The sequence below is a fragment of the Nelumbo lutea genome, chromosome 1 (assembly GCF_056320005.1).
Source record: "Nelumbo lutea isolate HS-2025 chromosome 1, American lotus-T2T, whole genome shotgun sequence".
Classification (NCBI taxonomy): domain Eukaryota; kingdom Viridiplantae; phylum Streptophyta; class Magnoliopsida; order Proteales; family Nelumbonaceae; genus Nelumbo; species Nelumbo lutea.
In genome coordinates this window covers 140392361-140536539 of record NC_142684.1, presented here as the reverse complement: position 1 = coordinate 140536539, position 144179 = coordinate 140392361, and the positions used below count along the sequence as shown (strand labels likewise).

At 37.8% G+C, this 144179-nt stretch overlaps 2 protein-coding genes and 1 pseudogene across 4 annotated transcripts; 2 read left to right on the top strand and 1 right to left on the bottom strand.

Annotated features, from left to right (window-relative positions):
• The first annotated feature begins 35390 nt into the window (after nucleotides 1-35390).
• LOC148877962 (diacylglycerol kinase 1-like) lies at nucleotides 35391-123507 on the top strand. Of its 3 annotated transcripts, none has more exons than XM_088947290.1 (13): nucleotides 35391-35693; nucleotides 65477-65684; nucleotides 65829-65951; nucleotides 66046-66174; nucleotides 66831-66916; nucleotides 70462-70585; nucleotides 75522-75570; nucleotides 85119-85201; nucleotides 95523-95590; nucleotides 98957-99031; nucleotides 110306-110393; nucleotides 117675-117791; nucleotides 122888-123507. In XM_088947290.1, the coding sequence occupies exons 1-13, from the start codon at nucleotides 35608-35610 to the stop codon at nucleotides 123206-123208; spliced, it is 1557 nt and encodes a 518-aa protein (XP_088803416.1). In that variant the 5' UTR covers nucleotides 35391-35607; the 3' UTR covers nucleotides 123209-123507. The 3 variants fall into 3 exon arrangements, with proteins under 3 accessions (XP_088803416.1, XP_088803428.1, XP_088803423.1); XM_088947302.1 differs by having other exon boundaries at nucleotides 35465-35693; nucleotides 122917-123507; XM_088947297.1 differs by lacking the exon at nucleotides 117675-117791 and having other exon boundaries at nucleotides 35465-35693.
• LOC148877963 (NADH dehydrogenase [ubiquinone] flavoprotein 1, mitochondrial pseudogene) lies at nucleotides 106958-108585 on the top strand (annotated as a pseudogene).
• Nucleotides 123508-129756: 6249 nt separating the features above from the next.
• LOC148877961 (protein THYLAKOID FORMATION1, chloroplastic-like) lies at nucleotides 129757-137362 on the bottom strand. Its single transcript, XM_088947217.1, has 5 exons — nucleotides 136803-137362; nucleotides 135879-136146; nucleotides 133141-133357; nucleotides 131194-131309; nucleotides 129757-130094 (listed from the first exon to the last, which is right to left on the bottom strand). Exons 1-5 carry the CDS (start codon nucleotides 137002-137004, stop codon nucleotides 130004-130006), a joined length of 894 nt encoding a protein of 297 aa, XP_088803343.1. The 5' UTR covers nucleotides 137005-137362; the 3' UTR covers nucleotides 129757-130003.
• Between the last annotated feature and the right edge of the window lie 6817 nt (nucleotides 137363-144179).

Here is a 144179-nt window from a genome sequence, read left to right as displayed (position 1 = left end):
GCTCATTCAGGAAGCTCTTGTAGATTCGTTTTCTTCTTTATGTTTGTTTCTTCAAAGTCTTCCTAGTTCCCTAGCTTAATTATATTTGTGCCAGTGACTTTAGGGGACATAGTACTCCCTGTCTTGTATAACCCCTTTTGTCTTATCCAAATATATATATATATATATATATATATATATATATATATATATATATAATGTGGTCCTATAATTGTGTATAATTTCCTAAATTTTGTGCACATGTGATAGACCGTTTACCCTCTCGTTTTTCTCATTATTTTTTTCTTTTTCTTTTTCTTTTCCATTTTATCATTTTTCTACTACATGAAAAATCATATAGTCTACATCGGTCCTGAATTATTCCAATTCCCAAACTTCTTACTTCCCTTCTCCCACATTTTCTTCATTCTTGAAAATCCTTCCTACCAATTCTAAATTCTTGTGCATTTAAACCTACTGTTGATATGCATATGTGAGTTATGAGGAGTGAAAGAATTCCACATTCAAAAAAACACAAGAAGTGATACGTTTCTCGGCCTTTTGGCTAAGATCAAGTGTAACAAACACAAGAACTGCAGAGGATTAAAATACAAGAATTAGTTGTGTTTTAAATAAATGATGCTCATCAACTCTTGTGTATAAGTACATGTGCGTTTTCACCAATCTCCTCATGATAATAATTACTTTTTATTGATTTATTTATTTATTTTTGATATTTCTACTTATGCCTTTCAACAGATGTACCATTAATATTCAATTCATAAAAGAAAAAAAAAATGTAATTAAAAGTAGATATATGGTTGCTCAATCCTGAGAATACATCATTAGTTGGTCATTATACATGGAGAATAGAAAGACACTTAGCTCTCGTTGATCCTCTAAAACCTTTATTAAAATATAAACCGGCTTTTTAATGCAACCCACATCTTACGCGTGGCTTGCGTGTTTCATTTCATTTCCTACTACTTAGAGCTTGCCATCAAAGTAGGCCCTCATATTCACTTAATAGTGCCAGTTATTATAATGTTAGGAACTAAGAAGGTGACTGATGAAGTGTTATAAGGCATCTCAGCTTTTCACTACCCACGGTGTGTATGTGCTGAATGGTCATCTGAAATAATAAGGTTAAGGTAACAAGAAAACTCAGAAATGTCTGGCTCCTGTCAATGTCAAACCGAAATTCTATAATTAGTTGGCCAAAAAATATGAATTTGTTCATGGATGTTGGCTTTCAAGTTTCAAAAACACAAATAATTTGCTCAATCAATTCACTCCGAGTTAAAAAATAACTCAAACACAATCAATTTTTGGGATGGTCATTCCTATTTTCCCATGTTTGTTTTGGGTGAAATGGTGAGATGTGATGAGAACTGTGTTCTCAATTTTTGGGATGTGGGGTCTCACCAAATAGGTGCAATCCTACTGAGAAAGTTTTATCAAAGGAGGCAAGTTGAGCGTCGTCTTCTTCTCAGCCGCCGTATACTCACCGGCGCCATCTTCGGTGACCTTTCTCAAATGTAAGTTCATATTTGGGTTCTTCTCATGATTTTCGTTAATTTCTGTAACATTTTTACCCATTTGCATTGAATGATTTCCCCACAAAATTTTCCCAATGCCTAAAGCCACCTGTGGTCATTTAGATAAAAAAAAAAACATATGATCTACCATTGAACGCGTTTATTTTGACCCCGAAGCTCCAGATCTAGCTTATGGTATCTGCCTTTTTCTAGATCTAGTGTTTTTTCTATATCTGCTTTGTTTTATATATTTGTTTCACACTTGCTGTTAGATATGATGATGTTGGTCTCAAATACATTTGTCTATGTTAGACTTCTTGTGTTATAGATTTGTTTTAGGTTTGTTATAGATTTGTTGTTTTTTTTTTTCAGTTCTAGGATTTTATTATCTCAATAATACTCGATCTCATATCTATATTTTTTTTTTCATTTTTTGTTGTGTTTCAGGTCATCTCAAGCAACTCACACAAGGGGTTTTCATTTTTTTTGTAGTGGAATAGTATATGTTAATTTGGGTATCAATATATGTGGTGTTTCTTTTCCTTTTTCCATAGTATGTTATTTTTTTTTAGTTGATGGCCCTGCATGTAAATTTTTCAGTTGATGATGACCCTTTGAAATTCAAGGGGTTATCATTATTGTTGTTCTCATCTTCATGTTTCTATAATCACCCTCCACTCCTATGGATTTGATTGAGATAGATTTCGCAGCCCTCAAACCAACCAAAAAAGCTCTAACTTCTGCTTCAAAAGCATCTGAGATCCCCATTGGCCCACTGAAATCCCATAACAAATCTACAATTACAAATAGATCTGAAATACATCCCCCATTGTGTTTCTATCTCATTGGAAAGTGATAACTCTGCATTTTGATGCCTCAAGGGCATCATTTCAAGGGTATTTTCGACCTTAGAATAGTCAAGATGTGTCATTTTCCCAATTAAATATAATATTGTAGCCTCTAAGGGTCTCTGTACAAATTCTGGGAAAACGGGAAAGTTTTCATGGCTGAAATACAGAATTTGGGAAGCTAGTGTGAAGTCTAGCTGAGAGAGGGGGTGTTTTTGTGAAAAATTGAAAGTAGGAGGGCGCCTCCCAGTTGCTTAGCCCAATTTGGTGCCCCTCCTACTATATTAGCATGCTCCCCACGCCTTAGCAAACCCTAGGGCGCCTTTTAACCCATTCTTTTCACTCTTAACAAACCATCGCCGGCCTAACTACTATATCCTCACCTTCCATCCGTTCTAATCTCCACCATCCATCCATTCTAGGGCACTCTCTTTTAAGCATTCTAACCCTATGAGCCACCTAACTTCTAATATTCACCATTTAGCCTTTACCCATTAAATTTCAGCCTTACATAATATTGGGTGCCTTCTCCTTTTCCTCTCAGCCTTAGGATCACCATAGAACCATCCTAACTCTTCATTCTAAACCTTAGGGCACCCATATTTTTGCTAAAACCCAGTTGTCGCCCCTTCTTTCTCTCTAATTCCAGTTATCCACCATTCTTATAAAAAGGACCCCAAGGGCCCTAGAGAAGGGGTTGGTTAATTCACCCAATTAACAAGGCTAAGGCTTTTTGAGGAGTTCACAAGTTGTAGAAGGGGAGGACGCCCAAATCTTGTTAGGAGGAGTTCTTGCAAGCTGTTCAACCATTCTGCAACTACTGCCACTAGATTTGATTAACCATTCTTTTCTTTTCTTTATTTTCTTTTCTATTATTTTTATTTCTGCAATCCTTTAGATTTAATTCTTGTTCGTTTCTCTATTTTGCATATCTGAATTCGTTCGGTTCAAGGCTAAGGTGTCTCAAGAGGTTCGAGGGTTGTAGAAAAGACGGACGCCCATTTCTTCTCAAGAGGGTTTCTGCAAATTGTCTGGCTGCTGCAGCTACTGCCACCGATCTGGATTATGGATCATTTATTTATTTATTTATTTTACTTCCTTTGTTGATTCCCATACTTTATTAAATTCTGATTTTTATTTATTGTCTTGTTTAAATTCAAAACAATTAATTTCAGCAATAATAGATTTTATTTTCGTATTTTATGCCATTCCCGATTGCATTCTCTTGTCCGGATCTAACTATATATTAATTTTTCACTTACTTCCTTGTGGATATGACCTGTTCTCACCCATTTACTACGTTAGTAGTTGTTTGAGAAATGGTAAAAATTATAAATGTTTAAACTAGTGTTCTGGAGTGTTTAATAACGCACTTCCACCAACACCAAGTTTTTGGTGCCGTTGCTGGGGAAGCACAGAGAAAAATTTTTATTCGCTTTGTCTGGATCTGTTTCATTATTTTTTTTTTTTCATTTTATTACTTAATTCGTTATCTCAGTTTAATTCTTGTCTCTTTGATTCTATAGCATGGAATAGTGAAAGGTGGGATTCCAGAGCATTAAGGGGCCGCAAGAAAGAAGAGAAGAGAAGAGAAGATTAATTGGATTGCATTTCAGGTGTAGTTGTCCCATTTTATTTTTGATTTTTTTATTTTTATTTTTGGACTCTTTTTTTTAGTAGAATAGTGATTTTTGAATTTTAAATTAATTTTTTTAGATTTGATTTATTTGTTTTTTAGTATTATTTTTCTTCCGTTTTGTTTCTAGATCTATTTTTCTTTCTTTAATTAATTTATTGTTCGAATTTATATCTTATTAGGTTTGTGTTTTTCTTTTATTTTAGATAAAAATAGAAAAAAATTTGTTTAATTTATTTATTAAAACATAATTTTCTTTTGTTTATTTATTTCGGTTTAATTTTTAGAATAGCATTTTTCTTGTTAGAATTTATTTTGGTACTTGTTAATCTTTTTAGCATAATTAATTCTTTTATTTTCTGTTTGTTATAATTATTTGTTGCCTTATTTAATTCTTTCTTTTTAGTTATTTAATTGAACAATTAATCGTTACATAGGAAATTGTTTAAATTTTTTAATTTGAGTTTAAATTTCAAATTTGAATTAAAATTTTTAAATTCGAATTTGAATCTGAATTTTAATTTCAAATTTCAAAATTTAAATTTAAATTTTTGAATTTCAAAAAAAATATATTAAAAAATAATTAATATTTTAAAAGTTTTGCATTTGTATTCCAACATCTAGGATTTGATATGTTTTAGAGCATGCATCATATAGGATTATTTAATCGTTGAAATTATTTTGTTAGTTGTGAATGTGCTAGGTTTTCTTTTTATTTTAACTTCTTCTTGTGCTTAATTTCTTTTATTCTTTTATGTTATATTGTTGAATTGCATTTTAGAAACAATTGTTCATGCATTGTGATTAGTTGCATTCATTTTGTTTAATTGTTTTTGTTTCGTTAATCCATGTAAGCGCACCCAACTTAAATAAGATAAGGTGGGGATTTCATCACCCTTCCTTGGCCCAAAAATCACCACCCTTCACATGTGGTTTACCCTAAACCTTAATTTAAAATTTGGATAGCAAGATCCTTTAGGGAAGCGTCACATTTGGTTCAAAGGTGTGCTGAATTTTAGGAAAGCTTGTAATTACTTTCCATAACCACCCTTCACAAAGCTTGTAATTTGGTTCAAAGGTGTGTCTAAGAAAAGAGGTTCAACGGCTACGCCAAAGCAAGTTTTGTGGTTACTTAATTAGGTCCTTGTGAGAGCAAGGGGAAACTCCCACATCCCCACTTGTTACCTGGCTAACCAAAGGAAGTGGTGTAATTCCAAGTGAACCTAAGAGGATTCACATTGGTTGAACCACTACTTTAAGAAACCCTAGGTTAGCCCCTAGGTCATGTGGTTGATTTGCTTGCATTTTTTTTTAATTTAAAAATAAATAAATTTAAAAATAAATAATAAATAATAAATAATAAATAATAAAATTTTAAAATTTTAAAAATTAAAATTTGAATTTAAATTTTAAAATCTAAATTTGAATTTAAATTTAAAAATTTTAAAATTCAAAATCTAAATTTGAATTTAAATTTAAAAATTTTAAATTTCAAATTAAAAAAAAAAGCAACAAACAAAAATAAAAAATAAAAATCAAATTTGAATTTAGATTTTAGGAATTTAAATTTCAAAATCTAAATTTGAATTTAAGTTTAAAAAAATTAAATTTTAAACTTTAAATAAATAATAAAAATAAAAATAAAAAAGAAGAAAAAAATAAAAAATTCAAATTTGAGTTTAAATTGGAGAATTTAAATTTGAAAGTAAAATTCAAAATTTAAATTTCAAATTTCAAAAAAAAGGGGGTTAAAACAAAATGAATTCAATGGCCGGAGTTTATGGAATGAGAAACTAATTCCAACTTGAGCCACAGATAAATTGGAACCATGTGTCTCGACAACTAGACAGGATTAATGGGATGGCCCACGGAATTGACCAAGTCCTTGCATATCGTCAGCAAAGTGGCCCATACCCAACTTTGTTAGCCTACCCATCATGTTCCATCTGTGCAAACTCGACCCATCATGTTAGCCAGAGCTCTGCGGTAGACCCATGTCAACTAGTCAGCCCAAACCAAACATGCGGCCAACAGATTTTTCCAACCCAATGCTAACCCACTCTTTAGTCCATATAACCCTGGGTGGGAAAATCAGCCCAACTTCACTTACATGGCCCAAGCCCAAGAAACCCCCCTACCAGATGTGCACTCTCAATGGTCTAAAGGCCGGACCCACTAGGAATACAATGATTACCCTAAGACTCAACCAGCTCAACCATGTCAAACCTACACACAGTCCCAGCAGTACCATTCACCTAACTCCATGGCCCAGCAATTTCAAAGGCCACAAGGGCAGACTCAATTCTTGTAGATGTATCCTAGGAACCAAACGAGCCAATTGTATCAGGCTTACCCTCAACCTCCTCAGACCTGTACAGCAGATGACCAATTCATGTAGCTTCAACATCTGATCATAAATTAGTAGCAGCCCATCAATAGATTAGAAAGCCAAATAGGACGGCTAGTTGAAGCCAAGGCGATGAGAGAAGTAGGGCAAATATCGATTCAACCAATTGCGACTCCTAGAAATCATCCACCGGGTTTTCCTCCACAACAAATTCAACCACCTTCTAAGAACCCTCAACCTGAAAATGCCAAAGCTGTTACAACCTTAAGGAGTGGGAGGATGTTAAAGGACCCGTGTGAGAAAAAGAGAGTTAGTGAAGAAAAAAATGAGCAGGAAGACCCTAAGTTGGGGGGAGAAGAAGAAGGAAAGGAAACTTCAGAAGAAGAACCTTTAGTAAACCAACCCGTAGTTCCCTTTTCAACTGCACTCACAGTCGGGTCAGTGCGAAAGAAGAAAGAGACTCGCAACGAGGAGAGTAGGGAAGTCCATATTTACTTCCCTCAGCTCAACGTGATCCAACATGTCCCAGCCTATGCCATTTTTAAAAGAGCTTTGTACTCAAATGACGGAGCCACGATCGGCTCCACATAGAATAATGTTCTCAGTAGATGTTAGTGCAACTCTCCTAAACCACTTTCCCCAAAAAATGAAAGACCTTAGTGCTCCTCTCATAAGTTGTGTCATCTTTGGAATCACCTTCGATCGGGCCTTATTGGATCTATGGGTCAATATAAATATGATTTTGTCCATTCATGACAGGTTTAGGATCGACAAGTTAGAACTTACTCCAGTAATTCTACAACTCGTTGATTGGTCAGTCAAGACTCCTCGAAGTGTTATTGAGAATGTCATTGTCAAGGTAAAGGGTTGTCACTTCCCAGTGGATTTTATTGTCCCAGATATGACCCCAAATGAGGAATTGAACCACATCCCGATAATCTTAAGATGTTCGTTTCTAACAATGACCAATTCAAACACTAATTTTAAATCGGGAGAAATGGACATTTCATTTGGGGAGTAGAAAGTCTAGTTAAACATTTTTAGTGCCTCTAAGTATCCAAACCTAGGGAAAGATGAGTGCAAGGAAAATATAGTGGATAATCTTTTAGATGCCCTGCCTACCTCTTGGTTAGCTCAATCTGAACCATGTCTGTTAGAAGATGAATGTGAGTCAGAGAGTTTAAATGAGGAAAGTGTGTGAATGTGTCCGACTGAAGATATTAAATTTAGTGCTGGTTGGGAGGCAACCCAATGTAATTTTCTGTTACTTTTAGGATTAGAGTTTTTCTTTTCTTGATTCGAGACTAGGTGGCAGACCTTGAACCCCTCAAGAAAACCCTATTCATTGTTCCCTTTGGCCCAAATCCTTTTTGCATCATTCTAGTCATGCCATTAGGGACAATGGCATTTAAATTGGGGGTGAGGAAAGAGAAAAAAATTAAAAAAAAAAAAAGAGAAGCTAAGCCTTTAAATATGTAGAATTAAAATTTCACTAAAAATTTTAAATTTTTTTTCCATTAAAAGAGATTCCCAAACCAAAAAAGTTGAGGGAACTGATAAAAGAATATTTAATTTTGTAGATATTGGTACAAGTGATAGGAGTCAAAATTGGTCTTATTTGAATATAATCAAGACCATTTTGAAATTGGAAAATACTCTTAAGTTTGCCCCTACCAAGATAAGAAGAGAAAGATAGAGAAATTAGACAAAAAATCTTCAAATTGTTAGAAACAGTGGACTATCCAGAACACAGTATTGCAAAAAAAAAAAAAAGAGAATATAAGAATGGACACCCTAGACTTAGTAACCGGGCCTCTTCACCTAATTTAAGTGTCGAGATTCGCGTCAAAGGGAAAAGGGAATGCCAAAGACAATCGCCTAACACTTAGTAATCGGGTCTCTTCACCTAAGGCAAGTGTCGAGATTCGCGTCAAATGGTGGAAGGTAACAATAAAAATAAGTGTGCATATCAAGTTTAGAGCTAGAAATCCACTGTAAAAAATGATAAGAAGAATACCTATCTGATTTTAAAATCAGTCGCAGATTATCAAGACAGTCTGCAAATGGAAAGGTATATAAGATTTTTAAGCCAAGTTTCTATAGTATTCAAAACAAGACAATTTACCCCTAAAGCCCAATACCGATCTATACAAGGTTCGAAAATTCTAGAATTAGGATACTTGACTAATTCTGTCAGGGATAATCTTAAGATGGGATGGATATCTATGCTCGATGTAATTTTAAGGTTGCATTGCTAAGGGACTAGTAATGGTTAAGTTGGGGGGTGTGATAACTCTGCACTTTGATGCCTTAAGGGCATCATTTCAGGGGTATTTTCAGCCTTAGAATAGCCAAGATGTCCCCTTTTTTCAATTAAATGCAATGTTGTGGCCTCTAAGGGTCTCTGTGCAAATTCTAGGAAAAACTGGAAAGTTTTCATGGTTGAAATGCAGATTTTGGGAAGCTATTGTGAAGTCTAGCTGAGAGAGTGGGTGCTTTTGTGAAAAGCTGAAAACAGGAGGGCGCCTCCTAACTGCTAAACCCAATTTGGCACCCCTTCTACTATATTAGCATGCTCCCCTCACCTTAGCAAACCCTAGGGTGCATTTTAACCCATTCTTTTCACTCTTAACAAACCCTCACCGTCTAACTACTAAATCCTCACCTTCCATCCCTTCTAATCTCCACCATCCATTCTAGGCACTCTCTTTTTAGCATTCTAACCTTAGGAGCCACCAAACTAGTAATCTTCACCATTTAGCCTTTACCCATTAAATCTCAGCCTTACATAATATTGGGTGCCTTCTCCTTTTCTTCTCATTCTTAGGATCACCCTAGAACCATCCTAACCCTTCATTCTAAACCCTAGGGCACCCATATTTTTTGCTAAAACCCAATTATTGCCTCCCTCTTTCTCTCTAATTCCAGTTATATCCACCATTCTCTATAAAAAGGACCCTAGGGGCCCTAGAGAAGGGGTTGGTCAATTCATCCAGTTAACAAGGCTAAGGTTTCTTGAGGAATTCATGGGTTGTAGAAAGGGAGGACGCCTAGATCTTGTCAGGAGGAGTTCCTGCAAGTTATTCAACCATTCTGCAACTACCGCCACTAAATCTGATCAACTGTTCTTTTTTTTTCTTTTCTGTTATTTTTATTTATGCAATCTTTTAGATTTAATTCTTGTTTGTTTCTCTGTTTTTCATATCTGAATTCGTCCAGTTCAAGGCTAGGGCGGGGTTCGAGGGTTGTAGATCTGTTCAACCATTCTGTAACTATCACCACTAGATCTGATCAACCATTCTTTTCTTTTCTTTATTTTCTTTTCTATCATTTTTATTTCTGCAATCTTTTAGATTTAATTCTTGTTCGTTTCTCTATTTTGCATATCTGAATTTATTCGGTTCAAGGCTAAGGTGTCTCAAGGGGTTCGAGGGTTGTAGAAAGGATGGATGCCCGTTTCTTGTCAGGAGGGGTTTTTGCAAGCTATCTGGTTGATCTGTAGCTACTACCACCAGATCTAGATTCTGGATTTTTTTTTCTTTTGCTTCCTTTGTTGATTCTCATACTTTATTAAATTCTGATTTTTATTTATTGTCTTGTTTAAATTCGAAACATTTAATTTCAGCAATAATAGATTTTATTTTCGTATTTTCTGCCATTCCCGATTGCATTCTCTTGTCCGGATCTAAGTATATATTAATTTTTTACTTGCTTCCCTGTGGATACGACCCGTTCCCACCCATTTAATACGTTAGTAGTTGTTTGAGAATGATAAAATTTATAAATATTTAAACTGGTGTTCCAGAGTGTTTAACGACATGCTTCTGCCAAAACCAGCTTCAACTCTGTCTTGGATTAAACCAAAACTAACTTTGTTCCATTTCTTTAAGGCCTCAATACACTTCTTCAATGTTCTTATTGATTTGGTCCATTGGTGACCTTCCCGTGATGTCATTAACAGTCCAAGTTTCATACACCACCCCTTTACATTGTATTTAGAGACACATTGGCCGAAATCTGAATGGGTCATCCTTTCCAATGTTTGGGTTTACAGTCTAGAATCAAAGGGAAATGATCAGATCCCACAAATGCCTCATGAGGAGAGGCCTCTATCTGAAATAGATCTGATGTAAAACCCCAAAAGTAAATTATTAAACAAAAGGGAGGCTTTGTCAAAGGTGAATTGAGATGACTGCATAGTAAAATAGGTACTACATAGTAAAATAGGTTGTGTTCAAATCTGTAGAGAGTAGACAAAAGGTATCCCTACTTTCTAAGGAGACAGAAATTGGACCCCTGTTTGCTTATACTATGGAGAATTGGATATGTGACCTTCTTGACTAACTTCCTTCTAGAAGTACACTATATATTTACTATGTAGGAATTTTTAATTGTGCCATGTTAACCTCACATGTTTCATTGTTCAAATAATATTGTACCACGTTGTCCCCAAAACAAGTCTTGTAATGTGGAATTGGAGAATGCATGGATTTTGTCAAAATGTGATGGATCAAACAATCCTGTAAAATTTTCTCAGTAATCAAACACTAGGAAACGAATTTCGCAAGATAACTAGTTTCAACAACCAAACACAGGTGACAGAATTGAGAAAAAAAAAATTTCCCTTCTCATCACATCCTTTCTCATCCTGGCCCACCCCATCTCATCCTTTCTCAACAACCAAACAGACCATTTGGGTGCCTAGCTAACTGTCATGTCTCCTACGTTGGACAGACTTGGAGTATCCTAATGAACTGAACATAGGTCACTGATTATTTAGGTCATGCCAAATCAATGTTTTTAAAACTGGAAAAACCAGGAACTAGTCACCTAATTGGTTCCATTTCACCCCCAAAATTGCTTTTTGGCCTTGATTTGGTCAATGAATGTTGACTTGAGTGGTCAAGCCATTGATCTGGACAATGGTTTTTGGCTTTTTTTTTTGTCAGAACAAGCATCCATTCGGACCGGATAATAGACCGTTCAACCCAGGAATTGGTCCCCAAAACGATTCCCTACGGCTATGTTTGGTTTGAAGGAAAAGGTAGAGAAAGGAAGGGAAAGGTAAGAACTTCCTTACCTTACCTTTCCCTTCCTTTCTCTACCTTTTCCTTCAAACCAAACATAGCTTATACGGTCTAATTTTAAAAACCTTATGCCAAATGTTATTTGTTTTCATTATTTATATAATATGAATGAATTAAATTTTCAAGGGCTAAATTTTCTCATCAGCATATATATAGTACCAATAGGCAGAACATTTACAATATAGGACATGAATTAATTGAATTTTGATTGCTAAAACTGATTGATTTATAAGCTCCATTTGGGAAGACTGAAAATACAAATATGCACAGTTTGTAATTTGCACTCTTCCCCAACAAAGCAATACTTCAGAAAGGAAGTGGCACAGGCATGTACAAAAGCAAGTATTCGACTTTAAACATAGAACCCACACGAGGTTTATCCCCCAAATTCACTTATACTTGTTCACAAGGTTATATTATGACACTTATAATATATATTATATAATAATAAATTTTAATGCATATGTTATAATGATAAATAATACATACTTAAATTTAATGCATAGAAGTTATAGGCTTGGTCTGGGGCAATAGCCCTTATCACGTGTTAGGCCCAATTCGGCCTGGCACATGATCACCACTATTATAAACAAAGGAAAAGAAATTATTCTATCTATATTTATATTATTATAAAAAATACAAATGAGGGTGTGAAATTTTTCTTTACTAAAATGCACACATTTTTTATTTAGTCCATCTCTAATTATAAAGGTTGAAAATATAATTTCAACTAATGTTATTCACCTCATTTAACCCATTCTCATTAATTATTGTATTTAAGGTATTAACTCCTATTCTCTCTTATTAAATCCCATATTTAAGTTAATTTTTCACTAATAAGTGCTACTAATTAGATCTATATTCAATACTTTTAACAATATAAACCCATATATTTTAAAAATTACTCTAAGAAAATCATTCTTTATCCAAGTGATGAATAAGCAATTCAATTATCCACATCAAATTGGCCAACCCATGAAGTCATAGTTAGATAATAAATTTTTTAAATAGAAATAAATATAGAAAATTACAAAAATGTAGAAAAAATAGACATATTTATGTTATTTTTTATTAATCAAATTAAAAAAACAAGTATAATAAACAAGAATTACTTTTATTGATGACGAAAATGAAATAAATAATCTAAAAATAACCAAAAATGAAATTATTTTCCTATTTAACGGAGACCAATAGTTCAACTTTTGGGTCAAATCTGTCAACTTTAATGTCATAATTAAATATTAAAAATTTGTAAAACATAAAAAATACAAAAATTTTACAAAAAAAAAACATTTAGACACATGTATAATATCATATATTTAACATATTAAACAAAAAGTATAAATAACAGTAATATTTTTACACACATAGAAATAAAAAAATTATGGAAAAATTGAACACATTTATAACTCCATATTTACACTACTATTAAAAATAGGAATAAAATTGTAGAACTTTCTTTTGACTAAAATACCCATTTTTTTGAATTTAATACCTATTTAATTGAGAGGGTTAAAATGTAGTTTGGACTACAATTTTCACCTCATTCAATTCCCCTCTTTAAATCTTACATTTTTTTTTTATAAATAAACAAAATAGTATACACAAAGAAGATTAAACATTACAAAAAGAAATAGTCCTACCAAATAGGTAGGTCTATCAATGATACCTAAAACTTTGTAGCCATTATGTAATCAGATTCTAATTTTGAAATCTTCATCCAATTAATAGTGAAAAACAAAAAATATAAAAAAATAAAAAGTACATGAATTTTATAGAAAATTTTGGATACATCATTCCTATCATTATTATCATCTAGAATTTCCTCGTGCAAAGTATGTGCACACTTATTAGTACTATATATACAAGTGTGAAACTTTTTTGGATTAAAATTACCCTCTATTTTTGTTTGAAAAAGGGTATAAAAGTCATTTTATTATAGTTTTAATGTCTACTATAATGGTCATATTTGTGTATTTAATCTATCTCTAATTGTAAGGGTTGGAAATGTAGCTTCAATAATTACTTTCCACCTTATTTAATACCCTCTCATTAAGTCTTATACTTAAAGGTATTAAATCTCATTTTTTCTTATTAAATCCTATGTTTAAGTTATTTTTCACCAATAAATAGTACTAATTGGATCTATCTCAATATTTTTAACAATATAAACTCATATATATTAAAACTAGCTAAAAAAACAAAAAACATTCTTTATCCAAGTGAAGGCTAAGCAATTCAACCATTCAAGTAAAATTGATAAACCTATGAAGTCATAGTTAGGTAAAAAAATTCTAAAATAGAAATAAAAATAGAAAATTACAAAAATGTAGAAAAAATTAGGCACATTTATGATACTTTTATTAATCAAATTAAAAAATAAGTGTAACAAATGAATTATTTTTGTTGATTATGAAAATGAAATACATACATTAAAATTGACAAAAAATGAAATTATTTTACTATCTAAAAAAGATCAATAGTTCAACCTTTGGGTCAAATGTATTAACATTTAACGTCACAAATAAATAATAAAAATTAATAAATATAAAAATACAAAAATGAAAAAAATACATAAATGTTGCAAAAAATCATTCAAGCACATGTATAACATTAATTAATTGTCATTTTAAACAAAAAGCAAGTGTGACATATCAGAATTATTTTTACACTAAAATATAAAACAAATATAGGGAAAATTGCACACATCTATAATTTTATATTTACACTACTATTAAAAATATAAATAATATTGTAGAACTTTCTTTTGACTAAAATTAATGTTTTAAAAATTGACTTAGAAACAGAATCGCTTTGGCTTCCAATTTTCGAGTCAACGATTCAACCATCGCTACAACACCGCTTGTCCTCGTCTTACATCTCTCTCATCTCTCTAAATCTTTCTTGAATAACAAATCATTTGATTCATTGGTGTATCTCAGATTTTAATATAAGATCGATGTTTGACCTCTCATTTTTTGCATCAAATTTTCAATTTCTTCATTGGAGTTGCAATTTTTTTGTTATTACAAGTTAAAAAGAATCACAGAAACAAGATTTTGAGATACAGAAGTGTCTTTTATCATTTTATTTTATTTTTTTCTAATTTATATTTTTAAAATAAATAAAAAATTTGGAATTAGTTTGAAAGCAACCTAAGAACTGTTAACCGGATCGAACATTTTAATGGTTAAACTATCCGGATCAACAGTTCTCTAACCACTTCAATGTTTTTTTCTTTTTTTTCTTTTTTTTTTTTGTAGAATAGAAGTTCAAAGCCAAAACAGAACTAGTGACCTAACCAGTTCCCAGGCCAAAATGATTCGACTGCCTAGTTTGGTCTGATTTTTAAAACATTGACTAAAATACTCATTTTTTAATTTAGTCCTTATTTGATTGTAAGGTTTAATTGTAAATTGAACTAATACTTTTCACCTCATTCAATTCCCTGTATTTAAATCTTACATTTTTCTAATAAATGAACAAAAGAAAATCTATACTATATATAAAAGTGTGGATGTAGAGTAGAAGTTTCTTTTTGGACTAGAATTACCCTCTATTTCTTTGTTTGGTTAAAGGGTATGGAAGTCATTTTATTACATCTTTAATGTCAACTTTTGATGGCTATTAAAATGCTCATATTTGTTTATTTATTACATTTCTAATGGTAAGAGTTGAAAATGTAACTTTAGTTATTACTTTCCACCTCATTTAATCCCCTTTCGTTAAGTTGTATACTTAAAGTATTAATTCCCATTTTCTCTTATTAAATCCTATATTTAAGTTATTTTTCACCAATAAATGCTACTAATTAGATCTATGTCAATACTCTTAAGGATAAATTTCTTAAACTACCCTTATGGTTTAGATAATTGACTAAGTACACCCTTACTGTTTGACTATTGTCCAACGTTACCCTTACTGTTTCAAACAATTGATTAATTTTACCCTTACTGTTAATATTCCATTAAAACTCAATTACACGTGATGTATAATTTTTTTAAAACCCAATATTACCCTTATTGTCTTCTTCCTTTCACCAGCTCAACTTCTTCCTTTCACAGAAGCAAATTGAGCTAGCTCTGTCTAATGGTTACCCTCAAGACTAGTACGGCGTATGGGATAGCTAGAGACAAATCAGGCTCCATGGTTGGTATCACCATCTTGGGCGGAAGAATAGAAGACAAAGAGGCTCCGTGGCTGGTATCATCAGCCTTGATGAACTGGATCGAGACCCCAACTTCCCACATCTACCCATTTTCACCAGAGTTGTGCGTACAACAAGGGGGATGGTATCCACCATCTTGGGCAAAAGAATAGCAGGCGGAAATGGAGGAAGTTGGGATTTATGAAGAGAGGTGGGAAGGCATTCACCAACAATGGCGGAGGTGCATATTTGGAAACTCCCCAATTGCTGGCGGTGTTGTTCAACACCATCGTCTTTACCATCCCTGACTTGATTAACAACCCCATTTTAGTTGTTGTGTGTGATTCTAATCAAAACCCTTTTGATATCTCAAAGAAATAGAGATATCTAGTCACAAATCAAGTAAAAAAATGCCACTTGAAAGTTGAAACCCTCCTTCGCTTTTCAATTAATTTGGGCGGAATGTTTGCATTAGTCTACCATTGTAGTCTAATCTTCCTTAACGTCACCCTGTTACTATAGTATAATCTTCTCCAAACCTGGCCTTCCTCTTTGTTGAATCCAATCATTTGATGTTTGGGGGTTCTTACAAGAAAACCAGAAGTAAGAGAGTCCTAGCATCACTAACTCGAGTCCACCAAACACAAGACCACCCAATCCTCATTTGAGATGAAGACTTACTCAACACCACGAAAGACAATCTAGAAAACAAATGAGTATGAAAAGGTGCAGGTGCCAATGCCGTTGGACATTATGATCTTGTCTCGAATGCATTAGAAACTTAGAGGAGGGAATTTCTAGATATGGTGGTTCGGCGGGGAGCTACATTTTGGCAAAAGTTATTGGACGCCATGAGGGTAGTTTAAGAAATTTATCCTATATATAAAATAAAACTAATAAAAACATATGATTGCATCCAAATCCTTATGTGGTATAGCACATTTCTAGACTATTATAAGTGGAATTTAAAGGCCACATAATCCAAAGATGACTCAATTGTAATTTGGAGACAATATGCAGAACCAGACCCTACATATATCACAAAGGTTTGGATCTACCAGGTCCATGCATTTGTGAAAAGACAACATATCCTGAGTATTTTAGTAAAAAAAGGTGCCTCATATTTTGTTTCATTTTTCGCATATGTCATAAACCATAACTTATGGATGACAAACTTTGAATCATATATTTTGGAGCAACCAATGTTTTTAATTCGTTATTGACCTGGTTGGTCAGAATAGTGACCCAATCGCAATTGTGGGCCTAGGGGTGTTAATGGACCAATTTTGTATTGGATTTCGGTCAAATTAAAATTAATTTGGACACATTGGAAGGGCTGCAAGTCGGGCTAGGTTAGGTTGAGGCCAACCCTAGCCCAATCCTAAGTTCTAAACCTCCAACCCTAACTCGACCTACCCAACCCTAATCCTAACCCTAACTAAATACCTCCAACCCTAACCCAACCCGAAGTCAACTTCGGGTTGGGCTAGGCTCAGGTTGGGCCCAAACCAACCTTATTTCTATCCCTTAAAATCTTGTAGAACTTCTTCTAAGATCTTAACTCAACTTTCACTACATATATTAATCCTATGCTTTATTAGTATTTGTTTGTTGATATTTTTATTGGTTCTCTAAGTACAAAATTAAAAAAAAAAAAAGAGTGTTTGAAATGATTATAATTTATTATGAGTTATGGTATAATATATCTTTTAAAGTCGGCAAGCAACTGAGAGGAAATACAAATAAAATATTCAAAAAACATAAAATATGTTATTAATGCTTTATTATTTTCAATTGGGATTAAGTGAAGTGATTATCTTAAAAGAAATAAATGATAGTATGTGGTGGGGGTTATACAACTATCATGCATATAAACAAATAAATGTATGATTATATATATATATATATATATATATATATATATATATATATATATATATATATATATATCTATAGAGTTGGGTTCGAGTTGGATCGGGTTGCTCGAGGGATCAACCCTAACCCAACTTTTTCGGATTGGGTTAGGGTTGGGTTCGGGCGAACCCAGCCCAAGTTACAACCTTAGGGCAGAGTAATAAAACATATTGAATTGGATCGATAGACTTAATGGTCCAAATTATTTATTGGATTGGATTAGACCTGGTCCATCTGTAATGAATTTATATTGGATTAGATCGGGCTGAACTAATACAGAAGTCCATTGATAGAAGATATGAATACAGGTGCCAAAGGACTAGTTTTAGGGTCAAACATTGAATTGGATTGGTCCAAAATATTCATTGGATTGGATTGAACCTGGTCCATCTATAATGAACAATATTGGACTGGATCAGATTGAACCAAATCCGACCCAATTGACACCCCTATTTGGATCCAATCAACCTCCAACCCACTATACTACAACAAAAAGAAAAAGAAAAAGAAAACATAAAACACAAAACAAAACAAAACTATTATTGGCCTAGACAACGACCATCAACCTAGATGAAAAAATGGTTCAACCTTTGGGCCATTTCTAAAACATTGATTTAAGGCTCGTGGGACTCATCTAGGGGTGTTTGCTATCATGGTGTTATTGAGGTATGGCGTGCTTGAATCTTTAAGGCCCCATTAGGAATGGCAACAGGGAGACTATTCCCCGTCCCTGACCCCGATCCCCATGCATCGGGCATAAAAGTTATCTTCTATCCCTGATTCGAGAGGCCATGTATCTGATAAAGATGAGGAAAATTGCCATCCCTAAGCCCCACTGTGTTGTTTTATAATTTATAAGGTGTTTTGTAATGGTGTATGGTTGTGTTGTCAATAAAATTTTAAAGAGCATACTTTAATTATTTATTATATGATAATAATCATTTAATTTATTGTAGCATAAACAAAAAAAAACGACAGTGCTAAATTACAAGTCGTTGAAGATGTAAGAATTCAACCAATGTTGAAGAATAGACCCAATGGTAATTCTATCAAAAATAGTTAAGATGAGCAAACCCATGAACCACAATACTCCTTGAATGGGTAAAAGACCCCACAGGAGAGATATCCTTTGAGAAGACCTTTGCAAGACACGAGAATATCTCATACTAGCCAAGGTGAATTAGCATCCAACCGTCCACCAATAGGAGACGAGTAACAGTCTCAGAATTAATTTATACATGATGTGGGCATAATTGGCCATGTCAGCATGTGACGACATGTGGCACTACCCAAGGACAATCTCGTCACCTTGACCTAGTTAGGGGCATTTCCATAACTTCCCTACGTCATTACTATGGGAGCATTTATTACGTGTGTTACGATCTCGGTTGAGCTCTCACCCTGCATATTAATGAAGGGATAACACTCGGCTGATGAGGTCCCGCCCTTGTAATGGCCACAATCATGACCTTAATCTTCAAGACTGTTACTCTTCACCCACTACTAGGATCTTAGGCAACTCCAACTATAAAAAGGCACCAAAGCCTAAGGTATGAACTTAACACACATTTGAGTTCTCTCTTTGTTCTCTTGTTGTGACCTCAGCATTCCATTAGTCCTTGGCTAACTTCACTATCGGAGTCCTCACCCCTGGGAACACTCCCAAGGCCTCTAATGTCTTGTCTAGGTGGGACCTTCGGCTACTTGACCTTAGAAGTTACCAAGCTGCCCTTGGCTCTAGATTTGGCAGCAATAATACAAATTTGGAATAGCCCCAACTCCTTGGCAAATAGAAGACTAAAAGCCCATCTTAGAAAATAAACTTATTTGGGCAAGTGTTTCCTAGGAAATACTTACCTGGATAAATATACTTATTAGTGTTCTTTTATTTCCCAAGTAAAGTTTTGTAATGACCATTTTATCCATAAAACTATCATTATTGAAGGGACAATATATCATCCCATCATGCGTTAGCAGGTTTCCACACATAGGTTTCTTTCATTTCTGGGAACTCACCAACTTACCCACCCCATTTACCAGAAAATGAATGCCCCTAAAAAGGAACTACGGTAGTATTGGTGTGCCTTCACCAAGATGAAATGACCATCTCTGATATCAATTCCTAAACCTGCCTTGGTAGAAGAAACTAATGCATCAATATTGATTTTTACACAACCCACAACATGTTTAGACCATGCTGCTAGAGATAAATCCAATCTGTCCATGCCATCAATTGGATAATAGTAATAAATAGTTATCTGTGGACTTATCAACCCCAGATAACCATTACCTTGTTATCAACCTCAGATAACCATTATCCTATTGTACTTATCAAGTCATCTGTACATTTGATTTTTTGAATTTTTAAATTATGTATCTTTGTCTATATAAACCTCTGTAATCTCAGAAAATTATACAATGAGAAATTGCTTCTTCAATTGATTCTCACATGGTATCAGAGCCCTAGAAGACTAACGTCATGTCTACTCAAAGCTCTTCGATCAACTCTCAAGGTGAGTGCTCTTCCAGAGGTAATGGATTGGTTACTCTGTCCAATTTCATGAATGTTATCACAGTTCGCCTAGATAGATACAACTATCTCTTATGGTCCGTGCAAATTCTCCCTGCACTCAACGGGTATCGACTCATCGGATATGTTGATGGATCACTACCATGTTCATCAAAATTTCTTCCTGGCATTAACGATCAATAGGTCAATCCCGAATTCATCTCCTGGTATGAACAGGATCAGCTCATATTGAGTTGGCTTCTTTCTTCTCTCACAGATCATGTTCTTGCTCAAATCGTAGGCTGCAAAACTTCTAAGGAAGTATGGGACCGACTCAACCGCTTATTTTCCTCCACTAACAAATCCAAAATCCATGATTTGGAGCTGGAGCTAGCACATACTAAAAAAGGCAACCTATCAGTTGCAGACTACAGTCAGAAAATTAAAGGATTTTTTTGATGCACTTGCTGCTTCTAATTATTTTATATCAGATTCAGATCTTATTCATTATCTTGTCGGTGGTTTGCCACCAGAATATGGTACTTTTGTTACCACAATTACTGCTCGTTTGAATGATTTGGCCATGTAGCTCGACATGCTATTTCTGTTGATTCTTCCTCTACTAATGTTGTAAGCAAAAAATGGGAAAATACCATTGGACACTCACAACAGTATTACTCAAATAAGCCTCGACAGTTTTCTTCTTCGGACAACAAAAACATCCTAACATTGGTTCTAAATGACCCAATGGTAAGGATACTTCTGTTATTTGTCAGATTTGTGGAAATGTTGGACACACTGCTGCCACTTGTAGGAAATATCTAGAGCTTATAGGTGTCAATAAGTTCTCCAACAAGAATGCCAGTGTAGCCTTTCACACTACATCATCTGTAGGTTCTTCTCGTGACTCAGTCTAGTATCCGGATTCTGGCACCACAAATCATCTTACTATAGATCTCAATAACTTGTCCTTACATAATACATACGATGGTTTTGAAGAAATCCCTGTTGGTAATGGTATGCATTTACCTATCTCTTATATTGGTTTTTCCACTATTCACACCTCCTCTATATCCTTTGATTTACATAACATCTTACATGTGCCTTAGATCACGAAAAATCTTTTGTCAGTAAGCCAATTCTGCAAGGATAATGCTGCAGTGTTTATATTTGATGCCTCTTGTTTTCTTGTAAAGGATCGGATGATGGGGAAGACTCTCTTCAAAGGACCAATTAAAGATGGCTTATACAAGGTGCAATCCATTTCTTCTAGCAGTCCTGCAACTTTGGTTGGAGAATGCACCTCCAAGGATGTTTGGCATTTGCATTTGGGACATCCCAGTCATAGGATTACTTCTCATATTATTTTCAAATATGATTTACCTGTCTCCAATAAATCCTTTTCCTTCTATACGATCTGTCATAGAGGGAAAGCTCATTCTCTTCCTTTCTCTTCTAGTAGTTTAGTTGTTACAAAGCCACTAGAAATAAATTTTTTCTGATGTTTGGGGTCCTACACCCACTACTTGGGTTGAAGGATTTAGATATTATTTATCTTTTGTGGTTGCTTTTAGTAAATTTATTTGGATATTTCCTATGACTACTAAATCTTAAGCGCCATCCTTATTTCTATCATTCAAAAATAATGTTGAAAATTTATTGGGGATCTTCCATTGATGTTCTTGTCCTCATACGCACCAACAAAATGGTGTTGTGGAATGTTGACATCGCATCATTTGAGGTTGTCATTTTTCTCATAAACAGATTGCCTACTCCAACTTTTTCCATGGATTCTCCATGGTTAAAATTATTTGGAACTGCTCCTGATTACACATTACTCAGTGTTTTTGGCTGCTCATGTTTATCAACATTCTAAACTAGAATATCGTTCTGGTGAATGTGTCTTTATGGGTTATAGTCTTCATCATAAAGGCTATAAGTGCCTTCACTTACCAACTGGTCGTTTGTATATCTCTCGTAATGTTATCTTCAATGAAGGGCACTTTCCGTTTGCCACTGCCCCTATAGACGGATTTTCATCTCCTCTCTCTATGCCACCAATTCTTGGTCCTCTACCACTTCGGAAAGCTTCTCATAGCACTCCTTTAACAATAGGTACAGCTTCACCCTCCTCCACGTCTCATTGAACCGCCTGATCCTTCCACAACTTCTACTCCCTCTCTTGAGAATGCACTTCTTGCTATCTCCACTCATCCTATGGAGACTCGGTCCAAGCGTGGAGTTTTCAAGCCTAATCCTCGCTATGTGTTACAGACTAGCACACTCACTAAGACTAAGCCAAGCTACTATTCTTAGGTTGAAAAAGACCCTCAGTGGGTTCTAGCCATGGTAAACGAGTATAAAGCCTTATTATCCAACAACACTTAGTCGTTGGTTCCTCCTCCCAACAAAAACATCATTGGCAATCGTTGGGTATATAAAATCAAGTGACAGTTAAACGGTACTACTGAGTGTTTCAAAGCTCGTCTCGTTGCTAAGGGATACACTCAAGAGGCCGGTATTGACTATGATGAAACTTTTAGTCCTGCTGTTAATCCTACCACTATTCACACTATGCTTTCTCTTGCTCTCTCCTACAACTGGGGCGTTCATCAACTGGATGTAAGTAATGCTTTTTTACATGGTATCTTGACTGATGAAGTGTATGTGAAGCAACCTATTGGGTTCTTTGATCCCCAGTATCCTTCCTTTGTTTGTCTTAATTGCAATTTGTATGGACTTATGCAAGCCCCACGGGCTTGGTTCACTAAACTTCGAGATTACCTTCTCACCTTGGGATTCATTGAATCACGGGCTGATTCCTCTCTTTTTCTTCAACATACTAAAGGGGAAACTCTTATTCTTCTAGTTTATGTCAATGACATTCTAGTTACAGGCTCCAATTCTACTTCTATTTCCTCTCTCATCACTGACTTAGCATCTCAGTTCACCTTGAGGGATCTTGGGCGAGCACATTATTTCTTGGGAGTTGAACTTACTGACTCACCCTCTGGTCTTCATTTGTCACAACACAAGTATATATCAGATATGTTGATTTGTGCTTAGATGCATGAAGACAAACTGGCTCCTACACTGATGTCCGCTAGCACTAGGCTTCACTCTTCATAGGGCGAACCTCTCTCTGATCCATCATTCTATAGGAGCATTGTTGGTGCGCTCCAATATGTGACATTAACTCGCCTAAACATTTCTTTTTCTATAAACAAAGTCTGCCAGTTCCTTAAAGCTCCCACCACTGTTCACTGGGCAGCTGTCAAGCGAATCCTTCACTAACTGAAAGGCACTATCACACATGGACTACTATCTCTTCATCCCTCCAAATCTCTTAATCTCATTGCCTTTCCTGATGCTGATTGGGCAAATAGACGTTCTCAAAGTGGCTATTCCATATTTTTGGGTCCCAACCTTGTGTGTTGGAGCTCAAAGAAGCAGTCTACTATCTCTCTGCCCAGTACAAAAGCAGAGTATCAGTGTGTTGCCTCAACAACTACCAAACTCTCTTGGCTAACAATGTTACTCTCTGAACTTGGAGTAAAGCTCTCTCCCGCCACTGTTTGGTGCGATAACACGAGTGCCAAATCCTTAGCCTACAATTCTATCCATCATGGTCTCACAAAACACATCGAACTTGATGTTCATTTTATCAGAGACATGGTTGCAAAAAAACTACTCTCCATACACTATGTTCCCAACAGTGATCAGCTCTAGCTTGCTCACTAAACCGCTTCTCTCTATACGGTTTCTTCATCTCAAAGACAAGCTGACCTTTGGTCCACCCCTGTCCAACTTGAGGGGGATGCTAGAGATAAATCCAATATGTCCATGTTATCAATTGGATAACAATAATAAATAGTTATCTGTGTACTTATCAACCCTAGATAACCATTATCTTGTTATCAACCTCAAATTACCATTATCCTCTTGTACTTATCAAGTCATTTGTACATTTGATTTTTGAATTTTTAAATTCCGCTGTCTATATAAACCTCTGTAATCTCAAAAAATTATACACTGAGAATTTGCCTCTTCAATTGATTCTCACACATGCATCTGATTAAACTGATAATAAACCATTGCGTTAGAAGATGCTCTCTAAGAAGTGTTGGTTTGATTCGAGAGAGGAAACATGGGCTTGAGTAGATAAAATAACAGTTGAAAGAGGGAAAGACTAAACTTTCTGAGGGAAAAATTAAACTTTCTCAAAAAATAAAGGGAGAATAATAGTTCAGCCCAGGTCAGAATTTTTAGGCCCAAAGTACAATTGGGGTAAGTGCCAATTCGGAGTTGATGCCAATTCATGGGTGGACATTGATTTATAGAATGAGATTTTTGACATTTTGAATGTTTATAGATCTGCAGTGGAATTCAGAAATCTGCATTGGGCCTATCCGTACTTTTCCAAAAAATAAATTTAGTTATATGCTTGCAATTGTGTCAGAAGATAATGGTACATTTGTAAATGATAGATTATTCATGCTCACTTTCCTCACCGTTAACTGCCACTGCTCAGCCAATATTCAAAACTCCAAGAATCATTAGCACATCTAAAACCTAGGTCTACACTGGACCAGATAGATAGACTTAATAGTAAAGCATGAGAAAAAGACACCCTCTTAGCCTTTAATCTAGACTCCCTACATGTATGTCGTTGTTGGGTTACGTGCAAATGAACACTTTTCCCAACATTCGCCTCCCTTTCATAACCTTTGATAATTATTAATTATGCCTTTTAGTGAAGAGTAAAATATAAAAACCCCCCTTAAGGTTTTTGACAATCATCAAAACATCCCTAAAGTTTCGTCAAAAAAAAAAAACTCCCTTGTAATATTTTAAGCTTTGAGGCTTATACTTTACATTTTTGAGTCATTACGCCTTTAAACTTTTAAAAACCTTGGATGTTTAGGTTAAGTTTTCTCACTCATGTTTTGTGCCTTTTTGTTTTTGTTTTGGTGATTTATATTAAAAATGGATTCCACCTCAATTTTACACCTAAAATAAAGCTAACTATAAAGAAGGATTTTTTTTATTCTTGGATTTTGCTTATTTTAATATGAATATTAGTTATATTGTCATTTATTTCACTTCTCATTTTCTTAAAATTATTTAAATACTAAAACAACTATTAAATGGTATTTATATTTCATAATTTTTTCTTAAAATTTTTCAGTCTTTAAATACCTTTTCTTTATTAATTGGTATGCACATAATATCTTTTCGTAGAGTTTCTTACCAACTTTCTATTCAATCTCATTCATTGCATGAATTCACTAGTAGTGAAATATTTACCGAAGTAAAAAAACAAAATAAAACAAGGAAACTTTAGCATCTGTATGACAATACATATTTTCTTCCTTAAAAACAAATTTTTCGGTAGTAGCATAGTTTTCCTCCAAGGAAAGGTTGGTGTAGGAAGAACCTTGTGGATCTTGTTTGTGCATTACATATTCTTGTGAGTTTGATTAGATGTGTACTTCGTTTATCAGTCTAATATGTTTGTTTGTTTGTTTGTTTTCATTTGCACAAGTGCACAAGTGCAAAAGGGCAAAGGGGTTAATTAATTATTGCTGGTAGTTTTGTTGGGAAGGGGAGGTTTACTTATTGCTAGTAGTTTTGTTATCACTTGTGTTCATTTCAATGTTTTAGAAACTGACTCAAAATCGAAACCATTTTGGCTACTGGTTTTTAGTCAACATTTCAACCGTCCAATTCAAATAGATGGTTCGTTGCAAATTAAAAAATAAAAAGTAATTAAAATAAAAAGGCAAAAAATTATTATCTGCATCAAATAAGTTGATGATTTCTCGCCTATGTCAATGGGCTATTGACCAAATCAACAGTTTTTGGCAAAAGAAAATAGTTCATGGGTGAAAATGAACTAATTTCTTGAACAATTTACAAGTCAAACAGTTCGACCATCCAGGTTACGAAGAGTGGAAAGGCAGGGAGGCAGGGAAAATTTGAGATGCCTACCAGGGAAAATTTGAGAAAACAGTTCATGGGTATGTGTCCTTTTTGCAAGGTGCCTACCAGCTGGTTGGTAAGGTCTCCAAGTCGTAGCGAAGATTTGAGATCGAATCCCGCCTACACCTGGGTTGGGGGATGGGCTACCCCCATTGTATAGCCCTTCAAGAGATATAAAAAAAAAACAAAAAGAAAAAGAAAAAAAGTAGAGTCTAAGGTGGCGTTTGGTTGCACTTCAGACATCTGAATCTGAAAATGTTTCTTTTCAAATGCCACATTTGTTTGATATTACATCTAAAATACGATTTGAAAAGTTTTTTCAGATCTGAAAATTTAAGACTTAGGCCCGCCACTTAACACGCTCAGACGTAGCCTAAAGTCAAAAAATACCCCTCCCCATTCTCTCTCTTTCTCTCTCTCTCTCTCTCTCTCTCTCTCGTCTTCATACAACTCTCTCTCCGCCTTGTCTTCCCGCCACCACTCTCTCTTTCAGCTAACGGGTCAAGAGGCCATTAATGTTAGTAAATTTTGAATGCACCAATGTGGGCATTTCTAATTGGCAGGTTTGTGCTTCCCATGGACCCACAGGTTAATAGGATGTGAACTCTCAAGAGAGGGATGGGCTGTGAGGCACCTTTGGGGCGTGCTCCATAGGGAGCCCATCTGGTCTTGACTTGATAGCTTATGTAGAACCTTATTATCAGTTAAAGGTCCCCAGCATGGTCATCAAGTGCACTTGTTGTTTTTATTTTTTTTATAAAAAGGATAAAATATTCAAACAAAATAGGGGAAGATCACACAAGTGATTTGAGTCAACACTTTGAGGTTTATGTTAGTCTTGATCCACAAGCGATTGGAGCCAGGGAGGACTCCTCTCCAAAAAACCAGACACTATTAGACCTCTTTTAGCTAGACTATGAACGGCTTGTTAGCTCTAATATGTCTTTACAAAAAAACACAAAAAACAAAAATCATCCACCACCATATCACACTTTTGACTAGACACTATCTAGATGAGAATGAGACAAACAGATTCCACTACCACACATTGAGGATTAAAGGTCCTAACCAGCCAAAGGCCATTGAATAAGGCAAGAGCTTCAACCTATAAAGGTGATGAACCTTTGGAATTTCCAAAACTTGTTGCCACCACATTACCAGAACTATTTCTCATGATGGCTCCAAAACCAATATATCCCGGACCTTTAAAACTACTATTTACATTCAGCTTGAAGCTACCTGGTGGCGAACACTCACAAAAAACATTAGTTTTTAATTTAGGGATTGAAAAATAACTTTTCCATCCTCCTAAGGAAATCCTCATCTTCTCCTTCCACATTTTGTTTAAATAAATCAGAGTAGAGCTAGGATCAATATTAGACTTCTCAAAAAACTTTTTGATTTCTAATTTTCAATATAATCCATAGAATATGGAGAGATAACACAATCATAAAATCTTTTTTGTCCTTCTCTATTACATCTATCAAGCCAAGCAGCTACCGTTCATCAAAAGAATTTGGATTAGCTGAGCGCTTTAGTTGTGTAGAAGGGTGTGAAACAAAATGATAATGCTCCATGTCGATGATAAAATACATGGGGGCCATAGCCTGCTAATTATATAAAGTGTTTAACTAATTATATAAAGTGTTTAACTAATCCTATCTCTCATCAAAAGAGGAGAAGATTTGCCCTTGGTTTACATGATAGTTTAAAGGACTGCCCAACCAAATTGCTTTAGCAAAGGCACAAAAAAGAAGGCGGTGCACATAATGTTTTAAAAACCAACCCAGAGGCTGAATCGTTTTTGCCTCTAGGTCGCGAGTCACTAATTCGACCAATCGGGTTAAACAGTTCAGGCTGTGCCACGTGTGTGTGTGTATGTTTGTGTGTATATATATATACATGTATAAATATATATTTTAGCAATTAATAATGTATAAATATGTTTTAGATATGCTATATGTATTATTTTATATTTAATTTGTTTTTTAGTTCAGTTTTTAATTTTTTATTTATAAAAAAATTAAAAATTGCAACTTGAGGCCAAAAGCATGTTTTTTTTTTCACGAAAATAGAAGGATGGCGCATTGGGACGCATAAATCTCAAAAAGTTACCAAAAATAAAAAAAAATCACCCCAATTGGACACCGAATTGCAAAGTTATGGCCTCTCAAAGTTTTGCATGCATTGAGTGTATAGCTCACGACCTGGTAACTAGGTCGAATAGGTCAGCGGTCAAACCGACCAGGTCAAACTGTTCTTATCCAAGTCAACAGTTATTGACCGTCTGATGGGTTTTGTTTGAACTGGACTCAGAATCCTAGCCGGGTGATGGTTTGAACTGTTCGTCTAACCGGGTCAACAGCGGGGTTGAAAACATTGGGTGCATGGCTGATTCTAGATATTTGGCACAAATCATCATTAGCTAAGTTCCTTTTAAATAGGTTTTCCTTTACATCAACTACATTTCCAAACAAATGATTTTATTTTGGGATCAATTTTTGCTTTCCAAATATTGTTTAAATCGTTTCTAGGATTGGCGTTTTCTAATTGATAGAGTGTTCCATCTAAAGATTTTTTGCCACAAAATAAGCTGACCTGACCAAGAAACACCCATTAGCTGTTAGGGTCCATTTGATTTTAATCCTCCCGTAGGCCTTCAACCAAATTAATACTTAGGATGCTTTTTGTTGTACCTTCATCAAAGTTTTCTCTTATGAGCCTTTTATTCCATTTCCTTTCTCCCTGAATCAAGAGATCCTTAACCCAAGCCAAATTAGGAGTATTTGGTCTTGGCCCCATTATCTTGAAACCCAACAGCTTCTCGATCCATGGGTCCTTCCAAACTTTAACCTTTGTTCCAAAGTTTTTTGGGAAGGTTTGGACAGAAATTTTCCCTGTTAATAGCACTTGTGGGGGAGTCCATGTTCTGTGCACCCGTGGACCAATCACATTCGACCACATCAAATGAGCGCGTTCTGTGTAACGGTAATGTTGTGCTTGGCCATCAACCGATTCCATCCTGTTCAACTGGGCACAAAAAGACAATTTTTCATTTTGCCTTACAGGCGAGTTCAAACTCCCCCTCCCTATACTCATTTCATTTTGGAAAAGTTTCTTTGTTGGGTTGAATTAAACCAATATCTGATGATTTTGATCCATTGATAGAAGATCATAACACATGTGTCAATGGACTAGGGTTGGGTTGGAACCAATCTATATTAAAATACATAGCGAAGGAGCCAACAAAGTAAAAATGCCCTTTTCGGAAAAGTTACAAAAACACCTATTTTTGCATTGTTGATGAAACTCCAATTACACAGAAACAAGATACAACTAGTTTTTCAAGTTACATTTCATAAACAGATACCGATGCAAAATGAGTACACTTGCCAGAATCTTAGTCTAAATCGGAGGATACTTCAGGAGGATCCAATGCCAAAACCATCCTAGACAATCCCTCACCCATGTCCACCGAAAGATGAGAGAACATTGGCCTCATCAATGCATTTTCATAAGAAGCAAAGACTGAATCCTGCAACATCAAAATGGAATGCATTGTGTCTTCTCATTTAGACAACATTATTTCCAATTGGAACGGGAAAAAAGGATTAGGATTATCATTAGGATAGGTCTACTGTTAGCAGGATTTAACAGCGTTCACATCAGACCAATGCCTAGATTCTATTAACCCATGTACCTGGTACATTAGGCCTGTACTGAATAGCAAACACAAGTCATATTGGACCGAACTCAAATCTGGTCCATTCTTGGTTTTAAACATTTACTGAGTTTAGGTGCTCAAAGATTTATCACCAAGGTTAATGTGAGCTTAAGCTAGCCTTAATTGACCAAGGCCCAGCCCTACCATAGCCCTTAGCCAAAAAGAAATCAATTCTATGCATAGCAAGGAAATTAAATTTAGAAGGGCATGCACCACTACCAGATTAATTTCTGCCTTTAATTTACAAGGGCATGCACCACTACCAAAACCCTTGACACAAAAAGCTCCCATATCTTCTACTTACTGAGCTTTTTCTACGAATACTGATCTTGCCATTGTTCATATTTTCTAAGTTTGATCAAATTACAGGTAAAGCTTAATCTTAATATAAACAGGATCCTACCATTGTTCATATTTTCTCAAAATGTCCTTTTCCAGTTACATACATCCCAATTTAGTTATAGGAAGCAGTAACTAGGCTAAGATTCATCCAAGTGGCACAAAAACCAGTCATATAGAGACATAAGCAATATCCTGCTCATACACCATGTGAAGCAAAATAATTCCATTATAATTTCATATAGCATTTTTAACTAGCATTTCTCTTGTATGAAATGAGTTCACTATTACGATAACTGAAATGATTCACTTATGCTTACTGAAAAATGTAAGTGAGTTCGACCCGTATATGGCATTTAACAGAATAGAATGGCAAAACAGGATTCATGCAGCCAACCATATACTTAGGTTAAGGCTTGGCTTAAACAATTTGTTTAAAAATCTACAAAAAAATGAATCAAGTAACAATTTGTTTAAAAAGTGCACTCACTAATATGGTCTTATTGCCTATCTTGAGATGTTGGTTGGTATCCTCTATCCAAATTTGTGCCAAAACACCAGTTTTGTGAATCTATAACATGCCCCTACAACAAATAAGACAATGTTGAATAATTTAAAAAACAAAATTCCTTTTATTTTCACAAATTGGTATATTCAACTCCATACATACCTTGGCTTGTGTGCCTGAAACTATTGAAGCTTGTAGCAAGTCTATCATGCTGATGGGGTTCTGAGTTGCAAATTGATTAAAACCTAGGGTATTTGCCAATTCAAATGGTGTCCATATTCATTGCATATGGTTGACATGTGGTATCTAACTGATTAAGATCAAGAATATTTGTCATGCTTGGACCAACACCATATGATTCCTATCAAACAAGAAATGACAAAGACACAAACAGATGAATTTATAACTAAAAAATATATTAGTAAAAGTAGCTAGACAATGCATATTTGAGTTGAGATAATATTGTAACAAGATGTGCTAATGGTTGAGTTTCAACTATTAAAGTAGCTAGATTTTTTGGCTAGAGATGGGGATTTTTATTTTTACTTTTTTTTTTCTCAAATGGTTGCTTTATTTTGCCACCACCACGACTAGTCTTGCCACTCTTGGGCTTCTTTGCAAATCCCGCCACCTTGCATGTGAGGTCATGAGATGGTATTACATTATGGATTCCGTCTGCATCCTCTTCCTTTTGTAAATTATTAGAATCACCTAGCTGACAAGATCCTAGTTGACTTCCATAATTCAAATCATCTTCGATGTTAAGAGAATGATTAGTTTGTGCATCAATTGAAATATCCCCTTTTATTATTTTTTCAACTCCAATACAAATCTTTTGGAATCCATTCAATGTAAACTAGTAAACTTGTTCATTTTCTACAACTCGATTAGATATGTCTCGTGAAACCCTCACCAATTCAGTCACTCTCATAGTATATCCTTGGTTAGGATCAAGATTAATTGCACAACCATGATAGTCTATTGCAGTCCCATATTTTGCATCTCTTGTTGATCGTTTTAAAATGTATCGGGATGGAAGATGCATTACCTTATTTTCATAAAGCACCTTCAATGCATGATCACAAAGCAGCCCCTTGAACTCAAAATTTCTACAACTACGTGAAACTGATAGATCTAATGGTGAAAATAATACAACATGCACCTTGTTTTTTCCATACATGCTTTTATATTGGTCTTGACCCCTTCATCAACCTCAATTTTGTTGTCTATGAAACAAACCATAGAATTGTGGTATTTCTTTTCAAATTCTCTGAAAATCATTGAAATATAAATCATTACAGTTTGTTCAAGAATTGGTAACTATATGCTCAAATGGGGTTTGCTATGAATCATCTTGAAATCCATCTGTAATTCCTTTTAGTGTCTATCTCTCACAACCATTTCAAAATATTCCAAGAATCGAGATATACTTAGTGATGATTTCAAGTAATCCCTTAGCAAGCTTTTCATGCTTTCACTCTTCTGAGTGCTTTTCATGTTACTACAAAAGTGGTTTCTCTCATAAACCAATGCCCACTTTTCTTTCATTTCAAATAACCCCTTTAACCATGTATTTTCTTTTAAACAATACTGACAAAGCATTTCTTCCCACGCCTTGAGAAATTCATCTTCATCTTCATAGTCATATATCAATTTGTTGAAATCGTTCTCAAATGTCTTGGAAATACAAAATAGATGGGACAAGTGTTTAATCCCATTATAATAAATTTGTCAAATACAAAGGCAATGATTAATCTCTAGGAAAACATATTGAATGGCCTTTGCCATTATTGCACATTGATTCATTAAGATTGTTATTGGTTTTTTCCCATCCATTGCATTCAAGAATGCTTCAAAAACCAACTTAAATGATTCAACAGTCTCACCATATATTAACGTATCTCTAAATATTATTGTTTGCCTATGGTTATTAGTACCAACAAATGGTGTAAATGGATGACAATCCTGATTAGTTCTGAAGGTGGTATCAAAGCAGATTACATCACCAAAAAATGATAATCAGATACCATTCTTGTATCAGCCCAAAAGATATTTGTAATATGATTTTCAGAACCAAGTTGTATGGAGTGGAATGATGAGGAGTTCTCCATTTGCAACTTTTCAAAAAATTTTAAAATGGTTCCTGCACCTCCTATTTCCATATTTTTTCTCTTTGTTTGTAGATAGTTGCAATAATCGAAATGAGTGAACCCTATATTCTCAACACCTCCAACTTGATTGGCCATACTCCATGGTGGCTTTTGGTGTTATCCCTGACTTGTCTACAAGATCAACCTGAGAAGTTTGGGCCATTGTCATTCTCCTATGTGACCTTAACATGTATGACTTGCTTAGAGTTACAACCTCATGGTTGTGTTGCTTCTCAAAACGAATAATGCTAGATTGACCACTTTTTTTCAACCAACAAACATGTGTGCCTGGCATCCAATTATTGTATTGTCATGATAGTATTTCACACTATCTCATGGTTTAGGATTGCTGAAACCCTGGGCAGAACAACAAAATGTCTCATCTTTTATTATCCCACTTTTTGTTTTATGTTCCTTGCCCTTCCGAGTGCTAAACCCCCCTCTTCTAGCATTGACCACTTTTTGTTCTATGGCGGTTCATCCCAAGGTTAGAATTTTTAGGCCAGCTCGGAATTGATGCCAATTCATGGGTGGGCATTAGTGCATAGAGTGAGGGTATTTGACACTTTGAATGTTTATAGGTATGCAATGGGATTCAGAAATCTGCAATGGGCCTGTTCGTACTTCTTCGAAAAAATATGCATCATCCAAATTTTCAAACATCATTCCCAACCTTGGTTTTCATATTGTATTGTCTGTTTCCTCATCATTCACATCATCAAACACCAACTTATGTGCAGCATGGCAATTGATATCTGCAAGAATTTCAACAATAGTAATCAAGTATACCTCAACAATATTATTAAATAGTAGTGCAACTCATGAAAACTTTGCCGTACATACATAGTGGGGCATACAAAAAAGCACACTTATTCTGAGAGGGTCAGATTCTCTACAAATCGCTAGATTTGAGAGGGTGCTTCTATAAACTCTTCCTCAAACATGCTTGCGTTTTAGCATCCAGGTTAAACATTTTCAGTCCAATATATGCCGAACCAAATTGCTTTTCCAATTCTCTTTGAAATGTTCCATTATAAGAATACTTTTGGTAATAAACATAGCAGATCCTAATTTTGTTTTACTTCAGATTAGAGCTTAGACCATGATCCATTTTCCACAAAGATGTTCCCATACTCCTAGAATTCTAACACCTAACACATGTTGAAGCATGGGACTTTTTTTGTCAGAAACAATAATCAAAGAATTATTTTAAATGGATATTTATAAAACCTAAAGTTCTCGGGAAACAAGGGTAATGTTAACAACTCCTTGTTCTTAGCTGGGGATTAGTTTGGGGCCTTTTCATTGTTCTTAGCTTGAAATGATTGGGTGTTCCTCTTCCTCATGTGTCATTATAAATTTCTTATTCAGATTATACAACAAACCAATTCAAAACATAAACGATTAAGAGAAAAGTTAACATAAACCATAAAATGAAATACAAATTCAAAACAAAACATCACATTCTTACTTCAAATTCAATTGCCCCAAACTGCCAATCCAGATAAAAGGGTTAGATCCAGATTTCATGTTTTTGAACATACCAAACTACAACTTCCTCTTGGAAATTATGCTAATAATCACCTTTTAAATAGTTGGCGAATACAAGTTGTTGAATTGGAACGAACAAACCAATTTTTTCAAGGTTTTGATTTCAGAACATCCTAAAATCATTCATTGCGGGATTTAATTGCTAAATTAAAACCCTAACCAGGGATTTAATCGCTCCCCCCCTATGGGTCCATCCATACTTCATTTAGGTTTGGGTCCCCCTTATAAATTTTTTCTGGTTCCGCCCTCGACCATAACATAATTTTCATTTTGCAATTGCCCCAGACCGCCAACCTAGATAAAAGGGCAATATTAGAATGGCAGAAACCCCATTGAGGTTTCCAGGAGTTACCTTCATTTAGGTGAATGTTGACTGTCGTTGTGATCTGCTTCGACCTATTGAAAATGGAAAGAAAAAAAAAAGACATAGAAGAAGAAGAAGAAGAAGAAGAAGAAGAAGTACGGACTGTTTGGTCGGACGATTTGTCTCTCGTCGCCGGTGGCTTTGTCGTTCAAGGGGGCACCGATGTGGAGTGAAGGCGCCGGTGATTGAGCTACGACGGTTGGAGGCACTACGGTTCAAAATGAAATGAGTATAAGGAGGGGGAGTTCGAACTCGTATGAAAGACAAAATGAAAAATTATCTTTTTGACTTTTTGTATTTGGTTGAATCGGATGGAATCGATTGACGGTCAAACACTAGATTGGATTTGGTCCAACCCGATCTGGTCCAATGTCTAGACCATCCAATCTGGATTTGGATGGCCAAACAATTCAATAAATGTTTTGGATCAATTTGGAACGGTCCAATTCAATGTCTGAACCATCCAATCTGTTCAAATTGATTTTGATTTATATTGGTTTCAATCTAAATCCGGTCCATTGACATATATATTCTTATTTTATATCAATAGACCAAATATTAGCATAATCCAATCCAATCTAATATAAATTTATTACCGATGGAGCAGGTCCAATTCAATCTAATAAATATTTTAAATCGAATTGATCCAATCCAATATATATTGTTCGTCCGTTCAATCCGTCCAAATTCATTTTGGACTGGACGGGGTCTAATCCAAAACCGGTCCATTGACACCCTTCCAAACACAACGTTACCGTTACACAATTCGCTTTCGTTCGCACCCACGGGTGACGCGGACTCCTTGTGGGGATATCGGATTTGCTTCTGACCAAATTGGAGTGGGGCATTATTATTGGTTAAAAGTCCCAACACAGTCATCAACCTTTCTTGATCCAGATTCCGTCTTTTATGTTTGTTCTCTTATAGCGTCTTTCATGTTTCGTATGGAATATTGGAAGCAGAAGGTTCTTCAACCTTTTGTTTATGTTCCCTGATAGAATCAGAATCGCTTCTGACTCAAAAAAACTATCAAAGTTCTCTTCAGATCTCTCAGTTGATTTCTTCTCCGGGTAAAGCATCTTTTCATTTCTCCTTTGCTCTAATATCTCCCACTAAATTGGAATTCCTCATAGGTTCTCGGTTTCCTTCTTCCTTTCTTGTCTGTGAATCGCCTTTCTGGAATTCATGTCGAGATTCCTGGTTGTTCGACGTAATCTTAGAGTTGTTGTTGCTAATACGCTTCTAAACGGGTGGAGTTCTGCAAGCTATTATGCCCAGAAAGTGTATCTTTTCTCTTATTGTTCAGCACGCGTCAATATGTCTTTTTTACTTTACCGTTGAAAATTTTACATTATATTGCTCAAGAAGATTGTTCATTCTTATTGATAATGGTTAAGGTCATTATTTTGTTTTTCTATTGTATCGCTTAATGGTTAGCTATCATCTGATTCTTAATTCTTGTTATGCTTTATTAAGCTCTTACAGAATTGATGAATCTAAGGTGCTAACTAAGGTTCTATTAGAACATGTATGTTGTTCTGGGGAACAGAAAACAAGAGAAAAACATAATTTTTTGGTTCCCCTGAACAGTGGTAAATGCTACCTAAGTTACTGCTTTCAATTAATTTGTGTTCTATAAAGCGGGATTCTTTACATGTTTATTCAGGGACGTTCTGTCGTTTGATGTATGTTCTTTTAGAGTATTGTTTTTCACTCAAAATCAACCCCTAAAGGAAAAAAATACTCGTTTAATTGGGAATCTGTTTGTCATAATTTTGCATTTTCTGTTGATCTCTCATGGAAATGTGGTGAATTTTAGTTTCTTTCTGAGTAGGTTTTCTGTTGCATCCATGGTTTGGGTTGTTCTAGAAAGAGAATTCTCTTTACATCTATAGCAAAGTGATTTTTGACACCAAAGATTTTAGTTCTGATTTAAATGAGAAATGACATGGGATGTTTCGAATTGGTTTACATGTTACTGGAGTGTTAGAATATCCTTTATATTTCTGCTCTAGGTATTGTTATTTACTAAACCATATCATAATTTATGATATGGTTTTCTTCTTTGTATATTGTATATGCATGCATTATCTAACATGCCACTTTTTTTTTTTTTTTTTCTCCCTTTGTACAAATTGCAAAGTATAATGTCACTGGTGCCTATTGCATTCATAATTGTTAAACTTTGCTGGCAAAAAATTGTCTAAATATGTAAATTTTATATTAATCATTGATTAAGAACTTGCATAGATGGTCTTCTTTTGGTGGAACTTGCATAGATAACTTGTTGGAGATTTTTACAGATTGAAAATCATATTAGTGGGTTGGTAATTCATGTAGATTGACAACCTCAGGGGTTTTGAAGTCAGGAATGACAATATGGTTATACCACATTTACTGTTTTCTGATGATACAATCATCTTCTTCCAGCATCATGTAAATGGGTGGGGATGTCTGACCTGTCCTATACCTAAGCCTCCATTCTCTTTCCTGCATTTGGAATCTGTAATATCTGTCCTTTCTGCATTCTCTCTTTCCTTATGATTTGATGTGATTTCCAGGGGAGTAAGGTTGTGTGAAGACTTGTGGTGTACAGATTTCCATAGTGTGGCAAACTCTGTAAACTTTCCTCATCTCTCAATTTATTGATATCCCTTTCTAAACCCTGTTGTTTCTTGGGCTTCTTCTGGCATTTGGCTTTCCATATTAGGCTTGAGGGACCATGGAAGTCATGATGCTACCACTCTCATTTAACTCCTTAAAACATGTATTTGTAATCCTGATGGTATTGATTCTTGGGTATGGGCACTCAATTTGAGCAAACACTTCTTTTTCTTTTCTGTTTTTAAGGTTGTTAAAGCGGGTGCTTCTAATTTCACGGTGTTTTCTGCAAAAGGTTGTGGTTAGGCCTGGTCCCTTAAAACCTAAGAGCTTTTTTGTTGGGAAGTGGTGCATGTAATAGTCAGAAAATACAGTGGAAGACTTGGTATTGTACTAACATGTGTATCATCTATTAATCTGCAAAATAAGTAAGTAGTTAATGATCTATTTGTTCATGCACATCCTAATGGCAACCTCTTAATGATATCCTAGAATTTGTTTGATACTAGTTGGTAATTTATAAATTAGAGGTGCAAAGAAAGTGCAAGGGCCTTCTAGCACTTGAGATGCAAGGTGAGGCATGCATCTTGACAATACAAGGCACAAATTTTTGAAAAAGGTTAAAAAAATAAGTACATAAAAATATGGAAACCTGAATTTTAAAAGAAATTACATGTTTTAAAAAGCTTATTATCTCAAATCAAAACACATGTATAAAAATAAATTCAAAGTGGAAGTGAAAATAAACAGATATGAATTGTACCAAAGTGTTTTAAGCACTCAGCGATTCAAGCATGTGAAACTCAACATGTAGTCCTACACTCCTAGTTGCATTACCTTAAGTAGCTAGATGTTAGACTTCTAGCATTTCTAATCCTAGGACACTGGGGTCTTTTTGGAGGCAAAGGGCCAATAGAACTGTAGCCAGAGAAAAGGCTCATTGAGGGAAAGCCCAAATAAGCCCATGTGAAGGCTGGATTTGGGGGCAGTTTCCCTGACCCAAAATTTTGGCCTATATATAAGTGGGTTGGTCTTGTGCTTTTGGTGGTAGTTCATTTTGTTTTAGGATTAAGGGCCAAATATTTGTTGTATTCTTGTTGCTTCATTAGTAGAAAATTTTCTATCTAAGATCTTATTCCCAACAGCTAGGGCTTCAAGTATTCAAAAGTTTTTTTTTTTTTTGTTTTTGTTTCTTTTAAATGTAAATCACTCTGTTCTGTGATTTCAACAAGAGAAATCTTCTTAGAACTCTCTACTTGAAGTGAAACTTCATTGGCTATGTTGCCCATACCAGTTTCACCTACTCTGAAAATTTCTTTGAGATTGGACAAGTTTTGGAGGAGTTCTAATCTCCTCTTCAGTGCGGCAGCAGGTTTCTTCTTCCTTTCTTAAACTGGTTCATTCCCAAGTGTTCTTGCAAGCTTTGAACACTTCGGCCCCATTTGGTATCAATTCGAATATTTGTCATTCTCAAAACCCATCAAGAATTCTTGATCTTCTTGATTCTAAGAATACATGTGTGAGTGTTTTGGAACACCTTTTTCTTTGAATCAAAAGTAAGTCTGGGAACACATAGTTGAGAAGGGAACTCTAGATTTGAAGAACCTTAGGAGAAGGGAATGAGCATAAGAATGTGATTGTATTCACCGTTGGATTCATCCAATGCCTGATCCTTGACCCAAAGAATTGCATCCACGATGTCTTCATAGGCTGTTGGGAGATGGTGTTCTGAAGCAAGACAAGAGATGACTTAAATGATCAACGCCGGGAATTCACTCGCCATGTGAGCACATGACTCGTGGAATGGTTGAGTTGTAGAGGATGAAACCTCTGTCGTGGAAGAAAATTAGGAGAGTGAGCTTGGAATCAGGAGTGGCTTCACGAGGGCAAAAGATGCGAACCCAGGTCTTGTTGGTGGGGTTGATAGTAACATCTTTGGTGAGGATGGGTTGGAGTGAGTCAGGAACATCACCAAATGTTGGAACGTCGGAGCTCGAATGCTGTTGGGTGAGAGAGTCGTCTGGGTTAGGAATGATCTTGAGGTAGTTGTAGGAATTGATGGAGCTTGTAGTTGGGAAGGGATCTGCCGTGATATCTGGAACTTTTGACTGGAGTGTCGTGCCGATTGATCTTCTACATCGGAACTCGAAACTCCAAATGACCAAGCCTCAACTACTAATAATCGAAGGAAGGGGAAGAAGAAATACAAGGACGAAAATGAAAGAAAGAACCGAGATTTTGACCGGCGTCAGAAGACCGTTACAGAGTCGTTGAGGTTGGAATAATCGAAGAAAGGGAAGAAGAAAGAAGGGAATGGGGTAGGGTTTCGAGTGGGTGTTTTAAGAATAATGGGAATTACTAAAGTGCCCTCAATTTCACGTGTGACATGGTCGTGTTCGTTAATTTGAATTAACGTGATGATAATTGGGTTAAGCAAGAATTGTGTTTTTGAGAAGTTAACTTTTTTCACTCCGCAGAATCTTGTTTTTGGAGGCCTTCTAAGAATCACCAGAATCGGTAGAATCTTGTTTCCTGGTTATACCAAACGTGATTCTCATTCTAAGAATCACCAGAATCGGTAGAATCACTCCCGGGGAGTGATGCCAAACGAGGCCTTCATTGCTGGATGCTATTGTTTCAGACCGAGGAGTTTCACTAGACATACAACACTCATCTTTAATTCCTTCATTTGAAATCACTGGAAGGCTGATTTGAATTGCATAGAATAGTTTCTTCTCTGGAAAACTTTGCACATCAGGGTGGTGAATCCTTTTTTTTTCTCAATCAGCTATTTTATTATCCTTGGGACCCTAGATTGGTGCCGCCCTAGGATATTCTTACTTCTCAGTTGCTTGGTAGAAGTTCATAATCAGTTCTGGAGGGTACTTAATCTTCTCCTCAGTTCAACAGTCTTGGAACACTCTAGTTTGGGCTGTCAACACTGTGTACTACCTGGTTGGATTTGTTTTGGGTAATTTCTTGGAGGATTTCGATTCCTTTATAGGGTGGCTCATTTTTGTTACTTGCCCAACTGAAGTTGTTTGATTATACATATCTTCTGGACTTGGTTTCTCTGCTGTTTCTCTACATTGCTTACTTTGGCCTTGCTGTCAAGGGTTCTTCTTTTGAGAAAGTCCCTTGTTTGATTGCTGTGATATTAATTTCAGCCTTGAAAATTAAATACTAGTACCGCTATTTTACTCTCTGGACTGTTTTTTTTTCTTATTTGATTGAAAAGATGGATATTGTTCCGGTAAAGTTTGATGGAACCAACTACAGTATGTGGAAGTTCCATTTTGATTTTTTTGTTGAAGGAAAGGGACTTGAAGGCTATTTAAATGGGACAGTTTGTAAACATGACAAAACAAACACTGAGGCTTTTACACAATAGAATACCATTAACAATTTGTCACAACTTATGAGATGTATTCCTATTTGAAGAAGGTTTATCATCAGTCTAACTTGTCAAGACAATATCAGATTGTGTCTGAAATTTTCGCCTACTACTAGGGGGATGAAAAGATACAGGAATACCATGCAGGCTTTCTTGATTTATGGGCAGAGTATGAATTGGTTCACATTGATCCATCTGATTCCTTAGAGTGAACCAATTCCTTATGAGACTGAGACCTAAATATGTAATAATCAGGTCTAATCAGTAAAGGCACCCCCTTTCGGATTTAGACTTTGTGATGGGAGAGTTGCTGAGGGAAGCGACTAGGCTCATGACCGCTGCAAACATAGAGGGGAAGCAACTTGATTTAGGGGATGATATAGTTTTCATTGCACAAGGGAGTAAGAGTTCTAGTGGAAAGGATCTTTCTAAAGTCCAATGTTATGAATGTAAAGGGTTTAGACATATAGCTTCACCTACAAGAAGAAGAATGCTTGCACTTATTGTAAACAGCATGGTCATATCATTCCTGACTTCTTAGTTCATCCCTCCAAGGGTACTGTGAAGAAGAATCAACCATGAGCTTATCAGGTGTCTGAGGGATAGATGATTGATGCCCCTGTTGCCAAAGTGAATCTTTTGCTCCCATGGATGTAAAAAAGATATGACAACTAGTATCCTTTGCTATCTCATTTGCCTTTTCTGCTATTACCTTATTTGGTGAGTTCTTTGGTTACTGCACTTCTTCCTCTCATGTTTGGATAATTGCTTCTGGGGCTACTACTCATAGGATTGGAGCCTACCCTGAACCTTGAAGTAAATTTTCCGAGACTCATCATAAACATATCGTTGCCAATGGTGAGAAACTAAATATCATTGGAAGTAATGATTTGTGTCTCAAATTCTCACCTTCAAATTTCTTTTCCCTTACCAAGACCTTCTTTGTTCCCAAACTTACTACTAACCTTGTTTCAGTTGATCAACTAGTTAATGAAGGTCACATTCTAACCTTTTGCTTTGATGGTTGTGTGATTCAAGATTGATGCACTGGGAAGGTGAAAGGAAAGGGGCATAAGCAAGGCTGCTTGTTTGCATTGAGTCTGAGAAATCTCAATCAGAACCATCCTCTACTTATTTTATCTCTTCTTCATTGAGTCTTGTTTTGGGTCAAAGAAATAACATTTAGGATTTATGGCATAAACGTTTGGGCCATCCAAACTTTGAAAAACGTAAACTTTTGTTTGAGTCTGGTTTCATTTGAACTAAAATTCCCTCTATGCAAACTTTTGATACATATTGTGTTACTTGTTGTTTGAGTAAGAGTCATACTTTGCCATTTACTCATCTGTTGTTTTATGATTGGGATATAAATATTTTGTATTGTTCATTGATGATTGTACTAGGTATACTTGGATATACTTTCTTAGTCACAAGTCAACAGTTTTTCCAACCTTTTGGTCATTTTATGCTATTATCTAAGTTTGGTTTCAATCAAGTGTACATATCTTATGCTTAAACTCAGGAAGAGAATACAATGATGGAGAATTTTTGGCTTATTATCATGGCATACAAGTTCAACGGAGCTGTCTAGACACTCCATAGCAAAATGGTGTGGCAGAATGGAAGAATGACCACATTCTCAATGTTGTGAGGACTCTTTTACAAGAGTCACATATGCCACCATTTTGGGAGGCAGTTAGTACGACTGTGTATCTAATTAATTATATTCCTTCATTAGTTCTTGATAAATGTCTCCTCATCAGAAAATGTTTGGTTGCCCTCCAAATCTTTCCCATCTTCATGTTTTTGGATGTCTATCTTTTGTACATCTTCCCTCTGATGAATGTTCTAAACTTTTAGCTCAATCTGTTATGTGTGTCTTTGTGGGATACCGTCCTAACTACAAAGGATTTATTTGTTATGATCCTTTTACGGTATTTGTATTTCTCGGAATGTGATTTTTCTTGAGCATACCTCTTTCTTATTGAGAGTAGCCAAGTTATCTGCATGTTCTATTTCTGTTTTGTATGACTTTGATTCATGTGATGCTCCATCAGCAATTGCTGTGAAGGATCTTCTTGTCTTCTCTTGTAAGCGAGTTCATGGTCCAGTGTTTGTGCCTACGACTCCCTTCCTCCTAGTCTCGATCCTTAGTACGTCTTAAATAACCCTGTAATTGATACTCTTGTTTTAGATCCCCCTGTTGTTCCTTCTAATCCTTTGCGTCGTTCTACCCGTGTTTCTAGACCACCTAATTGCTATGGTTTTCCTTTAGACAATAGGTCCTTTTCTGCCATTATGTCTTCCACAGATATTCCCTGCTCTTACCAGCAGGCCATTAGTAGTCCTTAGTGGAGAGACACCATGGATGCATAGGTTCAAGCTTTACACGAGGACACTTGGGACCTCAACCCAACTTCTTTACTCCATCAAGTTGAAATCTAATGGCTCTCTAGATCGATACAAAGTTCAACTTGTGGCTCAGGGTTATACATAGGAGTATGGCATTGATTATGAGGAGACATCTGCTCTAGTGGCCAAGATCACTATAGTTCATGTTTTTTAGCCCTCTCTGTAGCATACTCTTGGACTATTTTTCAATTGGATGTGAAAAATGCCTTTCTACATAGACATTTAAAGGAGACAATATATATGAAATCCCTTCTAGGGTACTGTAGTGATCCTTCCCTTGTCTGCAGGTTGAATAAATCTCTCTATGGGCTGATGTAAGCTCTTCGGGTGTGGTTTGAAAAATTTTGAGATGTCGTGAATGCTAGGTATAGCCAAAGTGCTTCTGATCACTCCCTTTGTTCGAAAAAGGTCTTAGGGTATCACAGTTCTCCTCTTATATGTGGATTGACATGTTGACTGGAGATGATATAGAGGGAATTCAAGACCTTAAGTCTCTTCTTCACAGTTCCTTTCACATGAAGAATTTGGGTTATCTTACCTATTTCTTAGGACTTGAAGTCTAAAGGTGTAATTGGGGATATTTCATTTGCCAAGACAAATATACCTTTGATCTTGTCAATTTGGCTGACCCTACTAATGATAAGCAAGTTGATACTTCCTTGGAGCTGAATGTTAAATTGTTCAAGTCAGAAGGTTCTTTACTCATTGATGCCTCCCTTATTGACGACTTGTGGGGTCTCTTATCTTACTATGACTTGTCCTGATATCTCTCATGTGGTTTAGGTTGTAGGTCAGTTTCTCTGCTCCTTGTTAACCCCATTTGACTTTTGTACATCGGGTTATTCGTTATGTTCGTGGCACCTTATTACATGGACTATTCTTCTCTTGATCCTCTCCTATCCAATTGAGGGCCGATGCTGATGCAGATTGGGTAGGCTGTCCCAACACCCGTCATTCCACTATTGGGTGGTGTGTCTTAGTTGTCGAGTAGGACTGCAATCAGTCCTAGATATAATGCACAAAAACAAGAAAGAGATATGAGATTTAGAGAGGAAGAAGGAGAGAAGAAGAGGAGAAAATGAAGAGGAGAAGTCAGAATTGTGGGTCATTAGTTTGATTGTCGCCCCATAGATATTTATTTTAACAGTTAAAAGATAGGGGAAAAACCTGAAATACCTCTACTATTTACATAAACAAAGAAGAAATAAATAACTATCAATAGAAAATAATTGTCGGCTGAAACTAAGCAAAACTAAACATAAATAAACAAATAGAAACATGTGGGGACGACACTAATGATCTCTACACTCCCCCTCAAGTTGGGAATAGGAGTTTGTTATTCCCAACTTGCATAAGGCTGCCTTGAGCTTTGTCTTTGGAATTTCCTTAGTGAAGAGATCTGCAAGTTGCCTGCTAGAAGTGATATATGGAAGGCACACTTCTTGTGAAGCAACTCTCTCTCTGATAAAGTGTCGGTCCACTTCAATGTGTTTAGTTCTGTCATCCTGTACTGGATTATGGGCTATGCTAATAGCAGCCTGATTATCACAATACAACATTAGGGGCTTCTCATAAGTGATACCCAACTCCTCAAATAGGGATTTCAGCCATAATACTTCAGCCACACCATTTGCCATTGACCTATATTCAGCTTCAGCACTGGAGCGAACAACAACATTTTGTTTCTTACTCCTCCAAGAAACAAGATTACCCTCTACAAAGGCACAATACCCAGAGGTAGACCTCCTATCATCAACACATCCAGCCCAATCAGCAACTGTGTAAACTTCTATTTTCATGTGACCATTATCTTTGAATAGTATACCTCTGCCTGAACATCTCTTCAAATATGCCAGTATTCTCTCAACTGCAAGTAGGTGAGTAGTTTTAGGAGAATGCATATATTGGCTAACAACACTAACTGCATAACTGATGTCTGGTCGTGTGAGACAAAGATAGAGAAGTTTTCCAACTAACCGTTGGAACATAACTTTATCCTTAAGGGTCTCTCCACCTTTTGCACTGATCTTGTGATTTTGTTTAATAGGTGTGTCAGCAGGTTTAACACCTAATTTCCTTGTTTCTTCCAACAAATCAAGAACATACTTCATTTGGGAAACAAAAATCCCATGCTTAGACCATGCTACCTCAATACCAAGAAATACCATAGCTCTCCTAGGTCTTTAACCTCAAATTCTTGGTGAAGGAGTTGCTTAAGAATGTCAATCTCATGGGTATCACTCCCTGTCACCACAATATCATCCAAATGTACAGCTAGCAGTGTTAAGGAGGTATCCACTTTCTTAATAAAGAGAGTGTGATCTGACTAGGCCTGTACATAGCCAAAATTTTCAAGAGCTTGTTTAAACTAGGTTCTAGTAGACTGTTTCAGTCCATATAAAGTCTTATTTAGTTGACAAACCTTCTTTCCTGTGTCTGTACTATAAAATCCAGGAGGCAACTACATGTACACTTCCTCTTGTAAGTTACCATTAAGGAAGGAATTTTTAACATCCATCTGAAACAAGGGCCATGAGTAATTAGCTGCAAGAGATAATAAAACTCTGATAGTGTTCATCTTGGCTACTGGTGCAAAAGTCTCCAAGTAGTCTATGCCATATGTCTAAGTAAATCCCTTTGCAACCCATTTGGCTTTATACCTTTCAATGGACCCATCAACATTATGCTTCACTGGATTTACTAGCTTCTATGTATTGTTCTTTAGAAGGGCATCCATTTCTACTTTCATTGCACCTTTCCACTCAAGAATTGATATGGCTTCTTGCACTGTTCTGGGAATGGGAATAGCAGCAATGGATGCCAAAAAGGACATGTAAGATGGAGACAAGTTATCATAAGACAAGAACTAGGAAATACAATGAGCTGTAGATGAGGTACAATGGTGTTTCACCTTATGGACTGCAATAGGAAGGTCAAGGTCATCCAATGGAGGTGAAGGCTCAACAGTGGAAGGTATCTCATCTGTAATGGAAGATGAAGGAATTGTGGTACCTGGATTTCGATCCGCAGAAGGAATTGGGACTAACCTGGACTGTTGATGACCGAAATCAACCTACTCCACCGTCTGTGGTAAACTCTCAAATCTCGACACCTCTAACAACCCTCCTCACTACACTCCCCTTCAGTGATAGGGACAGGCAATGGAATTTCTAGTAAATGAATCCCCACCTCACTACTCTCCCCCTGAGAAGAAACCTTAGGATAATAGGGTACATCCTCAAAGAAAGTGACATCTATAGAGACAAACCTCCTCGCAGAAGTAGGTTCATAGCAGCAATATCCCTTTTGAGTTTGTGCATAACCGAGGAAAATGCATTTTGAGGCTTTAGGATCAAATTTGGAACGATGAGGTCCAAGGGTTCGAACAAAGCAAGTACATCCAAAGGTCTTCAGGGGAATAGTGAACAACTCTTTATCAGGATATAAGAGGGTGAATGGAATTTTCATGTCGAAAACCCGTGAAGGAACTTGGTTGATGAGGTATACAGCTGTATGAATGGGATCTCCCTAGAATCGTATAGGCACATTGGAGTTGAATATAATGCTTCTAGCTACCTCTAGTATGTGTTTATTCTTCCTCTCAGCAACCCCATTTTTCTAAGGAGTATGAGGACATGTACTCTGATGGATAATCCCATGGTCAAGGAAATATGAGGTTAAGGGTTTTGCAAAATACTCTTTTGCATTATCGGATCTGAAAATTTTGATTTTGACCCAAAACTGAGTTAAAATCATATGATGAAATGTCTAGGTTAAGGCAAAAAACTCATCTCAGGAATGCATAAGGTAAACCCATGAAAAACGAGTATAGTCATCAACAAACAACAAGAAATATCTGTACCCCCCATAACAGTGATATGATAAGATCCCCAAACATCAGTATGTATAATTTCAAAAGAAATACTAATTCTTTTATTACTCAAGGAATAGGTTGTTCTACAATACTTTGCAAGCTCACAACTTTCACACTTCAAATTAGACATCTAGGCTGGCTCAAACAAACTAAGAACAAACTTTTCAAAGACCTAAAAGATAAATGATCTAACTAGTTATGCCAAAGCATAACCTGGCCCATAAGTTGAGAAACAAATGATCTCCCAACTTGACTATCCTCCTCATGTGAGTTCCCTCCAAGCAGGTAGATTCCATTCGTCTAATGGCCAATCCTAATCACCTTCTTTGTCTCCAAATTCTGAAAAACACATCGATCGGGAAAAAAAGTCACTGAACAAATTTGGGTTTTAGTAATGCTACTGACAGAAAGCAAGTTAGTACTAAGTTTAGGAACATGTAAAACTGAAGACAAAGTAATGGCATTAGACAATTTGGTGTCTCCCTTGCCAGAAATGGGAACAAGAGAGCCATAAGCAATAGACACTTTGTCTCTGCCAGAGGTTAAGTGATAGGTAGCAAATAGTGAAGATAAGCCAGCCATGTGATCAGATGCACCTGAGTCTATTATCCAACAAGGTTCAGTGTTACCTGGGGTTGAGGCATGATAAGCTGAGGCCCGTGTACCTGAATGAGCAAATGCTGAAGTGGGAGTAGCAGATGTTGTGACTGATGGCTGAGATAATGATGCTGAATTGCCAACTTCACTCTCCAACTGAGTCAGAGCAGCCCAGACAACAACTAAGGTGTCTAGGGATGTAGCTCTTGTGCTCGACGAGGGTGCTCCATTTGTAGTAACAACCACATTAGCATTTCCCCTTTTGTTTTTGAGCTTTGTTGGAACTAGATGTGGATGTAATTTCTAACATGTGTCTTTAGTATGCTTTGGTTTCTTGCAATGTTCACATACTAGCTCCCTCTTATCTTCATTCTTTGTATCCTCTTCTTATCACCCCCAAACTTTGGTTTGAATGTTGCCAAGGCTGATTCAAAAGGTTGATGCTGCAGCATAACTTTTCTCCTACTTTCTTCACTATGCACTAAGGAATAGGCTTGTGATAAGGTTACACTTTCTCTCATGAGAAGTTGTTTCACAATATCATATTCAGAATTCAAACCAGCTAAGAATTCAAACACCCAATTAGTTTCAATCTGCTTCCTATAAGTTTGTGCATCCTTTTGGCTTTCCCACTCAATTGTCTCTAGGTGATCAATTTCATGCCATTAGGGATTTCAAGGTTGAGAAGTAAACTAAGACTAGTTTCTCTCCTTGCTTAAAGTTGTTTACTTCACATTTTATCTCATAGGCCCTAACAACATTAAGAGGTTAGGAATAGGTTTCTTTTATGATGTCCCAAATTTCCTTAGTTGTTTTTGCTCACAAGTAATTTCGACTGATGTGGGGCTGCATGGAGTTGCACAGCCATGTCATAACTAAATAGTTCTCCTGAACCCATTTGGCATAGGTTGGGTCCTCCTTAGTTGGTTCCTTCACATCCCCCAGCAAATAGTTCAGTTTTCCTCTACCCCCAATGGCCATCATGGCTGATTGGGCCCATTCCAAGTAATTTGATCCGTCAAACTTGGCAGTTGTAACCTGAAATGTGTTCTCAGACATGTTACCAGAACCACCAGTCCTCAAAAAACTTACCCCTTGATTCTTAAACTCCATTCTTGTTGAGATATTGGTAAAAAAATACTCCTTTTATCACTGAGACAAGGTAATTACACCCAGAATTTGTTAACAGCCAGGGTGAAATAGGTTCGGCACCCACCCAAAAATATTAGGACAGCTCTGCTGTTTTCCAAAAGACTAAATCACTTGGTCTGGAATGCTGTAACTGGTTCAACTGCTGCCCCAGAATTGGCGAGAGTCAAAAACTTTAGGAGAAAAAGATCTTCTAGCTGCACCTCTCAGATTAACCAAAAAAGTTATTTATTTTCTTGTTTTTCTTTAAATCGATCTCAAAAAAGAATCGACTTCAGAAAATTCTGGCCGCCACCTTCAAAACCAAGTCTGAACCCTAATCTTGAAGATTTTTCCCTTCTTCTGATTCTTCCTGATTGTTGGACACTCTCCAAGGCTCTATGGTCCCTTGAGTGGCAGCCGCACACTGCCAGCACCTCCAAGAATCAGCCGATGGTCTTGTTTTGCTGAAACTTCCAACCCTAGGAAAGTTCTTTTCTTTCCGGAAGAGAGAGGAGAGAGAGGAGAGAAGAGAGAAGAGAGTTATGAAGAGAAGAGAAGAAAAAAGTGTTTGAGAGTCAAACACTGAAGCTGGTGGCTTCCAGCTTCCTATTTGTATTAACATGATGTAAAATAAAAGAAACAGAAATTACAAGCATGCCCCTAGTGGCCCACCCTAATAATAAGAACTTAAACAAAGAAAAGAACATACCGACAACATCCTAGATTGACAACACCCTAACAGCAGAAATAAAAAAACTAATTCTAAAAACACTCTCCCTCAAGTTGGGCTGAATATATCTATCATGCCCAACTTGTCACACAACTCATTATGCCGCAAGTATGGAAGCCCTTTTGTGAGAACATCAGTCAGTTGCTCCTTAGAGTTGACATAAGGAGTACAAATTTCTCCCTTTTCCAATTTTTCTCTTATGAAGTGCTTGCCCACTTCAATATGCTTGGTCCTATCGTGTAGGACAGGATTGCTAGCAATATTTATAGATGCCTTCTTGTTACAGTAAAGAGACATAGGATTGTGAATAGTTATCCCAAGTTCCCCTAGAAGATTCTTTAGCCAAAGTACTTCAACGACCTGATATGTCCCAGAAACTTGACACACAATTCTCAGACTCACAGCAGAATTCACACAACTAGAATATCAACATAGGAACTGGAATTCATTCGGAAGAAAAGAAGAACATTGACAGTTGGTCGGTTCTTCGAGAGACCGCCGACTCTCCCAATCACTCACAATATTCTTCACTCAACAAAAAGCCTATCTCCCCCATCCCCCAAAGCCCCTTCTTATACTCTTCTTACAACATAACTGACTCCCTCAATAAATGCCCAGCTGGCCAAATGCCCACACCCTTCTTATTTCTAACTGACATAGCTATAAATGCCTCAAGACTCTCCTTATTCCCTGCAGCTATAATTGCCCCCATGTGATTAATTGTTCAATTATTTTCCCCCCTTAGCCGATTGTTGACCTTTCCTCTTCCTGGCATACGTAAGGTTAATTGGGGGCCTATCATTACCCGCTGCCCAAAGTTTAACCTTGTCCTCAAGGTTAAAATGAGGAAATTGGTTCAAAGTAAGTCAAAAGGCTCCCAAGAATCTTCAAAATCAGGCAGGCCCTGCCAATGAATAAGCACTTCCAAACCAGTAACTCTAGGCATAGTGGATGGATGCACACCGTGCACTGACAGGCCAAGCAGCAGCATCGCCCAATGCATAGATGGTGTGTTTGCTTTGTCACCTCTTGAAGCATGTCTATTTCCTCTAGCTTCACGTTTCCAACCTTCAACCTCTCCATGATCATCCATAGCCAACCTGCCCTCTCCCTGCCTGGTGTGCACTACCCACAACTTTCATGCTTATAGAAGTAAGAGAGCCTAGCAATTGCATCCACAATATCAGTTGACTTGTCCATCACAATTACAACAACTGTCCCTAAACCCGTTTGGACAGCCTTGAGTGCATCATAATCCATCAATACATCATTACATATGTGCTTTGGAATCAGTGGAACAGAAGAACCCCCTGGTATCACTGTAAGCAAATTATCCCATCCACCTCTAACTCCTCCACACCTCTCTATCAGCTCCTTCAATGGAATACTCATCTCCCCTTCAACTGTACAAGGCTTATTCACATGGCTTGAGACACAGAATAGCTTTGTCCCCGAATTGTTCTTCCTACCAAAACTAGCAAACCATTCAGGACCACGCCTTAAAATGGTGGGAAAAACAGCCACAATTTCAACATTTGTAACAGTTGTTGGACATCCATATAGCCCTGCATTAGCTGGAAAAGGAGGCTTCAACCTTGGTTTTCCTTGTTTTCCTTCAAGGTTTTCCAACAATGCCGTCTCTTCTCCACAAATGTAAGCATCAGCTCCATAGTGGATATGAACATCAAAATCATATCCAGATCCACATGCATTTTTTCCCAAAAGTCCAGCTTGATAAGCTTCCCTCCTTGCCTACTCAAGGTTTTTCTGCTCATTTACATACTCTCCCCTTATGTAGATATAAGCAGCAGTGGCCTGCAGCTGGCGGCTCCCAGCTTCCTATTTGTATTTACATGATGTAAAATAAAAGAAACAGAAATTACAAGAATGCCCCTAGTGGCCCACCCTAATAATAAGAACTTAAACAAAGAAAAGAACATGCTGACAGCACCCTAGACTGACAGCACCCTGACAGCAGAAATAAAAAAACTAATTCTAACAACAGTTCTCGTGTAGTCGGCCTAACTAGACTGACATAAGAAGCCCTAGGTTGGCTCTGATACCAAGTTGTCGAATAGGACTGCAATCTGTCCTAGATATAATGCACAAAAACAAGAAAGAGATCTGAGAATTAGATAGGAAGAAGAAGAGAAGAAGAGGAGAAAACGAAGAGAAGTCAAAGAATTGTGGGTCATCAGTTTGATTGTCGCCCCACAGCTATTTATATTAACAATTAAAAGATAGGGGAAAAGCCTGAATTACCCCTACTGTTTACATAAACAAAGAAGAAATAAATAACTACCAACAGAAAATAACTATCAGGTGAAACTAAACAAAACTAAACATAAATAAACAAATACAAACAAGTGGAGACCACACTTATGATCTCTATAGTCTTCATGGGTGATTCTCTTATCTCATGGAAATGCAAGAAACAATAAACTGTTTCTAAGTCATTTGCAGAAGCAAAGTATAGGGTAATGCCATCTGTATGCTGGCTTCAATTACTATTTAGGAAACTTGGTCACTCTTTCTCTACATCTATCCCTCTGTATGCAAACAACACTAGTGCTATAAAGATTGCTACTAACCCTATCTTTCATGAAAGGACAAAGCATATTGAGGTGGATTTCCACTTCATTCGAGACTTGTTTCTTGTTGGCTCTATATCACTCCCTCATGTCACCTCAAATATGCATGTTTCTGACATCTTCACAAAAGCCATGACGAGATCCAGACATTTATTTCTTGTGTGCAAACTGATGCTAATGACTTTGCATCAGTTTGAGGGGGAGTGTGAAGAGTCCCAATGATGTATTATATTTTTGTATTCTATCCCTTATTTTCTTTCTTGTTGCATTCTTCTTTAGCCCTATAAGTTCTTTTCTCTCTCTCTCTCTCTCTCTCTATATATATATATATATATATATATATATATATATAGATAAGCTCTTTGGGGTGGGGTTGATTCATTCAGAATCACCCTTGATTTCTGGTGTTCTCTCTAGTTCGAACTAGTTGTGTGAAAGCCTAGTTCAAGCAAGATGCAAGATGATGTCTAGGAGCACTTGAACTACAATTTGATGGAGTAAATTGGAGTAGGACTTATAAATTTTACCAATGTTCTTAAGAAGTCAGTAGGATCAACCATTATTCACTTTGTAGCTAGAAGAGGAGCCCAGGTTTAGTGACTTCCTAGTGGACATGGTTGTCAGGGAATGGCAGATCATAACATGCTCTTCAACATGGGCAATTTGGGACATGTTACCATATGTTAATCTCCTGTCCATTTGTTGCTTGCATTTGGGACCGGTTTTTCTCCTTATTTGGATGCAGGTAGAATCTACCCTTGGATGTGGTTAGCCTGTTTGAACCCTCAACTTTTCTTTGGCCAGAAAAAGGGGAACACTTATGTGGAGATGTACAAGGGCAGCAGTTATTTGGGCAATTTGGGAGGAATGGAATGCCAGAATTTTCAAGGAACAAGAAAGAGGTAAGGAGGACTTATTTGAAAGTATATTGGTGAGACTTTCTGTTTGGATCAAACCTTTGGACATATTTTCTCCGTTCTCCTTGGATGAGGTAATAAGGAAATGGGGGGAAGTAGCTGCAACTTCCTCTAAGAAGAATAAAGTTATTAGGGAATGGTTACCACCTGACAGACTTCAATAAGCTTATTTTTAATGGAAGTAGTTTGGGCAATCCTAGGCCCTCTATGTTGGGGTGTGTGTTCATGGATGAGAAAGGCCTGGTAAGAGCTCTATTCTCCAGCCCAATATGAGCTGGAAACTCATATTAGAACTGAATCAGTGGCAGTACTCCAAGGACTGGAGCTAGCAAAAAACTTGTGCTTTGACAAACTAATCATTGAAGGGGACTCAAGGGTGGTAATAATCTGGCTGAAAAATGAAGGGATATTGTGGTCTTTCAAGAATGAGTTGAGAAGATTCAAGTGGCTTACGAGGGACATTCAAGTTAAAATTCAATGGGTGCCAAGATCAGCAAATGGCATGGATTATGTACTAGCAATACAAGGGGTTAATAGGGAAGAACCATTTGGAGCAAAGCTGTAATTGGTTTATACTTTTTGTAATTGCTGTAAAGTGGGAGCTACTTGTGACTATGGTAATCTCCTACCACTCTCTGAGTCTGATGTACTTCTTTTTCTATAATTAATAAAACCTGAATTACTTAACAAAAAAATGCTCTTTGTAGAGAACACTGATGTGGTCCCCACTGTGTCCGCACAATTAGTAGTTATGTTAGTTATTTCAGTTTGTTAGTTAGTAGTTATTTTAGACTTATATTATTAATTTGTTTTGTATTTTTGCCATGTAAGCAATAAGGGTAATTCATCCCTTTTACATTTATTTGGATATGAATATAAATATAAGTAGAGGGGCGGCAATTGCTAGCTTTCTCACTTTCTTTTCTGAACCCAATCTTCGAGTTCTTCTCCTCTCCTCTTCTCTTCTCTTCTCTCCTCTTCTATTGTTTGTCTTTTCTCATCAATATTTAAAACAGATTGTAGTCTTGTTCGACAACTTTGTATCAGAGCACTTGATCTAGGGTTTCTCATGTTGATTTAATTCAGCCGATTACATGAGAATTATTTAGGGCTGGAAGTTTAGAAAGATCTTTCCTTCGGCTGATTCTTGGAGGTTACAAGAAGTCTTCAGCAGCTGTCCAAGGATTGGAGAGTGCTCCTTGTAATCAGGAAGAATCAGAGAAGAATTGAGTGATCAAGATTAGTTCTTTGATCGAGATTGGAGGTGCCGATCAGATTTTTTCTAGTTGATCAATCAAGAACCAAGGGGAAGGTGTTTTTGGGACTGGTGGTTTAGGTAATATGACTGAGAACACTTTTCAGATTACAACTGTTAAGTTTGATGGATCAAACTACTTAAAATGAGCCCAATCAGCCATGATGGCCATTGGGGGTTGAGGAAAACTGAATTTCTTGTTGGGGGATGTGAAGGAACCAACTAAGGAGGACCCCACTTATGTTAAGTGGGTTCAAGAGAATTATTTGGTGATGACATGGCTGTGCAACTTTGTGCAGCCAAATATCAGCCAAAACAGCTAAGGAAATATGGGATGTTATGAAGGAAACCTACTCTCAACCCCTTAATGTTGCTAGGGCTCATGAGCTGAAATGTGAGGTTAAAAATCTCAAGCATGGAGAGAAATAGGTCTCCATTTATTTTTCAATCTTGAAATCCCTGTGGCATGAAATTGACCATCTTGAAACAATTGAGTGGGAGAGTCAGAAAGATGCACAGACTTACAAAAACAGGTTGAAACTAATAGAGTGTTTGAGTTCCTTGCAGGTCTGAATTCGGAATATGATATTATGAGATAACAATTGTTGACAAGAGATAGTGTGACTCTATCACAAGCCTATTCCCTATTGCACAGTGAAGAAACTAGGAGAAAGGTTATGTTGCAGCAACAACCCTTCGAGCTAGCCTTGGCATCAGTTAGACCCAAGTCTGGGGGTGATAAGGAGAAGGATGTGAAGAAGGAAGCTAAGAAGGACCTAGTATGTGAACACTACAAGAAACCTAAACATGCTAAGGACACCTGTTAGAAGTTGCATCCTCATCTAGTTCCAGCAAAACTCAGAAACAAGAAAGGGAATGCTAATATGGCTGTCAACACTGATAGTACAACCTCATTAGGCACAAGAGGCACTCCTCTAGACACCCTAGCTGCAGTCCAAGCTGCTCTAACTCAGCTAGAAAATGAAGTTAGTAATTCAGCTCCTCAGCCACCATCAACTCCTCCAACCTCAGCTTTTGCTTATTCAGGTAATCGGGCCTCAGCATACCATATTTCAGCTCCAGGTAATACAAAACATTACTGGGTAATAGATTCAGGAGCATCTGACCATATGACTGGCTTTCCATCATTGTTTACTACCTATCATTTAGCTTCTGACAAAGACAAAGTGTCGATTGCCGATGGCTCTCTTTTCCTATTTCTGGCAAGAGAGACATCAAGCTACCTAGTGCCGTTTCCTTATCTTCGGTTTTGCATTTTCCTAAACTTAGTACTAACTTGCTTTTAGTTAGTAGCATTACAAAAAGCCAAAATTGTTCAATACCTTTTTTCCCTGATTGATGTGTTTTTTAGGATTTGGAGACAAGGAAGGTTAATGGGGCTGCCGTGAGACGAATGGAATCTATCTGCTTGGAGGGAGCTCTCATTGGGAAGATAGTGAAACTAGGAGGTCTATCAGTTATGTCATTTATCTTTTCGGGCTTTGAGAGTTTGTTTGAGTCTATTCAGATGTCCGGTTTAAAATGTGAAAGTTGTGAGCTTGCAAAGCATTGTAGAACAATCTATTCATTGAGTAATAAAAGAAGTAGTGTTGCTTTTGGAGTTGTGCATACCAATGTCTGGGGACCTTATCATATCATTGCTATGGGGGGATACAAATATTTCTTGCTATTTGTTGATGATTATACCCATTTTTCTTGGGTTTACCCTTTGCGTTCTCGAGATGAGGTTCCAACATTGACTTAGATCTTTCAGCAGTTTGGGGTCAAAATCAAAATTTTTAGATCCGATAATGCAAAAGAATACTTTGCAAAACCATTAGCCTCCTATCTCCTTGAGCATGGGATTATCCATCAGAGTACTTGCCCTCATACACCACAGTAGAATGGAGTTGCCGAGAGAAAGAATAGGCACATATTGGAGGTGGCTAGAAGAATTTTGTTTAAATCCAATGTGCCTATACATTTATGGGGGGATGCTATTCTTGTAGCAGTATATCTCATTAATCGGATTCCTTCATGGGTTCTTGACATGAAATCTCCCTTTACCCTTTTATATCATGATAAAGAGTTGTTTACCGTTCCCCTGAAAACCTTTGGTTGTATTTGCTTTGTTTAGATTCTTGGCCCTCATCGTTCCAAATTTGATCCTAAGGCCTCAAAATGTATTTTCCTTGGTTATGCACAAACTCAAAAGGGATATTGCTGCTATGAACCTACTTCTGAGAGGAGATTTGTCTCTATGGATGTCACTTTCTTTGAGGATGTACCCTATTATCCTAGGGTTTCTCCTCAGGGGGAGAGTAGTGAGGTTGGGGTTGACTCATCAGAAGTTCCTTTACCTGTTCCATTGAGTGAAGAGGGATGTAATGGGAAGGGTTGTCAGAGGTGTTGGGATTTGAGAGTCTATCACAAATGGTGGAGGTAGGTTGATTTTGGTCGTCAGCAGTCCAGGTCGGCTCCAGTTCCTTCTGCAGATCCAGATCTAGGTAGCACAGTTCTTTTATCAGATATTACAGATGAGATACCTTCCACTATTGAGCCCTCACCTTCATTGGATGACCTTGACCTTCCCATTGCAGTCTGTAAAGGAAAACGCTGTTGCACCACATCCACAACTCACTGCATTTCCTAGTTCTTGTCCTATGATCATCTGTCCCCCTCTTACAAGTCCTTTCTTGCATCCATTGTTGACATTCCCATACCCAAAACAGTGCAAGAAGGCTTGTCAGTTCCTGAGTGGAAAGATGCAATGAAGGTAGAAATGGATGCCCTTATCAGAAACCATACCTGGGTGATACTTGATCAGCCCAAAGGGAAGAAATCGATTGGATGTAGATGGGTGTTTATTGTGAAACATAATGCTGATGGTTCCATTGAAAGGTATAAGGCCCGATTAGTTGCCGAGGGATTTACTCAGACATGTGGTATTGACTACTTGGAGACATTTGCACCGGTAGCAAAGATGACAACTATCATAGTCTTATTATCTCTTGCAGCCAGTTACTCTTGGCCTTTGTTTCAGATGGATGTTAAAAATGCCTTCCTTAATGGGGACTTGTAGGAAGAGGTTTACATGCAGTTACCTCATGGATTTTATGGTGCAGAAATAGGGAAGAAGGTTTGCCGGCTGAACAAAGCCTTGTATGGACTAAAGCAATCCCCTAGAGCTTGGTTTGATAGATTCAGACAAGCCCTTAAAATGTTCGGTTCTGTGTAGGCCCAGTTAGACCATACCTTATTTATCAAGAAAGTGGATTCTTCTTTAACCTTGCTTGCTATATATGTGGATGACATTGTAGTAACAAGGAATGATAACAGTGAAATTGAGACCCTTAAGCAAGTCTTTCATCAAGAGTTTGAGGTTAAAGACCTGGGAGAGCTATGGTACTTCTTGGGTATTGAAGTAGGTAGGTCCAAGCATGGAATTTTTTTTCTAAAAGAAAGTATGTTCTTGACTTGTTGAAAGAAACTAGAAACTTTGGTGTTAAGCCTGCTGACACACCTATTGAACAAAACCACAAGATCAGTGCAAAAGGTAGAGAGCCTCTAGAAGATAAAACTATGTTCCAACGGCTGGTTGGAAAACTTCTCTATCTTTGTTTCACGACCAGACATCATTTATGCAGTTAGCGTTGTTAGTCAGTATATGCACTCTCGTAGAACTACCCACCTACTTGTAGTTGAAAGGATAATGGCATATTTGAAAAGGTGTCCTGGTAGAGGTCTTTTGTTCAAGAATAATGATCACATGAAGATAGAAGTTTACACAAATGTTGACTGGGCAGGGTGTGTTGATGATAGAAGATCTACCTCTAGATTTTTTGCCTTTGTAGGAGGTAATCTTGTCTCCTAGAGGTAAGAAGCAAAATGTTGTTTCTCATTCCAGTACTGAAGCCGAGTATAGGTCCATGGCTAATGGTATGGCTGAAATCCTATGGTTGAGATCCCTATTTGAGGAGTTGGTATTGCTTATGAGAAGCCATTAATGCTGTACTGTGATAATGAGGCTGCTATTAATATGGCTCATAATCCAGTACAACATGACAGAACTAAGCATATTGAAGTGGACAAACATTTTATCAGAGAAAGGGTTGCATCTCAAGAAGTATGTCTTCCGTATATCACCTCCGGCATGCAGCTTGCAAATCTTCTCACCAAGGTTGTTTCAAGGAAGAAGTTAGAGGCAGACCTATGCAAGTTGGGTGTTGGTTTAATTGGTTTAGTGTTTATGTTAGTCTTATTTATGTTTTAAGTTCTTGTGCTTATTATGGGCCTTAGTTATTGGGCCTAAACTTGTTTTATTCTTTTTATGTCTAGGTGTCCTATCACATTGCGAACACTTATATAAGATTGTAGGGCCGGCTGAAGTGACCAAGCCGCTATTCTCAGATCTCCTTTCTTCTTCTTCTTCTTCTTCTTCTTCTTCTTCTTCGGCTGTTGTTCTCCAGCAAACATGGTATCAGAGCACTAATTGGTCTGACTAGTTACAACCACCTCTTTTCTCCAGTTCTCTATTCCTTCTTTTTTCTCTCTCCTATCTCGGCCACTGTGAAGAAACCCTAGGGCTGACCGTAGAACACGACAAGGTCTGTATCTAGGGTTTCTCTTGGTTGTAGGGCCCAAGGGGAGTTTGTTCCAGAAGCTGATGCCCTACTAGAAATCCTGTAACAGGTAGTAGCCATTCGGCTGCTAAGAGAGATCTGTATGGAACAGATCTAGGTGGAAGGACTGAGTTAGACAGTCCTAGTACAGATCGTAAGGGTGGTCACAATCTAGGTTCAACCACCAGAGGTGCCAAAGAGGTATTGCCCTTGGCTACAGCTACGACAACAGAAGTCTAAGCCCAGCCCAAAAGCATTCAGTACAGTACAGGGGTGGATTGTTCTTGGTTTCAGAACTATTACAAAGGTGCTTCAGACTTGTTACAGGGGGTTCTCAGACTTGTAACAGCTTCGGTAAGTCTGAAATCGTGTTCTTTGTACTGAGATTTCAATTGTGATCACTGTAAGAGGAAGGAGATGTCTTCAATATCAGGAAAAGTGTCTTCTAAGGATAATAGAACTGGTGGGAGGTCTTCTAATCTGGAAAACCCAAATTTGCACAGCTTATAGATCACCTGTGTATTGTTGGATGAATATAACTTCAGAGAATGGTTTGTTTCAGCCATGCTCTTCATTACTTCCCGGGAACTTACGGGTTATTTAGATGGACAGAAGCAAGAACCTGAAGAGGGTGGTGTGGAGTACACAATATGGCGTAAGGAAAATGCTATTGTTATGTCCTGGCTGCTTGCTTCGATGACTCCAAGAGTGGCTAGGACTATTCAACGCTTTCCCACTGCTACTAAGATTTGGGAGAAAGTGTCTAAAACTTATGGATAGAGAAAGAACAATGCAAGAATCTATAGGCTAAACCAAGACATTGCAACCCTAGAAGGACTATGGGAAGAACTTGATCATCATCTTATTTTTGGTTGGGAGAATATAAGAGACAAGGAGAAGCACGATAAACAAATTGAAGAAGGTAAAGCCTTTAAGTTCTTGGTTGGCTTAGACCCAATGTATGAGAGCATAAGGTCTCAAATTTTGGGAAGGGATGAAATGCCAAATTTACACCATGTCTACTATCTAATAAGGAATGAAGAGGTTAGGAGGAAAGAGATGCAAGTTGACACTCAAATACAGCCTATTGAACATTCAGCCTTGATTTCTTCAAACCAAAAAGGGAGCAAGCATTTGGACAAGAGGCATCTTAAGTGCACTCATTGTGGAGGTGAAAGGCATGTAAAAGAGACTTGTTGGGTTCTTTATCCTCATCTGAAACCAGCTACGTTAAGGAAAGACAAGAAGCCTTAGAGGAATCAAACAGCAAGTGGGAATTTTGTTACTAGTCACAGTGGTGAGAGGTCCTTAGCCGGGCCTTAACCCGTCTAAGGACTAATTCCCTTGCTTCCACCTCTCTTTCCAGATAAGGTATTGTCTTTTCTTGTAGTGCAACTAGTTCTATAGAGTCTACTTCTTGGATTATTGATTCCGGTGCAACTGACCACATGACACACATGTCCTCTTTATTTTATTCTTATCATTTGATGTCTGGCCAAGATAAGATGAGAGTTGCTGATGGTTCTCTCTCCACCATCTCAGGGAAAGGGGGGGTTGATCTAAGCAAGGACCTCTCTCTTAAATCTGTTCTACATGTTCCCAATCTTACTTCCAACCTCTTATTTGTTTCAAAACTTACCAAGAATTTAAACTATATCATGACTTTCTTTCCCACTCATTGTGTCTTTCAGGATAGACTGACGAAGAGAACGATTGGGAGCGGTCATGAGTGTGGAGGTCTCTACTATTTTGATGCAAACATCAGTTCGGCCTTACAATCATCTGCTGCCAGTAGTCAGAATAATGAGGAGTCAATAGCTAGGTTACACTTGTGGCATGCTAGGCTAGGTCATTTACCTTTTTCGTCATTGCAAGGGTTGTTTCTTGAATTATTCAAGTGTGTTTCAAGTCAAAGTTTAGTTTGTGAAGTGTGTCAGTTGTCAACAATGTAGAACTCTTTATCCAATTTCTAGTAATGTAATTCAAGCTCCTTTTGATTTGGTCCATTTTTGATGTTTGGGGCCCTTCACCTCTTGTTTCTGTAGATGGCTTTCGTTACTTTATCAACTTGATTGATCACTATTCACGATGCAAATGGATCTACTTGTTAAAAGGATGTGATGAAGTGCCACGGATAACCATGGCATTTTGTAAAATGATTGAAACTCAATTCGACAAGAAGATTAAGCAATTCCGGTCAGACAATGCTACTGAATATTTTGAAAGTTCCTTGAACCTGTTCATGGAGGATGCAGGAATGCTACACTAGTCATCTTGTGTTAGTTACCCCTCAATAGAATGGGGTTGCTGAGCGCAAAAATAGACACTTATTGGAGACAACTTGAGCTTTACTATTTCAGCACAAGGTTCCGAAGCACTATTGGTCTCAAGCAGTCCTTACCACACCATATTTGATAAATCGGATGCCATCTAAGGTGTTGGGTATGAAAAATCCTTTCTTTGTCCTTTGCCCTAACCTTCTAGACTTTCCTCTTCCACCTAGAGTCTTTGGCTGTGTACGTTTTATTCATTTTAAGGATCCAAAGAAGACCAAGTTGGATCCTAGGGCTACGAAAGGAATATTTCTAGGGTACTCTCCTACACAAAAGGGTTAGAAGTGTTATGATCCAGTTACCAAGAAGAAATACGTCACAAAGGATGTGGTATTTTTTAAGTGTCAATCCTATTTTCATTCTTCCCAGAATCCTCTTCAGGGGGAGACTAGTGGGATGGAAGAGGATTATTCTTCTCCCTCTTTTTTTGTGCCTCTTTCAGCCTTGGGCCTTCTATCTTCTCCTCTTGATCCTCCTAGTTGTAGCACCCCAGGTGAATCTAGTGAGGCTCCCATTGAATCTGTTACCACTCTTGATGCTACGGATGTAACTGAGGACACTAATAGGCAACAAAAAGATATGTGAATCACCTACAACAAAAGAAAAAAGACCCTCCAACTGATGGCAGCAACCAATCGGACTCGGATCAATCTGTCTCAACAACTCCAGGTAATCTTATCACTCATACTTTTGATTTGGATCTCCCTATTGCTCTTCGTAAGCCTACCCGTTCTTGTACTATCCGAAACCCCATTGCTGAATATGTTTCTTATTCACGTTTATCTCCTCGTTATTATTCCTTTGTGTTTGCTCTCTCTTCCGTGCTTGTCCCTACTAGGTACTCAGAGGTAGTGTCTGACCCAAGATGGAGAGAGGCTATGAATGAAGAAACAATAGCCTTAATGAAAGCCAAGACTTGGGAATTAGTGGATCTACCAGAAGGGAAGAGCACTGTGGGATGCAAGTGGGTGTTCATTGTGAAGCATAGGGAGGACGGGTCCATTGAAAGATACAAGGCCATACTAGTGGCGAAGGGGTTTACTTAAAAGGAAGGGATTGACTACTAAGAGACTTTTGCTCCAGTTGCAAAGCTCAACACAAATCCGGGTTCTATTGTCATTAGCTGCAAACTTCTCATGGGAGCTATATCAGTTGGATGTGAAGAATGCTTTCCTAAATGGCGATCTACATGAAGAGGTATTCATGAATCCTCCACCAGGTTATGGTTTTGATGAGAAAGTGTGTAGATTGAGGAAAGCATTATATGGTCTTAAGCAGTCCCCTCGAGCTTGGTTTGAGAAACTCTGTGGGGCCATGAAGAAAGTGGGATACATTCAAAAGTGTTGCAGATCATACTTTGTTCATAAGGAAACAGGATAGCAGACTTACGACACTCATCGTCTATGTGGATGATATGGTGATTACAGGGAATGATCTATAAGAGATAAAAAGACTGAAGGAGTTCTCGGCATTTGAGTTTAAGATCAAAGACTTGGGCAATCTGAGATACTTCCTTGGAATTGAAGTTGCTAGGTCACAAGAGGGCATCTATATATGTCAACGGAAGTACGTCCTTGATCTTCTAAAGGAGACAAGTATGATGGGGAGTAGACCAGCAGTTACTCCAATAGAACAAAATCATGGTTTACAGGAATCAGTAGGAGAGGACTACCTTGATAAAGAGAGATACCAAAAACTGTACATGTTGTCAGCCAGTTCATGCACTCTCCAAAGATTCCTCATATGAGAGCAGCGGTAAGGATTCTTAGGTATTGGAAGACTTGCCCAGAAAAAGGAATTCTGTTCAAAAAACACAATAAAATTGAAATTGAAGTGTATACTGATGCAGATTGGGCTGGTTCTCTTGGAGACAGGAAGTCTATTTCTGGGTATTGCACATTTGTTGGAGGGAATTTGGTTACATGGCGAAGCAAAAAGCAGAATGTGGTTGCTAGATCAAGTGCAGAGGCTGAATATTGAGCTATGGCTCATGGTGTTGCTGAACTATTGTGGCTTAGGATCCTTCTTGGTGAGCTCGGGATAAGGATCGAGTGTCCTCTCAGGCTGTATTGTGACAACAAGGTTGCCATCAACATTGCAAATAACCCAGTGCAACATGATAGGACGAAGCATATTGAGATTGGCTGACACTTCCTTATACTCCTTCCGAGATGCTGATTGCAGATGTGCTAACAAAAGGACTAGCTTCAATGAAATTCTTAGACTTACTTGGCAAGCTAAACCTGACTGACATCCATGCTTAGCTTGAGGGGGAGTGCTGGTTCAATTGGTTTAGTTTTTATGTTAGTCTTATTTATGTTTTAAGTTCTTGAGATTATTATGGGCCTTAGTTATTAGGCCTAAACTTGTTTTATTCTTTTTATGTCTAGGTGTCCCATCACTAATCAGGGGCATTCTAGTCCTTTCTTGTAACATTACATTGTGAATACTTGTATAAGATTCTAGGGCCGACTGAAGTGACCAAGCCGCCATTCTCAGATCTCCTTTTTTCTTCTTCTTCTTCTTCTTCTTCTTCGACTGCTGTTCTCCAGCAAACATTGGGAATGACAAATATCTATTCCCAACTTGAGGGGGAGTTTAGAGAACATTGATGTGGTCCCCACTGTGTCCATACAGTTAGTAGTTATGCTAGTTATTTCAGTTTGTTTGTAGTTATTTTAAACTTTTGTTTTTATTTTTTCCATGTAAGCAATAAGGGTGATTCAGCCCTTTTACATTTATTTGGATGTGAATATAAATATAAGTAGAGGGGCAGCAATTGCTAGCTTTCTCACTTTCTTTTTTGAACCCAATCTTCGAGTTCTTCTTTTCCTCTCCTCTTCTCTTTTATCTTTGTTTGTCTTTTCTCATCAATATTTAAAACAGATTGTAGTCTTGTTCGACTACTTTCTTCAACTTGTAGACCCCCTTCATCAGGATTCTGTCTGCTCAAATTTGATGGGTAGTTTATGGGTAAGTGTGGTCCTTTAGGAGTTGGAGGCCTGTCTGTTTTAATTTGGTTGGAGTTTCCATTGGAGCTGTCCTGATGGCATATAGGGGTTTAAGTTAAAGGCCTTAGAAAAAGTTTTGATATGGCAAGTGTTTCGAATGCTGCTACAGTAACTCGAACCAGGAAGAGAAGGAAGAAGAAGAGGAAGAAGAAGAGAAGAAGAGAAGAAGAAGAAAGAAAATAAGGGTCTGTCGAAATCTGATGGACCCCCCATACAGTCGACCCCCTTAATCTTTATTAGATTCTAATAACCTTTACAAAGACTAAATTGCCCATACTTAAGTGTGGGGCAGAGTACTCTAATAAAACTGCCACATAAGCAAACTACTTAACACACATAAAATGACTAAACTACCCCTATTCGGCTCACTTTAACAGCAAGATTGGTACTTAGAAATTTGGCTGAATTTGACACTATATTTATTTATTTTAAATTTTAAATCTTTCTATAGAGGTTGACCATAGGGTCTGATGTCTCTAGTTATAGTTGGTTTATGTTTAAAATTTCTGTAATTGTGTGGTAGTTTAAGAGTTGCTGAATTTTATTTGAATTAGTGTTGGATGCAAAAACTTTATAATTTTCTGTTTCTTGCTTATCAAAAAGAAATCTGTTTCTTGAATTTATTAGGTTTTTCATTAGTCTACAATCTAAAAATACTATGGAGCTTTTTAGACAATATGAATTGAGTTTCTTTGAGTTCTTATGACTTACACTAAGGGTGATGAGTGATTAGCACACCCTAGAGTGATTTCAGGCCCACATTAAGTGATTCCTGCTTTTTCTCTCTTATTTCTCTATCTTTCCCTAATTCTGCAAGAACCAATTACAATTACAATCATCAACAACTGAGAAATTCTTAATCAAAGAAATTCATTAACATCCTTAAAGGAATAAAACTAGTCTAGGCATGTGTTTTTTAGTTTACATTAAAATTTGAAACCTACCCAGATTAGTTTCAAGCTACATTTTTTGATGATATATTTTTTATGTTATTTAAACAATGTGTAAATGTTGAAAAAAATAATGTATCAATGCAAACAACCCAAACCAAACGTATCAAGTATTATAAATTTATCATTTATCCACATTTTCCCATAGGGATTGAGGTTCTTTAATCACATATTATATGTGACAAAGAGATGAGTCCTCTTAAGTGTGGTGTCAGTATCTATGTCCATACATGTCTCACATGCTTATGGGTCTATTTTGAAGTGTCAATTTAACATAGATCGTGGTTAATTCACCGTATCTCTTATATCATTGGATGTGAGTGCTTGTATTTTCCTTATCATTGTGTTAAATAAATTATTTGTTATTGATGGAAGAAGTTGTATTGATTTTCCACTTCTCCAAGTTTGATGGTCTTCTGTAATGTGACATTGCAGTTGGGAAATAGCTATGGGTGATTGCAAAACCAACCACTTCTTGAAGGACTTCTATATCCCCAATTACATTCTTGGACCCGATTTAGAGGTTGAGAATGTCTCATACACCCCTGCCTGTCCGGTCTTGGTATTCATAAACTCCAAAAGTGGTGGTCAGCTGGGTGGGGCTCTGCTTGAATCTTATCGTAGCCTTCTCAACAGAAATCAGGTATTGTTTGTCATTCTACTGTAGGTTTTTACCAACAAGGCAGCTAACTCTTTAGGCTTTAAGAAAAACTTAAGAACAAAGAGGTGGATAAAACTGTAAGAGTACTCCAATGGAGCTTACTTCAGGGGTAATTCTAATGTTCAGGTTTTCGATTTGAGCGAAGAAGCTCCAGACAAGGTTCTGAACAAAATATATATCACATTAGAAAGACTAAAGCTCAGTGGATATGGTTTTGCTTCTGAAATTCAGAAAAGGTTGAGACTAATAGTAAGTTCGGTCTGAAGTGCTGTTGCCATGCTTTACGATGCTTGATATCTATTTTTTTCCCATTTTTCTTTTTCACTTTTCTGTAGCTGATTAGGTTGCAGGTGGAGATGGTACAGCTAGTTGGTTGCTTGGAGTAGTTTGCGATCTCAAACTATCTCAACCACCTCCAATTGCTACTGTGCCACTGGGAACTGGAAACAACCTCCCATTTTCATTTGGCTGGGTAAGATTGTGTCTGCTACAATGTTAGCTTTAAGAATGGTCTTACAGAGAGTTTTCAAAGTACAAAGGACATTAATACAATGATGTGTTAATTCTATTGAGTTGCATTTTGATTCTTCAGTCTCAATATGCCAACCAGGAAGCTGGAAACTTAGGCTGCATTCCCTCTTAAAATGTTTTCTTTTTCCTTGTTCTGTTTTTACCTTTTGTAATTAGAAATATATAATCCATATGCTACCTTTCATTTACAGTGATAGATAGATAGATAGATAGATAGCATATGGCTTACATGCTATCTATAACTTAAGCATATTATTCACTTTCATATTTATTATTTTTGTATACATACATTCCATATTTCATGAATTTAGGTTGACAAGGTTGAGACCAGTGCTTAGGTGAGATTGTCCAAGGTAACCTCATTTTCTTCACCATTCATGTTGGTATGTTCATGCATTATTGCTAACCAACCATGGTGTTTCTCTCGTCTTTATCATCAGATCCACAATATCCATTTGCACCCATAATATTTTGGAATGTTCTGAACAACCATATTGTAATGTATTATTTGTTTTTCATAATTAATAAAATTGGAAGTTACCAGTTACAAGAAAAAAAAATCAATTTGTGGTCATACAATGATTTACTAAATTGCAGGGAAAAAGGAACCCTGGCACAGATGAGGAGTCAGTGAAATTGTTTTTGAAACAAGTAATGGAAGCAAAAGAAATGAAAATAGATAGGTACCACATTCCAATCTCCTTATTTGAGTTTCTAACATATGTTCACGTGCTTAGTCAACTTCATTTACAATCTATTTTGTTCATCCCACTTTTGATATATGTTATTGTATTAAGCAAGTGCATCAAAGAATTTGAGTGGATTCTGAATGAAAAAATTCTGGTTATTTGTTATAATGGCATGAATTTGTTAGATCGTGCATACTTTCAAATACCACAGAGGTTGGTTTGCATATTTCAGCAAGTTGATTTCATTAGCTTGGGATTAAATTCTTAGGATGATAGCCTGTGGGACTTTTGGCACAGAGGAGAGTGGAATGGTGGAACTGGATTCATGTAACTGACCACATATAATTTGAAAAAGGTTGAGCTGAGATAGCCTGTGGGACTTCTACATGGTGGTCAATTTGCCTGACTTGAAGGACAAAACTGCATAGTTGGATTACAACAATTTCTGAAACTTTAATTAAATTACTTCAAGTTGGATTTCCATCCTAGTTGTGGTGATTTGGTGTTTTTGGAAACAGAAGAGTTCTTGAGAGCAAAAGTTATATGGAAGAGAAGATTACTTTATTTTTTTTGAAGAACAATAAGGAAATTTCATTAAACAATAAAAGCAAAGAGAAGCTCTAATCTAGAATACATTATCTGAACCAGAAACTGACAACTGATTACACATGAATCTCCAATACACTCCAAAAGTTCTCCCCCAAATCTGATCTACTGACTTGATCAAAATCTGGGAGCACCCAGACCCAATCTGCTACTAACTTTCCCACCATAGCTGCCAGAGTTTCAGGAATTTTAGCTTTTTCTTCGAAAATCCTTCTATTTTCTTTCTTTTGATAGGAGCCAACAAACACCAAAGGTAATACAACTCCAAACAATCCTTGTTCTCCTGCTGCCTTCAAAACGTGGCCAGGAAGAAAATATTTCTGCTGTAGACCTTGGCTGAAACACTCTCTACCCAAAAAGAGAGGAATGGAAATTCCAGATGGTTTGTGCAATCTTACAAGAAAAGAAAAGATGAAAAACAGTCTCTTCATCCAAGTAGCACAAAACACAAACACTTGCTAAGGAGAAACCCCTACTTTTTAGGTGGTCAACTGTTAGACCACTGTCCAAGGTCACCAACCAAGCAAAAGCTTCCACTCTAGGTGGAACAGGGTTCCCCCAAACTCCTACTTGATCTGAAACCAGTTGATTCTCCACCATTGCCAAGTAGAATGATTTCACAGTGAAAACCCCATTCCTGCACTCTTTCCACCACATACCATCTCTCGAGGAGAGTGATACCTCAACCTCTTGTAGTTTTCCTAGTAGTTGAATGCATTCCTCCAATTCCTGATCCAGCAAAGGTCTTCTGAATTTGGGGCACCAAACAATCTGATCTCCCTTCGTTTTGAAGCACCCATCAACTGTTATGTGATGCTCTGTCAACCTGTGCAGCTTTGGGCAAACCTCACATTAGCTTACCCACATCACACCACTCATCCTCCCAAAATCTTACCCTTGATCCATCCCCCCACATTGAATCTGACTGCGAATTCTTGATTGAAATGCATAGTCTCTTTCCAAACACTCACCCTGTAAGTGTCGGAAATCTCCCTTGACTCTCGCCCAAATCTCACCATCCCATATTTTCCAACTACAACCCTCCTCCATAAGGACTCCCTCTCCCTCAACCACTTTTCCAATAGGGCCTTGTTGAATATTTTGACCTCCTAACACCCAAACCACCTCTTCTTTTTGGCCTAAACACCTTTTCCCACCTCACCAGATGAAACTTCTTCTCACCCCAGGCCCTTCCCACAAAAAATCTCTCGGAAGTTTCTTGGTTCTTTTTGCAATCTTTCCTGTAATCTTCAGAAAAGATAGATAATAAGTCAGTGAACTAGTTAGCACACTTCTAACTAGTGTAATTCTGCCACCCAGAGAGAGATATGTTGCTTTCCAACCCTCCAATCTCTTCTCCACCCTCAATTATTGATCTCCAGGCCTCTGTTGCTGAGACTTTTGGCCCTACTGGAAAACCCAAGTAGAGGAAAGGCAACTCCCCGACTTGGCATTCCTAGACTGTAGCAAACTGATCCATCTCCTCCCTCTTTATTTCCTCCACCCCAATCAGCAAACTCTTGGTCACATTTACCTTCAAACCTGTGAGCATCTCAAAATTTGCCAAAATGACTCTAAGATTCAGCACCTGATCCACTGAAGCATCCAAGAAAAATAGTGTCATCCGCATACTGGAGGTGTGAAATGTTAGGACCCTCCACCCCCACTTTGAAACCTTCAATCTGGTCCTGCTGTGAGACCTTAACCATGAGCAAGTTTGGCACTTCCATTACTAGTACAAACAGAAATGGTGATATTGGGTCCCCTTGTCAGAGACCCCTAGGGGCATGGAAGAATTCAGAAGAAACTCGATTAATAAGTAAGGAGGAGACATATGAAACACATGCAAACATCCAACTTCTCCATTTCCCCCCAGACCCCATTAATCTTTACATTTCTTCCAAGAGAACCCCACACCACATGATCATACGCTTTCTCGATGTCAATTTTGCAAACCAGCCTTGGTCAATTGCTTCTTAACCTGGAATCAATACATTCACTAGCCACCAAGATCCCATCCAAAATTTTCCTGCCTTCCATGAAGGCCATTTGGGTTTCTCCTACTACCTCATGATTTACTCCCTTTAACCTCCTAGACAACACCTTGGACAACAATTTGTAAGGAATGCTATTTATCAAGAACAGTTCGGTAGGATTGTGTCTTTGGTCTCAGTGCAGAGAGCTTTCCAAGATATCCTGATCATTTCAATCCTTTCAGGACAAAACTTGTTTGGGGTGCAAGATGATTGTTTTTCTGTTCTTTGTCTGTTTTTTGGATTTAGGGTTCTAGTTGTACAGTTTTTACCATATAGAGCTGGTTGTGCCCTTCTTGGAGGTTAATTTGTATACTATCTTCAGGGTTGCTATTAACATGGATTTGTGAAGATTAGAAAGGCTAGACTGCAATGTTTTGACTTTTAGGAAATGGTACCAAGTATTGTTATTCTGATAGGTGAGATCATGCCTTTGCAGTGTAGTGGACAAATATGCTGATTTTAGTTACAGTTTTGCTCGATTTCATTGTGGATTATTCTTTCGTGCTTGTGAGAACAATATATCTTTTAGTTTCTCTGGGAAATTCAATTATTTCCTACTTTCTTTCTGTTTATATGACTTTTTATTACATTAATGGATGTAAAAAATAATTTATCTAAACTGTTACAGCTTTATTTTATCTCTCAATACTGAAAGTTTTCCTATAGAATACATGTAATTGCATGGACTATGATTCTGTATACATGTTTCTTTCATTTCCAGATATTTCCCAGTACTATTGTTTCTCTTTTTTCTTCTTATTGGAGCTTCATATCCTGAATCTGATCCCTTTGAAACTTTGTATCACATGAAAATATTCTTGAGCCATTCTACGATTATACTCTTGTACCACTATATTCTTAGTAATTCAATTTACTAACATTACTAAAGTATTCCAGCTGGCATATTATCATGAGGATGAGAGCCCCTAAAGAAGGTGCCTGTGATCCCATTCCACCTCTGGAATTACCACATTCATTGCATGCATTTCATCGCGTCTCTCAAACAGACTCGCTGAACATGGTAAGCAGCCCTCCATTGTATTATGTAACTTGCTAAAGAATATACCTTTTGCCACTAAATGAGGAGGGATATTCTATGACTGTAACACTTCTTAGAGCAATACTAATTCTTTATTCTTTTTATTTCTCAATGTTATTTGTTTCCAAATGCCTATTTAATTCTTTTCATCTGAGTTTTGATTTTGTACTATTGATTACACCAGTTCTGAGTTTGTCTATCTATTGGTACATATATTTGGTATTAAGTTTGTGCAAAATGCATCTATCAAAAAAAAGTTTTTACAAAATGCCTTGTGCACTTTTAGGAACCATATAAAGTGCCTAAATCCATTATGTTTTCCTTTTCATTAAAAGTGACACCAACTGAGTCACCATTTCTATTATTTTTAACATAAAATAGACACTCAGCCGGGTTCTCCTAGAAAACGATACTTGGGATTTGGTTCTTGCTCCTCTTGATGCTTCTATCATTGGCAGTCGATGGTATAGTTGTCAAGGCACCCTTTGAGGCTCGCCTCACCTAATCGCCAAGCAGTTTCCTACTTCCTACTATAAAATACTTTTTTGTTCATTTTTTGTTTTGATATTATAATTATAAAATAGACATTATTAAACTAAATTAATCATTTTGTGTGTTTATATACTAATTTCTTTTTATTATATTCTTATTTATTAGGGTTTAATCAACACAAACATTGCTACATCCTGTATTGAACCCTCAAAGACTTCGAAACCTGAACCAATAAGGAAGAACTTAAAATTTTATCTAATCAACACATTTTCTTCTTCCATATATTCTTCTTCTTCTCCTTCTACTACTACTACTAAGGGTTCATCCCCTATATTTTTTGAATTTTATTTTCCTTCTTTTTCTTCTCATAAATATGTTGATTTTCTATACAAAAATAAGGGTTCAGCCCCTATATGAACTTATACTTTTCTTATGAAAATTATGAATAATATTAAGGAAATATGGTTATGGTACCTAGGGAACTACCCTAGGATCTATGTTTTTAACATAAAAAAATCTATTGCCTAGGTGATGCCTAGGCGACTAGGCGCCCCCCCTATCACCTAGCCTTGCCTTGGCGCCGTGGAAACTATGGTCAATGGGTCTACTCTATAAAAGTTAATTTTGAGGGCAGCTTTGATAGGTACAAGGCTTGTTTGGTGGTACAAGGTTATATGCCAGCCTTGATAAGTACAAGACTCGTATGGCATTGATTTTAGGAGACATTTTCTCTTGTTGCCAAGATGACCATAGTTCACATTGTGCTTTCTATCTCCGCTGTCAAACAATGGGATATCCATCAGATAAATGTCAAGAATGCTTTTCTAAATGGACATTTGAAGGAGATAGTGTTTATAAAACCCCCTCTAGGATATTGTGATGATCCTTCCATGGTTTGTCATCTGAATAGGTCTCTCTGTCGAATCAAACAAGCTCCTAGAGCTTGGTTTGAGAGATTTCGTTCTGTTATTATAGATGTCGGCTTTATTCGGAGTACTTAAGATTATTTACTCTTTATCCTCACTTGGCCACAAGGTATTACTTTTTTACTTTTATATGTGGATGACATCCTTATTACTGGAGATGATCTTGAGGGTATTACACATGTGAAGGGTCTTCTTAGTAAGACCTTTAAGATGAAGGATCTTGGTCTTCTCAACTAGCAGAAGTATGCTATGGATTTGGTCACATTGGCTCATCTTATAGATGATAATCAGGTTGATACACCTCTTGAGATCAATTTGAAGCTTTCTAAAGATGATGATGAACCTCTTACTAATGCTACGTTATATCGACAACTTGTAGGTAGCCTCATCTATCTCACCATGACTCGTCTTGATATCTCCTATGCTGTCCAAGTGGTTAGCCATTTTGTCTCAATTCCTCAACAACCACATATGTCTTTTGTCATTTGGATTATTAGATACCTTCGTGGTACATTATCTCATGGTTTGTTTTTCTCATCATCATCTTCTTTGGATTTGTTTGCTTATGCTAATGTTGACTGGGCAGGGTGCCCAAACACCTGAAGGTCTACAATAGGATGATGTGTTTTCTTGGGTGATTCTTTTATTTCTTGTAAGTGAAAGAAGCAACCAGCAGTATCTAAATCCTTCATTGAAGTTGAATATTGTGCTATGTCATCTGTTTGTAGTGAGATTGTATGGTTGAAAGCTCTTCTTCAGGACCTACATATTCCAGCCTCTCATCCAGTTCTATCCATGTTGGTAATGCCAGTGCAATCAAGGTTTCCTCAAACCTTGTGTTCCATGAATGTACAAAGCACATTGAGGTCGATTGCCATTTTATTCGAGATCAGTTTCTTGCTAGCCACATTTCCCTTCCTCATATCTCTTTTGGACTACAACTTGCAAACATCTTCACCAAAGCTATGACCTGTCCTCGACACAAATTTCTGGCTGACAAACTGATGCTTCTTTCTTGGCATCAGTTTGAGGGGGGTGTTGTGAGAAGGGCTGATCTCTTGATTCTCATGTTTGGGAGTATCTTTTTATTGTGTATCATATGCACCATATCACTTTATATTTCTTTATTCTTTCTTGAACTAGAGAAGGGCACGATGGTCCTTTCTCACCTATTGTATTTCATTAGTTTATAACATAACTTGTTTGGGTGTGTGGGACATTAGACATACCCCACAAGCCGTTTCTCTTTGCCTGTATGAACCCTAGTTGTCAGCCAAGATTATGTTATGCATGCATATGCATATATATGAAATATACATAACTGCACTATATAATGACATTAGATGAAGCCCACTTGGACACATTGTGTATGTTATGTGTGTATCTGTATGCATAAGATGTCATTTTATAGTTTATTTTAGTTTTATTTCCTAAGTTATATAATCTAAGCATAATATAATTAACAAAACATGGGAAGGAAATCCTCAAACTTGACCATCCCACACAGCCAACCCAATAGTGTCAAAAACAGGAATATTTCTTTTTCTTTTTTTTTTTGCTTTTATTTTATTTTATTTTATTATTATTATTTTTTTTTGGGGGGGGGGGGGAGGGGGACGTCTGTAGAAGTATTGAGCAAAAATGTTACAAAATGTAGGGAAGAAATCGATTGAATTTTTTGTGACATGTCTATGGGGCACTTTTGTCTTTTGATCTGTTATTATTGCCACAAATATGTCACCCTAATATAAATAAAAGAGGTTGGTGCTTCCAGCCTCACAACTTTTTTTCTCCAAATTCTTCTTAAATCTGTACAGGATTATAGAATCTATGTTGGACATTCTTCTCAGTTGGGAAGAATGCCGATGTTGCAATCTTGTTACTTTTTGTAAGGGTAAATGGTGCTGTGTTGTAATCATTCGTGAAGCTCATACCTTTCTTGCTATTATCTTTTTGGCATTTTCACCATTCTTTTGCTAGAATAGATACTTGATCATTTTAGTAGTGACATGAGAACATATTTGTACTATTAAGTGGTGTAGACAGCTAGCTTTGGCAAAAGCTTTCCCATCTTTATTCATGGCTGTTCATAACAGAGAGGCTCTGGTCAAGGACTTCTATTTCATATCAAATGGAATTGTTACTTGGAATTCTGTTCTGAGAAGAAATTTGAATGATTGGGAGGTGGACCTAATGGTGGAGCTGCTTCAGAGGATTCAGCAGCATAGTCCTTAGGTGGGACAGTCAGATTGTAGGAGATGGATGTGGGAGGAAAGTTTTTGTTCTCTGTAAGTCTTTTACAGAAATTTAAACCATAGTCCTCTGTATGATTTCCCTGCCAGCAGAATGTGGCATTCTGCTGCTTCATCAAAAATCAAGTTCTTTGTTTGGACTGCAGCTCTGGGGAAGTGTCTGACCTGTGACAAGTTGCTAAGGGGAAGAGTGGTGTGGGGGATGCTTCCCATGGCTGTCTTATGGTGTGTTGGGGGGAGACAAATGCTCAGATATTTGATAATATCTGCCGTAGTGATCAAGATATGATGGGTAAAATCAAAGGAAAATTCTGCTTTTGGTTATTAGTTCACAAGGAATTCAAGGGTATAGAGGTTTATACATATTTTGATGGGGCCATTGTATTTTCTTGTTAACTGCTGGCGAACAGAAATTCTGTATAGCGCTATCAGGGATGGACTCTTAAGGTAGTACACGACTTAGTTTTGTGATTCTGGTTGCAATTCACTACTTTTTAGCATTAGGGATTAGAGATCAATTATATTTCCTTGTTTCGCTGGAGACTTTGCCGTCTGAAATCCTATTCACAATGACTAGGGCTTCAGGTATTCAAAAGGTCTTTGTTTTTAGTTAATAAACCATTACTAGTGCACAGACACACTCACCCCAATAAAAGGTAATTTAGAAATTAATAGACCATTAAAAGGTGAAACAAAACACATAAGAATGTATAAAAAATTAACCAGAAAATTTAAGTCATAAGTGGTGTATGCTTGGGCCAAGACCCAAGGCACTCCAGGCATGTACCTTTTAAAAGGGGTATTGTTAGCATTCAAGTGAGGCACCCACCTTAAAATATGCCTTGTCTGTGAGCCTAGGTACGCCTCTTAAATGTTCATGCAAAATTTACAAAACTCTCAAAGTTTTATTGATTAATTCATTTTTTTTTATAATCAAGAGTGAATGTTCAAATCATGACTTATACGCTTTGCTGATGTGTTCTAATTCAACATGTAGTAGTCTTTTCTCCAAAAATGGCATAGAAAATAACCTGATGTTCTAATTAACCACTGGGTCTGGACTCTGGAGTCAAAAAGGTTGGGAAAAATTGATAAAAAAAAAAGTTGAGAAAAAACTTTCCTGAGCTCACTGACTACTTGTATCAATTTCTTTATCTTGCTTGACTTAGCTTCAGTAAAAATCCTGTCACAAGTGAACTGTGAACATTACTTGCTTACAAACAGTGTCTTTTGTTGACTGCTCCTCAGGAAGGCTACCACACATTTCGTGGAGGATTTTGGAACTACTTTAGCATGGGTATGATTTGCATAAAAATTCATGTTGAGGTTATACTGTTTTGATTAAGGAATGTTTCTTTTCTCTCGGGAAATAATTGGAAATTCACAATCAGCAAGTTCCATTTGTTTTTCTATTGTTGTTAATTTGTGCTAAGAAAAATAAGAACTGGTGAGTAAACATGAAATCTATGTTTAACTTGTTAGAGTGCTCAAATCATAATAGAAAATAGGTATGAATCTCAACTTTTAACTAGGATATGATAAAATTAGGACTATTTGGTTGTTCAGAATTTGCGTATGGGATCATAGTAATGTAATATACAGGTCTTGCTAATAAAATATAATGTTTTATTAGTGACTTGCTGCATGGAAGGAGGTCAGACAAGTTACAAACAGTTGGTTGAATGTAATCACTCACAGGAAGTTTGAGCTACATGTCTTGGTTGTCAATTTGTTATACTGTAGATGGTGCAATAGACAGTAATTACAATGTCAGGGAAGCATTATGATGGCCTTGTGCTTTCCAATTGTTGATCCAACTTCACCATTGCTAAGATCAATCAAAGTATATTGGATTAATTCATCTTCCAAGAAAATTGACTGGTGGAGAATATTTACTGAAAAGGATTGGCAAAATAGGATTCATGTAGCCGATCCCATACAGTGGTTGCAGAAAAAAAAAATCAGGAAAAGTAATGTGGTGCGTAAGGTGCATTATAAATCAGAAGAGTTTTTGTCAAATCTAAGCATATATTTTGTAAATCAAATATGGTTTGGTCCTTCAAAGGGGTCTCAGAGGGGATAGTGTAAATGAGGTTTCGTGGCATCTCTTGCAATGGTTTAAATCATCATTTATTTATAATGAAAGGGTTTGCTTTTTGGGGTTGTCTGGTACTTTTCTTTTCTTTCACTTTGTGACAACTTCCTCTATTTCAGCATTTGGGGATCCAATGGCCATGCGATATTCATGGATTTTGGCTGATAGGTTGCATGCAAGATTTGGGCTGGGGTGTTATGTTTTATCCATCTATGATTTAAGTCCTCTGTGGTGCTTACTGCTGTGATGTTTGATCTGCTCCTATACATATTCGTGTATTTATAGATTACATATTACATGTATATTACTATATAAGTGTATTTCCTGATTGGGTTAATCCAGAAAGCTTAACAGACAACCTGCATATGTGCCATCCTAGGTTTCGATATTTTACTTTGAAAATGCTTCCCTAAGGGCTTATTTAAGTCATGTTGCAAGATGTTTTAAGCTGGAATGGAAGAGGAAAATGTGTTGCCCCAATCAAATTTCCACATTGCAAACTATTCCACCAAATGACCTGACTAATAATACCTATACATATACATATATGTTATGTATATGTATGGCATTACTATGCTGCCTGTACCATATGGATCCTTCTTTTGCAGCTTCTTGGAGTAGCATTTTTTTCCACCATAGAGACTTGAAACTTGCAAGACATGAGTTCATGGCAGGTTACACGTTACACCCTTTTGGTAGGAAGGGGAAGACGATGTGGAAATGCTTAGACAAACTCCACCTTATCCAATACACCTTTTGCCTATGAAGAAAACTGAAGAGAAGAGAGTTGAGGGTTCGGCAATGAGGGTCTGAGAAGAGGATTTTGAAAACTCCCTCTCTCAGCCCCCTAACACTGTTTTATTAGAAATATTTGAATAATTACAAGGAGACCCTTAGTTGGGCAAGAATTTACACAGAACTTAATATTGACAGGATGGACCCAGAATAAGGCCCATTGCAGAAAAGAAACATAAATAACAAGAAAGAATAAGCAACCTATGGGCCATTCGGCCCATCTTCTCTACACTCCCCCTCAAGCTGAGCATAGATGTCAATCATGCCAAGCTTGCTGGTATTATGTTGAAGTTTTGCCTTGGGAATGCCTTTGGTGAGAAAATCTGCCAACTGTCCTTCAGATGTGATGAAAGGAAGACACACTTCACCCGAAGAGACCCTTTCCCTAATGAAGTGTCAATCAACTTCAATATGCTTGGTTCTATCATGTTGCACTGGGTTGTGAGCAATGTTGATGGCAGCCTGATTATCACAGTACAACATCATTGGCTTGTCATATTCAACTCCAAGTTCTTCCATCAAAGATTTTAGCCATAACAATTCAGAAACCCCATGTGCCATGACCCTGTATTCTGCTTCAGCAAAAGATCGAGCAGCAACCGATTGTTTCTTGCTTCTCCAAGAAACAACATTACCAGCTACCAAGCTGCAATACCCAAAGGTAGATCTTCTGTCATCAATGTTCCCGGCCCAGTCAGCATCGGTGTAGGCTTCAAGTTTCATATGACCATGCTTGGCAAACAGAATACCCTTTCTCGGGAGCCCTTCAAATAACATAGGATTCTCTCTGCAGCTGCCATATGAGTGTCTCGGGGATCATGCATGAATTGGCTAATGCAACTGACTGCATATGCAATATCTGGTCGAGTCATGCATAGGTACAAAAGTTTCCTAAGGTCTCTGAAATATTCCTTTGTCTTCTAACAATGTCCCTTCTGAGGCTGAGAGTTTATAACTCATATCAATAGGAGTAGCAACTGGTCTAGCACCCATCTTTCCAGTTTCAGAGAGTAAGTCAAGAACATACTTCCCTTGGGAGATAAGAATCCCGTCCTTAGATCGAGCCACTTCTATGCCAAGAAAGTATCTCAATTCCCCCAAATCTTTAATCTCAAACTCTGTATGTAGAAAAGATTTTAGATCATGAATTCCCGAGGCATCATTACTAGTCACTACAATATCATCTACATATACAATGAGGTATACTGCCAGAGGTCCACTCCTCTTCACAAAAAGAGTATGATCGGACTGTGTCTGCACATAACCAAAGTTAACAAGTGCTGTTCTAAATCTCTCAAACCATGCTCTAGGGGACTGTTTTAGTCCATAAAGAGATTTTTTCAGCCTGCATACCTTCTCTTTCATATCAGTTCCATACATCCCTGGAGGAAGAGACATGTAAACCTCCTCATGTAACTCGCCATTCAGAAATGCATTCTTCACATCCAATTGATAATCACATCCAATTGATAAAGGGGCCAGTCAAAGTGAGCAGCTTAAGATAGAAGAACCCTCACAGATGTCATCTTGGCAACAGGTGCAAAAGTCTCTAAATAATCAATCCCATATGTCTGTGAATAGCCTTTTGCAACCAGCCTGGCCTTGTACCTTTCAATGGTGCCATCAGCTCTGTATTTGATAGTAAAGACCCACTTGCAACCAACAGGATCCTTCCCTTCAGGAAAATCCACCACTTCCCATGTGTCATTCTTGTGTAGGGCATTGATTTCAGATTTCATAGCATCCCTCCATTCTGGAATCTTAAGAGCTTCTGACACAGACCTGTGAATAGGATGAGAAGCAATAGAAGAGAGATAGACAAAGTATGAAGGTGAAAGCAAACTGTAAGAAAGGTGCTTGGAAATGCAGTGTGCAGTGCACTTCCGTTTTCCTTTTCTAACAGCAATGGGAATATCAAGGTCAGGAAAGGATGAATCCAAAGGTGCTGAAACAGTATCTGTTCTCTTCAGTGACTGGAAGTGTATGAGGCTTATGTGTTGTAGGAGAAACAACCTGCACATTTCTGGATCTTTGCCTGTGATACACCTTGGGATTGAGGATAGGATGAGGAGGTAGAGAACTGGGACAAGGAGAATGGAGCGACTGATCCACCCTTGATTCATTTGAAGGAGAGGTAGACACATCAAGAGACTCAACAGGGACAGGAAGAGGAAGAGCAAACACCTGTGTCAAATTCTTCTCCTGTGGACAATGTCCTTCTGGAGAGGAACCATAAAAGGGGGAAAACTCATCAAAGGTGACATCCATTGAGACATACCGATTGACAGACTTTGGATCAAAACAACAAATAACCCTTCTGTGTGGGGGAATAACCAAGGAAGATACACTTTTGAGCTTTGGGTTCAAATTTATGCCTTTGGACACTTGGAACATGTACATAACAGGTGCAACCAAAGACACGAATAGGAACAGGAAAAAGATCCTTGTCCGGATGAAGAAGAGTGAAGGGAGACTTAAACCCCAAAACCCTGGATGGCATGCGGTTTATAAGGTAGGTAGCAGTAAATACAACATCACCCCAAAACCTGGTAGGAACATGTGAGGCAAATAAGATACTTCTTGCAACCTCAACAATATGCCTGTTTTTCCTCTCAACAACCCCATTCTGTTCTAGGGTCCTAGCACATGAGCTTTGATGAATAACCCCCATGTCAGAAAGATAGCAGGATGGGTTTTTATCAAAGTATTCTTTTGCATTGTCCGATCCGAAGATCTTAATCTTGGTAGCAAATTGGGTTAGAACAAATTCATGGAATTGTTTTACAAGTCTTGGAACTTCATCACGGGATTTCATCAGGAATATCCAAGTGAACCGTGAAAAGTCATCAATAAACAGTATAAAATATTTGTAGCTACCCATGGAGGGTAAGTGGTAAGGTCCCCACACATCAGAATGCACAATATTAAAAGGAACAGAAGATCTTTTATTGCTCAAAGGATAATTGCTTCTACAATGCTTTGACAATTCACAAGACTCACAATGTAGACTGGACAGACTAATTCCCTTAAACAGTTCAGGGAATAGATGACTCAAGGCAGAAAAAGACAGATAACCAAAACGATAATGACACAACATAATCTGACTAACAGACTCTGAAGAGACAGATCCAAGAGCAACATTCCCAAGATGATCAGTGCATTGTCCCGGAGTATCAAGCAGGTATATTCCGTTCGCCTCATGGCCACTCCCAATCACCTTCTGAGACTCCAGATCCTGAAAAACACAGTAGGAAGGAAAAAAAGTTACACAACAGTTTAGTGACTTGGTTAAACTATTCACAGACAACAAATTTATATTTAGTTTAGGTACATAAAGGGCAAAAGGTAGGTACAAGGAATTCGTAGCCTTGATGGTTCCCTTACTAGAGATAAGGGCAAGTGAACCATCAGCTAAAGTGGTTTTATCACGTCCAAGAAGTAAGTTATATGAAACAAACAAGGTAGACAGATTGGTCATATGGTCAGAAGCACCTGAGTCAATAATCCAAGGAATCTTGAGATTACCTGAAGAGGGTAACATGATTGGCAGAAGCCCTTATACCTGAATGAGCAAATGCTGAAGTAGTAGAATTTCCTGAAGGGTTGGAAGGAGAGGTCACATCACTCAGCTGACTGATCATCTTCCCAAACTTTTCATATTCTGCTCTCATGGCTGCCAACTGCGCAGAAGCAGACATCTCTTCACTATCTGGCCCGACAGCTACATTTGCACTTCCTGATCTTTTACTATCATGTTTTTTCTGAAACCGAATGGGAACAAGATTAGGATGTAACTTCCAACACTTGTCTTTGGCGTGCTTCGGCTTCTTGCAGTACTCACATATAACTTCTTTCATTCTTGTGCCACTAGAAGTTCCAGCATTACCTTTAGGTTTAATCCCCAAATTGGCAAAGTGATCATTAATATCAGCCCCTTGAACCTGAACAACCCTTATGCTCTCTTCACTCCTTGGAGACACACTCCTTGGAAAGAATATTCTATTTTGTGATATCATATTCTGGGTTTAGTCCAATTAAGAACTCAAAAACCTTGTTCCTTTCAGCCAATTTTCTGTAGGTCTCTGTATCATTGGTGGTGTCCTAAGTTACAGCTTCTATTAGGTCAATCTCTTGCCATAGGGACTTAAGGGTTGAGAAATATATAGCAAGAGGTTTTTCTCATTGCCTTAAATTCTTTACATCACTTCTCAATTTATATGCCCGGGCCACATTGAGTTTTTGGGAATAGGTTTCTGCAACACTGTCCCAAATTTCCTTTGCTGAATTCATCCATAAGTAGTGTTGACTGATTTGTGGCTGCATTGATTTCACAAGCCACCCAATGACAGTGTAATTTTCTTGCATCCATTTCTCGTAAGATGGATCATCTTCTGGGGGAGCCTTCTTACACCCGGAAATGAACCCCCACTTTCCTCTACTACATACATGAATCTTTACTGATTGTGACCATGCCAGATAATTAGTTTCATCTAGTTTAACTGTGGTCACAGTCAATAAGGAGTCACTTGGAGTCCCCTGAATCAGTCCATATTCAGCACCACTTTTGTTTTCAAACTCAGAGGAGTACATCATGTAAATACTCCAAATATGATTTCAGATGACTTCTACAAGTATACTGAATAAGGACAAGCAAGAACAGAGTTCAGCCGACGACAAGAAGGCAATACACTGAGTTCAGCCTTAAAGAAGTAAAACAGAAACTTCTAGATACTCAGCCGAAGTATCCTTTTCAAACCTGGACTTCAAAGTAAATACCACTTGGCACTCAGCCGAAGGACCCTTTTTACAAACACAGTGTGGGCAATAGAGACAACCCCACTGTCAAGAGAAAAAAGGCCTCAAGAACAGTTCGTACAGCCCCCCAAAAACAACCAGATATAAGCAACAATCCACAGCCTTGTTACAGGAATGTTTTGGCTGTTTGACAGTCCAATAAGGAGTGAAAAAACAGCCCAGAAATTTCTGGGTTAAACCAAATTCAATGGCAGCCGAAGGTAGTACAGAACAACCAAAGCTTTCGGACAGTTCAACAGTCCAAACACTGTCGAAAGCAATACAGAACAACCGAAAGAAAACTGAACCCAGAAATCTGAGTACAACTTACAGTTTCAAACCAGAAATCTGAGTACAACTTACAGTTTCGAACTAGAAGAAAACTGAACCCAGAAATCTGAGTACAACTTACAGTTTTGAGCTTCAACAGAACCGGACTGTTCCTCTTCCCCTTTTTCTTTTCTCTGATTCTTCCTGGCCACCGAACCACTTCTTCAAGAGATTCAAGTCTTGGGAACTTCCAATGACCTTCAAGAATCAGGCAACACGAGTCAAGCTTCCAGCCCTAGGATACTGAAGTTCAGGTATGCTCTGATACCATGAAGAAAACTGAAGAGAAGAGAGTTGAGGGTTCGGCAATGAGGGTCTGAGAAGAGGATTTCGAACACTCCCTCTCTTAGCCCCCTAACACTGTTTTATTAGAAATATTTGAATAATTACAAGGAGGCCCTTAGTTGGGCAAGAATTTACACAGAACTTAATATTGACAGGATGGACCAAGAATAAGGCCCATTGTAGTAAAGAAACATAAATAACAAGAATGAATAAGCAACCTATGGGCCATTCGGCCCATCTTCTCTACAACCTAAAAAAATTTAGAGTAGCAGATTGGATGTCTATAACCTAACTCTTTGGGGGGATATTTAGATTGACCCATGGTTCAAAGTACCAATACGGTATGCACCATATTGGGCGTATCGTATCTTTGGAAAATGATACGGTCCGAAATGCCTGTTTCTAGGTGTTTCGGACCCCCAATTTTTTTAATAATAAAAAGCATGCTAAAAGCTTTCCAAGAAACCAAAATTTGAGAAAAAAAAATAAAAAAAAGTTTGGCCGTTTCTAAGTGTCGATATGATAGGCTGAAACTCGTATCGTATCAATACTTTGAACCTTGGATTGACCCATATTAAGGACTGATATGGTGGAAACCCCACAATTCATTTTGGAGGTGGCAAGCAATTGGAAATCATCACATGTGAACATTATTAAAGAAGGTTTTGGCAAATGCTCACTTGTAATCCATGCCATGGTTCAAAGTATCGATACGATACACCTTGTATCGGGCGTATCGTATCGTATCTTTTGAAAACAATACGGTCTGAAATGCCTGTTTCCAGGTGATTCAGACCCCCAATTTTTTTCAATAATAAAAAGCATGCTAAAAGCTTTTCAAAAAACCAAAATTTGAAAAAAAAATCTAAAAAAAATAGAGTTTCGGCCGTTTCTAAGTGCCGATATGATACGGCTGAAACTCGTATCGTATCGATACTTTGAACCTTGGATTGACCCATATTAAGGACTGATATGGTGGAAACCCCACAATTCATTTTGGAGGTGGCAAGCAATTGGAAATCATCACATGTGAACATTATTAAGGAAGGTTTTGGCAAGTGCTCACTTGTAATCCATGCCATGGTTCAAAGTATCGATACGATACACCCTGTATCGGGCGTATCATATCGTATCTTTTGGAAACAATACGGTCTGAAACGCCTGTTTCCAGGGGTTTCAAACCCCCAATTTTTTTTAATAATAAAAAACATGCTAAAAGCTTTCCAAAAAACCAAAATTTGAAAAAAAAAACTAAAAAGAAAATAGAGTTTCGGCCGTTTCTAAGTGCCGATACGATACGGCCGAAACTCGTATCGTATCGATACTTTGAACCTTGATCCATGGTTAATCCTGTATTGGGGTTGCTTTTGAGACAGTGAAGGAAATTCCTGAATTTTGGGTAAAGAGATTGATGGAAGGTCATGCCTCAACATTTGGGCTAAATATCTCCCCTTGTGGATCCAATATTGATTAACCATCTAAATGTACTCATTGATTAGGAGAGGTGAATAGGATTCATAGCTTCTCTTGTGGATCCAATATTGATTAACTGTGTTAAGTCACTCATTGGTTAGGAGGGGTAAATAGGAATTCATAACTCAGTAGGGATTATGATATCTTGTGAAGAGGTGTTATGATGTTAGATAGGTCATACTCCAATACACCAACAATGAAAATCTCACGTTTTCTAGAGAGAGCATGAGATGAGAACAGGAAAAGGAATTATGTGATACACTTTTGGGGCTTTCTCCAAGAAATGGGGTATATCTTTAAGCACTATCTTTTCCTCTTGAAGTGTTCCACTTCTGTGTGCTCATTCCTGCAATAAAGGTTAGAGCTATTTTTGCAGATAAATTGTCTAATTTTTATCAATGGGAATCTGGTGGGTAAAAGAAGCAATACCCTGTCTGGGTGAGATCAGTCATTCTTTCAGATTCCTTGAGATACAGAGAAGCTGGTTCAATTTTTCTTTCTAATAAGTTTTCAAGTTTGTTTTTAGTATCTATCCTCTGGTTGTCAGTTTGTACAGACTCTTTTCTTAGGAAACGATCAAGTTATGGAGTGATCTACTTGTCTCAGAATTGACATTGTGTTACTCTTCCCATTGCGAATTTATCCCAATCAATAAAAAAATGCATAATATCCAAATATGCTTACCTAAATTATAACAGGGGAATTCAAATATATAGATAAGATCTATGCTAATCTGGGATCATGTTTGCAGACATAGTTGTTCCTTAACTATAAAGTATCCAAACTATATGGGATCGGCTACATGAATCCTGTTCTGTCATTCCATTCTGTTTAATGCCTTATCCATTCTTAAATTATGAGCTCATTTTTTATAGCATGAGAGGGCAGGGGAGGGGGGGGGGGCAAATAGTCCCTCCCATTCGTTTAGCCTTCTGATTTTGCATGCTTGATTTTTATTTATCAAACAATCATGAGTATATGGTAGACTTCTGTTATGGAGTTGTAACATAATTTGATTAGTAACTGTCTTAGGTAGCTTATGAGATAAGAAAATTTCTGTTACTCTTTCACAGGAATGGATGCCCAAGTATCGTATGCATTTCATTCTGAGCGGAAGTTGCATCCAGAAAAATTTAAAAATCAGCTAGTTAATCAGGTAAAACTTTGTTTTATATTCAATTCAGAATGTTTGATCAACATTTACCATGATTTTAGTAATACTTCTACATAGTAAATAGGGCAATATGCTGTTTAGATTTGCAAGTCCAGAAATATTAGTGATTTAATTTATGCAAATGATTGTTGAACTATAGTCTGGAATTTTGTTTTAGGTTAGCATGAAGCTGGCCTCATGTTTCAAGGATTATGCTTCATGCATCTAAAAGTTCTTTGCACCTTGCTTCACTCCTACATGAGTGAAGAGTGTATGAGGAACATGTATAGGTGGTGATGAAAACTGGTGCAAAATGTTTAAAGTAGAGAACATTTTATGCTTTGTTGTGTTACAGTCCCCCTAGTGGGTCTCCTTCCTTTGAGTAGAAGATCAAGACTGTAATCAGTCTTGAATCCTAAAAGGTTTTAGGTTTGCAAAACAGAAGAGAAAGTGAGAGAAAGGAGAGAGAATAGAAGAGAAGCAAGAGAACACAAGTTGTTGAAAGGAGGGACAGATCTGCTGCCGCCACTCTCTTAATATTTATAGGTTATGTTTAGTACATAATGGAAATGACACATCTGCCCTTGGTACTTACATAATAAATAAAGTAAATAAAAACTGAAATAAATAACAACTAAATTAACAAACTGACTCAAACTGACACTACTATAACTGAAACAAATAACTACACTGCTGTCCTACGAACACAGTGGGGACCACTGCAGTGGGGCCCACATCAGTGTTTTCTACACCCCCCCTCAAGTTGGGAGTAGATATCTATCATGCCCAACTTGGATAGGTCTGTCTCTAACTTCTTCCTTAGTACAACCTTGGTGAGGATATCCGCGAGCTGCATATTAGATGTGATGTACGGAAGACACACTTCTTGTGATGTGACCATTTCTCGCACAAAATGTCGATCAACTTTGATATGTTTAGTTCTGTCATGCTGCACTGGGTTGTGGGCTATATTAATAGCTTCCTGATTATCACAATACAACATTAAGGGCTTTTCATAGTCAATACCTAACTCTTCAAGTAGTGACCTCAGCCATAAGATTTCAGCCACTCCATTAGCCATTGACCTGTATTCCGCTTCAGCACTGGAGCGGGAAACAACACTCTGCTTCTTACTCCTCCAAGAGACAAGGTTACCTCCCACTAGGGCACAATATCTAGAGGTAGACCTTCTGTTATCAACACTTCCAGCCCAATCGGCATCTGTATAGACTTCCACTCTCATGTGATTATTGTTCTTGAGCAATATACCTCTACCCGTGCATCTCTTCAAGTATGCTAAAATTCTCTCTGCCGCAAGAAGATGAGAAGTTCTAGGGGAGTGCATGTACTGGCTAACAACACTAACTGCATAGATGATATCCGGCCGAGTGGGGCATAGATATAGAAGCTTTCCAACCAACCGTTGGAACATAACTTTGTCTTCAAGAGGCTCCCCACCCTCTGCACTAATCTTGTGATTTTGTTCGATGGGTGTATCGGCCGGCTTAACACCCAACTTTCCAGTTTCCACCAACAGATCTAGAACATATTTTCTCTGAGAGATAAAAATCCCCTGCTTGGATCTAGCAACCTCAATACCCAAAAAGTACCGTAGTGCACCAAGATCTTTCACCTCAAACTCTTGATGAAGGAGCTGTTTGAGGGACTCAATCTCATGACTGTCATTTCCTGTCACCACAATATCATCAACATATACTGCTAGTAGTGTCAGAGAGGACTCCACCCTCTTGATGAATAGTGTATGATCTGACTGGGTCTGTACATAACCAAACCTTCCAAGGGCTAATCTGAACCTATCAAACCAGGCTCTAGGTGACTGCTTCAAACCATACAATGCCTTGTTCAGTCGGCAAACCTTCTTACCTGTCTCTGTATCATAGAATCCAGGAGGCAACTGCATGTAAACCTCTTCTTGTAAGTTTCCATTCACAAAGGCATTTTTAACATCCATCTGAAACAGGGGCCAAGAATGATTTGCTGCAAGGGATAACAAAACTCAAATGGTGGTCATCTTGGCTATTGGGGCAAAGGTCTCCAAGTAGTCTATACCATAAGTCTGAGTGAACCCCTTTGCAACCAGCCGGGCTTTGTACCTTTCAATAGAGCCATCAGCATTATGCTTCATAGTGAACACCCATCTGCATCCCACCGGTTTCTTTCCTTTTGGTGGGTCAACCAGTGCCTAAGTATTATTCTTCAACAGGGCATCAATTTCGACTTGCATTGCATCTTTCCATTCTGGAACTGATAAGGCTTCTTGCACTGTTCTTGGAATAGGGACATCGGCAATGTCGTTTCCCTTTGCGAATGGCAATAGGGAGATCAAGGTCATCCACAGGAGGGGAAGTGGCAACAGTGAGAGGTATCTCAGTAGGCTCTAGATCTGGAGGCGTAGAAGGAACTGGAGCTGACCGGGACTGCCGAAGACTAGGATCAACCTGCTTGCATCGCCTGTGATAGACTCTCAACTCTGGTTCCTTCTGACCACCCTCACCACTACAACCTTCATTACCCAGTGGAATAGGTAAAGGAACAGCCCCACTTCTACCAGCCCCACTTCCACTCTCACTGCTCTCCCCCAGAGGAAAGAAACTCAAAACAGCCCCACTCTCACTACTCTCCCCCTGAGGAGAAACCCTAGGATAATAGGGTGTCTCCTCAAAGAAGGTGACATCCATGGAGACAAACCGTTTCCCTGAAACCGGATCATAGCAGCAATAACCCTTTTGAGTTTGTGCATAACCAAGGAAAAGGCATTTGGAGGCCTTAGGTTCAAATTTGGAATGATGAGGCCCGAGAAGCTGAACGAAACAGGTACAACCAAAGGTTTTAAGAGGAACAATGAACAACTCCTCGTCTGGGTATAGAAGGGAAAAGGGGGTTCTCATATCAAGGACCCGGGAAGGAACTCGATTAATGAGATAAACTGCCGTGAGGATAGCATCACCCCAGAAGCGAATAGGTACATTGGAGGTAAACATAATGCTTCTAGCCACCTCCAAGTTTGTGCATAACCAAGGAAAAGGCATTTGGAGGCCTTAGGTTCAAATTTGGAATGATGAGGCCCGAGAAGCTGAACGAAACAGGTACAACCAAAGGTTTTAAGAGGAACAATGAACAACTCCTCGTCTGGGTATAGAACGGAAAAGGGGGTTCTCATATCAAGGACCCGGGAAGGAACTCGATTAATGAGATAAACTGCCGTGAGGATAGCATCACCCCAGAAGCGAATAGGTACATTGGAGGTAAACATAATGCTTCTAGCCACCTCCAAGATATGCCTATTCTTCCTTTCGGCAACGCCGTTCTGCTGTAGTGTATAAGGGCAAGTGCTCTGGTGAATAACTCCATGGCTAAGAAGGTAGGAGGTCAATGGCTGAGCAAAGTATTCCTTTGCATTATCAGATCTAAGGACTTTGATTTTGGTCCCAAACTGAGTGAGGACCATCTGATGGAAGTTTTGGGTCAGAGCAGGAACCTCATCCCGAGAACGCATAAGATAGACCCAAGAAAACCGGGTATGGTCATCAACAAACAGTAGAAAATATTTGTACCCACCCATAGAAGAGATATGATATGGCCCCCAAACATCAGTATGCACAATATCAAAAGAGGAATTACTCCTTTTATTACTTAAAGAATGAGGTTCTACAATGTTTGGCAAACTCACAACTCTCACACCTCAACTTTGATAATGCAACAGGCTCAAATATAGCAGGAAACAGACTCTTCAAATACTTAAAAGACAAATGACCTAATCGGTTATCCCAAAGCATAACCGAACTCACAGACTGGGAAACAAAAGACTTCTTATCCACTAACTCCTCCCGACGAGAACTCTCTCCAAGCAGATAGATCCCGTTCGTCTCACGGCCAGTCCCATTCACCTTCCTTGTCTCCAAATCCTGAAAAACACATCAGTCAGGGAAAAAGGTTACTGAATAGTTCATGTGTTTGGTAATACTACTAACTGAAAGCAGGTTAGTATCAAGCTTAGGAACATGCAAGACAGAAGATAAAGAGATAGTATCTGATAGCTTGATGTCCCTCTTGCCCGAAATGGGAACAAGAGAGCCATCAGCAATGGATACCCTATCTCGGCCAGAGGACAAGTGATAAGAAGTGAACAAAGATGGCAAGCTAGTCATATGGTCAGATGCACCTGAATCTATTACCCAACAGTGATCAGTATTACCTGGAGTTGAAGCATGGTAAGCTGAGGCTCGAGTACCTGAATGTGCAAATGCAGATGTGGCAGGAGCTGATGGTGACTGAGATGGCTGAGCTGAACTCCCAACTTCCTTTTCCAACTGTATGAGGGCAGCCCAAACAGCAGCTAAAGTCTCCAGGGATGTGCCTGATGAGGATGTTGAATCAGTGTTCACTACCATATGAGCATTACCCTTCTTATTTCTTAGTTTTGCTGGGACCAAGTGAGGATGTAGCTTCCAACAAGTATCTTTTGTGCTTGGGTTTCGTGCAATGTTCACATACCAGATCCCGTTTATCTTCCTTCTTCCGGTCCCTTTCTGAGTCACCCCCTGGCTTGGGTTTAATAGCTGTCAAGGCTGGGAAAGAGGGCTGAGGCTGCATCATAACTTTCCTCCTGGTCTCTCCACTATGCACCAAGGAGTATGCTCGAGAAAGGGTCACACTATCTCTTGTCAATATCTGTTGTCGCACAATGTCATGTTCTGAATTCAAACCAGCCAGAAACTCAAATACCCTATTCGTCTCGACTTGCTTTCTATGAGTCTGTGCATCTTTGGGACTCTCCCACTCAAGGGTCTCTAGATGGTCAATCTCATGCCACAAGGATTTTAAGGTAGAGAAGTAGACAGAAGCTGGCTTCTCTCCTTGTTTAAGGCTGTTCACCTCACACTTCAGTTCATAGGCTCTGGCAACATTAAGGGGTTGGGAATAGGTTTCTTTCACAACATCCCATATCTCTTTGGCTGTCTTGGCCCACAAGTACTTTTGGCTGATATGTGGCTGCATAGAATTACACAGCCATGCCATAACTAAATAGTTCTCTTGAACCCACTTGGTGTATGTTGGGTCCTCCTTGGAAGGTTCTTTCACATCTCCCAAGAGGTAACCCAGTTTTCCCCTTCCTCCAATAGCCATCATGGATGATTGCGCCCACTCCAAATAATTTCACCCATCAAATCTCATAGTTGTAATCTGAAACCCGGTTTCAGATACATTACCATAACTGTGGTTTCCAAAACTACTTTCTCCCTGACCCTTAAACTCCATCTTTGATCAAGATTCAGTGGCTACAAAACTGTTAGAGCAATTATACCAGAAAACAGAGTCAAGCAAGTAAGTCTGAAATCTGATCCGAAACCAACAAAAATCTGATCTGATCTGAAATCTGATATGATCCAATCTGAAACCAACCCAAATCTGATCTGAAATCAATCGCCTATCACAGTATATGCAAGAAATCAACTCAAATCTGATCTGAAATCAATCGGCATGCACATTTATCAGGCAACCTATCAATCTGAGATGCTATTTTCTGAAATCACTATTGTGGGGCCCACTGTTGTGAGAGCAAAAATAGGGTTTCAACTGTAGGTTTGAAGTAAGTGCTCAGCTGCACTCTCCAAGCAGTCCGCACAAGTGGGACTTGTCGTAGGGCAATATGAAACCCTAAAAACTAATCACCTTTGAAGAGGAGGGTTCGGCCCAATAATCAAACCCTAGAAACAAACTTAACCACAGTTCGGCAAGCCAAATCCTAGAACAAACTTGAACACAGTTTGGCCCCTCTTTCTAGATAGGTCCAACCTATCTCGGCTGGTTGCAGTCTCTGAAACTCAGTAAAAAAAAACTTACTGATTACCTGTCTTCGGTTTACTATCTTCTAGGGTTACCTGAACCCTAACCTTCGTTGCCTCTTCTTGATTACCAACTCTCTGCAAGCCGCGGCAAGTCTTCAACTGCTGCGAACCTCTCCTGGTAATCTCCAAGATTCAGCCACCGAAAAACTTTTTCAAAGCTTCCAGCCCTAGCTAGTCCTCATGTGGTCGGCTGGACTAGGCACACATGAGAAGCCCTAGATAGGCTCTGATACCAAGTAGAAGATCAAGACTGTAATCAGTCTTGAATCCTAAAAGGTTTTAGGTTTGCAAAACAGAAGAGAAAGTGAGAGAAAGGAGAGAGAATAGAAGAGAAGCAAGAGAACACAAGTTGTTGAAAGGAGGGACAGATTCTCACAGATCTGCCGCCGCCACTCTCTTAATATTTATAGGTTATGTTTAGTACATAAAGGAAAGGACACATATGCCCTTGGTACTTACATAATAAATAAAGTAAATAAAAATTGAAATAAATAGCAACTGAATTAACAAACTGACTCAAACTGACACTACTATAACTGAAACAAATAACTACATTGCTGTCCTGCGAACACAGTGGGGACCACTGTAGTGGGGCCCACATCAGTGTTCTCTACACTTTGTTATTAGGAAGGAGCTTCTTATGCATCTGTCTTAAATTGTGGGTATTTGTTGCTTTTTGTTGCAATCATTGCTCTACCTTATTACATGTCCAAAATTCCAAATATGGTAATTCATTTTGCTGATCTGGGAAAAACTCTTCCTCTTTTCAACATTTATTACTTAAATTGTTTATGCCAAATTAAATAATGGAATAGAAGGCTTGAAGTCTGCCCATCCTGGAACTAAGAAGAAAAACAGTCCAAAAGAATGAGAGGACTGATTTAAAAAGTGTGAAAAAGGTAGATATCAGAAGCAAAGAGAGAAGAAGAAGAGAGAAGAAGAAGAATAAGTCAGCTGTGATAGGGTTTTGGGAGATGAGTTCAAACTTGTCTCCCTTCCCTAATATTTTCATTAAAATTTTAAAAATTTTCTGTATTTACAAGGAGGCCCTTAATTAGGTGATTAACTTAAATAAACAAAAAACATAAAGAAACATAAAGGCCCATTAACAAAAAAATGAATAGAAACATAAAGAAATAAGAGCATCCTAATGGGCATTCGGCCCATTCTCTCTACACTCCCCCTCGAGTTGAACATAGATGTCAATCATGCCCAGTTTGCCAGTGTCATGTTGTAGTTTGGCCTTGGAGATTCCCTTGGTAAGAATGTCAGCTAACTCTTTTTCAGATGTAATGAATGGTAGACAAACTTCTTCAGAAGCCACTCTTTCTCTGATAAAATGCTTGTCAACTTCAATATGTTTAGTCCTATCATGTTGCACCAGATTGTGGGCAATGTTGATGGCGGCCTGATTATCACAATATAGCATCAATGGCTTATCATACTCAACACCTAGTTCCTTCATCAGGGATCGAAGCCAAAGTAACTCGGAAACTTCATAAGCCATAGCCCTGTACTCGGCCTCAGTTGAAGATCTAGCAACAACAGATTGTTTCTTACTTCTCCAAGAAACAATATTACCTACCACCATGCTACAGTATCCCGAAGTTGACCTCCTATCATCAATGTTTCCTACTCAGTCAACATCTGTGTAAGCCTCTAGTTTAATGTGACCATGCTTACCAAAAAGAGTGCCCTTCCTAGGAGTACTCTTCAAATAACATAAAATTCGTTCTACTACTACCATACGAGTGTCTCTGGGAGCATGCATGAACTGTCTAATGCAACTAACAACATATGCAATGTCAGGCCGAGTCATACAAAGATATAGCAGTTTCCCTAGTAACATTTGAAACTGGTAACTTTGGTTACGTACAGACTCAGTCTGATCATACCCTCTTTGTGAAGAGGAGAGGTTCATTGGTGGTATATCTCATAGTCTATGTTGATGATATTGTAGTGACTAGCACTAATGTGATAGGGATTGATGATCTTAAATCTTTCCTTCATCCAAAGTTTAAGATCAAAGATCTAGGGGAGTTGAGGTATTTCCTTGGTATTGAAGTGGTTTGGTCGAAGTATGGAATCTTTATATCTCAGCGCAAGCATGTGCAAGACCAGTGGCTACTCCTATTGATATGAGTCACAAACTTTCTGCCTCTAATGGAGAATGCAGTACTCACATATAACCTCCTTCTTCCCTGAACCACCTAAACTACCTGTAGTCACCTTAGGTTTTAGCCTCATATTAGCAAAATGGTCACTTGGGATAGTCCCTTGAACCTGGACCAGCTTCATGCTCTCTTCACTACTCGCCATGGCATAGGCTTGAGACAAAGATACATTATCCTTAGCTAGGATGTTCTGTCTGGTAATGCCAAACTCTGGATTCAGCCCTGTCAAGAGTTCAAAGACCCTATTCCTCTCAACTAATTTCCTGTATGTCTCAGCATCATTCGTGCTTTCCCAAACAACAGTTTCCATTAGATCTATCTCTTGCCACAAGGATTTCAGCATTGAGAAGTATACTGCTCTCTCTCCCTGCCTTAGATTATTCACATCACTCCTTAACTTATACGCCCTGGCAACATTCAGTTTTTTGAATAAGTTTCAGCAACACTATCCCATATTTCCTTGGCTGAATTCATCCATAAATAATGCTGGCTAATCTGTAGTTGCATCGAATTTACTAACCACCCAATAACGGTATAATTCTCTTGCAATCATTTCTCATAAGATGGATCATCTTCCGGTGGTGCTTTCTTTCTCCCGGAGATATACCCCCACTTGCCTCTACTACAAACATGTATATTTACTGATTGTGACCATGCTAGATAGTTAGTTCCATCGAGCTTGACTGTGGTCACAACCAATAAAGAGTCTATGGGTGCTCTTGGAACCTGTTTGGACTCAGCACGAAACTTATTTTCAACTCCAGAGACATCCATCTTCCTCAAACAACTTCAAGTGATAAACAAGGAAGATAGGAAAAAGCAGACACCAAGTACCAACCTCTATGAAGTCTTATTTGCCAGTTGCATCTCACCCGGAACCCGGGAGCAATAGGAAAACAGAAGCTGCCCCCTGTAGGCTTCACAGAACTGCACAAGACTTGGATCGGTCTTCAAGATAAATAAAAAGAACCCCTTCAGTCACTAAGCGCCAAGGTGAAGCTTCCTGTAGGGCCCGCAATTAGAATTCTCCAGTTTATTAGGGTTTTGGGCAAAAAACTCCAAGGACTGTCAAAATAATGACCAAGACAGCATCCTTTTCTCCACAAAACCACTGACAACTGTGCTGAATACTTTCTTCAACCACTTGTTCGATTCAGCTCTCCATACACATAGTGTATGGGAAAAAAGAAGAAAAAAGGAGCCCACTCTGATACCAAGAAGAAAAACAGTCCAAAAGAATGAGAGGACTGATTTAAAAGGTGTGAAAATAGGTAGATATCAGCAGCAAAGAGAGAAAAAGAAGAAGAAAAGTCAGCTGTAATAGGGTTTTGGGAGATGAGTTGTTCAAACTTCTCTCCCTTCCCTAATTTAAAAATTACAAATTTTCTATATTTACAAGGAGGGCCTTAATTGGGCAATTAACTTAATTAAACATAAAGCATAAAGAAACATAAAGGCCCATTAACAAAAAAGGAATAGAAACATAAAGAAATAAGAGCATCCTATGGGCCATTCGGCCCATTCTCTCTACGAACTACATTTGAAGTCTGCCCGATCCTACTTGAGGTCAAAGCCTGAGTTTGGCAACCCAATCCTAACCTGAGATAAACCCATCACAACTCCGACTAGCCAACTAGGCTTGGGTGCACTTGGTTGGGCTTGGCTGGGTTGGTCGGGTTCAGAAGTCTTTTTGCTCATGCTTTATGCTTCTACCTTTCAAAGGAGCTTTATAGTCCAATTTAGAAATGGTCAAACAAAATAAAAGAAAATTATATACAAATGTCATTATATAATACATAATTATATATGCAGAGTTGGTACATGTATATACATAGTATGCATAATATGTGTACTTCTACATGTTTGTGCATGATCATGGACTGTTAATAATTTACTTATTGTAAATATACTCTGGACAATACATGGTTTTCTATTGAAGTGCATCATAAGATTTTGGAAACATGTCTATTGAAGTGCATGATGCCATTTCTGTTATCAGCTATCTCTTGCTAGTATGCACTGTCACTATCCTTACCAAAAAAGGTGCTACTTTTTATTCATAATTTGATCAGTATGTGAAGCATGGATCCATACAAAATTGTTTTCTTCTTCACTGTTTTTCATTGTTCTTCATGGAGATATGCATTATCTTTTCTTTTTGTGGTTCTTGCCAACAAAATTTTGGTCTATATGAATGGATTCATTTTATCATTTTGCATCAGTGTTACATTGAAATATTTATAGGAGAAAGATGTTATTTATGATTTTCATTTTGATCAGAGCACTTATGCAAAGCTTGGATGCACACAAGGATGGTTTTGTGCTTCCCTTTTTCATCCTTCTTCACGGTAGGTACTGTTGTAGCTGACATAATTGTTGGTGTTTTAGGGACACATCATCACTCTTACTTTTTCTTGCCATTAATTTTCACACTTTATATATTCACCTAAATGTAGATTTTATATTCTGAGGGGTTTTGGTAATTAGTTATAAAATTTTAGTTGCCTAGCTTGTTACTGGTTAACTTTGTTCAAAAGAGTTGGTAAAAAGCATCAGATTTTTTAATGGGATAATCTTGCCTCACAAGAGGATCTTAGGAATCATTTTGGAGGGAAAAAGTATGGATCTTTTAAGGGGATGAGAAAATCCTTAGTCAAAGAAAACAATATATGGATATATACAAGTTAAGGATTGCTTCATAAGGAAGAAACTCTTCTTTATTTAGCAATAAAGAAAATCTTTTCTTTGTGAGGAAGTAACCTTTTCACCTACCAGTCACCTCCTTAGAAATGATTTCATGAACACTTTCTTGTCAGCTTGGTAACAAACAAATAAATGATGGTATAAATGACTAGGCTTAAACATGACTAGGACTGAGATATTCTTATACCCAAACTGGCTTTGACAAAAAAGCTATTTCTTAGTTCAGTATTCTTTCAACTGGAATCAAAGAATCAGTAAATCTGCTATCCCAAAGATTATAAACATGTAATCAGATTAATCTAATTGATTTTTTTTGATAAATTGAAGTGTTAATATTATATTACTATAAGGGAGGAGAAGATCCTTTGCAAATTAGTGTAAAAGTAGTTGAGTGCTCCTAAAAGATCATACAATATAGACAAAAAGCTCAATCCTGCCTAATCATATTTAATAATCATCAAAGATGGTGTTGGACCAATTGGCCCTAAGCCTATCAATCGGTATCTCAGTAAACGCTTAGATATGCCTGCCACCTCACTAAAGTCCATTAAGCTCTCGTAACAATGTCATTAAGTTGTGAGGCCTCATTGTCAAACACCTGACTATTTCTTTCTCTCCATCAACACCCAATAGACCACACAAGGCACTGCTTCCCAAAAGATTTTCCCTTTCATGGAGAAACCCTCAGTTCTCCAAGACCACAAGATTACTTATAGTATGAGAAAGTTTAATCTCTTTGTGGAAACCTTTGAGTTGCGGAACCTATCTCTTCTACAAGAAAATTTTACTTCGTCAAATTTTCAAGAGGTCCCCCATTTGCTGTATACTAGACAGATTCCTTTTTACTACTGGTTAGGAAATGGAATGGAGGGGTTTAGCAGTCATAGCCTTATTGAGACTTGTTTCAGACCACTACCCAATTAGCTTGTCCCAAGAAGGGGAGGGTGACTTTTGTAGATGCAGAGGCTATGCTGAAGGATAAGGTGGGGGAGGTGGTCCACAGGGAGGTCTGTGAATTACTTGAATGGAGAATAATGAGTCATGGTTCGGTAGTTTAGAGGTCAAAGGATGAACAAGAAAAATTCTTCAAGAAGCACTAAGGTGGACTGTTGGAGGTAGAGGTAAAGGTGGTGGTAGGGGAAAATTTGAGCTGAATTATAGGGATTGAATAGGTCTCCAGCAGGATGAGTTTGAGGTTGGATTAGGAATCATTTTTTCTATTGGTTCCTTTTGGGGATTTATGGTTTTGGTTGCTGTTCTCCTTGTTTTAGGGACTTTTTATCTCCCTGTTGGTGGGCTTTTGGTAAGGTGTTAAGTCTCTTTGGAGTTCTCTTCTTGTATAGCCAACTTTCGTAAAGGGAGTTAATGTGCAGGTTAGTCCTTTTAGTTTGTCACTCCCTGCTTGGCTTCTCCTTTTTATCTTTCTTTTGCTTGGACTCTTTGCTTGTATACTACCTATATATGTCTTTCTTCTTTTAATATGTTTTATTATCTACTATAAAAATGTTATCATAAGCATTTCAAAATTATCTATAAGTTTTGCTACAACAATATTTAGATACTTCTATGTATAATCCTGATATATTTTCTTCCCTATAGTGAAATATCCATCAAAATTGGAAAACAATGTTCATTACTCAAGTATTTTCTTCTTGTTGACCAAAGCAATCATCACTATCCTTCCACCACACTATAGCTTCACTGTTGAAACCAGTGTTATGCCCATGACTTCTTCCAATGCACTTTTATCACCTTTACCAAATGTGTTCAATTTCCTTAGACATTCCAAACAAAACAGAAAATGGAGGGATGCAAAAACTGATATAAAATTCTAGGAAAGAAAGTTTCTATATGTAAATAACAGTGCTGGCCTGAAGTTCAAAAGAATTTCCATCAGTTTTGTGTTTGAAATCTTTCACCAATATCATCATCCAAGCCTTATTGCAACTATATGTTGGCTGCATGAATCCTGTTTTGCCATTTCATTCTGTTTAATGCCATATCCACTTTTAAATTGTAAGCGTTTAAATCATTTCTCAAGTCATGGATACTGAATTGTCAGTTGGAAATTTATCATTTGAATATTTAATTTTTTTCAAACTTTCACAACCTAATGTGCCTTTCATATGCAATAGGCTATACTAGCACAAGGAGCATTTTCTTTACATAAGCTGAAATATTTACAGTTTACACAGTTATTAGTGCACAACAAATAATTATTAGACTATCACATGGTAACTAAATTTGTAATACTTAAATTTGTTTCCATTTTTTAACAGAATATATGACTTTATATCAGAATGGGAGAATAGGCATTATGCTGCTAAACGGAAAGACTTTGGCTGTTGGGAGCCAACAGCCTATGCTGTTGAGAACATTCTTGGGAATGCCATGTTACCATGAGAGTGGGGTAAAAGAGTAATTGCCCCCTATTTCTTTTGACCAAAAAGATAGACATGGGCATGAATGGGTTAATGTGTCCAGCCCAAAAACGCTCTCAATAGCATAGGCTGTTGGCCCCCAACAGCCAAAGTTATCCCCTGCTAAACTACGTAACTTGGAAAAGGCATGGTGATGATAGTTAATCTATCACAAGTATGTACATTTATATTGATTATTGTAACTAATATATGCATGTAAGGAAAAATAGACCTTGAAAAATGTTTAATTATTTATTGATTCAGTGGTAATATATCTGCAATGCAAACTACTTGTTATTCTTCAGTCATGGGCAACCATTAAGAGACAGCAGCTTTTCTTTCTTTCTCTTTTTCTGTATAAAACTGAATAGAATTGGATCCAATGCTCCTTTTTTCTTCAACTCTTCCCTTTTACCTTCAATTTGAAATTGTTAGTAATGAGAATAATTACTTGGATATGTCTGAAATGGGTTATTTTCCTTAAGCAATCTATGAAATTGTCATGAAATTTCTTTCTCTTTATCTTCAAAAAAAAATCTATGAAATTGTGATAGAGTCATGAATGTATTGGGAACTGTTGTGTCAACACAGGAACATAGCACAGCTTGCAAAGGTTAAGATCATGAAGAAACATGGTCACTGGCAAGATCTTAATATACCTCGCAGGTGAAATTAATAGATTTAATAACATTCTATTTGTTAAGCTTTTTAGAATTTCAGTTTCCATGCGGTCATTAGGCATAACTTATAGACTTGCCATTCTGGTTTGTGGAAAAAATTAAAATGCATTCTAGCTTTGGATTTGTCTACAAGTGGTTTTCATAAGGTTTAAAGCAATGTTACTTCTGAAATATGTAATGTTGTAATCTGTTTTATTATAAAAATTGTGATGGCATGCCTGTGGTTAATAGATCAAGAAAAAACAAAGATATTTTGAATGGTTTTACAGTATCACTTCTGATTTCTGATTTCATCTCTTCTTAGACAATTTTTTTTTTTTTTTCATGTATCTTCTCTATGAAATGAATTAGGAAACTTGGAAGGAGTTCTTACAGTCAATCTATTTGTGATTGTTGTGGCATGCTCTATTTATTTATTTATTTATGGCTAAGCCCCTGCTTATGGTTGACTATAGGTCCAATCCAACCCACATAAGTTTCACCCTAAATCTAATATCTAGATGCCTCTACACGCCTGGCATACTTGTGTCGAAGACATACCGGATACTGTGTGGACACTTCTAGATGCACTCTAAAGCATTAACAATTTTAAAATATGTAAAGAGGAATGCTTTAACAAATTATACTATAAAAGATCTGTAATGTTTTAAAATTAACTAAATTTGGCAATATGACATTTAGTTTCAAAAACTAGATATTAAAAAGAATGATATAAGCATATTACATGAGATACACATACCTGTATCCATGTCTTAAGATTTTAGGAAATTGAGAGTCATATCCCTGCTTCCCATATTCATGTCCATGCTTGTATTCATAATCTCAAATCATGATTTACATAGTTGTCAAGGTGTATTAATGAGGCTAGGCAACAAGGGAGAATCTAGTTGCCCAGGCACCTGGGAGATTGATTTTGACAGAAAAATCTGCAATATATTTGTTACTTATCTATTTTAGTAAGGCAACTGGCAGGCATCTCAACTGAAAAGTAGAAGTGATTACATTGAATTTCAGATGAAAGACAAGTAAATTGTCATAATATATACAAAATTGCCAGTTATTCGACAAGTACAAACAAGAAAATATAGAAGAAATAATCAACAAATGGTGTTTGACTTAGCCTAAATATGCAACATGTAGCTAGTTTGAATCCTAGACGCTGACATTTTGTTGTGAAAGGAAATGCTCTACCACCTCAATGGGTAAAACCTTCTTCTGAGATGGCTGGTTACAGTCTAATAGCCCCTTCCTACATAGCAATAAGAAAAACAAGGAACTTATTACTTGTGCACAATTGCACATAGAAGAAAATTATGGTGATAAAATTAGGAAAATTGAGTGAAAAGGGCAAAAGAATGAATGGGATTACAAGAGTGAGAGCAATATGAAGACAAAACACAGGACTTGAGCCCTTGTTGCTTTGTAGAGACACACATATGCATCATACACGGGCGGAGCTATGTAGTGGTTACCCCACTAATGGTAAAAATAAATCATGGATTTCATGTATTATTTGAGGCTTTTCAACCCACCTTCCCATATTGACCCTGTCAAATTAAATGAAAATATTAGAGTGTGGGGTCAATTGAGGCATTTTGTTTGGACTTTAAACTAATTGACCTTTAGATTACATATATAAAAAACCCATTTGAGAGGATTTCTGCAGTGACTGAGCTGCGTTGATAGAGCCACTTCCGAGAAGCTACCTATGATAGGTCATAGGTTCAACAAAAAGTCGATTTTTAGGCCTGATTAGGGTTTCATGACTTTCTGGGTTTCTTGGCTCATACAATGCTAGAAGTCGCCCCAAATGGGCACAAAGGCTTATGTGAGCTGCAACTTGGGTGGTTGAAAATGTAAAAAAAAAAATATTTTTTGACATTTATGAAGCTTTAAGTTATTGTTTGAATCCACTAGAAAAAATTCTTGGCTATGCTACTGATCATACATGCAGATGGATGGATGGGTAGATGGAATGAGAGGTCACAATAGGGCTGTCAATGGATTGGGTCTACCCAATGACCCAAACCGACCGATCCAATTATAACGGTTCCGGTTCAACTAATAATTGGGTCCGACCTGGAACTGATTATTTTACGAAATATATATAATATTTTCTTAATTTTCCTATAATTTTATCATATTTTATGTTTGAAATGGTAAATTTGATAGATAATAAATAAGACAATATTAGTTAAAATTTTTTAATTTATTAATATATAAATAATTTATTATTTTTCTATCATTTTTATTAGTGAAACTTATAGTCTACCCCACCTCACAATTATTTATTCATTTTATTTTACAAAACCCCCCACTTATCACCCACCTACCCCCTTGAAATGTGTTTGCAAGGTGGGGGAATAAAAAATTTGCCCTTTTTATTAAGGTTATATTATCAAAATTTAAATTTTGAGAAAGTATTTAAATAAAGAAATATAGTTTTCATTATAATTGGGCTCGACTATTAACTAGGATGGTTCCGGGTCTGTGATTTTGTCCCAAGTAATAATCGGTTCAGGACTGGTTCTACCTAGACCCGACCCATTGACAGCCCTAGATCCCAAGAAGGATACCATTATATTATTTTAAGAAATACAAAAAACTATACCTGGATTGAACAGATGTATTTGACCAAGACTAGTTGCAACTTACACTATATATGGCAATCTATTACTAAAGCCTCTCTTCTCGTGTGCCAAGACCCTCAGCTAAAACCTCTCTTTCTTCTCCTTGTATATGGTAATCTATTACTAAAGCATGCAGTTCTTTACTAGCTGAGCCAGCTGGAACCTTCTTTCCCACACCATCATCATCATCTAAGCCTTGTCCCAACTCCCAACTATATGGGGTTGGATTAAAGCAGGATCCATGACCATGAGAGTTTAGCAAAAGTTTTAGTGTCGGATGATGCTACCCTCCTTCCAGGCTTGGCACTAGTGGAGTTAACCATTTCTCTTGTATGTGATTTTTTCTTTTTGTAGAGAAGATGGGCCAAATGGCCCATAGCCCATAGTTGTGCTTTTATTTTTTTTGTTTGTGTTCTGTTTTGTTAATGGGCCTTTTCTTATGGGCCTGTTAGCATTAGCATCTTATGTTTTAATTAGCTAGCTGCCCCACTAAGGGCTTACTTGTAATTTCTGATTATTAGTGGTTAATCTTTTAATGAAAAAGATTAGGGAAAGGAAAGGAGAGAGAGTATGAACAACTCATCTCTTTCACCCCCTTCTCCTCAATCATTCTCTTCCTCTCCTTCTCTTCTTGTTGTCTTCTTTTTGTTTCTTCACCTTTTTAATCAAACTTCTTATTACTTTATTGGGGACTGTTTTTCTTTTTGGTATCAGAGCAAGCCCCTTTTCCTTTTTTTCTCTTTCTTTTAATCCCATAAACAATGCGTATGGAGAACTGAATCAATGATTGATTGAAGAAGATATCCAGTGTAGTTGGTAGTGGTTGCTTGGAGAAGCCCCTTTTCTCTTTCTCTATTCACCTTAAAAAACAGTTTTTTGGAATTTTGCCCCAAAACCCTAATCAATTGGAGGTTTCTAATTGTGGGTCCCACAGGAGGCTTCACCTTGGCGCTCAGTGGTTGAAGGGGTCCTTTTTGGTTCTCTTGAAGATTGATCAAAGCAGAGTTCAGTTATGTGAAGCCTACAAGGAGCAGCTGCTACTCTGTTTCTCCAAGGTACCAAGTAAGGCACAGTTGTACTATTGGGGATTTGTGAAGGTTGGTACTTGGTGTTTTTCCTTTTTGTCTTCCTTATTTGTCATTTGAAAATTGTTTTGGGATGTTTTGAGGAAGGTGAATGGTTCTGGAGTTGAAAATAAGTTGGGCTCAGAGTCCGGACAGGTTCCGGGAGCACTTGTAGACTCTTTATTGGTTGTGGCCATAGTCAAGCTTGATGGGACTAACTCTCTAGCATGGTCACAATTAGTAAAGATACATGTTTATAGTAGAGTCAAGTGGGGATGTATTTCTGGTAGCAAGAAAGCACCAAAGGAAGATGACCCGCCTCATGAAAAATGGTTGTAAGAGAATTCCACTATTATTGATGAAGGGATGAGAGATCCATCATATGGATGGCCGAACCCTGTAGGAAGGTTGGGCGAAATTTCAAAAACTTCTCTCTCCCATCTAGGAATCGCATTCCCTATTTTAGAAAATTGCATTTTCAATGATCAATCTTGAATCCAAAACCGGACCAGATCTGAAACCAATAGGAGGTGAGGGATATACCTGATACGAAGTAGCAGTATTCCCAATGAAGGTGTTCTCGCCCAAGGAGAAGACCAAAACCCGCTTCCACTGAAAATGACAGTGTGTGGTGAAGTAGGATCAACAGGATGGCTCTTTAGCAAGAACCGGGATTCTTCAACAAGAATCGAACAAGGGCTGGTGAGCACGACTTCAGATTGCTTCTTCTACAAAGGAGCAATATCAAGAATACTTCTTGATCAATTCCACAAGTGGAGATCGAATTGGGTAGGGGCGGCAAGAATAGGAGAGAACTTTGCAAATTGTTGTGTATTAAAACTGAGGAATTCGCCCCTTGTTATCTATGTACGACTCGCCCTAACATTGCATATGTTATTAGTTGCATTATCCAATTCATACATGTACCCAGAGATATACATATGGTAGCAGCAAAGAGGATTTTATGTTACTTGAAGAGTACTCCGAGGAAAGGTATTATTTTTGCTAAGCATGGCCACATGAAACTGGAAATCTATATAGATGCTAATTGGGCAGGTAACATTGATGATAGGAGGTCAACTTCGGGGTACTATAGTATGGTTTCCGGTAATATTGTTTCTTAGAGGAGCAAGAAACAATCAATAGTTGTTAAATCTTCAGTTGAGGCAAAGTACAAAGCTATGGCTCATGGAGTTTCTGAGTTGCTTTGGCTTCGGTCCCTGGTGGAGGAATTGAGTGTTGAGTATGATAGACTACTAATGTTGTATTGTGACAATCAAGCCGCCATTAACATTGCCCACAATCCTATACAACATGATAGAACAAAGCACATTGAAGTTGACAGGCATTTCATCAGAAAAAGAGTGGCTTCTGGAGAAGTTTGTCTACCTTTCATTGCATCTGAAGAACAGTTAGTTGATATTCTTACCAAATGAGTCTCCAAGGTGAAATTGCAGCATGATACAAGCAAGGTGGGCATGATTGACATCTATGCTCAACTTGAGGGAGAGTGTGATAGGCCCCCAATTAACCTTACGTATGCCAGGAAGAGGAAATGTCAACAATCGGCTAAGGGCGGGAAATAATTGAACAATTAATCACATGGGGGTAATTATAGCTGCAGGGAATAAGGAGAGTCTTGAGGCATTTATAGCTATGTCAGTTAGGAATAAGAAGGGTGTGGGCATTTGGCCAGTTGGGCATTTATTGAAGGAGTCAGTTATGTGGTAAGAAGAGTATAAGAAGGGGCTTTGGGGGATGGGGGGATAGGCTTTTTGTTGAGTAAAGAATACTGTGAGTGATTGGGAGAGCCGGCGGTCTCTTGAAGAACCGACCAACTGTTAATGTTCTTCTTTTCTTATGAATGAATACCAGTTCTTATGTTGATGTTCTAGTTGTGTGAATTCTACTGTGAGTTTGAGAATTGTGTGTCAAGTTTTTGGGACATATCAGTGGTATCAGAGCCTGTCTTTCCTCGGCCATGGTGACAACTAAGGAAGTGGCATCGCAGGTGGAGGGTTTCGAAGAACACTTGACTTCTCTGCATTCTGAAGTGGATGGCTTACATGATGAGATAGCAGCTGGACTTTCGAAGATCTCGTCTCTAGAAGGTGGCGTTCAAGATCTGGTAAGACGTTTTGATCTGTTGCTTCAGCAATAGACCTTTTTAGCTCCTTTGTCTACAACTGACATTGCTCCTCCTTTAGTCGCATCATGTCGTGCGACTGGCAAAGGGAAGAGTGCAGTTTTTGTTAGACAGTTTTGTATGCCCTTAGCTTCAATCAGAATGATGTACTTTATGAGTTTATTGTAAATGAATAAAAGTGCATATTTGATTCATGTTCCCTTGGTATGTTTCTATGTAATACCCTTAAACTGGACACTTAATGAGACTCGTGTTAGTTTAGAATGTTCACAGCCAGTGGGCCGGTCTGGGGAGACCTATCCTGACAAGGCTGACACTGTGGTGCCACCAAGTCGGTTGGGGTGGCCTGTCTAAGCTGCCAGGGTGAGACCCTAGGCACATACAAGTGTAGGATTAATTGAATCTTTGAACTGGACCAGATTTCCAGTATTGCCCTGGACCTTGGAGATTGATGGGCAAAACTAGAAAGTTACACCTGACCCCTAGACTCGATTACGATACTACACTGGGTGTCGGATTGGGCTGTCTTTGGTGTACCAATCAGTGAGATCCTTAGCGGGGGTCAAAACTTGGGTATGTTGGAACAGTCTGAGAATTCATCTGAGTGGGTGATCATAGTGATGGGATCGGCCCCTTTGTCAGACAAAGGTAATGATCGGGGATGCACTCTCACTGATGGAAACCAAGACTACCAGTAGCCGATTTCAATCGTTGAGATTTGTTTTGCAAAATATATTTTATATGAGATATAAAAGTATATATATTATGGTTTCTAAAAGGTTTGCAAAAGGTTTTAATTCCCGGGATCCATATAAGCAGAGAGTGCAACACTGTTCCTTGCAACCGAGGGAGAGGTCCTCTCTTGTCGGGTAGTGTATGATCATTATGGGCTAAGAGGTTAAGTGTAAGACCATTGAGGATAATACCTGATGGGCTAATCTTGCATCTGCCCACAGTCCCTGGGTGTTACAAGGTGGCTTGGCCCAGGGACCACTTAGGGTAAGTGTTGGGCCCATAGAGACCATGAGATGGTTTTCAGGGGGTGCACTGTCCATAACAGTGTATTCGGCTAGGCCTTGTAACAAAAGCTGGGCCGAACCCATGTGGCTAATGTGTAGATCAATGTTTGGGTCCCACGCCATACAAAGAAGCCCTACTGGGCAGCAGTTTGGAAGACTAAGTGAACACGTAACCTTAAATGGGCCTTAAGCCCATTCGAACTGGGTTAATTTTATTAGTCATTTAAAGGGGCGAATTATGAGATGGATCAGCTGATAGGATTGGGCCCATACCCTATCCACTTAGAGAGTCCAAGATCTAAATAAGATTTGGATCTGGAAGCCTCCTAATTAGATTAGGAGATGGCTGATCTGATCTGCAGATAAGATAAGAGTTATCCCTTATCACTTAAAGGGACTTCTAATCCAAATATGATTTGGATCTCCAACTCCTAATGAGATTAGGAGCTGATCCCTTTGAGATTATAAAAGGAGGGGGCGGCAGCCTTTAGACATGCAACCAACACACTCTTGTCTTCAGAGTTGAGATCACAAGAAGAGATAATTCTGCACCCTGCGAATACTCTCTTGCCGCCTCCTTCCTGCAGCTGCCGCCTCCAGCAGTTCGATCTCCAGTTCTTGGGAGAAATCAAGATTTGATCTTGACACCAATCTTTTGGAGAAAAGATTGGTTGGAGTTGTATTCACAGGCCATCCAGTTGATTCTTGCGAAGGGTCAAGTTCTTTTGGAAGAACACTGTTGATTCTGCTCCACTCTGCATTGCGCCATCTTCAGTGGGAGCAGATTTTGGATCATTCCTTGGGCGTGAACACCTCCATTGGGAGATACTGTTTCTCCGTATCAGGTATAATCCCTCCCTACTCCTTTTGGTTCAGATCTGGTTCAGTTTATGATTCAAGAATGATCATTGAAAATATGATTTTCTAAATATGGAATTCGATTCTCAGTTGAAGGGAGAGAAAAATTTTTGAAATTCGCCCCCTTATTCCGCAATCTTTGGGCGTCCATGTGATGGATATCCTATCCCTTCAGTTTTCCCGACGTCTCCTTCAATGTCAGTCTCGGAACATACTTCTGATTCACTTCCTCGGAAGTTGGAGTTGCCTATTTTTGATGGGGAAAATCCAGACGGCCAGCTTTTTCGCGTGGAGCGCTATTTTGAGATTAATGGCTTGCTTCCAACGGAACGTCTGCGGGCGGCAGTGGTCTGTTTAGAGGGTGATGCATTGGCGTGGTATTACTGGGAGTTGGTCGGCAACCTTTTCGTGGTTGGACAGAATTCAAAGAGCTTCTCCTTGAACGTTTCCGATCGACTCAAGAGGGTAATTTACAGGAGCAGCTCTTCTCGTTACATCAGTCTTCTACTGTTAAGGGATATCGTCGCCAATTCAAGGTGCTCTCCACTCCCTTACGTGACCTGCCGAAATCAATCCTTGAAGTAGCATTTGTTAATGGGTTGCACGACCCTTTCCTGAACAGTGCCATGAAGCGGGGTGACTGGTATAGAACTAAAGACTTGGTACTTAAGGGCTCTAATTGGATTGTCAATGAAATGAAGAAATCTGGTCTTCGAGGTCGTGGTGGAGCTGGTTTTCCATCTGGCCTGAAGTGGTCTTTCATGCCAAAAGTATCTGATGGCCGTCCTTCTTATCTTGTTGTCAATGCTGATGAGAATGAGCCAGGAACATGTAAGGATAGAGAAATTATGCGCCATGACCCACATAAACTACTAGAGGGTTGCCTGATTACAGGGGTTGGTATGCGGGCCACTGCTGCTTATATCTACATAAGGGGAGAGTATGTAAATGAGCGGAAAAACCTTGAGAAGGCAAGGAGGGAAGCTTATCAAGCTGAACTTTTGGGAAAAAATGCATGTGGATCTGGATATGATTTTGCTATTCATATCCACTATAGAGTTGATGCTTACATTTGTGGAGAAGAGACGACGTTGTTGGAAAGCCTTGAAGGAAAACAAGGAAAACCAAGGTTGAAGCCTCCTTTTCCAGCTAATGCAGGGCTATATGGATGTCCAACAACTGTTACAAATGTTGAAACTGTGGCTGTTTTCCCCACCATTTTAAGGCGTGCTTTGCTAGTTTTGGCAGGAAGAACAATTTGGGGACAAAGCTATTTTGTGTCTCAGGCCACGTGAATAAGCCTTGTACAGTTGAACGGGAGATGAGTATTCCATTGAAGGAGCTGATAGAGAGGCACTATGGAGGAGTTAGAGGTGGATGGGATAATTTGCTTACAGTGATACCAGGGGGTTCTTCTGTTCCACTGATTCCAAAGCACATATGTAATGATGTGTTGATGGATTATGATGCACTCAAGGCTGTCCAAATGGATTTAGGGACAGCTATTGTAATTGTGATGGACAAGTCAACTGATATTGTGGATGCAATTGCTAGGCTCTCTTACTTCTATAAGCATGAAAGTTGTGGGCAGTGCACACCAGGCTGGGAGGGGACAGGTTGGCTGTGGATGATCATGGAGAGGCTGAAGGTTGGAAATGTGAACCTGGAGGAAATAGACATGCTTCAAGAGGTGACAAAGCAGACACACCATCTGTGCATTGGGTGATGCTGCTGCTTGGCCTGTCAATGCGCAGTGTGCTCCCATCCACCATGCCTGGAGTTACTGGTTTGGAAGTGCTTATTCATTGGCAGGGCATGCCTGATTTTGAAGATTCTTGGGAGCCTTTTGACTTACTTCGAAACCAATTTCCTCATTTTAACCTTGAGGACAATGTTAAACTTTGGGCAGCGGGTAATGATAGGCCCCCAGTTAACCTTACGTATGCCAAGAAGAGGAAAGGTCAACAATCGGCTAAGGGAGGGAAATAATTGAACAATTAATCACATGGGGGCAATTATAGCTGCAGGGAATAAGGAGAGTCTTGAGGCATTTGTAGCTATGTCAGTTAGGAATAAGAAGGGTGTGGGCATTTGGCCAGTTATGCTGTAAGAAGAGTATAAGAAGGGGCTTTGGGGGATGGGGGAGATAGGCTTTTTGTTGAGTGAAGAATACTGTGAGTGATTAGGAGAGCCGGCGGTCTCTCAAAGAACCGACCAACTGTTAATGTTCTTCTTTTCTTCTGAATGAATACCAGTTCCTATGTTGATGTTCTAGTTATGTGAATTCTGCTGTGAGTCTAAGAATTGTGTGTCAAATTTCTGGGACATATCAGAGTGTAGAGAAGATAGGCTGAATGGCCCATAGCCCATAGTTGTGTTTTTATTTTTTTTATGTTCTGTTTTGTTAATAGGCCTTTTCTTATGGACCTGTTAGCATTAGCATCTTATGTTTTAATTAGCTAGCCACCCCACTAAGTGCTTACTTGTAATTTCTAATTATTAGTGATTAATCTTTTAATGAAAATGATTAGGGAAAAGAGAGAGAGAGTACGAACAACTCATTTCTTTCACCCCTTTCTCCTCAATCGTTCTTTTCCTCTTCTTCTCTTCTGATTGTATTCTTTTTGTTTCTTCACCTTTTTAATCAGACTTCTTATTCCTTTATTGGGGATTATTTTTCTTCTCTTTTCTTCTCTTTTTTATTCTGAGAAAGGTAAAGTAATTTTATTCAAAGATCAAATAGAAAATAGAACAACAGACTTTTAGGGGGCAACCCCACAATCTGGACTTACACTCATGGGAAAACTCCTTTGCCCTATGTAATTTAGGAAGAGGTTCTTTTTTTTATGTAGAATGACAAAATGGGGCATTGGATTGAGCTGGGTACCTTCATTTGAGCATATTCATTTTATATCTTTTAGCACCATTTCTTTAGTCTTGACATAGTAGCTTTTACATACTGTTCAGTATTGTGCATTTCTGTCTAATAATAGTCCTGATCTTCTGTAAAAGTGTTGACATGATTTTTTTTTACTATTAACTTTTAAACTTATCTCTTTCTCCCTATATACATTATGTTCAATTGCTTAAAGAATGAATTTACAAATTTATGCATCTTTATCTAGATTTGACTTTGGATTTAAATACAAAATTATGTACTTCTCTTTTTTGGCAATCTTACTTGTGTGGTGCCATTGTTGTCAGTAGAATCCCAAATGGTTGATTAAGGCTTAATCAGTTAGGTTGAGCTGAGTATTATGTCAGTGAAGAGAGAGGTTAAAGTGTTTCTTTAATCTTGGGAAACATATTGTGTTCTTTGTGCACCCATTGCGAAGCATATTGTCCACAATCATTAAAACTGAAAATGGAGATGGTGTCTATTTTTTCCATTCTACTAATGTACAATAGTGCTTTACTGGGTGTTCCTTGTGCACTTATTCTTCACCACATTTTGCAGAATGGGGATGTTGAAAATTACTTCTCTCTTGCCATAAAAACCTTTCTTTATGGTTAGCCTAATAATTTGCTTGTCTTTATGTACAGCATCAGGTCAATTGTTTGTCTAAACTTGCCTAGCTTTTCTGGTGGACTAAATCCATGGGGAACACCAAATATGAAGAAAGTGCGGGATGTGAGTTCTACTTTCCCTTTTAATATTTGTTTTGGAAGATAGATATTTTTTATTTTTTATTGAATAATGAGTGAATTTATTTATAGATTAAAAGCATAAAAGATGCACAGAGAAAATTCCCAAGATGAGGCACAAGATGCAGCCTTAGATTAAAGCAAAAATTACAGTTTAGCCGAAAACATCTGATTCCTATGTACCCCTTGTTTCTCTAATGAATCTGCTAACCCATTTGCTGATCTTCTTTCCTATTGGAATTGGACTGACACGTTTGTAGTTAGCCATTTGAATCTTCGTAAAGCTTCTTTATAGGACCAGGCTGTTGTTTCTGGTTCTTTTAACCATTGGATCACCAGCTTGGAATCACCTTCAATTAACAACTGTTCACAGTTCAGTTCCTTGGCAAATTCAGCTCCTTGTAGCACTACTTGAATTTCTGCATTGACTGAGTCCCCTACTCCTGCCCTTCGGTATTTCTAAACACTCCCCCAACACCCGAAGGACCCGGATTGCCTAAACTGCTGCCATCAAAGTTGAGCTTAATGATACCCTCTTAAGGAAGTTTCCATTCAGCTAATGGTTTAGGTCTTGTACTAGAGCTCTTGGACTGCTTCCCAGTTTCTCCATAAATCATCAAAGGAGAATGGGGAAAACAGTTCCAGGGTCTTTACCCAATTAATGGCTCTATTAATTAAGCAATCCTATACAATGATCTCGTTCCTCTCCTTCTCATCAAAGATCCTGGCATTTCTTTCTTCCCAAACAGTCCAAACCAGTGCAGCCCTAGCACACCTCCACAAGACTTTACCTCTTTTCTTAGGCCACCTGAAGGTTGTAAGCTCAAATAGTTTGCTAATCTGCGTTGGCATTGTCCACCTGCATCCAAAGAGATTTAGAAGCTTTTCCAGAGACATACAACAAAGGGACAAGGTATTAGTAAATGGTAACAACTTTCTCCACTTGCTTTGCAGAGGACACACCAGTTGGGGGAAATACTCAGACAAGGTCTTCTTCTTTGTAGGTTGTCCATTGTGTTTAGCTTTTCAAGAGAGGCCTCCCAACAAAGGGCTCCCACTTTAGGGGGAATAGGTTTAGACCAGACCTATTGACAAGGGAAAGGCTAAGAGCTAGGGACAAAGAATAAGGAAGAGAAAAAGGAGGCATAAGAGAAAGAGCCCGAAGGGTTAGGGGAACAAATATGAGCATCGGGTTTAGAAGGGTCTAGACAAATAGAATCAAGGAAGTAAAGTAACTATGTTGTCTGGTCAAGCTCAGAATCTCTTAAATATCTCCTGAAACCCAAATCCCAACTAAAACCAAAAGAAGATGAAAATGAGACAAATCTTTGAATAGGTTCATTTTTAAAGCAAGAGAGGGAATACAAAGGCAAAAAAAGATCCTTGAGGGTTGAGTTTCCAATCCATAAGTCCTCCCAAAAAACAACCCTATCCCCAGTACATACATCATACCTGAATAAGTTTAAGAATTGTGGAAGAACGCCATGGATTGCCTTCTAAGGAGAGTTCAACGTGGCCCTCTGAGAAATGCCAGCATCCCAAGCATTGCCTTCTGCTCCATGAATACTCTCTACAATTTTGTGCCAAAGTCTTTCCTCCTCCAAAGCCACTTACCCAAAAGGGCTGAGTTTTTCTTACCTAGGTTACCCAATCCCAGATCCCCATGCTCCCTTTTCTTGCATATTAATTCCCATCTTACCAAATGATCCTTCCTTTCCTCTCCTGGCCCCCACAAAAAGTTCCTCATCAATTTCTCTACTTTCATTACCTCCCTTTACGGCATCCTAAATACTAAAAGAAAGTAAATTGGGAGATTTGCTAAGGTGGATTGAATTAAAGTAATTCAACCCCTAGGGTCATATAATTTCTTTTCCAAGTTGTCAGTTTCTTAGCACATCTTTCCACCACGGGATTCCAAAAACTTCCCTCCCTAGGATTGGCTCCTAATGGTAACCCCAAGTATCTCAAAGGTCAACTAGATGTCAGACAACCTAATTCCTCAGCTACCCCACCTAATTCATCCCCACTACACAACTCTTTTGGAAGTTCATCTTTAGTTATTGACATAACCTCAAACAACTTTATCACCCCTTTCAAGTTCCTTGCTATCCGAGGGTCCCCTGTCTTACATAAAAGGATAGTGTCATCTGCAAACTCTAGGTGTGTAACAATAACACCTTCTCTTCCAACCCTCCATCCTCTAATCAGATTCAACCTGTCCGCTCTCAAAATAAGTCTACTAAAAAATCTGCTAACAAGGTATAGAGGAAGGGAGAGAGGGGATCCCCTTGTTTCAGTCATTTAGTAGCTGGAAATATATCTTTAACCATTGCATTAACCAACAAAATAATAAGCAATAGTGAAACAACATTCAATCCAACCACACCACCTATCTCCAAACCCAAAATTCCTCAAAACTTCCATCAAGAATGACCAATCTACTAGATCGTTCGCTTTCTCCAGATCCAATTTACAGACAAATCCTTTCTTCCCCCTTATCTTAAAGTCTTCCGCACATTCATTATCTATCAGGACTTGACCAGTGATTTGTCTGCCTTAATGAAAGCCCCTTGTGGTTGACTTATTAAGGAGGGCTAAACTATTTTTAACCTCAAGGAGATTACTTTAGCCACTATCTTGTAGATACTAGTCACCAAACTGATGGGTCTGAAATCTCTTGGCTGAATTGCATCTCCCTTTTTAGGTATCGAGGCTAAGGTGGAGTTGATCCCTAAGCTAATAGAATGCTCCTCAGCAAACTCCTCAAAGACTGCCCATAAATCTGACTTGATGATATCCCAACAGTCTTGATAAAAAACCATAGTGAAACCGTCTAGCCCTATAGCTTTAAATCGATTCATTGAGAACAGTGCTTCGCCTTATTTCTTTCAACTCAAACTCCCTTTCCAACCAATGTGCCATTTCAAGGTTCAAGCTTGGCCAATCTAATCCTACCAGACTAAAACTAGTGCCCTCCTGTCTCTTATATACCTCTTAAAGTGATTTACGAAGCAAGTGGCAATCTCCTCCTGGTCAGACACTAGCACTCCATTGACTTCCAGTTTCTCCACAAAGTTCTTTTGCCTTCTACCATGTTTTTTTTTTTTTAATCGATTTGGGTCGGTTTCGTGAATGATTCTCTCGGTGTGAACGGTAAAGGATTCAAGTTTAACAAAGCAAAGGCTGGATGCCTGAAAATTAAAAATGATCTGATGGATTAAAACTAATATTTTATATATCAGAAATTTTATATATAATATGTATATTTCTAAAATAAAGCTGAAATATATATATTTTCACAAATATATATCTGAAATATATATTAAAACTGAAATATATATAGTAAAACTGAAATATATCAGATATATATAATATATCTGAAATATATTATATATAATTTATATCTAAGTTGGTTCGGGTCGGTTCGGTTTCGGTTTTCATACATGAAAACCGAAACCAAACCGAACTATCGGTTTATGTTTTTTTGTAACCCGAAACCGACCCATACTGAAGAAAAAACGACCAACTCAGGTTGGATCGGACCGGGTTGGTCGGTTCGGGTCTTGTTATGAACATCCCTATTCAACTTAATCCCCACTCAAATAATCCTTACTTTGGACTCTTCCATCCCTGCCCCCTTGCACTAAATTCAAGTTCAGCCGCAACATCAGATTTTAGTTTCTCTACCTCTGTCATTTTCTCTTCCTTTGCTCAGTTGTCTCTTTTTTCCCTTTCTTTTTTGCATAGGTTTTAATGTTTTGTACCTCTCTCAACTCTAACCCCATCGCTTGTACAAGATCTGCCGCCGCTTCCTTTTCCTTTTTATTTGTCCCTTCATCTACCCTCCCTTCCTTCTATGAGACATCCTGTATACCCAACTCCCCTGCATTATCTTCAGTTACAACCTCCTTCCTTTGCAGACCCTCAAAATATTCACACACCGGCCCCCAGATTTTTTCATCAATTTACTTCCACTCATTCTCCTCCCTCCTTCCTCCAACTTCACCCCTCAAATCCTGCTCACCTTGCACGCTATCCTTTTTCGGCCTCATAGGCAATGGATGGGGCCGAACAAATTCTGTTACATAGTAGACTCGTTAGTGTTCTTAAACTTAAAATAGACGTACCTTTCCAGGGGAGCTCTGTAGGAGGATCACGATTTCTTGGATTAGAATTCAATCCACATAGGTCTGTTTCGATTCCTGTAACAAGAGGCTTGGTACTGATCTGGACAACGAAACTTGGTGGCTGAACTTGGTTTTCACTCAAAATCCCCGGCGATGTGCCTCCACTTTGCAGAGAAGGTAAGTTATTAGCCATTAACAAAACATCTTGCACCTGCACAGTCTCCAGGATCACTTCGAAGTCTGCTGGATGGTCTTCAATACCTTTGCCGATAGCGATTTCTTCTCCCCTACCTCCTCCTATCGAAACCTCATAAAAAATAGGTACCATCGAGCTCGTTAGGTTCTTTGAACAATCTTTCTTCTCCATTAGACTCCCAAAACAGTAGTTCTGTGTCAAAGCTTTCATCTTCGTGGAACCCATCATTTCTTACCAGGTAAACGCTTCCAATGCTTGAGGTCTCTGCATCTTCAGGGTCTGAATCTTCATCGCCTGATGAAAAAATGTCTTCCTGCTCAATAGATTTATCGGAGGAGCATTTTCTACTCCTTGGATTACGGCATTCTGGAGACTGTACCAAGTTCACTGTAACCGGTCTCCAGCTTAAGCTCGTTTGCCGCTGCAAGACATTCGGCTGTGCTCCATGTCGTGGGGAAGACGATAATGGACCATAGTTAGTGTCCATCGTCGGTCTTACTAAAGCCCCCACGTGAGTGACGTGACTACTTAATAGGTCACCTGACACCTGACCCTGCTCCATTAAGTTTTGGCCCATTTGGCCCGCAAGGATCATTTACATTAAACCCCTGGCCCGGCCCCTTTTCTAGCCTCTGGGCTTCAACCTCTTCAATTCTGGGCCCACTCGAGCTCCCTGACATTTGACAGTCATTGGCCCATGCGGTGTCTTTATAAGGCCCAACAATTCCCCTTCTTTACTCGTTCCCACATGGCCCTCGATACTCGCACCCACCTGGTCAAATTGCTTCGGTTCTTTTTGCTTAGGTCTTGAGCCACGCCAGGCTCTTTCTTTTGGCAATTCAGGTTCTTTATTAGTGAAACCTGTAGCCCAATGGTCAAACTACTTGTCAGTCCTTAGCATAAGATTTAGACCCCATTTCCCCAATCTTCCCTCCTATTTGTTCCCCTGTTTTATCCTCTGACACCTTCTTCTTTCCAACTTCATTCCCTAAACTTTCCTTATTAGAGTAAGTTGCGGCCAAATTTGAATCCACCAATCCTGCTTTTCCGCGTAGCCAATCTTCTTCAACCTGTTCATCTGCCTCCCTTCTTCCTTCTCTCCACAGTGAAGCTTCAATGACTGTTACTAGCCATACAGAATAAGAAACACCGTCAACCATCACCTTAATCATACGAGGAATATCTTCAGGGAAAACATTAATCAGAGAGACAGCTGCTGACTGGAGGTCTCTGCGGAATATACCATCCAACCGAGCTTTGCACAGAGCAGCTATGGATTCAAACACCTCTTTTGTCCAGAGATGAAACGGAAGTCCCACAATCCGAACTATTACCTTGTCTTGGACATTCAAGTCTTTGGAATTGGATAGAGGGTCCACTTAGATATAGTCACAGTTCCTGCTTCCAGATGTAGCTCAGAGCATGTAGTTCAAGCTCCTCCCCTTCTAGCTCTAGCAGTGCTTTGCTTTCCTCAAAGGGAGTTACAATAATAGTGTACTTTAAGTTTAATTTCTTCAGTAACTCATAACCAACCTTCTTCCAATCAGTCAATGGAGCTGTAGAAGATACTATGAATTTTTTTCTCCCAATCTGACTTGGTAGTCCTGAGGATTAACCTACAATCCTTATTAGCTTGTCCCACAGCAATCAACCCTTCTGTCTCTTTGAAAGTCACCTGCTCCCTCCTTGCAGAGACTATGCTGGGATCATGTTTCTCCTTTGGTGTCTAATAGATTGCTGATTCTCTCCCCTGACAGAGAAAGTCTTCAAAACCTCTGAGACCTCTTTCCAACCAGTCATTTGTTTTCCTTCTGGGAAGCATACCATTTGCCTGCCTGTGTTCCCAAAAAACTCCACTAGCACCACAAATCTTCCTTTAGCATTCTTTCTCCTTTCTGCTACATATCTCCTACCACGACCTTCTATTGATCCTTTACATTACAGCTTCGAGCTTAGCTTAGTGGCTTCTTCCAAGAATGTCCTGAACCACACTATCGCTTCCTCTCCTACCAGGAATACCATAGCCATTTTCATTTCTCTGATTTTAATGGCCACTTCCCCCCACTCTGAAACTTACCAAGAGGAATTGTTTTGCTTCAACCTTCAGAACCCTTCTCCATGGTGCTGCCTGTACGAACTTACCTTCAGAACCCTTCTCCATGCCACTATCTTCCTCTCTGGTCTTTCCTTCTCTAGATCCACTCCCGTGGCAAGATGGTGCAATAACATCAACTAATTCATTTGCTGGTAGGCAAAAATAAAGGACCTCTTCAATATGGCAATCCAAATGCTTCAAGTGAACCTAATTTGGATGAGATTCTTCTCCTTGATACTGAGTTGGACAATCATCAAACCTTCGAGCATCCTTCCTACTATTTTGACCCGGTTCTCTAATACTAATACCTTGACGGGTGGGGGGTAAAGACTATGCTTTTATCAAACACCTCTACATTCTCCACAGGGGACTTCCCTCGGTTCTCAAAACAAGCACTCCCTGAGGACTGTTGTGTAAAGCCGCCACACACCTCTAATTTCATCTGTTAGCTCATCTCTAAAATCGAACAAATCTACTACTTGGTCATTGTTATCATTCAACATCATGCCATATTCATGCTCCAAGTCATCGACATCCATGCAATCCCCAGAACGAAGACTACCTAACTGGACAGAAACCACTACTAGCTGAAGAGGATAACACACCAGATGGAACAGAACCAGGAAAGTTACAGAAGGGAGACTGACGAAGGAAACTTCCTAAAGAACCAGTAGATTTCTACTCTAAAATTTTCAGTTTACACATGCCACTGAGACCAAGATAGACAGTTTTAATGCCACTTCAGAAAACTGTACTTTTTTGAAGTCACTTTAGAGAAGTCTAATAAATTTTCCCTTTAGATGTTTCTTCTGTAGATATTTGAAAAGAATTTCATGGATTATTCTACAGAGAGACCTGACACCACCATATGTAGATGATGGCCTTCTTGAGGTTGTTGGTTTTAGAGATGCTTGGCATGGGCTTGTTTTACTTCATCCAAAAGGACACGGCACTCGTCTTGCACAGGTTAGAATAAAAGATGTTCATCATATGATAACTTCCACTTGGTTTTGTTGGTTAGGGAATCATTTTATAATAAGCATGTAAGGTATACCATGAATGAGAAGTGGCAAAGATTTTAAAGCTGAAACTCTAGTAACATGATTTTGCTGTTATATGATAGTGTTTCCACATAATCATTAAGATTTAAGAGTTAGATGTTTCTCTGCATGAAGTCAGAATATTTGATTGATATGCTTTTTCCGTTAATCTCCATCCAGCAATTACCCTACCAATTTAATATCCAGATCAGTTCATATGTTAGTCCTATATTCTTTGCCATTACGAGATTTGTGTTCATGGGACACACAAAATACATTACTGGATAAAACCAAGGATTGAAGTATTGGTATTAGTATCGTATCAAATAACTTGGATACAGATATGAATACGGATAACGCTTTGAAAATGCATGGATACGGACGAAAAATATGGAAATACTTGGATACACTAGGGAAACACATACAAATTTCATGAATACATTACTAACACTAAATTTAAGGTCAAATAGCCATAAATAATGTATAAATATATAAGTATATATATTAATGGTATACAGGAAAAAATATATTACAATTAATATAGTGGGGTGCATAGATATCATACAATGCATTAAATGAGTCCAAGACACAAAACATATGGACCTATTATATTTACCCTAATTATTATATCAATTGTTTTCTATTTTATAATTTTTGCTTTTTAACATTGACAAAAAAAAGTTAACCGAATATTAAATTCTCAAATATAAATTAAATTATCAATTAATAATTTATAAAAATATATAATTTTAATTTAAAATATATAAAATCTGTTAAAATTTCTAAGACATATATCATATGCAAATTCATAATTTTTAATTACTAAAATAATTGTATAATATTTTTGAAATTAAATATCATTTTTCATATAAATGTAATTTAGTGGACTTGATAGGTTCAATTTAATATTATATTCTTGAATATTTTGTAAACAATTTTTTTGTAAATAATAAATATAATGTTATTTAATGTAAATTGAAATATTAATTAATAATTATAAAAATATATAAAATTGTAAGATATACATCATGTGAAAATTTATAAATTTTAAGTACTAAAATAATTTTTCTATTATTAATATTTTATTTGTATAAATGTCTTGAGATTAAAATCATCTTTTCATTTAAATGTGGATTTGAGAGATTATTTATTCCATTTGTTTATAAAGTACTAATTTTGAATATTATATCTTTTAATTTTTAGTTGAAGTTGTTAAACATAAATATGTATTATTTGTTTGGATTTCATATGGACACAAAAGTTTATAAAAATTATTTTATTTCATTAAATGTCACAAGTCACAAGATGGCTTAGTGGTTTGAAGTTGTGTTGAGAGTTTTGGCCTTAGGTGCTAGGCAACCTAGGTTCAAATCATCCTATAAGCATCAATACCAAATTTTTAATAGAAAGATATTGTGTATCAGTTGATACAATACGTATCTGACTGATACACATGTATCGGTCAGATACGTGCGATTTATAGTATATGTTTCTATTCATAGCATATCTTGTATTGCCTTGTACCGATACTGATACGATATGCCCCATATTGGACGTATCTTATCAATATTTAAAACCTTGAAGAAAACTCAACATAACTAAGCCTTGCCCAACTATATGGAGTTGGCTACATGAATATTCTTTTGCCATTCCACTCTCTTCTATGCCATGTCATAAGGGTGCAATTGAGCCGAGCCGAGCTGAAATTCTGTATGTCTTGGCTTGGTTTGACTAAAATATTGTTAAGCTCAAGTTTGAGTTCGAGTTCACGAATTCTATTTCCTAATTCAAGCTCAGTTCGATTAAAGATCAGATGAACTTGAGTTCAACTTGAAAGATCAAAAACGAATATATTTTTTATATTCTGTAAATATATATATATATATATATATTATAATATACAGTATATTCTTATATTATATAGATTATAAAAATATATTTTACGTAAAAATATTTTTTCATAATATATTATAAAATACATTTTTATATTCTATAATATGTATGTATGTAAGTATATTTTTATTGAGCCATGCTCGCAAGCTTTCAAGCTGAACTTTTTATTAGTCTAGCTTGAGTTCAAATAACTGATCAAGCTTTCCTTGAGATTTGAACTCAATTAAAATCCAAATCGAACCGAGCCTAATCAAACTCAAGCCCGATTTATTCAATTTGAGCTCAATTCCATTGCAGCCCTAGCATGTTGGTTAAATTATGAGCCCGTAAACATTTCTCACTGCTTCAACTCTTGTCCTTTATGGTCTACCCTTAGCTCTTCTAGACTCTTGAACTTGTAACCAGTGTTGCATGGACATACATGAGAATCGAAATATGATGCATGTCTAGGAGTCTGACTTGGCAAGACAAAAAAGAAACAAGGACTCATAGGAGACATTTATAAACAAGTATAAACTATTAAAATACTCCATATTTTATTGAATTTTAACATTATAAACCTGTAGAGAAAGTTGTTAAAAGATTGTCTTGATTACATTTTGTAGGAAAAAATGGCATTTAATCTGTACATTAACCATTCATTTATGTCAAATAAGCAATAGGAGAAAAAAAAATGCAACTTAGAACTGTCCCTCAAGAATCTATGTTTTGTAGGAGTCCAATGTGTGTCTGGCAGAGATATTTCCTTTATTTAAGATAGTACATGCAACACTACTGTAACAGATCACTTCTCATTGGAGTTGTAAGTGACAAATCCATTTCATCACCAAGCAAAATCATCTTAGTCTACTTTCCTTCATTTCATCACCAATTGGTGCTACTCCTAGGTTGCTTGGAACAAGTACATATTTGATCCTATCCTTTCTAGTTTTCTCACTCATCCATCTCAGCATTTGCATTTCTACTATGCTCATTTTTTGGACATTTTGTTTCTTGGCTGCTCAATACTCGGGGATATTTTGCTGATTTTTTCTAAGATATTTGGAAAATCTAAAGAAGTTAAGGAAATTAATAGAACTTGGAATTTGTTAATGAAACTTCATTGATTCTTAGAAGTATAATTGCACATTTAGAACATAAAAAAACAACAATGAAAAATAATTATGTATATTAAATAAGAGAATATTGAGTGATTTTAATCTGTGTGTGTATGTGTGTGTGTCTTCCTTTTAGGTATGGTTGGTTCCATTGTTTTGGTTGGACTGAAAATCTTATCTTCCAGTTGTGTGTGTGTCGTGCTCTTTTTCATATTATAGTGACTTAGAAAGTAAATCACATATTCACATTAACAATGGTATACCAGCTAGTGAATCACAGGATCCATATTTGTTCTTTTAGGAAAATATTTCAATTTTTTCAACAATTTTAATGAAATATCTATAAATAAAAACCACCTAAGAGAGTTTCCTAAAGTTGGATTTCGATAGATGTAGTTTGGGCAATCCTAGCCTTTCAGGCATTGGGGGTGTCTTTAGGGATTATAGAGGGTTAGTTATAGCCCTTTATTCAAGTCCTATTACCACTGGGAACATCAGTGCAGAAAAGTTAATGACACTACTTCAAGGGATGAAACTAGCAAAGAATCTTGGATTCCACAATCTGATTGTGGAGGGTGTTTCCAAAGTTGTTATTAGGCTGGTTGAGAAATGACAGCTTGATTCCTTGGAAACTCCTAATCTATATGAGTGTGATCAGTCAGCTGGGACTTGGCATGGATTTTCCCCATTCTTTAGGCAAAGAACACACACATGAGGAGAAATTGACCAGTTTCTCCACTTTCTTTGGAGTCTCTCACAAATGTTTGTGATTTGCTTGGCTGCCTCCCAACAAAAGATCTTCACTTTAGGGAGGATCGTGCTTGACCACAATTTCAAATGTTTATGATTTGCTTGGCTGCCTCCTAACAAAAGATCTTCACTTTAGGGAGGACTGCGCTTGACCACAATTCTTTAGCTGGAAAGATTGGGTTATCAAATGAATGAATTAGGCAGTTGAAGGAAGAGCAGGTAAATATGTCATTTGCATTTGGGATCCACACTCTCTCATCCAACCCAGGAGAAGCCAAGATCACATCTTGAAGAGAGTTGAGGGAATTAGCTCAGTAGTTTCATTACCTCTCAAAGGCCTCCTCAAACGTAAATCCCAAACCAGCCCCGTCTCATCAAAGGAGATCAGATCAGCTATGGGTTTGTTTTTAGCCAAGGATAAATTGAAGATTCTTGGATAAGAGGCAAAGAGGAGGCCTTCTCCACCAAGTCTCCTCCCAAAATTTTTCCTCCCTTCCCCTCTTCCTTACTGAATACCTCATTCTCTTCCTAAGTTCCTAATGGATAAATGAAGGAAAAAAATCGAGAAAAAAGGGAAAGGGAGAAAAACAGAAAGAGGAAAAAAAGAACCATGCTTCTCCTTTTGCCCAAGGAGAGGATTCCGCTGCCAAAAGAGGCGGAATTTCTGCTTAACAATCAACATACAAACTAGGCAATACTCACCTACCTCATTTTTTTAGTTGCATGGTTTCTGTTTATTTCTTTTAATAGTTTAATCCTATTGCAGAAAGTTGTTATTTTTGCTGTTTAGTTTGTCATGTTATACTTTTGACCTGTGGAATAATTTTCTATATGTTTCCTCTCATTAGAGTATTTCTTCTTTCTGCATTTAATGAATATTACTCTTTTCAAGGAGGTTATTATGTTAGGGTGATCATAAACTCATAATGAGAGAAAGGGTGAACCAGTCTGACTAGGTGGATAAGGTGCCTAACACTCTTGAATCCCTACAAAGCAATTCCCATTCACTTTAAACCTCTCCCGTTGTTTTCAAGTTCAATGTAGTCACTATGTTTTGAAAAAGGAGTTATAACATCTTTATGCTTTTGTTTTTCCAAATTTCCGTTTTCAAGTTGGGTATCCATTTTATTCTAACTGAAATGGAAGTTGACTCCCAAAGCCCTGTAAAGGGGACAGTAACTTGCAGCGAAGTTGCTATACTGTAGCAGCTAGGAGTTGAGTTTCAGGCTTGACTGTCTGAGAATGTTTTTTTTTTTTTTAAGTTCTTTTCTTTATCATATAGGCACATCGAATCCGTTTCGAATTTCACAGGGGTGCTGCTGAGTGTACATATATGAGGATTGATGGGGAACCATGGAAACAACCCCTCCCTGTTGATGATGACACTGTTGTAGTTGAAATCTCCCACCTCGGTCAAGTAAACATGCTTGCCACTCTAGGCTGCAGATCCAAAAGTGTCCACGACCCACTGGTACCTAGCAGCCCTCATGGTGAAGAGGAAGATAGTGAAGAGTCTGATGAAGACTGGGAAGAGCGTAGGAAGTTTGGAGCAGCAGATACATTCAAAATTCCTGATGGGATTGACATTACTCATCTCAGTTAAGCTCGACAAAATATTCATCCATTCTCTCTCAAGTAACTGTCATTGTTTCCTAGCAATTGAGGTAAAGTGCCCTCTTCTATTTGTTAATGAATCTAATTTGCCAGTAATAAACTATCATCATCTTTAGGCAGTAAATTGTTCAAATTTTTTTTTTTTTGTCTAATTGGCATTTTTACTTTGTGTCCATTACGACAGAGATCTACATTCTAACTGTTTTCTTAACTTAAAAAGTCCAGACTTAATATATTGTCCGTGTATAACGTCTATATATATTCTGACAGAAAAAGGCATTAAAATAATCAACGAATCTCCCAACCTTAAGTCAACATGTTAACAACCATCATCTATATACTTGGTTTTGGTGCAGGCTAAATTTACAGTGGGTATATAACGTCAATTTATATTTTCACTCTTGCACATATGCATAACATATTGCCCGTGTTTAAAGTCTGTATGTATTATTACATGTTAACCATCATCTATAGTTAGATACTTGCCTTGGTTTTGGTGCAGGTTAAATTTAGATTGAGTATATAACATTTACTTATATTTTCACTCTTTATTTGCACATATGCATAATATATGCCCTTACACTAATAATTATTAAGCCATTATCGTGTTTCTAAACTCCAATTCCAGGTGGCTCTCTGTTTTTGAACATTTACTGCATTTTTGGATTTCATGGGTTGTTTTGATAGATCATAGGTGAGTGGCGTTTCTGATTGAATTCTATAAGGTAAAAGCCCACGCCCATATTAAATTTGGCCTCTGTCTAAGCAGATAAGCAAGCCTTGATTAAAACTTCAAAGTCAAACCCGCCGAGCACAGGCTCTCTCCATGTTGAGTGCAATTGGACGCTGCGTGCGTCCTTGATACTGGGAAAACTTTGGCTCTATGGAAAAACAGTCTCGGCTGTTTTGGAGCTTCTTTTCCATGGCAATGCTATGGGTATGGGGCAAAAGAGTATTTGCAATCAGTGTTGTACTTGTCAAGGACTTGAATGAAGCAACGTTTCACATACAGCAAGCTCCCAAACAGCCCAAGCTGTTTTTCCCAGACAGCCAAATTTGTTCCCTTATACTGCACGGTGCATACCAGGGCTGTAATCGAGTTGAATTCGGTTCGATTTGGTTACATTCAAATCTAATCCGGTTATTTAATATATTATTCTAACCGGACTGGATTTGGGTGTAACCAAATCGCTCCAAATTCAACTCAATTACATCCCTGGTATATATATTGTGGCCCTGGTATGCACTATTGATAAGGAAAAATTTATTTATTAGGGATGGCAACTTTTCCTGTAAAATTGGGGCCCCGCCCTGCCCCAAATTGGGTTGCTTTTCCTTGAATTTAAATGGGGATGGGGAAAATACTTTTGTCTGGAATTGGAGACGAATTTTGTATATAAGTCCCCAAATCCGGTGATAAATTATTAAAATATACATAGATTTAACATTAATTTTTAAAATGTTTTTAAATTTTTCCTAAATTCCTAAAACCCTTAGGATCCAATAATTTAATGTTTAAAATATTCTTAAATTCCTGTAATATAATTTCTAAAATGCCTGAATTATGATGTATTTTTTAGATGATTCGGGATGGGTAAAATTCAGGGATTCCCCATCTCCTATAAGGAAGTGTCCCACCCAGCCACCAGGGACGGGACAAGGGATTTGGTTTTGGGGCAAGGACAGGGAAAGGGTGCTCCGCGCCAAACCTGTTCAGTTGCCATTTTTACTATTTATGATAGAAAGACATGATATCGAAAGAGTTTTGACCAATCAACCCTTTCCTGTGGATTTTGATAAATACAACCTAATTGTTTATCACTTACGGGTTGATTGGTTACAAATTTTTCTGATATCATGTCTTCAGTATCTAAAACTTATCATAACTTTTCAAAACCTCTAGAGATACCCCAGTAAATTATCTACACTTAGAAGATAGTTATTAGATAGAAGCTCTCCAGTAAATCAAAAATTGAACCAGGTCGGCTAACCAATTTAAGAATACAAAGAAGTTGAGGCAATTTTATGCATCGCTTTTGAGCCAATCCACTACGACAGTTAGGATGAATGATTTCAATCCATAAATTCAAAATGAGACCTCTTTGCTGGTTTCAAACAACATACGCCTGTCCGTTGCCACTGATTTATTGATTACAAGGTCCTAGCCTCGATGTCCTTTGTGGCATACAGCCCATAGCCTATTCTCTCTTTATCTGGATTGCACTTATGTATTCTATTCTATCATTCTATTAGGTTTTCCTTGAAACCCACTAAGGACCCTATCCGAGAGACTGAGAATTCCTTTGCTTGACTTAAACTCAATCTTCTTTCACCTATTTTTGTATCCATGAGCTATTTTATAATTCCCACCAATCTGTAGCTCGATAGAAGCCATTCACTTGAAGCAATCTGAAGCCACCACGTCGAGTGATACCTCAGGTCTGGGGTTCGCAATTCTTCTGGAGCCTTTTGCTTTGGACGTGCTATTAGAAGAGTTATCTTCAACTGAGACGGAAGCATTTGCTTTACTTGAGGGAATATTGGGGGTCTGGAATTGAAATCGTAATGGGCTATTCTAATTTCAATTGTTTGGTTGAATGGAATTGGAATCTTATTATGAACCAAATATTATGCGTATCGGAAAGGCAAATTTAAGAGGCGTATCGGAATACGTCTTGAATACGCATTGATATGAACGAAAAATTAAGATAGGTATGGAAACATGTGGAAATGCTATAAATATTCTAATAAATCACAAATAAACATCAATATCACTAAATATAAGACATAAATGAGCTATTTATGCATAAAATTAATACATATACATATTATAATCAATAAATGAGAAGTTGGGAATAGAAACATACTATCTAATTATGGACATAATAGATCAAGTAATTATTTTGCATGTTTTATTCTAAAAATTAAATTTAAATTAAGAAAAGTAAATATATAAAAAAATTGCATATTTTATTTTAAAAAATAAAAAATAAATAAATATCAATGTTTTAAAACACAAAGGCATTCCACTACCTAGAGGCGTGAAGCATAGTTCAGAATACAAGAGGCATAAGTTTCCTTAAGAGGAGGAAAGAGGAAGGGGGATTTCATTTTTTTTTTCTTTATTTTTAATAAAAAACTTTTATATTAAGAAAATAAAAATGCATAATAGTTGTTAAAAGAGGGGTCTTGTCGAAGCGAAGGTGAGTGAGAGAAGCGAGTTCACCAAAGCGGAGCAAGACCCCCCTAACTCAAAAAAATAAGTTATGCCACAACGAAAAGGGGGACGAGGAGGTCTGGGGGGCAAAGCTTCCCAGCCGAAGGGGTAGGGGGCAAACCACTTTCTTTCCCCTTATCTTTTCTAGCATTGACTGAAAATGTAAACGAAAATTGAAAAACCGTATTTTGTTTCATTCATTTTTTCACAATCTTGAAAAACTTGTTGAATCTTGCAAATTTATAGATGTTTTGGCAAATTTTTACAAGATTTGAGTCTTTAAAAATGTTAAAAAGCTTTTTTAAGGGTTCGGGAAAGAAATAGGGCTTCTAAAATGGGTTTAGAAGCCCTTTTTCGAAGGGAGTTTTATTTGCATTTCCGCTACAGTAAAATCGTACTGTATTGGCCGATACGCTACCGTATCGATAGCGTATCAACTGATACAGTGCTGAAATGCACCGATACTCAACGATATAGGTACGATACGGGCATGATACGGCCTTGATGTGATGAATAGATACGACACATTCAATTTGAAACCATGTACCATGTCGAAAACTTGCTGGAACGATACGTATCAGTCGATACAGGCCGATACGTGACAAAATTTTGAACCTTGAACAAACCCTAAGTGCCTAGGGAGGCGAATGGTACAGCACAATGTTGCATGTCATGCATTATCTATCAATGCTGTATAAGTTTGGTCTAGGGTTCCTGATTTTTGCGAGATTGTATTTGTAACGACATCTCTCTAAGCAGTTAATAGAATTTGCTTCGTTAGGCTTCCAAAAAAAAAGTGACTGAATGCCTTTAAAATAATCTCTTTTGTACGATAAGTTAATAGAGAATATTTTTTTTATGGAAAAACAAATTAAGCAATTAGGTGGGTTCTCTTTTAAGACACTTTGATTTTTTGTTTTTCTGAATAACTTAGAGTTGATTAATAAGACATAATTTGGCCAAACCATGGGACATGATTACAACTTTTGGTGATATATATAATTAGAGGTGTAAATCAGGTCGTGCTGCCCGTGGCCTGGCATGATGGCATGCAAGACATGTCAGGCCCGACATGATGGTCTGTGTCGTGCTGGGCCTAGGGTTTTAGGTCCACAGGTTGGGCTGGCATGGCACGACCAAGCGGGCTGTGCCGCTTGCAGCCTGTGTGCCGGCACGACCCAGCATGACCCATATATACTATTTATATATATTTTATATATATTTATATATAATATATTAATAAAATAAACAATTATTTTTAATTTTATTATACTAATTTATTTAATTGTTGTATATATAAGTAATTTTATACATCAAAATTCATATAAATTTTAAATTTTAAGTTTTTTTCAATTTTTTAATAAATAAGTAAAAATAACTTTGGCCTGGTCCATGGCTCGACTTGGAGTAAGGCTTGGCCCACGGGACAGCCCAGCCCACGGTACTGCACGGGCCTGCACAGGCTTGGGACATGGGCTGTACCGGGCCAACCCCCAAACTATTCACTAGGAAGGGCGGCATGGCCCGCACTTTGCGTGAGCCGCTCAACAGGCCGTGCCATGCTGGCCCAGCACGACCCACTTTGTACCTATATCTAATGTGATTGTGGGAGTTTTGTCATAAGCACCCATCCGTCATGAATTAGATTTTTGATAGACCAGGGGCCTCAAATGGTTGTCTTTTATCATACGAATCATAACTTGCTAGTTACTTAAAATGGATTTCAACCTTTGGCAAAGGGCTTCAAGTAGTCCATGCACCACCACTGTCTCAGGATCAGAGGAAAGCACTTGCACATTGCAGAAATTGCCACTGCCATCCAATGTAATACACACCATTACAACTCCCGTGTATGATTGGCACAACTTAGGGAGTTGCAATCAGCAAAGAGACCATCTGTAGCCTGTAGGTCTGGATGTAGCGTGCCATTAACATAACTGAAAGATCATAGTGTTTGCATACCCAATACTTTCGAGGGCTTCGGTTACCATCCTTCACAGCTAACTCGGTTCCAAACCCTCCATACAATAATGGTTATTGCAACCTAAAAAAAGTACTTGTGTCATTTGTCTTCGTTACCTCTGCATGTCCTACATGTCCTATTGATTAACATTGATCATTTATTTCCGAAATCTATCCGCTAAGAGCCTCATCAACCTACGATAATGGATTCAAACATTACAGTTACTGTAAACGAACATTGCTAAAACAGATGATCCTTTGTTTACAACAAACGTTTTTAAAATCAGACTGGACAAGAAACCATTATGGGGACTGGTTCTCAGGTTGAATGGTCCAATTGTTTGATTCGAACAAATGATTCATTCTGATTTAAAAAATAAAAATAATAAAAAAATAAAATGTCCAAAAATCATTATTCAGATTAACGGTTCGATCATCCAAATCAATGGGTCATTGGTCAAATCAACAAATTTTGACTAAAATGCAGTTTTAGGGTTCGATCATCCAGTTACCTGACCAGTTCCTGATTTTTCCAGTCCAACCATCCGAATTAATCAGGTTTTGAAAACCATGGATACAACTTACAACCAAAACAACAATGGTTTTTAAAAATGAACCAGTCAGGGGTCCGGTCACTGGTTCAAACGGATGACTGTTTGGTCTAAACGGCCAGCTCGTTCTGACAAAAAAATAAAAAAAATTTAAAAAATTAGAAAATAGTCAAAACTGTTCGAATGTTCAAATGATTAACCAGCCAGTTCAATGGTTTGCTGACCAAAATCAACGGTTTTGAAAGAAAAAACAGTTTTGGAAGAAAACGAAACCAGTTAAATGACCCATTCCCAGTTTTTCCGGTCCACCAGTCCGGTCCGGTCCGGTTATGAAATCAGTGAAAGCAACAAAATTTATCTCCATCGGTGCTCCGTAATGCGGACTTCACTGGTAAGCCCTCCTACAACAGCCACCAAGTGATGAAAAGATAAATCCTAGGATATAAATTGCACTGCTACAACTTCTTCCGGTAGAGTTCTGGTTCATGCTTGCACTGACACATCGAGTTCTATAAACTGTCCATGACAGTCATGACCCTACACCCATTCACCTTCTTCTCCCTCTGTCATTTCATATGAAGTTCATGCCACGAACAAAACCGCCATAAATTCATTTACCATGCAGGAGTACTTCGGTCATACTAATTACTTAATTGCTTACGTGGACAATTTCTATCAATGATCATTAATGGCGATTTGATGGAAGGTGAGTTTTGAAAAACAAAAACTCTGATAAGGGGCTCCCAGGATGTTATGAAAAGTTATGGTGAGTTTGAAAAAACACGCTAATAGTGAGTTTTAGATAAATTTGATAGATAAGATCCATGCATTGATCATCATAGCGATAAGATCCATGTATCAATTTATATCCTATATTGATACAAAATTAGAAAGAAAAAAGGGGGATGAGACGGTACAAAAGATGCATCTGGACAAGAATTACAAACTCTATCTTGGTAGGTGGCGCCTGTAACTCAGATGCTATATGTCCTTGCCCAAAAGCTATAAAAGCAGCATGGTGTTGAAGTATGTGTGCTTGGCAGGAAAGGTCGAACTATTGACCTGCATATTGAAATTCTCCTATGCATTTTGTAATAACCTCATTGGCCCTCTGGTCTGCCCTTTCTTCTCTTTTCTTCTTTTCTCTGCCATCCAAAAATATTGCAAAGAGAATAGCTGTTATCATCTGGAAACAACAGTCCTACAACATATGCACAGTAACCAAGTATCTGGCAACTACTTTAACCTCCCCTAACTTTAATCTCTTCAAAAACCCCCTCCATATTTTGTAATTTAGAGTATTAAATTACAAAATTACAAAGTTATTATAATAATTTAGAGTATTATTATAATAATAATAATAATAATAATAATAATAATAATAATAATAATAATGGCAATAAAAGCACAAAAATATCAATAAAAAAACAAAAATAAGCAGAGATTTCGTGAGAGGGATGGTGAGGAGAGAAAAGGGTTTTGTTCAAAGAAATTTCCTCTAATTGTTTTCAATTTTTGTTTCATTGATATTTTTGTGCTTTTCCGGTCAAAGGATATTTCAATATTCTTATCGCTGGGCAATATAAGAATTTTATTTTAGGTAAAATTCAAAGCAACGGAAAGGGTCAGTTTGTATAAATCAACTGAAATGTGAAGGGAGGTTTTTGGAGAGGTCAAAATTCAGAGGAGGTTAAAGCAGTTGTCAGAAATTATAGAGGAAGTCAAAAGCACCATTTTTTTTCTTGAGTATTTCAAAAGCACAAGTCCTTACAGATACAGGACAACTAGAATACCTAAATTCTTGCCACAACACTAATGATGAATATCATAATGAAAGGGAAGTCCTTTTTTTCAGTATACAGACCATTACTCAATGTTGGTCATAGTTATCCGGGATCTTGGGAGGGGTAGATTGGACGTGGACCTAACCTGTGGATTTTTTAGTTTTTGCACAAAATAGCCACTCTCAGAAAATTCCCATGTATCCACATACCTTTTCAGACGTCTACTTTTTTAAAAAAAATATCGGAACCATAACTTCAGCATCTTTAGGAGGTTAACATCAGAAGAGCTTTCCTATTTTGATTTTGTCAGTTTACATTCTACACGGTTTAGTACATCTCCCCCCCCCCCCCCAAGATACTCTTATCAGATTACATTTAATATGCATGAAAGGATTGGAGCAGTAATAAGATATCATAGCAAAATAGTGCGGAAAATAGTTTAGTGCTAATGTGTCCATACCTATCTACATACTCCTTTAAGAGCTCCTTAGCTTGAACCAATTTTGACAGCAGGTTGCGGTATACATCAAGGTCTCGATCTATACTTCTTTTGTTTATGTTTAAGGCTGCACAGAGCTGTTGAGCAACAACGAACATGGTGTCATTCCATATTCAGGAACCTAGATGCACATACATGCATGCAACATTAATGGTTCTTTCCTATACAACATATTTTATTTCTGCTGTTGGAGGGACAATATGGTAGATCCAAACCATCCACTGGATGGGGAACCCTCTATATTTCTGCTGTTGGAGGGACAATATGGTAGATCCAAACCATCCACTGGATGGGGAACCCTCTATATTTGCCATGTGCCAAATCCTCCAATCTTATACCCATCTCCCATTGCTTTTTCCCTATGGATTTAAGCTCTTCAAAGTTTCACCTTTCAATTCAAAATTTACCCACAAAGGGCTTTTCTGTTAGACAACCATACAAGAGTTTTAAGGATGAAATCATGAACAGAGAGTGGCCACAGCAGGTATATAAAGACTCCAGATCTGCTACAAATAAAATTTGCACAACAGGCTATAAAACCCAATCAAGAGAAAAAATGTCAGTTTCTGGTACATCTGTTGGCGGTATGCATTGCTGACATATTTGCTTCTGTTCTTATTGGATTTCCTAGTCCATTGTGTAGTGTATACACCTTGTTTGTAGCACATCTAGAGTGGCATATGAGGCCCCCCCGAGCCCTCCAACTATCTTGCCATAAAATATGCTCCTAGGCCATTTAGACTTATTCAATAAACCACATTACTATGAGGCCTGCTCCTCTTTATGTGCATGCACCCATCTGTCTATGCACAAACAAGAGTCAATCAAATGCATGTTTGTTGCACTCCATGATGTGTGATACAAAGAACAAATGAAAGTCAGCAATATGACCAATACTGAAAATATTTAATATGCAGATCAGGAAAGTTTAACAGTGGATATCACACTAAACAAAATGAAATTGCAAAACAGGATTCATGCAGCTGACCCCATATAGTTGGGAGTAAGGCTTAGATGATGATCATGACCATGAAACTTATATTTAGAAACATGCAGAAGAATAGATATAAATATAAAATTAAATGGGAGAAGTACTCAAGGGAGCTAATAGACTGCAGACTGTTATATGTAGGAAACTCATTCAAAGAGGATGTCCTACTATTTGATAGATCTACCCAAGAGATTCTCTGGAATTAGACTTGACTGGGTGATCCTAACCTAATGCATTCACTAAGTAAGCAAATATATGACATACAGTCAAAGAAAAAAAAATTATCCAATAACTAGGATCATGGGCCAATTTCATTCACTGCAACAGTACAGTAGAGGCTAGGCCCTCCATCCAACATGTTATTTTTAATAGAAAAGTGCTGACATTTTCCTTGTATGAGGCTAGGGTTTGTGACCACCTCCCCACCCCACCCCCCACACCCAAAAAGAAAAAGAAAAAAAAAAGCCAAAACCCTGGTTTTCCTTCATTTGCTAAAACTAGCGAAGAAAATTAGTGAAATCTGGAATAGAGTAATTCTAGTAATTTCTGACCTGGGAATCGGTGATGAAGGTTCTTGCAGAATCATCTGCATCATAACAAAAATCTGGGTCTCATACTCATCAACCAAAAAAAGCAAGAAGAAATCTTGGCCTCAGTGGCTTCTTTTAACATCTCATTCTCATTGTAATTCTCGGAGGTATTTGTAGGGATTTCTTGTACCATAATTAAAGAAGGGGTACTAATTATACAGCATTCATTATTCTTCACATACATTTTGATATAAGCATTCTAAACAACAAAAACTTGTAAAACAAACATTGCCTAAATGCATATTTATGATTTTTTTTTAATGGGTGCATATTTACAATGATACTGGCAAAATTAACTTAAACATCATTGAGAATAGTTGGCTCAACCTTTTCTAAGACAGTTGGTTCTGTTGCATTTGCCAATTCCAGAAGACGAAATAGCCCTATGGCAAAGAAACGACTGTAGCTGAAACTCCCACTGTCTCCAGCTCGTTCTGAAATGTCTTTCAAAATCCCCTCAACTTCTCCTTCTCTAGATGCAAACTCAATTAGCAAACTGGCACTTTGAGTCCTGGCCCAATCTTCCAGCTTTTGTGCATCATTTCTGTATCATAAAATTAATTAATTAAAAAGTTATGCAGGCTTCACAAGGTCTCAAACAAATGCAATTTAACTTTCAAAGTATGGAGATGATCAAATCCATGATAATAATTGCAAGTGATTTAACTTTGGGTGATAATACAAGCAAGTAATTACAAGTCATTGCACCTTATTTTGAGAAAGCAAGTTTCAATTCAATACAGTATGTGCATATTTATGTGTTGATAAAGGAGAAACACGATACAAAAAGGAAGCCTTCGGAGTACCAGAATGATCAAACATCTAAGAGAATCATTATTACAAGGAAGAAACATGAAAGTGGAAGATATCCTCCAATACAAAACAGACTAAATAATGTAGGTGTTTGATTCCATTGTGTTTTTCCAAAAAACAGCATTGTGTTTTTTACGGTTTTTGAGAAAGCATTTATGCATGATGCTGTTAGGTTCTATTACAAAACAGTGCCATGTAGGAGCCACATCAGCCACCATAACAGAAAGTGCTTTGAGAAAAGAAAAAAAATAAAAAATGACATTTTCTGAGATGGGCCATTTTCTGCCATTTTTTGAGAAAACAGGTAACCAAACAGCACATACCAATGCATTTTGTTTTGATTTTCTCAAAATCTGATGGGGCTCTGGTGTGGCACTGTTTTCTCAGAAAACAGCAATGGAACCAAATGCCACCCTAGATGTTTGGACTGTTTTTCTTTCATTTTTTTTCTATTTCTAATTATTTTATGTTTTATGAGAAAAATTTTTATGTTACTTTTCTAATTGCCAATTGACATAAATTAGAAAAAGAGAGAAAAGCCTATTCCATAAAGTAAGAAGCTGATCACTGTGTATGCTGATCATTCATCCTAGTGCCAAGGTCTGCGAATGAAATAGCATATCTTTCAAAAGAAATGAGTATCAAGAGTGAGCAAGTTTTGTGATATTACAGTCTTGCTATCATATTTCCATATTATTTAATTTTCAATTTTTTTCTTTTCTAGTGATTCCAGTTCACCCTTATAAAAAATATTTTCTGCAAATTATAAGAAATACATTTTTCAAACAATTTTTCCGGATGATATTATCTATTTTCTTCTAACCATTCTACCTATAATGTACTTCACTCATAACTACATGTATTTTAGATTTTTATTTTCCTTCTTGTTCTTGGAAACCACATAATTTTCCAAAACAAAACATAGTCTAAACTTTCGAGCATTTGCAGTTTATTTTCATTGTGTTGTTTCCTTTTCAATCACAATGGATTTGCAAATTTCGCAGTTTAAGACCCAAAAGATTAAACAAAACACAGATGAACGTTCATTTGTAGTTAACATAGTTGTCAAGGCGACGCCTAGGCAACAAGGTGCCCTTGGAAGCTCGCCTTGCCTAATTGCCAAGCAGTTTTCTATAGCATGTTATAAAAAACTTTTATATTCTTAATTTTTTTCGCTTATAATTATAAAATATATATTTTTAAACTAAAATATTCATTTTGTGTGTTTATATACTAATTTCTTTTTATTATTTTCTTATTTGTTAGGGTTGAATCAACACAAACATTGCTAAATGCTGAGTGAACCCTCAAAGACTTAAAAACCTGAACCAATAAGTAAGGAAGAACATAAAATGTTGTCCAATCAACACATTTTCTTCTTTTTCTTTACTAATTTTGTGTGTTTATATACTAATTTCTTCTTCTTCCACCTTTTCTTTTCTTCTTTGCCTATAACAAAATAGGGATTGAGCCCCTATTTTTTTTAATTTTCTTTTCTTTCTTCTTTTTCTTCTCATGAATATGTTGGAATATGTTGATTTTCTATACTTTAACATGAAGTTTATACTTTTCTTATACAAATTATGGATATTTATTAAGGAAATATGATTAAAAAAATCTATTGCCTAGGCGACTAGGCGCCCCCCTATCACCTAACCTCGCCTTGGCGCCTTGAAAACTATGGTAGTTAAGTCACCCAGGTTTTTCTTCCAAGGTTCATGATTCACGCATTATATAATGAAGATTTGAGCAAACTTTGGTGTCCAGAGGAGCTCTGTTTAATCTATTGCAGCACAAATTTTAATGATTGGTTGCACAGGATAGAAGTCATTAACAGAATCTTAAAATGGAAATCTTTCAAACCTCCATTTGCTGGAAAAATTTATATGTCGACTTTTCCCACTTAGTTTTTCTACAATGTCTTTATGCAACAGATAGGTCAAACTGTCCGCATATCCTGTAAAAGGATCTAGAAACAAAGCTATGAAGCCACCATTGTCCACACCCTAATAGCTTGGGGTGGAGGTGACCAAACATGGATGTGGAATAACAAAATTCATACAATTTAAATACTCAATTCAATTGACTCACCAAAATGTTTCCTTCAAAGTTTAAGATAAAAATTCATATAATAATTATTGTTTTCCATTCCTAATAGTAACTACCTGAAGGAAGCACAGCTGCCAAAGCAATATTAGGTTAGAACAAAATCAATAAATAAACAAAAGATAAGGAAAAAATGTCTGAAATACCTGTATTGTTCAGGATCCTCCTTCAATGCTTGGATATAAGCTCGGAAGATGGCTTCTCGATCTTCATCATTTGGATACCCTTCCATAAGCTTATCATACACAGTAACAAAACCAAGCGCAAAGACAGCATCATACTGGTATGTCCTCTTATATCTCATCAAATGTTGTTGGACAATCAGTTCCTGCAACACGGTGTTGTATATACTAGGGATAGGCCGCTTGTATGCCTTGAGGAAATTAGATTTTGTCTCAGACACCGTGGGCACTTCTGCAACCACAGTAAGAAAATAAGTAGCTGGACACTTGAACCCCTTCCACGCACACACACACACACACACACACACAAGTTACAGAAGAAAGGACGTTTATCTCCATAAAGATCAATAGCATAGAAAAAAGAACAAAAAAAAATGAAATTTCAAATTCAATTATAAGTAACAGCTGTGATTCTGGTACCAGAAGCAAAATGGAATTAAAAATTGACTCCAGGAGAAATCAAACTTATAGATGTCTTTCTTCCAGTACATTAATAATTACCACTCAGATGAATAAAGATAAAATCAAAGAGAAGTATAAAGATTTTTCAATCTCTAACGCTCTGGCTAACTAGAAGAATTCTAAAAATCGCAATATCTAGAGGGACGAATCTTCTTGTATAGTTCTAGAACCAATTCTCCATATTTTTCCCTTTTTTTTACTATTCTTCCCTTTGAAATTTCAGAGGACTATTAGTTCTATGTTGAGCCTAGTTTCTCAAGCAAATAAATAAACGAACCGAAAAGATAGCACTTTAGACAGGCAAAACCTGAAGAAATTCCACACCAATAAAGTCACTGCTTACATAGAAACCAAAATTCTTAATAGAGGGAGAGAGAGAGAGAGAGAGAGAGAGAATATTCAAAAAGAAATGAAACATTAATTTACCTGTTACAGATGACATGCACTGAATAATCACCATTAGAGAATTCAAATTCTGAGTTTTGGTACCAATTGAAACAGAAAAAAATTTCTTTCGAAAACGAAAGCCGTCAAAAGTGGAACTGAATGATCGAGCCGAATAAACCAAACGCTTCCTCCCTGACACTTGGCCTAATGCAGTAAATGACAAAGAAGTAATGACCGCCATGAAACAAGATTTCTCAGCAAAGAATTTGGTAGGTAAAATTGAAACGAAGAAAATTTAGGGTTTTCAGAGGCGGGGATGCTCTGGCATCGTGAACGCTAAAATCCGCGAAAAAAATCGCATTTTGGCTTTCACTTTATTTTCGTCGTTTCTTTGTTTGAAAGTGGGACGGAGAGACTCTCTGCTCTCTAGTCTCTGACTTTCAACACAACAGTCAACACAGAGGAGGCCGGAGGCTTATCCCGTTTACGAGGTTTTGGTAATATTATCCAGAATCCAGTATAACACGTGTCACATCGTATGGAGATGACCTATCTCGTCATTTTTTTTCTTCCTCTTCCCTAATATTTGTGGTTGTTCCAACTTTTTTCTGTCTAAACCCTAAAATTTACGGGTAGTGTTGTTTGAGGATTTAAAATTTTCAAATGTGCCATTTTAGTATTTTAATTTAGGGAAATTTTTTCATTAGTAGCCGGTACTTAGGGCCTAGTTCCACTTTTGTCTCCAGTTTTAAAATGCCACAATTTAATGCTTAATCAGCCTTAAAGTGGCATTTAAATAAAACACAAATGTAATTCGAGTGTTATTTAATTTTCTTCATCAATTATATAAATATTAACAAAAATTAATAATTTCAAATCTTTGCCTTTTTCATTTAGGAAAGTTGGGATCATGTTTGAGTGGGTATTTTAATGACCCCAACTTTCTTAAATAGAAGAGGCAAGGATCTGAAATTGTTAATTTTTTGTCAATGTTTAAATGGTTGGTAAAGAAAATTAGATGACACTTGAAGGGCATTTGTGTTCTTTCAAATGCCACTTAACGGTTGGTTAACAACTAGTTAACCGCAAGTATTGGATTGTTATGTTTTGAAAGTTCGGGTACTGAATTGTGACATTTTAAAGTTTAGGGACCAAAGTGGCACTAGGCCCAAAGTATAGGGTATTAATTGGGAATTTTCCCTTTAGGGGGGCATTATTTTTTTAGACTTTGGGAGAGGGAAAGTTGGTTAATGGGATTTTGGTTCCCAACCAAGAATCCCATGTTCTTTTTTCAAATTTATGTAGGTATCAGGGAAAGTTTATTTTCTTGGGTACCCATCTCCTAGGCGGGTAAATAACTTTTCCACATAGTAACTTACCAAAAAGCGATGGGGCCTTAAGTTAGAAGAAAGATAACAGAATGGGTTTTATATATATTTTTGGAAATTAAATTAAGGCCCCTTTCACTTTTTAGTAAGTTACTTACCCCGTTACCTGGGTAAATGCAATTACCTAGGTAAGTCTTTCCTGGGAAACACTTACCCGGGTAAGTGCATTTACCCATGTTCTTTTGTTTCCTATGTAAGTAAGGCAATGATCATTTTAGCCATAAAAATCCATCATTAAAAGGGGCATTCTTGCCTCATTCAAGTGCTCACAATCTTCCCCATATGTGAGAAAGCTATTTACTCACCTAGGAGATGAATATCACTTACCCCTAGGAAAATAAACTTTCCCTAACCCCCACATAAATCTAAAAAAAAAAAAAAAAAAAAAGAACATGGGATTCTTAGTCAATGGGAACTAACTTTTCCCCCTCTCAAAATCTAGAAAAAAAAAATGCCCCCTAAGAGTTTTAGACACAAATGAGAAAGGCAAAATAAGCATCCAAAAGTGAAAGTATCCCCGATGAAGAAATTGGGGTGAGCTTGCTTTATAATTTTATCCCAAATGCAGTAGAAGATGAATACTAGAAAAAAAAAATCAAAATATAGGCATTTTATAATTTTATCCTTACCATAACTTTAGTTTAAAGGAGTTGGACTTAAAGTCTAAACGTATTTTTTGAAAGTGCAGGTACTAAAATGACACATTTGAAAGTTTAAACTGTAAAGTTACACAATCCCTGAAGTATAAGCTACTTATTTGAAATTTACCAAAATACAAATTCATTCAAAGGTATTCATTGATAATTCGGGAAGGAAAAGAAATAGTATATTTCTATTTCTTGGGAAGCATTTTATTTAGGAAAGGATTCATCTATGAACTAGAACGTGCTTGGAAATTCAAAATATGCATGTCAAATGATTACACTCGTACACGAAAGAAAATGTCAAATTTGATTATTGATAAAGTTGGCATTTGGAACCAATGCTCTTTTGTAAGAGGTGTTTTTTTTTTTCTCTTTGAGAAAACTGTATTGCATTGGCATATTGTTTTCTCACAAATATTTTTTATTCATTTTTTCTGTTTGGGACTGATGAGAGGTAATTTGGCGCAACCTAGTAAGTAAAGGTCACGTGGACGCGTTCTGCATATAGAATGACAACTCGGCAAGCGGACCCTAGTTAACAGTTTATGGAGTTTGAATCTTCCGCCACCTCGGCATAAGGTCACCTCAGCATTATGCCACTTCAGCGTAACACCACCTCGGCATAGCGCCACTTCAGCCTAAATTCACCCCGACGCCTAATTAGGTTTAGGGCCCAGGAACTAAAGTGACATATAATCGATTCCAGAAGTTTCCCAATAGACTCTAAACATCATGGGATCATCTTGCATAATGGTAAGCCTCATCCTCTCCCCGCCCAGATCGGACAACGACAATAAATTTCATTGACTGGTATGTTACTCCCCGACTAAAGCAGAAATAGATCTCATCCACTTAGGTCACAAATCCTAGAACCGTTTCAGGAAATCCATGATGGCTCAACTATGTAAGGACATTGATCCCCCAGGGTACAGGTACGCACAATTATTTGCTCACTAGCACTCTAGCACTCAAGTATTCAACTCGCATCCACAATATAGTATTGACTTAGGCATCGGAGCGGCCTTGCTGGGTTAGCCACTCTGGGTTCTCTGATCCTTTATTTTGCAGCTTGGTCCAACTCGCCATGTGACTAGGGTCCATGTCATCTTCTAGCTAGGAGTATCCAGATCACACACGATCAATTGGCGCCGTCTGTGGGAATACAATCGAAAGGTCATCCCAATCCTATTAACAGTACCTCAATGGCATCAAGCAACCACAACAGAAAGAATAACATGAACGTTACTAGGGGCAAGAGAATAGATAGTCACTCCACAAGGATCCTCGGTGACCATTGACATATTCACCATTCCTCTGACCACATCCGGGGTCCCATCACTGTCTGTGCCACACACTGCCCAACAGGTGAGTGCCCCACTCCCCTAGGTGAACACCATGTTCTCGAAGCCTACCGTGATTCCCCCTAGGATCAGGCACTCCTAGTTCAACGACCTCGTCTAGAGCGTCCGAACGGCGCAGATCCAAATGCAGTAGATCTATCGGTTCCAATAGTTTTAGTAGTATTATTTTTATCAACAGTACTAGCAACAGTTCCCACCATTGCAACCAAGCCAGCCGACAAATAATCAGCACTAGGTTCACCAGAACGTTCACCAGTCTCCCCCCCCCCACAGGGGACAGACCCCGCTGGGGTACAGTAGGCAATCGACATACTCCCCTAGCTTCCCAGAAAGAGAACTCAAGGGATAGGCCCAAACCTAGGCAGCCCGAGAGGCATAGCCAGCAAATTTCTCATGAAGATCGTCATCTCAGGGCTTGAGGCACGGGCTTGAGAAGAGACCCCTCAATTCCGTGCAGCAACTAACATTGACCACGCGGTGGGGAGAATCTCTAAACCACCTCGCCCTACTATTCAGAGTAAGATCGAAGCACCTGACAACACAAAGGCCTGCGGTACAAATGCCGCTCCACCAAAGAAGTAGCAGCGACGACATCGCAAGACTCACGGTTCATCAGCAAGGAACAATCCACCAACAAAGCCTAGCCATCCAGTAGATCAAGGTCGAGAAAGAGAAGAGGTGAGCTTGGTGGCCACAGGAACAACGCTTGCTCTTTTGAGCCGGCCTTACCCTCTACCACTCGAGCTCCTAGTAGTCCCGATGCTGAAAGATTTCAAGGTGCCGCCTCTAGACAAGTACGATGGGTCTTTTGATCCCAATGATAGTGTAGACACATTCTAGTCCCAGATGCATCTCGTCGGGGCCAACGAGGCTTGTATGTGCATGACTTTCTCCACCACATTCTGAGGAGTAGTTCAGACCTGGTACAGAAACATCGCATCGGGTTCTATCAGAAGTTGGGCGCAGTTCACAGATATGTTTACGGCCCACTTCATCACTAGTAAGAAGTGTCTGAAGTCATAGGAGAGCCTTTTGAACGTGGTGTAGAGGGAAAGAGAGTTGATTCGAAACTACATCAAGCGTTTCAATGAGACATGCCTGCAGATATCGGACCTTGACCCAGCAGTACGTCTCACCGCAACACGCAAAGGAATCACCTACAAAGAGTTCAAGTGGCACGTCATTGCCAACAAGCCAAAGAACATCACTTAGTTCCTCAAGTTGGTTGATCAGTTTATCAGCACAGAAGAAGAGATAAACCAGAAAACAGACAACCAGTTAGGAGAAAAGAGGAAGAGAGAGGAAGAATGAAGAAGTAAGTCTTCGAGCTCGAGGAGTAAGTCCCCCTCGCGAAGTTATAGGTCGGGTCGGCGTTCCAAGACCCTACTAGTGGAGAGAACGACCTATACTCCTTTGAGCGCGAAGCGAGGAGAGATCCTAATGGCCATCAAAGACTCCTCTATCATCAAATGGCCACCCAGGCTTCGTGGAGACCCGACGACTTGGAACTCGGATGTCTATCGTCACTTTGATCAGGACCATGGTCACAACACAGAAAACTGCAAAAACCTCCGCGATGAAATCGAAGAGCTAATCCGCCATGGGTACTTGAAGAAGTACATTTTGCGTGAAGAAAAAGAGCAGGAGAGCCAACAGGGAGATTGAAAAAAGACGCCCTAGAGAGTAGTAAACAGAATGAGAAGTCACCCCGCCCGCTGGCGAAAGAAAGACCGGTCCACGGGGTGATTAATATGATCACCAGAGGATCTATTGTAGCGGGGTGCAAACTAGAAGCTAGGAAAACGTCAATCCGAGAGTTGAAGCGTGAAGTAGAGATCCCACCTAAGTGACCTCGGATCAAAGAACCCATCTACTTTACCGAGGATGATGCCTGTGGAATTCAATATACTCATGATGATGCCTTGGTCGTGAAGATGATCATCAATAACTTTAGAGTAAAGCGGATCTTGGTGGACTCAGGCAGTTCAGTCGATATCCTCTTCAAAGGAACCTTTGACAAGTTGCAACTATAGCAAAGCGATCTAAAACCTACAGATGCCCCACTAGTAGGGTTGAATGGAGAAGAAGTCAGGCCTATAGGTCGTGTTACAATACCAGTGGAGGCAGGCATGTGGCTAAATATTGTTCATTTCGGGCACACATTCTTGGTGGTCACGACTCCATCCCCCTACAACGCAATCATAGGTCAGCCCATTACACACGTTCTACGCGCAATAGTATCAACTTACTATCTTGCGATGAAGTTCCCAATGGATTACGGAGTGGGGGTAGTACGAGGCGACTAGCTCGAGTCCCAGAGGCGTTATGTGGTCGCCCTCAAAGGAAAGGCAAAATTGGCAGAAGATGTCAAACTGGAGAGACCAACAAACTACAGTGAGGAGCGAGCTTCCCCGATGGAAGAGACGGTCCACGCACCGGGGTCCCAGACCGAACCGACCAAGACTCTCCAGATCGGTGCACTTGTAAGCGAACTGCTCCAAACACAGCTAGTAAGTTTTTACTTAACAATTTAGATGTTTTCACCTGGTTCACGACAGAAATGCCCAGAATTGACCCTAGTATCATAACTCACAAACTTAATGTGGACCCTCTAGTTAGGCCAGTCAAACAAAGAAAATGCAACCTCGCCCCAGAGCGATGAAGGGTAGTCGATGAGGAGGTCGGGAATCTCCTCGCCGCAGACTTCATTAGGGAGGTCCACTACTCGAGCTGGGTCACGAACGCAGTGCTCGTGAAGAAAGCCAATGTCAAGTGGCACATGTGCATCGATTACACCAACTTGAACAAAGCCTACCCAAAGGATTGTTTCCCCCTACTGAGAATTGACCACCTCGTAGACGCGACCTCAGGGCATGAGTTGCTGACTTTCATGGATGCCTACTTCAGTTATAATCAAATTAGGATAGACACAACTAACCAAGACAAAATTGCTTTTGTAACCGAGCTTGGGCTATACTATTATAAAAGTTATGCCCTTTGGTTTGAAAAATGCTAGAGCAACTTTCTAGCAACTTGTAAACAAAATTTTTGAACCTTTGATTGGCAATAAAGTGGAGTGTTATGTTGACAACATGGTTGTGAAGACCAAGTTTTCTAGATCTTTAATTAACAATTTAGACGTTGTTTTTCAAATTTTAAGGAGATATAATATGAAGTTAAATCCGAATAAGTGTGTCTTCGGAGTCACTTCGGGTAAATTTTTAGGCTACATAGTCAACCGACGTGGTATCGAGGCCAACCCAAAAAATAAAAGCAATCATAGATATGAGACCACCCCAGAAAATAAAAGAAGTCTAGAGGCTGACTAGCCAGATAGCAACCTTAAGCTGTTTCATGTCTAATTCGGCGGGTCGGTGCCTCCCTTTCTTTAAGGCAATCAAAATGAATGAGACTTTTGAATGGACCGAAGAGTGCTAGCTCGTGTTTGACGAGCTGAAAATGTATCTAAGTACAACCCCAGTTTTAACCTGACCTAAGGAAGGAGATGTATTGAAGTTAAAGTTATACCTCTCCGCGAGTGACGAAGTAGTCAACTTGGTACTAATTAGAGAGGTAGACCGGGTCCAACAACCTGTCTACTATGTAAGTAAGGTGATGCAGAATGTAGAGACCAGATACCCTGACATCGAGAAGCTAGCGTACGCGCTGGTAGTAGCAGCTCGGAAATTACACCCATACTTCTAAGCCCATATCATCGTTGTCCTTATGGATAGACCTCTGAGGCACATCCTACTTAAGCCCGAGGTGTCTGGGAGATTGACAAAGTGGTCCATCGAGCTTAGTGAGTATGACATTTGGTTCAAGCCATGACTGGCAATTAAAGCCCAAGTCTTGGCGGACTTCGTAGCAGAATGCACGTTCAACACACTGGCCCCTGAACTGACTGAGCCCGATTGCACGACGGATAGTGCGACACCGGTCCCAGTCAAAGCAGTATTGACCTGGGATGAAGAGCCTTGGATCCTCCACATCGATGGCATGTCCAACCAACGAGGAAGCAGT

Bases quoted from the DNA above. Each gene is read 5' to 3' on its own strand.
- LOC148877962 (XM_088947290.1), top strand. From the start codon at position 35,608: ATGTTCCCTGATAGAATCAGAATCGCTTCTGACTCAAAAAAACTATCA. The intron at 66,175-66,830 runs GTAAGATTGTGT...ACTAAATTGCAG, and splicing joins TCCCATTTTCATTTGGCTGG to GGAAAAAGGAACCCTGGCAC. The intron at 85,202-95,522 runs GTAAAACTTTGT...CATTTTGATCAG, and splicing joins AAAATCAGCTAGTTAATCAG to AGCACTTATGCAAAGCTTGG.
- LOC148877961 (XM_088947217.1), bottom strand. From the start codon at position 137,004: ATGGCGGTCATTACTTCTTTGTCATTTACTGCATTAGGCCAAGTGTCA. The intron at 136,147-136,802 runs GTAAATTAATGT...CTGTGGTTGCAG, and splicing joins GTGCATGTCATCTGTAACAG to AAGTGCCCACGGTGTCTGAG. The intron at 130,095-131,193 runs GTATGGACACAT...TTTGGATGGCAG, and splicing joins TTAAAGGAGTATGTAGATAG to AGAAAAGAAGAAAAGAGAAG.